The 144,179-nt window shown below is 44.2% G+C and overlaps 2 protein-coding genes and 1 pseudogene across 7 annotated transcripts in view; 2 read left to right on the top strand and 1 right to left on the bottom strand.

The window, feature by feature from the left end:
- The first annotated feature begins 12,079 nt into the window (after nt 1–12,079).
- Tet3 (tet methylcytosine dioxygenase 3) lies at nt 12,080–116,225 on the top strand. Of its 6 annotated transcripts, XM_069989008.1 has the most exons (12): nt 12,080–12,183; nt 12,974–13,712; nt 27,469–27,525; nt 65,392–67,546; nt 86,978–87,068; nt 91,507–91,600; nt 98,341–98,549; nt 99,876–100,026; nt 102,617–102,706; nt 103,848–103,985; nt 107,334–107,670; nt 108,562–116,225. In XM_069989008.1, exons 2-12 carry the CDS (start codon nt 13,410–13,412, stop codon nt 110,343–110,345), a joined length of 5,409 nt encoding a protein of 1,802 aa, XP_069845109.1. In that variant the 5' UTR covers nt 12,080–12,183; nt 12,974–13,409; the 3' UTR covers nt 110,346–116,225. The 6 variants fall into 6 exon arrangements, with proteins under 6 accessions (XP_069845109.1, XP_069845110.1, XP_069845111.1 ...); XM_069989009.1 differs by lacking the exon at nt 27,469–27,525 and having other exon boundaries at nt 12,118–12,183; XM_069989010.1 differs by lacking the exon at nt 12,080–12,183 and having other exon boundaries at nt 13,062–13,089.
- On the top strand, nt 77,847–78,110 carry LOC138804565 (selenoprotein W pseudogene; annotated as a pseudogene).
- Nucleotides 116,226–142,301: 26,076 nt separating the features above from the next.
- Nucleotides 142,302–144,179, bottom strand: part of Bola3 (bolA family member 3) — a 12,662-nt gene continuing 10,784 nt past the window's right edge. Inside the window, exon 4 of the mRNA XM_069989018.1 lies at nt 142,302–142,549. Within this exon, the coding sequence (XP_069845119.1) occupies nt 142,484–142,549 (66 nt within the window). The 3' untranslated portion in view covers nt 142,302–142,483. The remainder of the gene's footprint in view (nt 142,550–144,179) is intronic.

Here is a 144,179-nt window from a genome sequence, read left to right on the forward strand (position 1 = left end):
ACTCTAGATTTGTTGGCTTTTGTCCACGGCCATTAGCCCTCTGGCTAGGACTGCCCCAGGCACGAACATTTGACTTCGCCTGTCTTCAAGATCTCCAAATCAAATCAAATTACAAGATTGACATGGCTTGGAAAGGAAGTTGCTTATTTGCATGAGTTCCTATGTTGCCAAGGACGTTCCAATTATGTAGTACAAATGCTATCATCTGAAGTTCCAGACTCTAACAAGAATACTATATGTTTTTATCACATGTAGTGCTTTCTCTTCCTTTTCTTGACATCACAACTCTGATGACAGACATTAAATAGTCTCATTCTACAGACAAATAAGGTTAATATAATCAAGTTACGGAAAGCACACAGCTAGAGAGGACCACCCATGGAGCAGGAAGCCAGGTGTTACAGTTGCTCTTCCAGGGAACCTCCACCAGACCACAGGGTTTAAGCACTCACTCTAATTTGTGGTCAGTCCTAAGGCAGTGGATGCACAATAGAGCTTGTGCTCCAAACTCAAGGCATGACAAGATGTTGCCAAGGAGGCCAACATAGGATGGGGCATCTCAGTCTTTTCCCCCAGAACCTTTGGGCATAGGGTCTGAACATCAGGATTCCTCACACCCTCCAGGTCATTCCTGTGTGCAATGTCTCAATCTCTTGTAATCAAGATTTTCTTCCTAGAGCTGGGCACTGGTGGCTCATGCCTTTAATCCTAGTATTCAGGATCCACATTTGAAAGCCAGTGCAGGCAGACAAACCCAAGAGACTCTTATCTTCAGTTAATAAGCAAAAGCCCGAAGTGGAGGTGTGACTCAAGTGGTAGAGCACCAGCCTTGGGTAGGGTGTGGCAAGTGAGAGCTCAGGGCTCTGAGTTGAAGCTCCAACACCAGCTCCAAAAGAAAAGAACGAAGGAAGAAAAGAAATCGAGGCTGCACTTCTTGTAATTTTTTTTAGTAATTTCTTCTTTGATGAATGCTTACCCTCCTGGACATTCACACACACACACACACACACACACACACACACACACACACACACACACACATGCACACGTCCCTTGAGTGTGCATTTTCTTTCTTATATGTTAGATATGCTACTTTCCCTGTCCATTTGTTTTGTAAATATTTTATCTTTTAATTCATTAACATGATAGGATTTGATTTAATGCTTAGAAATATTCCTTGATCAGGCAGTTACTCATTTTGTTCTCCTGATCTTAATGGACAAATGTCTTCATACATAGAAGTAATTTATTTGGCTAAACATGATTATATTTCTCTGGACTAAAACAAAAAAAATAGTTCATTTACAACTTTTTGTGTATGTGTTTGTGTGAGAGAGAAAGAAACAGGTTAGGGAAGGAGGGAGAGAGAAAAAACTGGGGTTTCAACTTAGGACTTTGTATTGCTAGACAGATTAAGGTCCCCCCCCAGCCCCAAACTGCATTACTTTTAAAGAATATTTAACTCCACCTTGAACATGTTAATGTTAAAAGTATGTTGATAGTTCCTACCTTTAAACAGTTTACAAAGCAAACTATACAGGATAACATCATATAAAAGACAGTCCTATCCTTAAATTAACATGGTCCAACACAATTCCTTTCTACATTCAAAACTAGAATGATTCATAAAATGGCACTGCTGGGCTATCCCAACCCCAGGCTAAGACTTTCATTAAATCAGATTTCCCCTGGTCATGTGTGTGAGGACAGACTATGATCCTGAGTAGGATCATTCAGTCTTGTCATGTAATATTTAGGATACATGTATACCAAGGTACTATTTGTGGCTTATGTAACATTCAAATTCAACTATATTTTGTGTATTTTTATTTGACCAATCTGGCTACCTTTAATCTTGAGGTTTTCCCTTAGTGTTGATGTTCATGCCCACATCCCAGAATTGCACACAGGAAACAGACTTCCGGCATCCCTCATAAAGTAATTTACCTGTTTGCTTCCAGAAAGAGCTCGGTGGCCAAAGGGAGCCTCCTCCCTGTGCCCCAGAGACATTTTTGGGCCCTTACTATATTTGTTTTGTAGATGAGCATGTACTTACAAAATAAGCTCTCCAGCCAGGCCTGGGGGGAGGGGGTGTCCCCAGCCTCTCCTACCTTCTTCCTCCTTTTCCCTGCAGCCATGAGACCCCATAGTGGGCCTGTGGGCAGGCCCTTTTGGAGGCCCATCAATGCTTGCTTAGATGTCTTTGATCCTCTACATGTTCCTGTCTGAGCTGCCAGTCTATTACTTCGGCTGTGGCCTTGTTCTGACTTTGACATCTTGTCTTCCTTAGTTTTTTTGGTTTTGTTTGTTTGTTTTGTCCATCATTGGGCTTGAACTCAGAGCCTGGATGTTTTCCCTTTGTGCTCAAGGCGAGTGCTCTACCACTTGAGCCATAGCACCATTTCCTGTTTTCTGGTGGTTAATTGGAGATAAGAGTTTCATAGACTTTCCTGCCTGGGCTGGCTTTGAACCATAATCTTCAGGTCTCAGCCTCCTGAGTAGCTAGGATTATAGGTATAAGCCACCAGTGCCCAGCTTCTGTCTTAGATTTTTGTTGATTAACTTATAATAGTTTATTTATCAGAGATTGATGAGTCCCATGAGTTAAAATTCAAATTTAATTGTGGTTTGAGATGGCTGAGTGTCATGTCAATATGGGTCTCAGCCTAGTCTTGTCACCATTACAACAGTCTTACAGAATAAGAGGAGGGGCTGGGAAGGTGGCTCAGTGGTAGAGTGCTTGCCTTGCATGTATGAGGCCCTGGGTTCAATTCCTCAGCACCACATAAGCAAAAAAAAAAAAAAAAAAGAAAGTGGCGCTGTGGCTCAAGTAGTAGAGTGCTAGCCTTGAGCTGAGGAGCTGAGGGATAGCGCCCAGGCCCAGAGTTCAGGCCCCACAACGGGCCCCCCCCCCAAAAAAGAAAGAAAGACAGAATAAGAGGAGACGTGATACCAGGAGCCGGTGGCTCATACCTGTAATCCTAGCTACTCAGGAGGCTGAGATCTGAGGATCTTGGTTCAAAGCAAGTCTGGACAGGAAAGTCCATGAGACTCTTCAATAAATTACTCAAAAAAAGCCAGAAGTGAATCTGTAGCTCAAGTGGTAGTGTGCTAGCCTTGAACACAAAGAGGCTCAGGGAAAACATCCAAGCTCTGAGTTCAAGCCCAGGACTGCCAAAAAAAAAAAAAAAAAAAAAAAAAAAACCTTTTCTACCTGGCCAGCACTTTGAAGGAATGCCCTAATTTCAGATACGACAACACTAAAGAGCTGGTAAAACTCTCCTTTTGGGGAGGGATAGAGGGAGCCTTTACCTTCTCTACAGTGACAAGCCCCTTACAGGTTCCTGACTTCACTGTTAGTAAATAAAGTCTTTGATTTTTTTTTTCTTACTGACCCACCCACTATGGGATATTTTTGGAAACTTTGGAATAGGGCAAATCACATCTCAGGGCAGATTCTTGGAGAAATCAAATGTAAAATTCATGGCTTGGCTTCCCCACCTGGACAGATTTTTAAAGGTTTGATCTGAGATTCTTCACCGGTGATTTTAGCAAAGTACAAATTCAAAATAGAAAGAGCCACTGGATACTGATGGCTCATGCCTGTAATCCTAACTACTCAGGCTGAGATCTGAAGATCATGGTTCAAAGCTAGCCCAGGCAGGAAAGTCTATGAGATACCTATCTCCAATTAACTACTAAAAAGCTGAACTTGAAGCTATGGCTCAAGTAAAGCACTTGCCTTGAGCAAAAAAAAACAAAAAAACAAAAAAAAACAACCCAGGGATAGCTCCCAGTGTGTCCACATATGTGCACATACACACACAAAAATTGAAAGAGGGGCTGGGAAGGTGGCTCAGTGGTAGAGCGCTTGCCTTGCATGCAAGAGACCCTGGGTTCGATTCCTCAGCACCACATAAGCAAAAAGAAAAAAGCCGGAAGTGGTGTTGTGGCTCAAGTGGTAGAGCGCTAGCCTTGAGCTGAAGAGCGGAGGGACAGCACCCAGGCCCAGAGTTCAGGCCCACGACCGGACCCAAAAAAAATAAATAAATAAAAAATAAATTAAAAAAAAAATTGAAAGAGCCTATGTGTTGGGGCTGATGGAGTGGCTCAAGTGGTAGAGCACCTGCTTAGAAGCACAAGACCTTGAGACCAATCCAAGACACACACACACACACACACACACACACACACACATTAAAAAAATAGAGGCCATGTAATCCACCATTATTTTTGCTGTACTCATGCAAATATATGAACAGAGCAAACACTTTATTGTTCCAATAAAATAGTCTAACTGTAACTAAAGGTCTTAATGTTTCTTCCCTAGCACTGGGGTATGCCCATTTGTTGCAACAGAGATCTTAGAACTTTCCTACAATTTGCACTTTGCCTACAGTACCTGTCTCACTGGGACTCTCCAAACTTAGCAAAACTTTCAATCTTCTCCCACCTTTCTGATGTGGTATAGGTAAAAAGGAAAATTCAGTAGGCCCCAGCACGATGGTGCATGCCTGTGGTCCAGGAACTGACTCACTCTGGAGGATTAGGAAGAACAGGTGAGTTAGAGACCAGCTTGCACTACATAAGCAGACAAGTTTTTTTTTTTTAAGGCTTTAAAGAAAGAATACAATGTTGAGACTATAATGTTTCTCCCCAGGAATAGTGCTGAAGTGACCCCTGGATGACTCCATCCCATGGTGCAGGAGTTTCTAGGAATGCCATTCCCAGATCAGTAAGGGGTGGGGTGTCTGTGTTTTTTGTCTCTACCTTAACTTGCCCTAAAAGAAGGCTTTTAAAAAGCAGAGCTGCTTTATCACAAGGGGCCCCACTAATCTCCTAGAAGTTTCCTGAAAGTGCAGCTTTTGATCAGAAGCTCTGGAGCCTGCTGAGATACCACACTTCCACGGGCTCTCTGTAGTACCTACTGCTGCTCCAAGTCCATGGTCTACACTTTGGGAAACAAGAATCTGAAACAAATTCCTGATTGGCTATAGGATGTCCCAGATTACTTATCACATAGTGTCCATGACTCTGGGTAGGACCACCTGTATCCAGGACATTAGACTCAAAAGGCAGTGTAATCCATATCTGTGAGAAAAGAGACCACAGAGAGATCTGCCCTCCTCTGCGCCCTCCCCCTCCCCCGCAGGGAAGCAGGCTGGAGTGGAGAGAATAGGAAACCTAAGAGAGGGGACAAGTAAGGGCAGGACGGTGGAGAGGAGCTGGCAGGACCCAGCACTGATTGACTATGAAGGGAGAAATGGTTGATAAACTGCCTTCCCCAAGTGAGGAGGCTAAATGGGTCTCCTCTTTAGGGCCAAGCCTCATAATAGGCACCTGGGCATCATTAAAGTGCATAATACATTATATCCTCATTGGTTTTTATGCATGTTAACTCTGGTTGTCATGGTTACAGATAGTTTAAAATATTGTAAGACTGATTTTCTCAGAATTGGGAAGAGGATGAAAGGATGGACCAGTTTGGTACCTACTGTATACTAAGGTTCAAGATAGGGCTTTCCCATAGGTGGCTCATTTAATCTTTATGGGTGTATCATTAGTCTCATATTTATAATTGGAACAGAGATTGGAGAGTGACATCTCACACAGCCAAAAGCTATCTCCTAGAGGGGCTGAAATTGAAACTGGTATTTAAAAGAAGTATCTCAATATATACAAGAAAAGGAAGGGCTGGGGGTGTGGCTCAAGTGGTAGAGCCCTTGCCCAGCAAGCATGAGTTCAAAACTCTAAGAAAGGAAGAAAAAAGAGAGGCGGGGGGAGGGAGAGAGAAGCTGGCTCACACATATAATCCTAGCTACTCTCCAGAGGCTGAGATCTGAGGATCAGGATTCAAAGCCAGCCCAGGCAGAAACACCTTTAAGGCTCTTATCTCCAGTTAATCAGCCAAAAGCCAAAAGTGAAGCTGTGACACCAGCCTTGAGCAAAAAACCACGAAGCTCAGAGTTCAAGCCTTACTAATCCTGGTGGAGGCTCTGAGGAATGGTGCTCCTGCAGTGAGATCATATGATCTTCCAACTAATGTCTTCCACTTGAACTTATGGCCCTTATAGATGCTGCTTCCCGTCTCTTTGTGCACATATCCCGTAGGCGCTCAAATGGGACATGTCCTAGCTGACCTCATCTATGTGCTCCTTTTCTGGACCCCTGTTGTCCTTTCAGAAACCTCCCTCCCGTCTTGTCCAACCATCTCCCATACTGTTGCCTTGACCCCCTAAATCTTTCCTCTCATTTCTCTCCCAACCTCCAGTAACCCCAGTGGAAACAATCATTTTTTTCTTGCTTGGATTTCTTCAACAGCCTTTAGCTGGTCTCTTTCTATTCGAACACCTGACTTCAATATAACCCCTTACCGCAGCCCGCATTGACCAAGGTATGGTTCCTGTCCACAACTCAGTGCCCGGGTCCAAGACAGGCATTCCTATCACATAATGGGTGGGCCCCTCACCCAGTCTCAAGAGATCATCAAAGGCTTCCTGAAACATTACCGGAAGAATGAGGGGGAGATAATGACAGAAGGCAGGAAACACCTCTGCCAATGCTATACTGTTTTTAGAAGTTCTAGTAGTCAGATCCCTGGGGTCACATCTACTCTGAGTCCTTTCCTCTGCTAGATTCCTTTCTCTGTTTGTAAGTTAATTTCTACTGAATTTACCTCATCATCACTTTCTTCTTTCCCCATGCTTCCCTCAACTAAGATACTTTCACCACAGTCTTTTGGCCTGCCCTAGTGGAAGAAATGACAGACTATGAGTATAGGAATAAATAGTTGTGTGTCCTCAGGAGGGAGGAATACCCTAGAAATGGGCAGGACGAATTGCCCTTACAGTTACCTCAAATATGTGTGCATGTACACACACACACACCCCTACCATATAACATTCCGCGTGTGTGTGTGTGTGTGTGTGTGTGTGTGTGTGTTGGTCATGAGGCTTGAACTCTAGGCCTGGGCGCTGTCCCTCAGCTCTTCAGCTCAAGGCTAGCGCTCTATCACTTCAGCCACAGTGCCACTTCCTGTTTTCTGGTGGTTAATTGGAGATAAGAGTGTCACGGATGTTCTTGCCAGGGCTGGCTTTGAACCACAATCCTTAGGTCTCAGCCTCCTGAGTAGCTAGGATTACAGGTGTGAGCCACCAGCATCTGGCTCCCTACTTGTTATTAATGCTGTTCTCCAAATAGTTCACTTGGCCTTCCAAGTACTTGGCAAAAATGCACTTACTACATTTTCCTGCCCCCTGCTTGCTTTGGCCAGTGAGATGAAAGCGGAAGTGTTATGTCACTCCCAGGTTTACAGCTTCAAAAGCAAGTGCTTGGCAGTGGCTCACATCTGTAATCCTACCTACTCAAGAGGCTAAGATCTGAGGATCAAGGTTTGAAGCCAGCTCAGGCAAGAAAGTGCATGAAATTCTTATCTCCAAGTAATCACCCAAATGCCAGCAGTGGAGCTGTGGCTCAAGTGGTAGAGGGCTAGCCTTGAACAAAAAGCTAAGGGACATCACTTAGGCCCTGAGTTTAAGCCCTAATACCAGCGAAAATAAATAAGTGCTTGTCTTGCCATACCCTTGGTTCCTGACTTCCAAGTTGAAGGGACACAGGTCCAGTCACAGCAGTGTGGGTCCAGCAGTAACTATGGGAACAAAGTTCCTACTGAACCATAATGGACACATTTACTGATTAGGAAATATGCTTTTGTTATGTGTAACCATTGAGAACTGAAGGTTGTTTGCTGTTGTACACAACATAACTGATCCTGTCAATCAAGGTTTAGAAGCTGGGATACAACCTGGGTCTCTGGGTGGAGCAAATCTCTTCTCTTCCTGTTAGACCCTGCAAACTGGAAGGTTTCCAGGTGGTTTCACTTATTTACCATTATGATGGTTATCTTTGTGATTCCTTGGTAAGAACCTGCAAATGGTTTATTTTTATTTTTTTGTCAGTCGTGGGGCTTGCGCTCAGACCTGGGCACTGTCCCTGAACTTTTTTTGAGCCACAATGCCATTTCTGGTTTTCTGTAGATGAGAGTCTCATGGACTTTCTTGCCTGGGCTTGCTTTGAACCACGATCCTCAGATCTCAGCCTTCCGAAGTAGCTAGGATTACAGGCATTATTCACCAGCACCCAGCTAATATAGTCTATTTTATTCAACTAAATTCAAAATGCAATCAAAAAATTTGTTATAAAGAACAAAGTCATTTTTTAAACTACCAAAAAAGTCTGGATACTTTATACATGCCAACACATCCATGCCAATGAGCCTCCCTTTCCCCAAAAGTAAAAAATGTCTTCTCCATCTCAGCCCTAGTGAAATTAGTAGGCTAATTTCAGAGGCCTCGATTGTAGGCTTGATTCTGTCACTCAATAAGTGAATGATCTTGGACAAATAAATTCTCTGATACCTAGGACCTTTATCTGAAAAATTATGATAATAATAACTATGCAATATAAAAGAAAGGTAACCTTTTCACAGTTTCTGTTTGAGCCACTATTCAAACAGAACAATAATGAAATGGAAACACTGCAAGCATAAACTGACTATATGCTCAGAATTAAAAATACACCCAAATGTAAATAAACCTCTAAAATCTTCAGTCTTTAAAACCAAGTCCAGGTATATAGTTACATTTCTTAAAAAGTGCCCCTATAAATATGTTATCCTTCATAAAGAACCTATTACTTACTAGCTGATGACAAGAGCTAGGGCCAAGTACCTATGAGGTTTTTTTAATTCAACTATTTGCAGGCTCAGTAAGCTCCCAGTAGTGTTGGCTCTGAGATCACTTACAAAAGCTCATGCACATACATACATCCAGTTATGCTGCTGGTCACTTTCCTTGGCACAATATATCAATGAAGTTACAAACTTTCTTTATTGTTCCACCCAGCTGTCCTTATTCTGATGCTAGCCCCCAGCTTCCAGCTGGGTGCTGGAACTTGCTTCTTGCTGTTTCCTCTAGCTTAGTGCCTCTTCTAAGGGCTTGTTAAACAATTGATTGCTGGGTCCCACTAGGAGATTATCTGATTCAGTAGGTTAAGGTGGGGCCCATGTAGAGTTTTTCACTGGTTCCCAGGTGATAATGCTACTGTTGATCCTGGGGCAGTTGTAGCAGAAAATGCTAGACTCCTCCAATGCTGCTAGGAGAGGCATACTTTGCTGCTGTGGGCTGTCCCCACTGCTTGCCTACCTGCCTGCCTGCCTGCCTTGAGCAGTGAACCAGTAAGGAACAACTCTGCTACACAGAAGGCTGAAGACCTCAAAGCAGGACCTAAGCAGTTTGGACTTTATTTGAGGGCATCTCTTAAAGGGTAAGGATTTGTGGTAACACACCAGATAGAAAAGAAACTTGGAAGCCTATGGATCCTGGGTGTTAGTGGAATATTTCACTGATCAGGCATTACTGACCTGGTTCTTCACTCAACACATGGTGATCAGTTGCTAGGTCTAGGGTTACAGGTAAAGGGACAGGTCCTCTTACCCTCCAGGAATTCTCTGTAACTAGGAGGGAAGTTTGAAAGTAGTTACAATGCCCATACCTGTTCTGTGGGGAGATGTTCCATGCAGGGTTCCTAAGGCTTTGGGATCTGAGTTACTGGAGGACTCTTTGAAGAATTGACATTTATGCTCAAACCTGCAGGATTTGTTGGAATCTGGTGAGTAGGGAAGTGGGGTGGGAGGAAGGGGAGGGCTTTCCTCAAGAAGCATAAAGTTCCCGAGGGGGAAGTGATTAGGAAGGCTTGGCAGGCAGTTCTCTGGCAGGCCTGGTTCGCTCTTAAATTTGGGTGGTTCTCTTGGCTTGCTGCTTATCTCCTACTGTCCCTCATGATCTGATGAATTCTGCATTTACCAAGGCAGAATGCAGGAGGAAAGATGCTGGTATCAAATTCTGAGTACATGACCTACTGGCTGAGAGACCCTGGAAAAGTTACATGTTTCCTTATCTCTAAAATGGGCTTGATGATGATATCTATCTCACAAGGTTAATTTATGATTCAAATAAGAAGTTATTTATTGAGCCCTATTTTAAATGCTTTTTTTGGATTGTCTCAGAGATGGTGAGCACCTTGTTCAAGGTCACACTGTTAGCTGGGGACAAAGCCATCTTCATATTGTCACACTACCTTTTCAGAATTATTACCAAATAGGAACCTGATTTTTATGGTGTCACGGTAAGGTGAATTGCATAATCAGTGATTAAATCAAGTTAGAAAGAAAAAAATTAAAAAGTAAACACCTATGGATTGGAAAGGCTAGCAGGCAATGTAGTAAATCATTAAACATAGTTGTATTGGGGTGATTTTCCCCCCTTCAAATTATCTGTGCTGTCCATGTTTCCTTTAATAAACATTACTTAAAACACTAAGAATCATTATACTGAAAATACAAGTCCACAACTTCTGTTTGAAAATTGCACCATAGTTCTAGACTTACTTCACTGAACAATCCTTCCCAAGGCCAAGGTAGGAAGTAGGTATTGAAGTCATATTCACCACCCACCCTGACAGCTGACAGCCCAGCCACTGGAGCAAGCTCAAAATCAGGCCTGCAAGAGGGAAGTTCCCCACAACCTGTGCTACCTGGACTGCCTAAGGCTTTCTGGACAACACTTCAGATTAGTTACTTTTTTTTTTTCTTTCTTTCTTCTTTTTCTAAATAGCCGGGGCGAATGCTCTTTTTCCAGTTCTGGCTGAGTTGTTAGCATCAGCCGGGACCGGGATGCCTGCCAGGTACCTGGCTCGGTGAGCACCGCCCAAACTGGTCAGGCTAGTCCACCCAAAGCAGTTACTGCCAGGACTTGCCCGTGTGTGTCAGAGACCCACCCTTCTCCACAGCAACCCAGGTAGATGGAAGGCAGCTTCTTCGGGCACCAGCTTGGCAGTCAAGCCAGATGGGTGGAGCTCAATTAATCTAACCTGGAATTTCAACTTGGCCTGCACAACAGGTGAAGGGGAAAAAGCAGCAGAAAATAGGCAGTTTGGTAACTTGGAAATATAGCTTGCTCCTTGCCCCTTCACCTCTGTCTGGAATATAGCCCAGGGCGACTTTTCAAAAGTGTCTACACCCGGTTTTAGGGCTTGGGCGCACCATTGAGTCCCACAAAGGTTGTCTGAGGCCCCCTCAGAACACGGTCCTCCGGGGGTACCTCCCCCCATCCCCGACAGTCCCGTTCCCCCTCCTCTGGGAGGCAGGGCGGGGGGGGGGGTATCGGATTAGTCTTTGTTTTCGACGCAAAAGAACCGAGCGCCGCGCAAGGGGGAGGCTTGCGGGGGCCGGGCCCCGGGGTCCGCCTGGGAAGGGCGCTCGCCTGTGATCCCCTCGAGGGGTTGCCCAGTCGGTGGCCCCGCGGCCTCTGGCCTCCGGGCACCCCCTTCTTGCGGGCCAGGCTGACTTGGTACGCAAACGCGCGATGCCCCCCATTGTCCTGCCTCGGAATGCGCGAGCAGCAGCCGCAGGGGGACAGTCGGGGCTCCCGGACTCAGAGCTCGTGGAGGTGACCGGGCCGTCCCGGACCGCTCGTGCCCGTAGGGAGTGGCAGGAAGTGGGGACACCGAGGCCCGCTAGGCCGAGGGCCTAGGTTGGAGGTCCGCGTGTTCCACCCCACCTCGCTTGGCCTCAGCTGCCGCGCCGCGGGAGGGCAGGGGTGGGCAGCCACGGGGGGCCGCGGAGTCCCGAGAGGGCTAACCGCGAGGGTGGGACCGGATCGCAGGTGCAGAGACCCAGCGGCGCGGCCCGGCCCGGCCCCTACCAGCCGCCCGCAGCGCGCGCCCCAGCCCCCTCCGCGGGCACTCCCCCCCGTGGCGCGGCCCGGGCCCGGCGGCGGGGGCGGCGGCGGCGGGGCCGGCGGGGCTCGGCGGGGCCGCACGTGCGCGCCCTCCCGGGCGGGGGAGTCCCCGGGCGAGCACGTGCCGCGGCGCGCGGGGGGCGGGGAGTCCCGCGGACGCCTTCATTGCTGCTGCTGCCGCCGCCGCGGCCGCCGCTGCCTCTTCCTTCCTCCTGCGCCGTCCCCTCCTCGGCCCGGGCGGGGGGCTCCGCGCGTCAAGCTCTGCTGGGCCGGGCGCTCCGGGAGGCGGACGCCTCAGGCGGCGGCGGCCGCGACGGTGGTGGCGGCGGCCTGGGGCCGGGAAACTTTGCCCCTTTGTGCGCTCCGCCCCAGAGGCGGCGGGCAGGTCGGTGCAGTCGGTGCCTTTCCGGCTCCAGGGGTGGGGGAGGGGAGGCCTGGGGGGGGGGTCCGGCCCCGGGCCGGCGGGGGGGGGGGCGGGAGGCCGCTACTTTGTGGCCGGGGGGGGGGGCCGGGCGGGGTGCTGCGGGTCACCGTGTCGCGAAGCCAGGCGGGGGCGGCGGGGCGGGGGCGGCGGAGCCGGCGGAGCCTAGCGGCCAAGGCCCCAGAACAAAGGAGCCCGAGCGGCGGCGGCGGCGCGCGCGCAGCCCGGCCCGCGCCCCGAGCGCGCCCCCCTCCCCGCGCCCCCTCGGCGGCGCGGGCCGCCCTCCCCCGACGGGCCGCAGGCGCTGCGGGGCGGCCGGCGCGGGCTCTCGGCGGGCGCGTCCCCACCTCCAGGCCGCTTCCGTGCCGGGGGCGCGGGGCATCCCGGCGGAGCGAGGCGCTCAGCAAACTTTATCTCGAAAGCTCCGCTCCCTTGGGCAGGGCCCCGCGGTCCCCGGTGAGGGGGTGTGGGGCGATGGTGGTGAAACTCAAGCTAAAGCTGGGAGTGCAGAGGGCAACTTTCTCAGAAATCCCACCGCGATCACCCCTTTAATTCGTCGCCTAAGGCCCCCTTAGCGCTTAGTCTGGCCCTAGGCCGCCTCCCTGGTGCGTCCTGCCTGAGGTGCTGGGGAGGACTTGGTTTGTGCTTGCCCCTCTTTCCCCCCATTTTCTCCACCCCCGAAGCAGGAAGAGGTAACACGTGAAAGTTGCCCCTGAGCCCCGAGTGATACGCTTCCCCTTTCTGTCTTTTTCAGGCAGTGCTGCTGCCTTCATCATCCTTATCCCGGAGGAGCAATACCGGGAAGAGTACTCCTCGCCCTGCTCTGCCCCACCACACACCCACCTTTGTCACCTCATGCCCGGGTCCCGGGTGGGTGAGGGTGAAGAACCCACCCAGCCAAGATGATCTCTTCCCTGGGGGCTGCTGCTGCTGCTCTCCTCCCCCAGATCCTGGGCCCCAGCAGGTGGGAGGGTGGCCCTGGAAGGAGCCCTGTCAGACTGCTGCAGAGGAGGTGAAGAGGGCCTAAGAGGCGCCACCCATCCCAGACACGGAAGCTCCTTGCCTTTTGCCCTTTAGATCTTGACTGTTTTAGGAAAGAAGAATCCGTTGGTGGACCTTACAGGCAGCAAAAAAACTGGACTGTGGTTCTACCTGGCACCTATGCCCCCGCCTCTGGTAGCATCAGCATCATGAGCCAGTTTCAGGTGCCCCTGGCGGTCCAGCCAGACCTGCCAGGTCTTTATGACTTCCCTCAGGGCCAAGTGATGGTAGGGGGCTTCCAGGGTCCTGGGGTTTCCATGGCTGGGAGTGAAGCCCAACTGAGAGGGGGTGGAGATGGGCGAAAGAAACGGAAACGGTGTGGGACTTGTGAGCCCTGCCGGCGGCTGGAAAACTGCGGGGCTTGCACTAGCTGTACCAATCGCCGCACACACCAGATCTGTAAGCTGCGCAAGTGTGAGATGCTGAAGAAAAAAGTGGGGCTTCTCAAGGAGGTAAGCTGGCCGTTGTTAGGCTCCCATCCTTTCCTCCAGAGTGTTGTAATCATGGAAGTCTGATAAGAGTCGCATCTCGTTCAGCCCATTCTCCCATTTCTGATCTCCTTGGTTGGCCTTTGAGTGGGGCCATAAGTAGAATCATAGCTGACATTGCAAGCCCAGGAGGCTTCTTGGCAGGACTGACAATTATATGGGAGTGACGAAGTGGCAGTGCTATTCGCATGTCTGAAGTTTGCACTTGATATAGGACAGTGATGTCTGGCTTGATTGGCTTGAAGCCCCAAAGGTTACATTTCTAGTAAACACAAATGTCTAGGTGATGTGGTCAGTGATGACACCAGACAAGGTATTTTGGAAAGTAAGCTTTGGAGTGTAGGGCGATTTCATGCTACCTTATGGAATGGGATGTTCTTTCCTTAATCCTTAATGCCATAGTTTTTCTCAGATAGCAGGATGGGAATTTCCTAGATTCGGTAGTGGGCACCAGATACTAATGGTCATAATGGTGCTTTTGAGATACTGTCATCTCAAAGAGGAGAACTCCCTGTATTTGGGGTGGAGGTGAGAAGGATTTGGGATGAGCAAGGGGTGGGTGGTGGGAGTGAGCCTGCATTGGCCATCTTTCCCTCATTTTCTGGTGGTGGATTGCTGGCACGAGATTGGTGGCAGCTGAGACAGTGGAGTGTTGGCAGAAGTACAGACAAGCAAAGTTGAGCAGATTAGGCAGAGCGGTATAGCAGCTGAGGTCGCTTCAGGCAGCGGAACTGGCGCTGGACAGAGACCGAGTCCTGAGCGGTCTACAAGGCTCCCCTGGCTCTGTCACTGATTTATCCGAGAGCCCAGACAACTCAGGACTGTCTTCTCCTTGGGGAAATAGAAGAGTTGTACTTGATGGCCTTTGAAGCCTCCTCAGCTGGCCTGCGAGCTTCACGCTCTGAGGGCTAGGGCACCTGTGGCTATCATGGACTGGCGGCATGCACTTGGGATTTCCCTGACCGCTGAGTGCAGAGCCCTGCCTCCAGCTTGTGGGGCTGTGGTTCTGTGGCTAGGAAAAAGGATCCAAATGTTGGAGGTTAGGGAAATGGTGGTGCTGGAAATTTCCCTCCCTTTTTATTTTCCTGTGTCTATTTGCTGTGGATGCTATGTTTTGTGATTCAGACCACGGACTGCCCTTTTTCTGTACTTACCAAAGCAGACATCTGGATCATATCTACAGCTTGTGACCCCAGCCTGGGAGATAGTGTTCTACTCCCTTTAAGTTGCTGGTCTTGAGGGCAGTTAGCGCCGCTGGCCCAGTGCCTTGCAGGTCATTTTGAAAGGGCTGGGATCTGGTACAAGTCTCACTTCTGGGCATGAAATCTGGTGTTCTGGTAAAAGGAGGACCTACTCCACGTACATTATAAAACTTAGTGCCTTCTTTCTAGTATTCATTTCCTTCTCCACTCCCTCATTCCATTCCTCCCATAATCAAACCAGAGGGGTTAGGAGGCTGAGTTTTATAGGCTGATGCTCTTGAATCAGTGACCCTTGTGGATGGTGTTAAGTGCTACTTTTGGCAACAACAGGGCATACCTGAGTGAAAGGGGCTGGGAGTGAGGCCAGGACCTGTCATCTCCGTGTATAAGCTGCCAGTACAGGCTGTGTGGTGGTCATGGTAAAGATCACTTAGATCTGGGTTGGCTGAGGCTTCCAGACAACCTAGCTAAGTGAGAGAGATCTGCACTCTGAGGACCTTGCCATGACTGGCAGTCCCCCTTGTTTCCCAAATTGAGGTAAAATGGCCTGTAGTGTCCTAGGACAGAGGGTCCACATGCAGGTCTGTGAATCTGGGCTGGCACCTGGTTTCTATAAAAATAGTGCCATGGGAGAGTGGAGAGAAATTCTTTCCCTAAAGCTTATTTTCCTTGATCTAAAGAGTTTTCTGTCCTAAGGCTAGGTCCTTTTTGGATACTTGAAATGTACTTTCTTTTACAAAGTGTAGGTGTGTACAGAAAGATCTGTTTTATTTTTATTTGTTTAATCTTTGCTAAGTAAAATGTAAAATGGAAACTAGTGGTTCTCTCCACATTTTTTTTTAACTGAAGGCTTAACTGAAGGCTTAAGGCTTGAGAACCACTATCCAAGAGCCACCTCTTTCAACTGTCTCTGGCATAGTTGCAGAACTGAGACATATCTGACTATCTGAGCAAAGTATTTAACAGCCCTGGGAGATTGCAGAAAGACCATATGCCAGGACTGAAGAAGTCATTTTGGCCCTGACTCTTCTGGTGGGCTAGGACACATCATCCAAGGAACCTCAGAAATTAGACTGTTTACACATATCTCTCCTTGGAACTTCCTCCTCATTTAGAATGGTGTGCCCTTTCCTTTGCCGTAGCTCCATTTCTTCTAGCTGCCTTTGGGGCTTCCTTTGAGCGCTCCATTGACAGCTGCCTTGTATCATCCTGCAAGGGAGAAGATTTATCTTTTTTTTTTTATCTTCCATTCCATATTCTTTATCCCTCTTCCACCTCCCAGTGAGCTTTGGGGAGGGGACTGGGGGAATCCTTCTACTTGAAAAAGTAGTTCAGCATTTTGAGACTAGAGACAACTTCCCAGGGACAGGTGACTTATTCTTCAGGTCCTAATGTGATTTTGGGGAAAAGTTGGTGGTAACTTTAGGTAACATACCAGAAGGAGTTCAGTCACATGCCATGGTCTACAAGCCTAATTCCAGGAAGGAGTTAGATACTAGGCTGTTTGACTTGCGATCTGTTTATCTGAACAGTGGCTCATAGCAGAATGAAGACACCTGATTAGAATAGTAGGACTTGATATGGCGGCAGAGTAGGACTAAAAGTAGACCAGGATAAGTTAATCTTTGAGCATTGTTTTTCTCAAATGTAAAATAGGGGTAATCCTAGTGGGTCCACAGAACAGTGAAAGAGAAACTGTTTAAACAACTGTGCATTAATCTGAGTTGTAAACTTGCAATACAAATTACATGTTTCAAGACATTCCTGGCTTGCTGAAAGAACTGTGGGACAGAACATAGGGGAAGAGGCTGAATGCCATGCACAAAGTGTCATCATGGTCCTGGGCCTGTCTGATTAATTGCCCATTGGTGAAGAAATAAAGATCCAATTGAGCAGAATGTTATGAGGGGGGAACAACAAAAAACAACCCTCTACATAGAAAAATATGTACATCAAGCTGGAAACAAGACTAAGAAAACATCAGTGAAAATGAAAAGATACATGGGTTGAGAATATTTTCTAACCCTCCACCAGGAGGATGTAATGGCTGAAACACAGCTTTCTGCCAGATACAGACAAGCTACCTTGGAACTAGGGTTTTGTGTGTGTGTGTGTATGTTTAAACAAAACAATCATAAAACATTAATTCTTGCCCAGTCTGCTGGTAGCTCTCTTTCTAAGCACAGAAGCTGTAAGGAAGGATGATGCTGTTAGTAACAAAGGGAGAATTGATTGGTGGAGAAAGGGATGAGATCTTTGGAGAAAGAGGCGCCATCTTGACATTTGTGAAGCCTGAAACACTGGGCAAGGGGATGTGTTTACCAGAGACTTTAGAACCTTGTCTTTGAAATGCAAGTAGTTTTTAACCCCAAAGCCACAGACTCTAAAAGGGAGGCCAGATGGAGGGATAGGATTGGTTTTTAAAAAGGAAATGCTGATAGAACAGTCAGGAATGGTAGTCTATGGAGGAAGGTGGTGGCAGTGGGGAAAGATGAACCATCTGTGTGGCAGCAGGGTTACTTTCTACTGAGCACAGATGGTAAAGGTCGTGAATGCTGGGGTTCAAGGCAGGAGTGGGCTGAGTCTTCACAGGCACATCGGAAAGTTCATTGGTCAGAATATGCTGAAGCTGGTGGAAAATACACCTGGTAACAAGTCTTCTGTACATTTCCCACAAGAATGAGAGAGAAGGGGTAGGATGACAAGTTTGGGACTATAACTAGCAACAAAGAGAACAACCATTGGGTCCTGGTGTACTAGAAGGGATAAACTAGGGAAAGGAGAGCCAGTCAGCTGCCCTACCTGACCCTGAGCCCTCTGCACCACTGACCACCTTCTTGTGTGCCCATTCAATCTTTAGAGAATGTTATGTTGAGTAAGGCAGCCAGAAGACAAAAGACTGCCAAGAAATATAGGGTTTTTTTTTCAGAGATTTTTGGCATTATAAACATATAATCTTCATGCTAATTCATTCTTCTCAAAAAAAAATTATTTGCAGTAGTAGGGTTTGAACTATGCCTTGTGTTTGCCAGGCAGATGCACTAGCACTTGTGCCACATAATGTTAATGTTATTTCCTGCCCACCCCACCCCCACCCCCACCCCCATCCTGGTGCTTGAACTCCTGGCCTGGGCTCTGTCCCTGAGCCGCTCTGTACTCAAGGATAGCACTCTACCACTCAAGCCACAGTGCCACATCCTGCTTTTTCTGTTTATGTGGTACTAAGGAATCGAACCCAGGGCTTCATGCATGCTAGGCAAGCACTCTACCACTAAGCCACATTCCCAGCCCTAATGTTAATTTTTGATGGCTCTAGAATAGATTATTTTGAAAGATGGCTTGTAAGATTTTAGAAAGGTGGACACAAGAATAGCCCAGACAAGTTAAGATCTCAAAAGGTGTTTGCTCATCAGAAGGGCTTTAGGAATAGGGCCTCTGAAAGTAGTAGAGGTTGTATAGAGGAGGGGGATGTCCATGGGATCTTGGAAGGGTCTGGATTAGGCTTATAGAATATAAGGATATGTTCCATTTTCACAAGAAGCAGGAAATAGATTCTTGGGTGGGTACTGGTAGTTAGCATTAATTTGAGGGATGGTATAAGGGGCAGTAGCCCCAGCTAACTCAGTGTAATTTAACCGGGATAAATACAAAGTCTTGTACTTCTTTTTAAAAATGAAAAATTCACAAGTAAGGAATGTTGGTTTCCTATCAGGTAGGAACAGATGAAAGTTTTTAGGAATATTGATAACGCATCTTGAGAACTGACAGAGTAGTCCCATCAGGTAAGGTGAGGCTAAAGCTGGGTACCAGTGACTCATGCCTGTAATCCTAGCTACTCAGGAGACTGAGATCTGAGGATTGTGGTTTAAGGCCAGCCACAGCAGGAAAGTCTGTGAGACTTTTATCTCCAGTTAACCTACAAGTGTGAAAAAAGGCTAATGAGAATGCCTAGGCCCTGAGTTCAAATCCTGGTATCAGCACACACACCAAAAAAAGATAACTGTTCAGCTTGCATATGAGGAATGCAGGTGACAGCAAGTCTTATATGGAAAAGTCTAATGTGTTTTTTCATGTGGAGGAGTGCATAGAACTCTTACTAGTGGGTGAGCATTTTACAGACAAACTAAAGCTGTGTCAGAAAAAAAGAAAAAAGAATGTTTAACATCTTAGTTGTTGGTACATTCAAGAGCTAGCTTGAGAGGTGTTCTGTTTCCTGTATCTTTGTGTGGCTACATAGAGGCAGGGTGCTGATGGGTAAGGATACGATAAGGTCATATTCTGTTCTCTCTCTGGGTTTTCTTACTTGGATTATTGCTAGAACTATGTAAAACATAATATCAGCCAGGTCTAGTCTATATTCCTGAGAAAATTACATTGCAGAAGAAACATTAGGCCACAACATTTCTGGATTTAGTTTTTCTTTTGTGGTTCTTGGTATTGAATTATGTGAGAGGGCCTCACATAAAGTGCATTACAAATGTTTTTTGTGCCCAACTATAGACTTAATCTTTTCTTTTTAATGTACTAGACTTAATCTTAGACCTAGCTTAGACTTAATCTTGGATCTGGGTTGGGATAAGGTGTGCATTTTAACCCCTCTGTACAGTATTTTTATAATAAAAAAGTACAAAAAAATTTCAACCAAATGTTATGTGAGTGTGCAGAGCTATGTTTTCACAGGGGAGAAAGTCTGTGGGTTTTAGCAGATTCTCAAGAATTTCATGTCCTCCTCAAATTAAAAAGCATAAGCCCTGGGCCCTGTGTCTCACACCTCTAATTCTAGCTACTCAGAAGGCTGAGATCTGAGAATCAAAGCCAGCCTAGGCAGAAATATCTGAAACTCTCGTCTCTAATTAACCATCAAAAAAATTCCAGACTGGTGATATGATAGAGCACCAACTCTAATTGAAAAAGCTAAGCAAGAGCACCAACTCTAATTGAAAAAGCTAAGCAAGAGCACCAACTCTAATTGAAAAAGCTAAGCAAGAGCACCAACTCTAATTGAAAAAGCTAAGCAAGAGAATGAGGCCCTGAGTTCAAGCCCCAGCATGAGGGAGGGAGGGAGGGAGAGAGAAGGAGGAAGAAAGGGGGGGAGAGTGGGAGAGGGACAGAGGGAAGGGGAGGGGAGGGAAAGAAGAAAGGGAAGGAAAGGGGGAGAGGGAGGGAGGAAGAGAATGGGGGAGAGGGAAAGGGGGAGGGAAGGAGGGAGAATCTACCTAGCTGACCTGTCCAGTATGATAGCCATGCTATTTAAGTTAACTAACATTAAATTCAGTAACTGTCACAGTAGCTGTCTTCAAGTACTATATAGCCACATGTGGCTAGTAGTTCAGAAATTAGAAAGTGCATATAAACAATGTTCTTGTCACTGCAAGAAACTTTATTGGGCAGTGCTGTGAGCTGGGTATAGCACCTTCGGTGTGGTACCTGCACCTTCACCTCAGTCTCTCTCTCTCTCTCTCTCTCTCTCTCTCTCTCTCTCTCTCTCTCTCTCTGTCTCTCTCTCTGTCTCTCTCTGTCTCTCTCTCTGTCTCTCTCTGTCTCTCTCTCTGTCTCTCTCTGTCTCTCTGTCTCTCTCTGTCTCTCTGTCTCTCTCTCTGTCTCTCTCTCTGTCTCTCTCTCTCTCTCTCTGTCTCTCTCTCTGTCTCTCTGTCTCTGTCTCTGTCTCTCTCTGTCTCTCTCTCTGTCTCTCTCTCTGTCTCTCTCTGTCTCTCTCTCTGTCTCTCTCTGTCTCTCTCTCTGTCTCTCTCTCTGTCTCTGTCTCTGTCTCTCTCTGTCTCTGTCTCTCTCTCTCTCTCTCTCTCTCTCTCTCTCTCTCTCTCTCTCTCTCTCTCTCGTTGGTCTGGGGCTTGAACTCTGGGCTTGGGCACTATCCCCCAGCTCTTCGGCTCAAGGTAAGCACTCTACCACTTGAGCCACAGCGCCACTTCCAGTTTCTAATGGTTTATTGGAGATAAGAGTCTCAGCTTTCCTGTCTGGGCTGGCTTTGAACCGTGATCCTCAGATCTCAGCTTCCTGAGTGGCTAGGATTACAGGTGTGAGCCACCGGCACCCAGCCTCTGTCTCTTTTTAGGTTAGGGAAATAGCTATCTGGGTTGGCTGCTTTCAGACAGATTTTTGGTTTATGATCATGGCTCCCACCCAGGAATGTAGTAAAGTCTGTAGAAGTGGGGAAAGCAATGATTTCCTGGGTTCTAAAGAAACTCACTGTGTCTTGAATGCACCATCTTTGTTTTACTTACCTGCTGTAGGGAAAGAATAATAGGAATGTGGTGTGGCTTCCCATAGCCTCCCACTGGGGAACAGGAATCCTCCCCAATCCAAGTCCTGATCAGCAGTCCCAGTGAACCTTGTTCATGTCAATTTCTAGTCTCTCCTGTGTCTTGGGGATGTTTCATTTATAAGAAGGTAGTGTACTCAGGAGAGTTGGCAGGCCAGGCTTGGGGTCTCAGGAGTTCTCCTAATTCCATTCCTCAACACTTTCTACAGCTACCTTTGAAATGAAGGCAAGGTGCTAAGAAAGAGAATGGCTTGTAAAGAAAAGAAACACTTCCATCTTTTTCCTTGTCCTGCTACAGCCCAGGTAGTAGTGCTGAGAATTGTTTAAGGTTGATGTGGTCTTCTGCCTAGGTGCATACACACAAGGCTGAGGCACTGCCATATCCCTCAGTTACCCAGTCTCCTATCAATTGCATAATAAACTGATAAACCTAAGTTTTTATTAATCACTGAGGGACAGGGACAGAAGCATACCAGTGTTTCCAGTAACACAGACAATAGGCTCAGACACTCTCAGATGGTTCTGTCCCTATGGTGTTGCTCCAGCGTGTACCTATGCCTCTTCCTCCACACCTACCCTGGGAGTTAGTGGACAAATGGTACAACTTCCACTGCTGTTAGAGCAGCAACACTGGATTTTTAGAATGGTAGTTGAAATGGCTAGAGTCATTTGGTGGCATGAGCCTGACTGCAAGTATTCTCATAGCCCCCTGCCCTATCTCATTACTGCCAAGAGAAGCCTCAGGAAGTGTGCTTGGGGAAGTTTTGTCAAACAGGAGGGACAAAGTATACTGGAGTAGAGTCTGTTCCACTTCTGAGAACATTGAGTTGCTTTCTCTAGTCTTTTTTTTAAATTGATCACAGTAAGATTTGGGTACTGCAGTTCCCCCAGTGAGGCTAGGAATGATTCTGGAGCCCTGGAAGAGAAAGGATAGCAGAGTGTTTCTGTGAGGGCTGGATCTAGTCTGTATTGTGTTCATGCTACAAGGTGAAGAGGGCTCTAGTGAGGGCTGGGGACAGGGAAAGAGCTTGTACAGGATGATATCTGCTTTCACCTGTAGACTTGTAAGTTGCCTTTCTAGCTCTGTTCAATAAGCCTTGCCTGGGACTGACTAGGCAATCACCAGGCTGAGCCTGAGCAAGGAATTAAGAGGAGGCAGTTAACCGTCTGTCCTTAATAAGCTCAAGGTCTGGGGGAGGGATACATGTATGGAAGCAGATAATTATAGCACATTCTGGAAGAGCTATAAGCAAGAGGTGCCTTGAGGGCAAAGACCAGCTTTAGTCTCCTTTGGGCCCCTTTTGGCCCTGCTGGGAAGGAAAGGAACATGTCTTGAGAGGTTCAGTGTAATAAAGGATGAAAAGGATGGTATCATCTCTGCCCCTGCCCACTGTGGAGATGCTACTGAAATGCTTGTGGCTGGGAGAAGGATAGAAGGCTAAAGGCAGGCTGGTATTCATAGATTCTTGAGGAGGAAGGTTAGATGCTTTGTGTTAATTCCTCAAGGAAGTCTTCTTTGGGGGCTGTCTTAGGGAGCTCCAGCATTAAGCCTTGCTGTCTTGTCTTCTCTGTAGCATCATATGGTCTTGAGATACTAGCTTGGGCTTTGGATATTCATGGTTCAAAACTTGAATTTAGGTTTTAGAGTTCCTGATAGGGCTCACAGAACATCTCATAGGTGTTTTAAGAAGGCATTTGGAGTATAGACAGAAGATGGATTGCTACCTGTCAGAGTCTGTGGGTGCATCCTATCTGTTGGCATGGAAGTGAGAGGGTGGAGTTGTTGGCTCTCTCTCAATAGATTGATTCCCTTGGACACTGAAAGCTTTGGTTCAGTTTGGTTCTGTTGCATCTTCAAGGAGGGACACATTTTTTTTTCTTCTTCTTGCTGCTGCTCAGCTTCCTCTCCTCCCTGCGATTGCCTTTGACATAGACTTCCGCTGCCAAAGCTAATTGTGAGGCCTGATCGGTGAATGAAGGCAAAGGCAGTTCCCATGACAACCGCAAAGAGTTTCCAATATAGGGGATGATGTATGTGTGATGGGCTGCAATTACTTGGGTGGAAATGGATGCGTGGACACCGGGGACTTCAAACATAGGCTCTGAAGGTGGATTGGGTGTTGGGTTTCTTTAGCAGGATCCTTTGTGTGATCAAAAGGGAAGGAGGTCACAGACTTTTCTCACAGTTGATTCCAAGTGTGTTCGGTGGGTGGAATGTTGGGCAAAAACGCACAGGAGCTTTGGGCAGGCAGGACTCCAGCCATTGTGATTGGGGAGGCAGGACACACATACACAGGTGTCAAATGAGAAATGTTAGAAGTGATATACGCCTGTAGAAAGCTGGGTTAGCCAGAGGTGGCTTCCTGGAGAAATCTTTGAAGAAAAACCCAGTAGAGACCTCATTCAGGACACAGCCAAAACAGGAAAAGATGAGAAGCCTGTCTGCCTCTATCTTCTGCTAGCTGTAAGTGAAGTAGGTAAATTTGAACATCATAGTGCTAATCATAGTGGTCCTTGAATTGTACCACCCTAAGTGAGGAGATACTAAACTTAGTGCTCTTCTATCAGTGTGACCTTGAGCTAGATGCTAACTCTCTCTATATCCCAGTTTCTCCAGCTGTAAAATGGGCCTGAATAGTTCTTGTTGCATTGGCTTGTTTTAATGTTTAAATAAGATACTGTATGCAATGCTTTCAGATATAGAGCCCTCCAACCATGTGTCCAGATGTGTTCTCAGTCCCTGGTTTTTATCTGTGTCAAGTCCATTCACCTTTCCCCAGTGGAAGGGCTGCGGTCCTATCCTTGCTGGGCATGCAGTGGATTGCAATGGAAGATGGGAGTGGGATCCTATGTGGAGGAGCCTCAAGTGCCTCTAAAAAGGGGGGCACAGAGTTGGGAGGAGGTCAGGAAAGGAGTAAAAAGTCCTGGATGGAGGCTGAGTGGCCTTGGCATGCATTTCTCTCAAGTTTTGGCATTCCAAGGTGCCTCAGAAGAGGAAGGAGGCCAGGGTGGGATGAGAATGGTAGCAGGTAGACTACCTTGTAGATGATAAACTCTTTTGGGGTTGCCAAGGGCTGCTGGAGAGGGTAGGGCTGTGTTAGCATAGTATAGGGAGATAAATCAGGAACTTGGCTCCATGGTTCTTTTTTTTGGGTCAGTTGTAGGGCTTGAACGCTGGGCCTGGGCGCTGTCCCTGTGTTCTTCAGCTCAAGGTGAGTGCTCTACCACTTGAGCCACAGCACCACTTCCCATTTTCAAGTGGTTTATTGAAGGCAAGAGTCTCACGGACTTTCCTGCCAGGGCTGGCTTTGAACCCAGATCCTCAGATCTCAGCCTCCTGAGTAGCTAGGATTACAGGTGTGAGCCACTAGCGCCCGGCCGGCTCCATGGTTCTTATAGGCAGGTGAGAAAGGCCTCTATTGGTTGGATAAGTCTGGGATTTAGCTGTAGCTCAGCTGTGGCAGGTCTTGCCTCTTAGGAGTACATGTCTCCTTAGATCTTTGGGGACCTCAATGAGAAGACTGATTAGGAGAGTAGTCTCACCACCTAGGTGTCCAGAACCTTGCTGCTTCATGTAGAAACTGAGCTAAGAATGTTCTAGCTTTGTGCAGAGCCTAGAAAAGTGGGGAAGACAGACTGTTGAGTAAATAATTGTACTTGTACATGACCAGTGTCCTAGAAGAGGTGCTCTATAAGAACTCTGTAGCAGTCCGTGATGTGTAGGGAGGCTCAATGATGAAAAATTGGCAGAGAGGAAGCACTATTTAGATTGAACCTCATGCCACATCTGCTTGCTTGGGGGGCAGGGGGCTGGGGAAGGGGAGGGCTCCAAGCAGAAGCACAGGGAATTCTCCCAGGTCTGAAAGAGAATCTAAAAGAAATGATAGGTATCTCCCTGTCTCCCTGGGACTGGCAGAGAGGGGAGATTAGAGGATTGCAGTGGGAAAGGACTAGGTTTGAATTTCAGCCGCCTCTCACCAGCTGTGTTGACAGGCAAGTAACTTAAAATCCCTATATCTCTTGTTCTCCCATAAGAAACAAGGTTGTATGTGGAGTAAGTCAAATAAGATGATACTGCAATGAGGTTGGCATAGGGCCTGGTATGTTAGCAGGGGCTTGATAAACTGGCAGGTACTGTCCAAGCAGTATTAGGCTCTCTTTTCTGGGTGTAGGGAAGCAAGGTAGCTTATATCACAGAAGTTTGGGGGGCCAGAATAAACTTTACCCAGCCTTATTCTTTTATCACCTGCCTCCTCCCCTGACCTGGGAGGAGACTGGTGGAACTGACCTTTGTCCCCAAGGGGAGGCAGGTGTGGGCCCCAGTGCGGCCAGAAGCCTCCTCACCTGAGGCCAGCTTTGCTGTCTGTCTCTACCAAAGTAGCTTATCCTGTTCTAAGTGTTCTAAGTACTCCCTGAGGCCCTGGGGAGGAAAGCAATTAGGCATCTGTAAGGGAGTGGGTAAGAGAGCGAATCACTAGATCAGGAGGAGTGCTCACGCATCCCAAGTCCTATGAGTCATTTCTCTCTGGCCTCAGCTTACTCATCTGTGAGAATGAGAGGTAGCACCCAGTGAGCTCGTCCACAAATGCCAAGTGCCAGTAGCAAGCAGCACCCACAGTGGGGCAGGCAATATTCTGCGTTTCTTCTTGGGAGCCCTGACAGCTGTGTGAAATAGCCGATAGTTCATTCTTCAGATGAGCCAGGTGAGGCTTACAGAGGTAAGTTATCGCTTAGCCAGGTAATAGTGGAGCTGCGAACCGAACTTGAATTTGTGGGTGTCAGTGAGAGTTCTGGGGTGTTCAGCTAAGATATGCCCAGGCATGCCTTAGACTCAAATCTAGGAGTGGACTATAGAACCTTTCTCTACCCTGTTGTTGCTCTTCAGGTGTCTGCCCTTTAGTCTCCTGTGTATTGCAGCCTTCATAGACTTAGACTGAGAACTGGAAGGGAAGAGATTTTGAGGTCTGAGCTGCTCCCCCTCCTCTGTCTCTCTACTGATGGGAATCCCTGAAGTCTGGGGCCAATAAAGTCTTGGGAAGGGCACCTCCTGCAGCCTCTAGAAGAGGAGAAATCGCGGTGGGGTGGGGTGAGGGCATGTTTTAAGTGCCAGGTGTGAGTGATCCTGGATGTGGGGATGCAGATGCAAGGAGCCGACTTGGGGAGGTTTGAAGCACAGGCAGTGTGGACTCCCTGTTTTCTAAGGTGGGTGCAGGAGGGTAAGGGGTAAAACTGCATGCTGGTGAAAAGTTTGATCTTCAAAACGAGACAGACCCGGGTTGGAGGCCACTGGGTTCTAGCTGTGTCACCTTGGGTAATTTATGTCTTGAGTTTTCTCATCTGTGAAACAGGGTAAAGGTTCTCACTGCCTCCCTCTGCTTTTTTTTTCTTCTTCTTCTTCCTTTTTGGAGGAGTGAAGCGATTGAGAGAGCCTCAAACTCACGTCTCCGTGGCTGCCAGGGTGAGGGTGGGGCGGGGCGGAGTGGGGCGGGGAGTTGGAAGGGGCCGAGACCCACCTGCCGGTGCCCTACCCCAGGTGCAGTCTTTGACCCTGGCGGGGTAGGGGACGCCTGTGTACTACCTTCGGGTATCCTCGAGAGGAGGCAGAGTGTGCCCGGAGGCTCCAGCCTGCCTGGGAGCCGGGACAGGCCTGAGAAGCAGCTTGAGCAGCTCAGCTGCACCCTCGGGGGTGGCCCCGGCCTGCGGCTGGGCAGGTCCACCGGTGGAGGCCGGGCTGGCCGCGGGATTGGCTGGCGCGCGCGCCGCCCCCTCGCACACCAGCCGGGCGGAGGGGAGAGGAGGCGAGAGGAGGAGGAGAGGGGAGGGGAGGGGAGGGGAGCGCAGCCGGCAGCTGGCCGCCGCCTCCTCTGCAGTGCCTCCCTCTGTGCGCTCCCTCCGGCCCGGGGATAATGGGAGGCCCGGCGGCGGCCGACGCACCGGAGAAGGCCGGCCGAGGTAGAGCGCGCAGGGCCTGGAGGGCCGGTCAGGCTGGACCTAGACGGGGTGGGCAGAGCCTTCTTGCGTTTCGGAAGGATTGAAAAAGGAAAACAAAACAGTGGGAGCGAATAGCCCGTCAGCGAGGTCTGGGCGGCAGCTGGAGACAGGAAGATGGTCCCTGCTAGGCTTTCTTCCCGAGGCCCCTTCCCTTCCCGTGTCTTCCTTCCCCTTCAGTGCGCTGCAGAAGGACTTTGCTGCTTTCCTGGCACCAGCCTGGCTCATCCGTCTCTGGCTTCTTTTGCAGGTGGAAATAAAGGCTGGTGAAGGAACGGGGCCGTGGACACAAGGGGCGGTTGTCAAGGTACCTTGTGTGTGTGTGTGTGTGTGTGAGTGTGAGTGTGTGTGTGTGTTGGGGGAAGTGTTCGACTGAATTGGATAAAAATAAAGGGTCTCCTCTGGTGATCCCTTAATCTCCCACTGTGTGTGTAGCAGCAGCTGAGGGGGAGGGGCAGCGCGAGTGTGGGCGGCCAATGAATTCTCAGGCCTGTGTGGGTTTTGTTTGGATTCTTTTTGCTTTCTCAGCTGGATGGTTTGGGTGCAGTTGGGGTTTGGTTTGTCGAACTGTTTTTTTTTTTTTTTTTTTAAAGAGATGCAACCCACTCCCCACCTCTCTGCCTCTGGAAATCTCTCGAGAATGTCCCTGGCACTGTTGGTTTGCATCCAATCTGCAGAAATCCCTGGGGGGTGGGGGGGTGACGGTAAGGGGAAGGAGGGAATTATCCTCCTGAGTCTGAAGCTGATAGGGCGTCATTAGTCATGCTGCTGTCACCATGGAGATGGCTGGAGATGAGAGGAGGTGGTGGGGGTGAGGATTATTTTGGGTAGGGTGGGGGCTGATGCAACATTATGGCTTGGAAAGCCAGCGGGTGTCTGCTGTTAGTCTGGTGCTGCTTAGTGTCTGGGGGACCAGGAAGGAAGTGTTTCCAGGTGTGTAGGAAGCAGAGAAGGGGGCACTGAGATGCTCCAGGTGGTTGGTTGCCTGAGGGCAGGAGGGGGTGATTGGGGTATTTGGGGCAGGGGAATGGACAGTCTAGCAGAGTATGTCATTACTAGGACACCATGATAATCCTCCTAGGTTGGCACAGATCAGTAGGTTTCCTTGGGCTTTGCTCCTGTTTGGGGGGGGGGTTGAAGACCTGCTGTGAGTTTAGGATTACTCAGCAATATCCTCTGCTGGTCCAGAGTGGAGGAAAAAGTAGGGGGCAGCTGTGTGTTGCTGTCTCTTAAGATCATAGAGACTGGGAGAGGGAGTATGGGGACAGGTGGGCAGGGACAGTGGGACTCTTCCTAGTGGAGAGGAAGGGAGGAGGAGAGCTTGGTTGTGTGGGTATCAGGTGGGTGAGATGCCAGTGTTCCCTCATGCTCTTAGTTTCTTCTCTCTGTAAGTCCTCCTCCTGCTTCCTGGGAAAGCTGTGGGAAGCTTCATGGAGGTGCTAAAACTGGCACCCTGCCACCTCACAACATTGATAGGGAGGGGCTGACTCTCTTCCCCATATGCCATGGGGGTTCCTGACTGAAGCTGAGGCTGCAGGGTAGATCAAGAGGCCAGGGTGGTTCCCTGGACTCATCCCAGAGAATCTGAGAGTAGGAAGTGCTTGGGGGAGGGAATGAATTCTGCTTCTGAAGCTTTCTGGAGAATGGAGATGAGCCAGGTAGCACTCACTCTCCAGGGGCGCTAGCATGTCTTCTCGAGGCTGAGAGTAGTGGGATGAGACTGGGAGGCCCTGAGGCAAGAAGAGGGTGGTGTGTACTGATGATGCCGTGGGTGCAGAGAACTGTGAGCTTACCATTCTCCTTGCACCTTTACTGAGCAGAATCCCTAGGTTCCACCTCCACTTGGCTACCCACTGTTGACTTGGGGAGTTATAGGCAACCGGTGCTCTGTTTTAATAGCCACTGGAGATGTGGAGATCATTGAGTGGCCTTGCTCTGCCCCAGCCCAGGGAAAGCAGGATAAGAGGATATGGACAGATGGACTCACGGAGGAGGCATGTCTCTCCTTCCAATGTATTTCCAGCCTTGTCATCCTGAACTTCCTCTGCTGAGAGAGGAGACTGCTGGCAGGTCTGTTTACTCTCCAAAGCACCCCACCTGCATGCATGAATGCCTGCGGTGCTGCTGGTTCTCCTTGGCAGACCTGCTTCCCTTCTGTTCTTTGCCAGTGTATTCTCTAGTTCTCTGGCCAGTGTTCCTCTGGCCTGGAATGATGAGACCGGTTCTGCAGATCTGCTAGAGATTTCTATTCTCATTCTAGGTCCATGAAGTTATGGACCTGTGGCAGGGGCTACTTAAAAACCCAGAGGCTTGCCTGTAATCCTAGCTACTCAGAAGGTCGAAATCTGAGGATTGCTGCTTGAAGCCAGCCCAGACAGCAAAGTTTGTGAGACTCTTATTTACAATTAACCACACACAAAAAAAGCCAGAAGTAGAGCTGTGGCTCATGTGGTGGAGTACAGAGACAGTACCCGAGGCCTCGAGTTCAAGCCCCAGGACCAGCACCCCAAAAATTTGAGAGGAAACCCTTCAACTAGTTCTTTCCCTTCCCTTTTCTCAGAGATGGCTATGTTCTTTCAGTTCTGATATTGTATCTGCTTGTTTTTATTGTTAAGTTGTCTGAGAATCTGTAGCTTTATCTCAGCCTGAGCACTGCCAGCACTTAGGTCTGAGTGCTGCCAGTTCCTAGTTCTGCCTTCTCCCACATAGGTTTTCTTGGGTGGCAAGTGGGAATGATATCCTACATACCCTTCATGAGGCAGTTTTGCTCACCCCTCTTCCATCATTAGGTTGTGGAATAAAGAATAAGGGTGAGCTGTATAAGCTTGTTCTGAGATCACTGTGTGCTGTGTGTGCCACAGTCTGTGGTCCCACGCAATGGAAGTAAGCCTTTTGCGTGAATGAAGCCAGAAAGAATATGCATGTCTGCTGTTTGCCAAGTGTTGCCAGAACTTTAGGAGTAGCCTGATATATGGGTGTACACAGTGCCTGGAACAGGCACAGGATTGAATTTGTTGAATACACATTGTCATTTTATTGTCTAGTGTGCTTTATGTGTACCCATGACATCCCAGCAAGCATGTCATATAGTGTACACTGTCGTTGCCTCCCCCCCCCCCCCCCTTGGCAATCTGGACAGGAGCAAGTGCCCAGAGCAGCAGGCCACCCTGTTTTTGGGCTCCCACACAGCTCCCACGCTCTGCCCCATGGGAACACTCTACTGCCCTGGCTGAGGATGTCTGGAAACTATTTTGGGATTGTGCCCAGGATCTCTGCCTTCTGTCTCTCCTTTTGACCATAGCAGAAATGCCTTGTTGTCAAGAATCTGTGATCCCCAACTTTTTACCCACTGTACATCACTCCTGCTAGTTCTTTCTTGGTTTTTCTTCCAGCACTCTTCAAGAATCTAGGAGCATCCCATTGTATGTTTACAAGCAATGAACTTGGAGATAGGGAAGCAAGTAAGCCTATCAGCCTAGAGCAGGCTAGGGAATGAACTAAGAGGATTTCAGAGTTGAATATAATGATGGAGAAAGAGAGGGCTTTCCTGTGTATGATAAGGACTGGAGTTAAATCCTATAATTTACCTCTGCCTCCTTGGTGACCCCAACCTTTTTTTGAATGTCAAAGAAGAGGACTTGGCAAGAGTGAGCTGAAGGGAGAGCTGTCTGTCCATGATAGTATAGGAACCTAGGGCTGCATTCAGCGACCACCATGATGGCTGTGCAGCTCTCTTGCTGGGCCTGATGAGGAAGAGCATGAGTGCTGAGTTCCCTCCAGCTACAGATGGACATATCTGCTAGAAATAGGCTTTGTGGTCTTGCCAAGTCCCCTCCCATACCCTGGAAGCTGCAGCAAATGGCTTGGCTGGCTAGGGGGTAGAGAAGGACAGAGATTGTGGGGAGGTGCTTTGATTTGGCTCAGCTTTTGGGTCTCCCAATCCTCTTAAATCCTTACTTTCCCACTCCTAACCTCCTGGGCTTTGGCCTCATTTCCTCTCACACCCAGACATCTGGCAGTCACTTGAGGACTCCCCCTTGTTCCCAGCATCTTTGCAGCTTCTGAGAAGGAGGTGGCTTTCTTTGGATTAGTTTAGGAAGCCTTTAAACAGACAGCAGTGATTCGGTTGATTAAAACATAGATTATTGTGGTGATGAGGACCAGGACCCCATCCTCATCTTCTTTATCTTCTTTCTTTGTCCCTTTGTCTTTCACCATTTGCTGATCATTTACCATATTCCCAGTTCAGTAGTAGATGCAGGAAAAAAATGCAGAAATCATTCTTCAAACCTCATAAAATCATTGGAAGTTAGAGACATTGGCTAAATTACTTAAAATCAGAACTCCTAAGTGGGGAATCAGCATTACCAGATTTTATTTTCATGCAATAAATGCCTTTGATCTTACCTTGTGTGTTTGGGGCAGGCAAAACACCTATATATACCCAGCTTTTTGCCTTTGTTTTCTCTGGTCCAGTGACCCTCAAGGGACTTTGAAGGACAAATCAACATGCCAACCTTGTTTTCAGTATGTTGGTGTTTCTGGGATCTAGTGATGACAGGTTTGGGTAGTGGTTTAGAAATGGACTAGCTGAGAAGGGAGTTTAATTTTGAAAGCACTGTTGGATTTAGATATGTTAAGTTTGAGATCCAGAGAAAATGGAAATACTATATCTATGCTGTTTACCTGAGTCTGAAATTGTTTTCAGCATATTAAGATTGTGGCTTTTGTCAGACATTGTCTTCTCAGTCAATCCCAGCTGAAGCTGAGATTGGAAGGATAAACCAAAGTAGAATTTTTTTTTTGTGAGACTCCATCTCAATGCAGAGAAGCTAAGCCACAATGGTGCCTATCAGGAATCACTGCTACAAGGCCCTGAGTTCAAACCCCAGTACTGAAAAAAGTATGGGTCATATTGCCAGCCCCTATTTTTTCTGGGGGGTGGGTGGGTGGGAAGGGGTGGTTTCCAGCGAGAAACACTGGCTAAGAAAAGGTGAAAAGCACAGTTGTGTAATCTCTTTCCTTTCTGTTTCCTCCTGTGCTACTATGCTTGGACTTTGTCATTAGCCAAGGGAAGTCACTACATCCATGGACTTTTAAGTTTCCTCTGTAAAGTGAAAGGGTTTTGCCTTCCAAAATTAGCTTTATTCAAACTAAACCTGGGAAAGGACCAGTCCTTTTTTGTTTTTGTTTTTAATTTCCAAAACATAGTTTATATAAAACTAGCTCACACTTTGCAGCAGGTGTAGCTAACCTCCGATGGTCAGTACTATCCAAACTAACCTATGGGCCATCCAACCAGGCAGGACCAGTGATCATGCCCTTAGATGTCATGGTTGCTTCATATTGCTGTAAAGATTTCAGAAGGTTCTGTGTTGTGATAGACTGGTGAACAGTTTATGGACCAGACTTTAGTACTGCTTTTGAACTTTGAGAGTGCATAGGAATCTTTGTTTTGATGCCTCCCTACTCTTTCAGACATGGCTTACTTGTTCATCTATACCCTCTGTGTATAAAAAAAAAAAGTCTCTGTTCCAAAGGTTCTTTGGAGTGCTCCAAAAGGTTCACTTGTACCTTAGCCTCTGTAGAAAAAGATGTTTTCTGTGTTCCCTTTATCTCTGCTAGCCTAGGAATTTGATGGCAGAGCAGCAGAACCTTGGGCCCCCTGAAGGGCAGAAATCTGTGTGTGAGATTTGTGTGTGTGTAAGTGAGAGAGAGACAGAAAGAGATCATGAACGAATGAACACTGTATAACTTGGAGAGAAGTTAGTTTAGGGTCAAGTCTGTAGATCCCAGCATTGTCTTGGGCCTTAGATACAAAGCACCTTGACTTCTGAGCTTTTTCCACTTAGGGATTCCTGTTGTAGGGAGGGAGCTTTACATTACTTACAGAGGGGAATTTCATTGTTACATTTCTACAGGTGTTTACAATACATTCCCATCACTCTCAACCTGTCTATGGCATCCCCTTTTCACCTTTCCGTTTGGGTATTCTTAATGTATTGGTAGATTTCTGTAAAGATGGACACCCTAATCTTTCTGAATGCTGAGTTTAAGCATCTTGTACCTACTTTCCCTAGCTGAGGGTCTTTGGCCTTTTTGTTCAAAATGTTAAATATTAGACAAAAATGTAAAAATACTAGGGTAAAGGGGATGGAATTGAAATTCATATGTACAACCTGGCACCGGTGGCTCACACCTGTAATCCTAGCTACTGAGGAGGCTGAGATCTGAGGATCATGGTTCAAAGCCAGCCCAGGCAGGAAACTCCATGAGACTTTTATCTCCAATAAACCACTAGAAAACCAGAAGTGGTGCTGTGGCTCAAGCGGTAGAGCACTCACCTTGAGCTAAAGAGCACACGGACAGCGCCTAAGCCTAGAGTTCAAACCCCATGACAGACATAAAAAAAAATCTTTAAAAATTAAGTGAAAATACTAATTTCCTTTTTTCCTACTGCCTCATTTTAGAGGAAAGGAGTGGACTATGGGATCAGTAATACTTTCTTGCCACAAAAATATTCCTTAAGAGGCAAACTCACTAAGGATAGGAGGATTAGAGTCTAAGCAAATCCAGTGTCTGTGGCCTGGAACTCTTGTGTCCTTGGTGTTTAAGTAATTGGATTTCTCTACCCCGCCTCCATGCATTTTCACACGTTATCCTAACCTACTGGGCTTCACAAGGAAACAAAGGCATTGAAAGGGTTTGCATATTGTCCCTGACAGTGAGCTTCTGAGCTCTGTGCCTCTGAAGCATCTACCAACTCTTCCCAAATGTCTGTCCTTGGGGAGCTGCCGTTTCTGCTTGTGGACTTTGATTCCCAGCCCTGCTAAGCAGATGGAGTTTACAGAAGGAGCTGGCTCTTGCCAGTTACCTTCCTGAACCCTAGAGAAGTTCCATTTCTACTAACACTTCCTTCCTTCTTTGTTTCTTTCTTTCCTTTCTTGTTTGTTTGGTTCTTTCTCTGTTTCTCAGTCTCTTTTTCTCTTTTCTGGGCACGTTTGTGTGAATGTGTGTGTGTGTGGGGGGGTACTGGGGTTGGAACTCAGGGCCTTGCACTTGTTAGGCACATAACTATCGCTTGAGCCATTCCTCCAGAAATGCATGGTTTTACTGCACAGTTTGTGTGAACAGAGAACAAGGCTGCCATTTGAGGCTCCCAGATTATGCTGGAAGTTCTAGGCAGGCAGGCAGGCCATGCATCATCCTCTTCCTCACTGGTCCTGCTATTTGTCTCTTAACTAGGTCCTAGCTGATGGCTGAGCTTTATGTTGACCTCTGCCCTATGGCCTTGCCCTCTACTATTATTCCTAAGTGGTTTCCTGTTTTCTAGCTGTGGGTTCTCAGAGAGATCATTTGGACCATGGGTAGTAGTTAGGGTTTAGCTCTGGGGTTGTGTGGTTGGAATGGCGTGTGTCTTGGGGCAGTCCTGGCAAATGGCTGAAGAGCAGTCAGAACACCTTGGCTAGGAGCCAGAACTCAAGGTTTTGTGTCTAACCCTGGGGAGACCCTCCCCCATCACTTACAGATGCTGTGACCTCTTCAGGGTGGTAGGAGAGGTGTTGGTCTCCCTTTTAAGCCTCTCTGCCAGGTTTGGAGAAATGGGATATAAAGGAGGACTTGGCTGGGTGCCAGAGCATGCCAGCCTTAAAAATTCCTACCCCCACAGCTTCCTCCAGGACAGACAGGGGCTATGCTTCAACTTGCCTAAAGAGTTTCCAGTGGCCAGTCCCTCTGGTTCAACTAGTTTAGTGGTTCTCAGCCTCAGCTGCATATCAGAATCCTCTGATGAGATTTTAATTTGCATATATTAATTGTGCAAGACATGGGGTTCATTGTGACATTTCTACGCATTAACACAATGTATCCTGATCAATGATATGAGGAACTTTTAAGAAAGAGTTAATGTCCTGGACCTAACCTTAGAGATATTTGCCAGATATATAGAAGTGATGGATCTGGAGTGGAGCCAGCCCCAGCATTTTTTGAGGCTACCCAGGTTGAGAGCTTCCTTGTCCAGTTTGACTCTCCCTGTGTCTCCTATAACCATGGTTAGCCCAAAATGTTTTTTTCTCATCTGTTGATAGTTTTAGTGATAATACAAAGTCTGGAAAAGTTAAGACAGACATGACACGCTGGATTGAATGTTCTCTTCCATGAGACTGATTCATGAGTATGAACTCTGGTTATTAAAGCCAGAATTTCAGAAGGAAACTCTGCAGTACATGATAGAAACTCAGCTTTTCCTCTCCGCTTTTAATACTTAAAACTTTTAATTGAAATATAGCATATACACAGAAAATATATTTTATATAGCACATATATGCATACTGCCCATATTGTGTACAACATGGTGAATTTTCACAAATATATATACAAATATACACATATATACAAAAGCACATATGTGGATTTAAAAATGACCCTAATGCTCAAAATTTCTATAGCATTTATACAAGGTCAAGACAGTACAGCAGTGTATGCTACCTTTGGACTTAGAGGGTTTTAGTTTATCATGAGCCAGGCATACTTTAAAAGAAAATTTTTTTATTGTTATAAAGATGATGTACAGAGGGGTTACAGTTACCTAAGTCTTGTAAAGAGTACTTTTCTTTTTGGACCATGTCACTCCTTCCCTTGCTTTCCCTGTTTTTCCCTCCCATCCACACCTACAAGTTGTATAGTTCATTTCCAACATAGTGTTTAGTGGATACCACTGCTGCATTTGTTTACCCTTTGTCCCTCCATTTTAGGCATACTTTTTTTTGTTGTTTTTTGTTTTTGTTTTTGGGTCCGGTCATGGGGCCTGAACTCTGGGCCTGGGCGCTGTCCCTCAGCTCTTCAGCTCAAGGCCAGCGCTCTACCACTTGAGCCACAGCGCCACTTCTGGCTTTTTTCTTTTTGCTTATGTGGTGCTGAAGAATCGAACCCAGGGCCTCAGTCATACAAGGCAAGTGCTCTACCACTGAGCCACCTTCCCAGTCCTTAGGCATACTTTTAAATACCTTCTCATATCTACCTATGTGGGTACTCTGGAATGAGGGGGTGCCAGTTTATAGGGTAGAATTTAAAACTTTTTTGTACTGGTCTGGGGCTTAAACTCGGGACCTTGCTTAGCTTTTTTCACTCAAGGCTGACATTCTTCCTGCCACTTAAGCCATCCCTCTACTTGCTCTTTGCTATTAATTGAAGGTAAGAGTTTTTTGGATTTGTCTGACCCTGCTGGCTTCAAACCTCTATCCTCAGGTTTTAGCCGCTTGAGTAGCTAGGACTATAGGTGTAAGTCACTGGTGCCAACTAAAACTTGGATCTTTTGGCCTTTCATCTTCTCTCCTTCCTCCCATCCCTCCGTGTGTGTGGGGGGGGGCACTGGGCTTTGAATTCAGGGCCTCCTGCTAGCTAGGCAGGCACTCTATCACTTGAGCCATGCCCCACTGCACTTTATTTTATTTGGGGGTATAAGGTCTTGCATTTATGCTTGTGTTGGCACTAATGGATTATAGATTATGCTGGATTATGATCTTATTTTACACGTTCTGTGTGGCTAGGATGACCAGATTGTACTACCACACTCAGCTATTGGTTAAGATGAGAGTCTCACTAATTTTTTGCCAGGCTGGCTTCAAACCAGAATCCTCCCAAATAACTCTACCTCCTAAATAACTAGGATTATAATTGTGAGCTACTGCACCTGGCCATGCTCTTTTTTTGACTATACAGATAAAACATGTATCTTGGAAAAATTAGAAAACACAAATAGAAGTGGGAGGGGAGGAAGTTGCCCATAATTTTACTACAATCTCTGTTACCTGGAGTACCCATCCAGAGTTTTATTTTTCTATATACTGTGTATCTGTGTGGTGTTTAAAAAATGGAATCATAATGCATGATAGCCCACTTTACTTGAAAAGTAGCAGTAATGCTATGTATTTAACACTAAACATAGGCAGTTTTCATAGTTTCTTCTTTTAGTTCTCATGGTAACTCTGGGGCAGGTAGCGTCACCCTATTTCCCAATGATGACACTGAGAATTGGGCCAGGAGCTTGACCAGGGGCTGATGTTTCATGATTAGTGGAGCTGGAGTTGGGAAGTCTGTTCTGTGCTAAATGGAGTTGCTAACTGTTTACTGAATAGAGAGTATCTGCCCCTTATGGAATTTATTTATTTCTTCTTCTTTAATGTAGATGGGTGTTTTCTCCATGAATCTTTGACCTTTATGCATTTTAGCCTTAAACTTGGCATTGCTTATTGATTGGTTGCTGTTTGACTTTTTTTCCATATATAATGTTAAAGAAATTTTTAAGTTTTTTCCTATTACCAATGAGTGTTTTTTTGAAGGCTTTTTTTCTATAGTTACTGATGCATAATTCTAGTTTCCATGCAAGTGATTCATTTTCAAATTTATTAACATTATGTATATACAGTTAACTATTTCATTTCTGTCACTACTGTAATTTCCCCTCCTTTATAGAATTTCAAAGGACATACATGTGTTAAAAAGCATTAATTTCCGCTTTATTTAGTCTTTTAGACACTCAACCACTTGAGTCACATACTTTTAGTTTAGTTTTTTTTTTTTTTTTGTCGGTTGTGGGGCTTGAACTCTGGGCCTGAGCACTGTCCTTCAGCTCTTCAGCTCAAGGCGAGCGCTCTACCACTTGAGCTACAGCGCCACTTCCGGTTTTCTGGTGGTTTATTGGAGATAGGAGTCTCACGGTCTTTCCTGCCCGGGCTGGCTTTGAACCGCGATCCTCAGATCTCAGCCTCCTGAGTAGCTAGGATTACAGGCATGAGCCACCAGCGCCCGGCATACTTTTAGTTTTAAATTGCATTTTCCTTAGGTTTATTTGGTATATCTTTATTCTAGATTCTCAGTTGGCTTTTTAGGATACCCTTTTTATTTCTTCTTTGATAACATACACATTTAAATATGTGACTTTTTCTTGTAAGTTCAACTGTGAGTTCCTTCTCTAGGTTTTAATAATTTATGTCTGTTGGAGTTCTGGAAGATAGAACCACCTTGAGAATCCCAAGTCCCTGGTTAGCCTGACCACTTCCTCATAACAGGGCTCTGAGAATCCTTGAAAGTGCAACTGTGATGGCCTCAACAACGTAGGCCTAATGTTTTCAAAGCAAGAGCTACTACTTGAACAATGCCTATAGCTCCTTTTTTGTTTTAGTTTTTTTTTTTTTTTTTTTTTTTTTTTTGTCGGGTTGTGGGGCTTGAACTCTGGGCCTGAGCGCTGTCCCTCAGCTCTTCAGCTCAAGACTAGCGCTCTACCACTTGAGCTACAGCACCACTTCCAGTTTTCTGGTGGTTTATTGGAGACAAGAGTTTCATGGGCTTTCTTGCCTGGGCTGGCTTTGAACCGAGATCCTCAGAACTCAGCCTCCTGAGTAGCTAGGGTTACAGGTGTGAGCCACTGGCACTTGGCTTTGTTTTAGATAAATTTTGAAGAGAGCCTCATGTTTTTGCCCAGGCTAGCCTCAGACTGCAATCCTCCTGGTAGGTACCTGCCACCATTCCTAGCTTACTTTTTCAGTTCAGGGGTCTCATTAACTTGCTGCCAGACTGGCTTTGAACTATGATCCTCCCAGAGTAGCTGAGATTGGAGACAACTGTTCCCAATATAGTTCTTGATCACTCCTTGAATCCTGGTCCAAACCCTTGGATAAGACAACAGCGTGTGAAAAACTTTTTCACCTAAACAAAATCGGTGAACTTATTGTCTAGAGTAGGAGCATATCCTAAGCTAACATGGAACTTTTTAGTAATAGCATTTAGGAAAGCCTCATATATTAGTGCTAGAGAAATAAAGCTAGAATCTAAGGACAAACAGGGAGAAAAATAGACATTTGGAATAGAGCTCATGGCCTGAGATGGACTAGGTTGCACATTATTTTGCTCCCTGTTTCTTTCATGCATCCCTAGAAAATACAGCCCCAAAAGTAACCTTTAAGCTACAATAAATATTCTAGGATAGAAAGGGAAAGATACTGGAAGAAACAGAATGGGACACCTCTTGGGCCCTGCCTCCAATTCCCCTGCAAATCCCATTTTCATATTCTTGTCAAGGATCACTACTGCAAGGAACCAATGATCCATATTGTGAAGGTTCAGTCTCCCCTGTCTGTGTCTAGCAGAGCCTATTGTGGCCCTGAACTTGTCAGGGCAGCAGAGAATGGCTTGGCCCAAGGTAGAAGGTAGAACACCTACTGAGGGACGCCCTTCATCCCAGCAACTGAGAGTGCCATAAAAAGCAAGGGAGGTTGTGAGCAGGGGTGGAGAAGTGTGGACTTAGAAATATATTTGAATTTTAAAAATAGTATATCCATTTTTTAAAATTTGTTTTTTTGTGTTTGTATTTGTGTGTGCTGTTACTGGAACTTGAACTTAGGGCTTACACTCTTGCTTGGCTTTTTCTGCTCAAGGCTAGTGTGCTACCACTTGAGCCATACCTTTACTTCTGGCTTTTTAATGGTGGGTTAGCTCATATTTGTTTGCCCAGACTGGCTTTGAACCAAACTCAGGCTGGCCCAGAACTTACTATGTAGCCCAGATTGGTCTCATACTCACAATCCTGCTTCCACCTCCCAAGGGCAGAGGTAACAGGTTTGTGCCACTGTACCAGGTGATTTCATTCTTTTAATTGCCACATTTTTTGTTGTTGTTGTTATTGGCACTCTCCCTCAGCTCTTCAGCTCAAGGTGAGTGCTCTACCATTTGAGCCACAGTGCCATTTCCGGTTTTCTGGTTCATTGGAGATAAGAGTCTCATGGACTTTCCTGCCTAGGTTGGCTTTGAATCGTGATCCTCAGATCCCAGCCTCCTGAGTAGCTAGGATTACAGATGTGAGCCACCATCACTGGCAATTGCCACAATTTTTAATGCAACAATATAGTTTAAAAAACTTCCCCCATAACATTTATTTGCCTTTATTTCTGTGTATGGTATCATTTCTCCAAAGCAGCTTTTGAACATTTTGTCCATTCTGTGAGACAAAATTGGGAATTTTCTACCTGAAACACATGGAACTTTAGGCTTCAAGGGGAGAATAGATGGCTTTGTATTGAGTCTTTCCATTCAGAGAGAGAAGTACATCTATTCTAAGCCTTTCGGGTGTTCATGGAGGTTTTAAAATTTCCTTCATGTGGTTGTCACACATCTCTTTGTTTTTGCTGTTAGGAATAGGGTCTTTTTTGTTGTGTCTCTTCCTCACCAAGTGCTGGAATGAATCTGGGCCTCACCCACACCATGGAAGTGCTCTGCCATTGAACTACGCCTCCAGCCCTGGTTGAACTTTTTAACCCATCTCTAAAGGATTAGCAATCAGAATTGCTTCTGTTTCTCCTCAGCTCCTCTAGGCTGCTGTCTGACACTTCCCTGGCCCTCATTCTCTGTACCGCTGTGACAACACTATATATAGTGCCTAGATGCCGGCTCCTGGTGATAGCATATAGTATCTGGCACAAAATCTAACATGCAGTAAACCCTTTTAATAAGTAAGTGCTTATGGAAACAATTTGGTGAGAAAGTCGGTGAACTTTACCTCTTCAAAGTATGTAGTCTGGGACCAAGGCAAGGAGTAGAGCCTAAGGCCTTCCTGGCTCTGAGCCTGGAGGATGTGATCTGGATAACAGATGGGATACTCTCACTGTCTGCACAGGAAAAAGAAGGTCCTAGGCCATTTTCCCACATGCAGACATCAGGGAAGGGCTCACACCTCATAATTACCCTGGGACAACAACTCACTTGTCATTAACCCTCATTAGTACTAACTAGTAGGGAGACCTGCTTTCTTATTTCCCAAATGCCTAAAGGCAGCCCCAAACAAACATTTGCCACTCCTCTTTGGGCAAGAGGATTCATCAAGGCTGGAAGCAGAGCTTGTAAAGACCACTGGCAAAAGCTAGACATGGTGGTTCATGCTTGTAATCCCAGCCATTTAGGAGGTGTAGAGATCAGTAACTTGTGTTTCGAGGCGGGGGTGGGGGGGGAGGGGGGAGTTCAGGCAGGGGGGAAAAGTGTGATCCTTTCACAAACAAAAGCTGATTTTGATGGCACAATCCTATCTGAAATATAGCCAAAGAAAAAGGGCTGGAGACATTACTCTAGTTGGTAGAATTCCCTAACAAGCGCAAACCCCACAGACTCTAGTACAACCAAAAAACCCTAGGACAAACTGGTGAAATGAGCTCCATGTCTCCTGTCTGCATTCCTAGGATCCTCTCTCGTAGCATCTTTCTTCCCTCACCCTCCTCCAGAATTTGTACCCCTTAAGTGGTTCCTTCCTATTTAGGTTTATGATAGCAACATGCTGATGCTTCCCATGGTGTTTGAATTTTAAGCTTCTCATGAACGATGTTATTTCTAATGAGACTGTCACAGAATGCTGTTCTGCCCTGCCCCCCTCAGACCTTCAGGTTTTCAGGTCCTGATCCCTGCTGTCCAAGTTCCTCAGTGGTGATGAAGATGCCTGCTTACCTAGGAAGGCTGAGTTCATCATGACCCATAAGCAAAGGACTTGCCCCTGGGCCATGGGGGCTGTGGATTGGGGAGATTTGGTAATCTCTGATGTTGTTAAGCAGGATTCAGAATTTCTGCCTCTTGACTTGCATAAAATCAAGGTGAAAGCTGAGGATGTAAGCAGGTTCCTAATCCCTCTATAAGAGCTTTGTGTCCACAAAGACACATTTCGCTTCACAGCTGCATTGAACTGTTACTCATTTACTCATTTAGCTGGCGGTCAGGGCTCACTCTATCTTCCTGTCCACACATCTCCCATACTCAGAGCAGTGGATGAGATGGAAATGCTTCTCTGGCTCTTACTAGTTTTAAATCCTCCAAAACAGTAGAAGCAAGGGTACATATTCCCAAGAAATGTTGGGGATGAGGAAGGGAGGGCTCCCATCCCATTCCATCCCATGTACATCTTACCTCCCAGGGGCGGACCACATGCTGGGTGCCCAATGGCCTTGGGTCTGGGTGGAAAGGCCCCTCTTGGCAGGCATGGCTATTTCTTTGCCAGCTCTGGAGGAGCTGCCCTCTGAATGCTTAGCAAAATCTCTGACAGATGGACCTCCATGAACCCATGGAGTTGTTCCAAATGCTTTCTCCCTGGGCAGAGTGCATTCTAGCAGCGAGGCTGCAACATGGATCTGCTTAGGCCTTCATTCAACTCACCTGTAGGACAAAGCTTTTAACTATGCACAAGTTATTCTCTTTCAAAGAACAGAGGCACCGACCACTAATTGGTCAAGCCTGTGTGTGTACATGGAAGGTAGACAGTCTCCTGCTAGCTTGTTAGAGCCCTAGTTCACTCAGCTGGGGATTTCCCTTGCCTGCACTCACCCTCACCTCCATAGGGTTTTTGAAGCAGGATTCTCAAAGGGTATTTCAGTGACCTTGTATATCAAAATGTGAGATCTGGTAATCAGCTTCTATAGCCAGTTTTCTACAAGCGATTCTTGTGCACACGAATTTGAAGACTGCTGGGCTGGGGGATTCTGTATTTAGAGCTCGCAATACGTGGTTAGGACTGCAATGACATGCCTTCAAATGTTGTGAAAGGGCTGTGAGGGCTTATACAAAGACTGGGCCTTACATGCAAACACTCGTGAAAATGAAAGAGAATTAAAACAGGTATAAAAGCTATCAAACTTGGGAAACTGTTGTCTGTTACAAAGAATGCCAGCTCATTGCAGAAAAGCAAACTAAGCAGATAATTTTTTAAATTCTTAATATTTCTATTTACAACTCATATACTCCTATTCATATTTTGGTCTTTCTAGAACAATCTTTTTAAGTTATTGACTTTTATAGCTGTTACCAAAATATTTATTATAAAAACTTCCCTAATTGAGATAAAATGCTGGGAAGAAGTCTGATTTACAGACTTTTTATTGTTATGTTTAGTTGTGAGCTGCTTTTCTTTGTGAATATGGACTTTTCTATTTTCTTTTGTGTGAGTTATGAATTCATAAGTTTCATAAGTTAGTAGTGTTAACAACTTGGCAAATACTACAACTTTTGTGAGGTAGGAGAGATTTTTTCATTTTTCAAAATATAGTAGATGATCAAATCTAGCTCCATTAGTTTATGAGTTGATCCCCCCCACACACACACATACTTTAGTTGTGCAGACAGAACAGAGTAGGCAATTGGTGTAGCTAATTTTGAGGAATTGAAGAGAGGTTGGACAATAATGGACCAAACCAGTGCTTATCATATTTTAAGGTTCAGTAATCTGGGGATCTTACTACAGTATATTTTCTAACCTATGGGGTAAGACCTGAGATTCTGAATATTTCACATGCTTTCTAGAGATGATGATACCCATTCTGCCAGATTTTGGACCATACTTTTTTGTTCTCTGTTCTTTCCTTTCTTCCTTTCTTCCTTCCTTCATTTCTTCCTTCCTTTCCTTCCTTCTTTCCTTCTTCCTTCCTTCCTTCCTTCCTTCTTTCATTCTTTCTTTCTTTCTTTCCTTCCTTCCTTCCTTCCTTCCTTCCTTCCTTCCTTCCTTCCTTCCTTCCTTCCTTCATTCCTTTCTTTTGTACTAGTGCTGGAACTCAGGGCCTGGGCACTATCCCACATTTTTTGTTGTTGATGATGTTTGTTTGTTTGTTTTAGTGTTTAATTGGAGATAAGAGTTTCATAGACTTCTCCTGTCTTGGCTAACTTTGAACCACTTAAGATCACAGCTTCCTGAATAGTCGCTAGCACCTGACTAGACCACACTTTTGAGTAGTAGTGGACCAGTATGTATACCCAGCTGATCACCAGAAGTGCTTTACAAGCATGTTGAAACTCACTTTTGAGAGGTGAAGGCTTCTTCTGAAACATGTTAGTCTGGTTAGCTGACTTAGACACAATGGCTGAGCCCTGTATTCCTTTTCTGGACATAAAATGATGGAAGACACTACTTCTCTCATAGGTATCTGAAGAATTAAATAGAGGAATAGAAGAAGTCAGCTCAGCTCTCGGGCCTGGGGATTAGGTTTCTGGCAGATGTCTTCTCTGGCAGTTGATTTTTAGTATTTCTATCTCTCTTGGGAAAAAAAAATGACCTCAAAAGTTACCTATTCATATTTTCAAAGCTTTTAGAAAGCATTTCAAATTCATGGATAATAATTATTCCTTTTATAACTTCTAATATTTGCTTTTTTTTGTTTAAGTCTTGTCAGAGGTTTATTCACTGGTCATTTGCAGAGATTGCAGAGTTCAAGAGATGGCTCTTGAACCCATTTATAAATACTATCACATTTTGTTTTCTAGTCAGCTACAATAGCCCACCTAATTTGCACTCAAAAGTTAGTACTCAACCTTACTACTCAACTTTTACCAAGGGTGACCAAAATAATAAAAATTATTATTATTATTGGTGGTACTAGGGTTTGAATTCAGGACTTAGCACTTACTGAGCAGGCACACTCTACAACTTGAGCTATGACTTCCCCCTTCCCCCACTTTTTTTTTTGTTGCTCTGGTTATTTTTGAGATAGGATCTTGTTTTTTAATCTGAGCTAACCTGGGCCAGGAGCCTCTTATTTTATACTTCCCCCCCATAGCTGGAATGACAAGTGTATACTTGGGAATCTTACAAACTTTTTGTTCAGGCTGGCTTTGAGCCCAAATCTTCCACATCTCTTTCTCTTGAGTAGCTAGGATTACAGGATGAACCACTGGCTCCTGGTCTTAAAAATAAGAATTTTATACTTCCACATACACAGTTGATGTAGAAAAGCTCTTAAGCAGTTATTAGTTACTATTAGGTTTATCAGCTATTTATGTGATATGACTGTTTCCTGGCCTTTAATTTTGTGAAAATATTTCCCTGAAAAGAAATGGTACCAGGTGCTAGTGGTTTATGCTTGTAATCCTAGCTATTCAGGAGGCGATCTAAGGATCAAGGTTGGAAACCAGCCCGGGCAGGCAAGTTCATGAGAACTACCAAAAACCTAGACGTGGAACTATGGCTCAAGTAGCACTAGATTTAAGCAAAAATGCTCAGGAACAGCACCCAGGCCCTAAGTTCAAGCCCAGGACTGGCATGTGTGTGCATGTACATACACATGCACACAAATGGTGTCCAAAAGAGCAGGATAATTTAATGTGCTTAATTTAAATGTGATAATTTTGTACATTATGCAAAATTGGTCAGTTGTCACAATCTTTTATGAGAGAAACTCCACTATATTTCACCCTATGTTCTGTGGTAAGGTATTTTTCAGGATTTTGTCTTTGTTCAATTTTGTGTGTACCTATGTACCCATACTTGAGCTTGAACTCAGGGCCTTGCATTCTTGGCTCCCCTGTCCTTTATTGGTTAACACTCTTATCACTTGAGCCATGCCTTCAGTTCTAGTTGTTTGCTGGTTAATTGGAGATCAGAGTCTGATTTGTCTTCTTGGGCTGGCTCATAGGCAATAGCCATTTTCACCCTTCTTTTCTGGTTTTTTTTTTTTTTTTTGGTTTCCCCCCACCCCCACCCCCCAGTATGGAGCAGATTCTAGTTTTCCTGATAGTTTTTAGGAATTATTTTTAAACGTATTAGGAATGTAGGACCAGAATAGGTAAAATGACTTGCTTAGGGATTGCAACAAGAATCTTAGAAGAACTGGGGCAGGAATCTACAAGCTGCCGTCCTGTCCTTACCACCCCTTGTTCTGTGTCATTAGCCAAGTCTGCAGGCACTGAGATGGGGCTGGGCCCCAGTGAACTGTCTTCCATTGCTCTCTGCTTCTGCCGTGATCTGCAATGCTGGGCCACAGCCCTAGCCCCACCCTTTCCTTAGCAGGTTTGTTGTTGGCCTGGGATCAAAGCCCTACCTGGGGCTAGAGGGACTTTAAAACTGGCCCATCCACTGTGTGAGAAAAGTACTGAGGAGCAAGATCATTGCCCTGGGTGGGGCAAGGCCACTGCTTTCTTTGGAGTAACAGCCTGAAATTAGGGATGTGAGTTTTAGCCATGCTTCTTCTCACCATCACAATTTGGAGTCAGTGGCTGAGACTTTCTTCCTATCCAGAGTTATAGCCTGAGATGTTTCTGAACTGCCCAGAGCCAGTTAGGGAGGGTCACCTGCTCTAGATCCAGTGTGGCTAGAATGGCCATTTCCATTACAAGGGGGATGTTTAACAGGTAATTGACCTTATAGGTTATCTTCTTTATTAAGAACTAATTAGTTGTTTTTCAACAAATGATTTGTATTTAGCTTTCTTGCCACCAGCCCTGCAGGGAGGGGAGGAATTCATTCTCTACCAGGGTGTGAGATGTGAGATGCGCTCTTTGTTTTCCATTAAAAAGGAACTGGTATCTGAAGACCTAAGGCTGAGCCCACCTGTTTTCACTTTCCCTTTTATCCTAATGGGGAAACACTAACTAGGAGACTTAGGAGACTCAGAAGTGTCTTTGCTAATGTGCTGGTCTTTCTACCCTGCCTTTGTTTGAGGATCACCTCACCACTCCGTTCTTCATCTTCTGTGTTTGTCAGAAGGCTGCTTACAGAACCAAAAACAAGGTTTTCTCTAAAGGCTTTCTTTTCTAAATTATGACTTTATTAAGATACAAACATATGGCATACAATTCATCCTTTATAGTGTACAGTCCAGTGGTTTTATAAGTACTTTCAGAGCTGTACAACCAATACTACTATATTCCATACAATTTTCTATCACCCCCCCCCAAAGAAACCCTGTGAAAAATAGCACTTGCCTCCCTTAGCTTTGTCGCCTTCACACACACCCCCTTTCCCATCCAGCCCCTGGCAGCTCCCAATATACTTTCCATCACTATAAATTTCCCTAATATGGGACTTCATACAAATGGAATCATGCAATGTGTGACCTGTTGTATCTGGCTTCACATAATACCTAGTACATAGCAGCATGTGTCAGTTTTTCACTCCTTTTAATGGATCCATTGTATGAATAGACCATATTTTGTTTATCAATAGGTGGATATTTGGGTTACTTTGGAATAATGTGTGAATGAACCAGATACTTTTTGTGTGAACATTCTTCCTCCTTGATGTATTTTATATTTATTTTGGTATTTTGAGATAGGGGAATACTCTATAGACCATGTTAGCCTCCAAGTCATGGTAGTCCTATCCTTCCTTCCTTCCTCTTTTCTTTCCTTTCCTTTTCTTTTCTTTCTTTCCTTCTTTGGTTAGTTGTGGGGCTTGAACTCAGGGCCTGGGTGCTGTCCCTGATCTTTTTCTATCAAGGCTAGAGCTCTGCCACTTTGAGCCACAGCACTACTTGCAGTTTTCTGGGGATTAATTGGAGATAGAAGTCTCACAGACTTTCCTGTCCAGCCTGGTTTTGAACCTTGATCCTCAGATCTCAGTTTCCTGAGTAGCTAGGATTCTAGGCAGGAGTCACCAGCACCTGGCTGTCTTACTTCTTGAGTGCTGGGATTACAGATGTGCACCATGTCTGGCTGGCATGCCTAGTTGGGTTGTCTTGAGTTCTGAGTTTCTGCAGATAGAAATCCTTTATAAAGTATATACTTTACACATATTTTCCCCATGGCGTGGCTTTGCACACCTCCACTGTTTTTGTTTTTTTTTCTTTCTGAGATTTGAACTCAGGGTCTTGAACCTGCCCAGCTTTCTCACTTGACTGGCATACTACCATTTGAGCAACACTGCCAGCACAGCTTTTTGTTGATTATTTTGGAGATGGAGTCCCTTGGACATTTCTACCCAGGCTTGCTTTGGACCATTTGCTATTAATAAATATAAAAATATTTATTTTTGTAAGTACTTCCCACTTGATAGTGCCCTACTTCCAGAAATATTTGCTTTAGTTTTTTGTTTGTATTTTTAAGATAGGGTCTTACAGTCTTGCATTTTTTTGCCTGGTTCTAGCCTGGGCTAGATTCTCCTACTTTTCCTGCTAGCTAGGACAACCACTATACCTGACTTATTTGTTGAAATGGGCTCTTTATAATTTTTTTGTCTCTGCTGGCCTTGAATTGAGATCCAACCACATAGCTAGGCTTCAGGCCTGAGCCACCATGCCTACCCAACAATGTAGCATTTCAATACATGTATACAGTGTGTAATGTGCAAATCAGGTTAATTGGCATATTCATCATCTCAATAATTGGTGTAGTCATCATCTTGAACATTTATCATTTCTTTGTATTTGAGCATTAATGATCCTCTCTACCAGTTATTTTAGAACATACAATTAATTACTGTTCATCATAGTTACCCTACTATGCTATAGTATAGAAATTATTCCCTCTGTCTAACTGCACTTTTGGGCCTATTATCCTCTCTAATTTTTAAATTTTCTAATCCATCATAGACTTGATCATTTGGTAAAATAATACTAGGAAATTTATCATGTGCCTAGATGTCATGACCATGTCAAATGTTAACACAAGAGTAAGTTAAAACTCCTTGAGCTTTTGTACTTTGTGCTGGACCAATGGCAATCAGAACAGCACTAGTCCTCAGGCTGCTTGGAAGAATATTGGCCTAGCCCTTGCTGGCCATATGCAGTTGACATATTCCTTGCTGAGCATTCTTAGACTCCTCTTTCCTCAAACAGTGGGCCTTATCACCTGGGACACAGCTGACACTGGTGCTGCCATACTCTCCTCTTGTCTTTAAAGGGAAGTCCTCATTAATCTCCCAAATAAGAAGCAACCTTTGTGCTAGACTTTGTAAAAACCTGACCAGTTATTATCGTTTCTACTTACAATGTTTGGAGAGAGTTGTCCATCCATTCAGCCCTTAGTGCCACATTGGTATCCTTGTCCTCAGAGGAATCTTAAGCTCAAGTAGAGGCGGCAAGAGGTAAGAAACCACCCTATAGTATGTGTAACAGATGCATAGCAAACAACAAGTAACCCTAGAGATTCAGCCTCAGGCCAAGTGTACGCTATGTACAAATAAGGGAGAATAGTGCAGTTGTTAAAATGGAATTCTTGAAGACTGATTAACAGTATGGGAAAATGTTTATGATATACTAAGGGAATAAGTTAGTGTATAAAAACACAATGAATATACTAGTAATCTCAATTTTTTAAAGTAAGTGTATTTTGTGTCATTTTAAAAAGGTACCAGGTATAAACTATGGCCCGCATGGTTATATTGTTTTTATTTATTTGTTTTCCCTTCCACTTTCTAGTGAAAAGAGCCTCTTGCTCCCCTATGTCTCTGAGCAACTTCTGGACTTGTTTTTTTAACCTCTCCATTTTATTCGAGGACTTCTCTTTATTCTCTTGGGTTGCGTACCCAGATTTTTCCCAGCCTCTGTAATGAGTTTATAGCATGCCTTTAATAGCCTACCAGAAACTATACAAAAGGCAATTTCACTTGGACATATGTTCACAGTTAGTGTCACTTTTCATTCATTACATATTTAAAGCCACAAAATATGTAAAATAGGCTTATATTGCCACATACATTTTAGTAGTAGCTGTACAGTATAAGTTCCTAAAGAAACTTCAATGGATCTAAGACAAATTCAGACATCTAACAAAGAGCTGGTCCTAGAGGAAAGAACTCTGGTCCTTCACCACACTGCATCCCCCAATGCCTAAAAGTGGTACTGATTTAATAAATGGTAGAGGGATAAGTGAATGAGTATGTAATTATATGTAAACAGATTTTTTTTTTAAAAAAAAGGCATGATTGTGGGGTTGGAGGCATGGTAGAACACTAGCCCAATGAGCATGTGTCAGGTACCTAGTTCCAGTTCCAGTCTTGGAACTAAAAAAGAAAAGAAAAGAAAGGAATGATTGTTCTAATGTGTGTGTTGATAACAACATAATTTTGTGGAGCTACCACAGTTACTCTTACTTTTGAAAAAATTAAATTGTCTTTTGTCATCTGCCTGCATAGTTTTAAATGGTTGTAATCATAACTTATGTACAATGTGATATTCTGCTGATTTATTTTCTATTTCATCTAGTTTTTTCCCTTGGTATTTAAGGGTTTTGATGAGGAGTTAATATTCTAAAACATTCCCATTATACTGAATTTTCAGTTTTCACTAATGTATAGAAAAGATGTGTATGTGTGCTTGTCCTGGGGTTTGAACTCAGGGCCTGGGTGCTGTCCCTGAGCTTTGTGTTCACTTGAGCCACAGCTCCACTTCTGGCTTCTTGGTGGTTAATTGGAAATAAGAGTCTCAGGGACTTTTCTGCCTTGGCTGGCTTTCAATGGAGATCCTCAGAGCTCAGCTTCCTCAGTAGCTAGCATTACAGGTGTGAGCCATTATGTACCTGGCTCAAGAAGACTTTTTACAAATGTAGGTTTATTAACCGAAGTTCCTACAATCAGCCCCATTCCTTGGAATGGTTTTTATTGTCCTTGATACATTCATTCATCTACATTAATCTATTAATCTGCCTTTATTTTTACTATTCAATCCAAAAGGTAAGATTGAAATTGTGTGTTGGAGGAACCCTGGCCTGGGAGTTAGGATCTGAATGTCTGAGCTCAGTGGATTGAATGAATCTCATGGTGTCTGAGGGGGGCGTGACCAATCAAGGTACTCCTACCGGTATTGTTCTCCCCTTTTTTCTTTTTCTTTTTTTTTAGGTCTAAGATGGGGACTTGAACTCAGTACTTGACACTTTTGTTCATTGGCTGGTGTTCTATCAACTGAGCCACACCTCCAACCCCAGTATTGTCCCTTGAGAAGTCAAGAGATTAAGGCAGCTGATGCCAGGTGCCAGTGGCTTACTCCTATTATTCTAGCTGTTTGGGAGGTTGAGATTGAGAGGACCTCCGTTTGAAGCCAGCCCCAGCAGAAAAGCTCATAAAACCCTTTACCAATGGAGAGCTTGATACAGTGGGGCCTGCGTCATTTCATTTATCTTAACTATAATGGAAAGGCTGGCACACGTGGATTATACCCAAGCATGCTAGAAGCAAGACCCTACCTCAAAAATAAACAGCAGAGCTGGGTACCAGAGGCTCATGCCTGTAATCCTAGCTACTCAGGAGGCTAAGATCTGAGGTTGGTAGTTCAATGCCAGTCTGGGCAGAAAAACAAAAGTGGAGCTGTAGTTCAAAATGGTAGAGCACTATCTTGGGCAGAAAAGCTCAAGGACAGAGCCCAGGCCCTGAGTTCAAGCCCCATGACTGACCAAAAAAAAAAAAAAAAAGATTAAAAAAACCAAAATCACAAAACAGGGCTAGAAGTGTTATCACAGGAGTAAGAGTACAAACACGAGGCCCCAAGTTCAAACCCCAGTATTACCAAAAAAGAGAAAGATATTAAGCCACTTGAGTGAAAGCAGATCTGAAATGCTCACAGCAGGCATGCTTGGCAGGTTTGGGGATGTTTCACATGTGGAAACATAAAGAAGCATTGATGGTGATGTCCAGGACTATGGCTCTCTTTTTTTTGGTTGGTCATAGGACTTGAACTCTGGGCCTGAGTGCTGTCTCTACGCTCTTCAGCTCAAGGCTAGCACTCGACCATTTGAGCCACAGTGCCACTTCTGGTTTTCTGGTGGTTTATTGGAGATAAGAGTCCCACAGACTTTCCTGTCTGGGCTGGCTTTGAACTGGGATTCTCAGCTTTCAGCCTCCTGAGGAGCTAGGATTATAGGTGTGAGCCACTGGTACCTGGCGGGATTATGGCTCTTAATATGAGTTTTTAAAAAAGGGATGTTCAGAGAAGTTGCTGGGAAAAGGGATCGCGTGTGTTAAAATAGGTTTAAGTGTTCAGGCTTCAGATGCATCCAAGTGGAATAATGTCTAGTAGCTGGAGGGCAGTCAAGGAGAAAGGAAGCTTTTGGCAGAGCATTGTATAGAGGTGGAGTTTCCAGGTGGAATGTGGATTGCTGAGAGGAAGAAATGGGGAGGATGGAGAGTAGCTCCTTGAGAGAATGAAGGTGGTCTGGGAGAACAGAAGACAACTAGAATTCAACAGAGTCACATAAACCTAGGGAGGGAGTGAGCAATAGGGAAAGTGGTGTCTGCCACAGGACTATTTTCTTCTTCACTTCTGACTCTTGGGGCAGATCATGGATGAGGTGGCAATAAGGGTCCTCTTCTCTTTTTCTCCACTGTTGAGTATAAGACTTTGAAATGCCTAATTACTATCATCTTTCAGTTCTCTGGGCTCACAGACTAGCAGTGATTAGATAATGAGGCTTTATACTGAGATGTATGATTTCTTCAGGAGTGGAGGTTTAGAATAAAGCGTATTTATTTGCATTCCTTGATTTCTTGATTTCTTGACAAGCAGCACATTTCTAATGGCAGAAATGTCCTTTTATATTTCTTAGCCCACTGGGTAAGGTTGGTCTTATGACTGATTAGTAGATGCCTCTTTCTTTGCCCCAAATTAATTTTCCTCCAGATTTTAGAGCCATTGCTTTTTAAATGAATTTAAGCCCTCTTGAGTCTTTTTTGTTCTTATGGTACTGATCTTAGGACTCTGGAAGCTACAACTCCCGGACCTTCCACTTGCTCATGCTGGCTCAAGTCACACCTCCTTGATTATTTTGGAGGTGGAATGTATTGGACTTTTCTGCCTGGGGTGGTTCCAAGTCTCAGCGTCCTAAGTAGTTAGGATTGTAGACACGAGCCAACAGCATTGAGCCTTTTGAGTTCTTGAGGAAGGAATAGGTGAGGAGGGGGCAAACTCATCAGTGCTTTGGGGGGTGAGTTGACGTCCATTAATGGTTATTATCTCCTCCTGCAAACGTGGGAGCTCATTCTCCAAAAGAATGATTAGAACTTGGTAGCTGGGAGGCCATGGATCTCCACATGAGTGCAGAGGATGTTGGATCCAATTTTTACCACTTGCCAATTTTGAGCCTTCGAGTTGGTCATTCTCTCTGTGCCTCATTTGCTCATCTGCTAAAATAGATGCGGTCTGCTGAAGAATGAGAAACTTACATTTAAAGAAGAAGTGTTTGCTTTAACCCCGCTTGCAAGTAGCACTTCTGGAGCTGTTATCTTCCACCTCCCTAACCCTACCCCCTTAACTAACCCTGAGTTTTGAGAGATTTGAGGCCCCTTCAGGAAACGTGCATGGGGCCATTTGCCAAGGGCTGGCTGGCTCTCTGTCAGGGAACTGTGGCGCTGGAGATGTTTGCTTTCTGGTTTCCTTAGGCTTTTAGAGCTGGAGGTGCTGGTGAGGGCTGGGTGTGGGCAGCTGGGTGGGCGTGGCTGTGCGGATGCCCCGCCCCACCCGGAGCTGATGGGGGCTCTTCTGGCGGAGGGACGTGCACGGCGTGGCTGGGCGGATGGCCCCCGGCTCTGGGGCTGCGTGCTTGCCCGGGGAGTCCTGGCCTGGGGGGCAGAGGGGTGGGGGAGCCGTCTGCGCGCGTCACGACCTGGTTCTTGTGTGCTGGCTGCCTCGGAAGGCAGCAGCTTTTTGCCAGGCTTCAGATGTGGTCGGGCTCCATTTCCTCCTGCTGGCCTCTGGCCGGGCCGCCAGGAGCTGCGTGAGGCCAGGGGTGTGCATCTGCCCTGAGAGCTGGATTCTCTGCCCCCTGGCCGCAGGCTAAGAGGCTGGGGGAGGAGGGTGCGCAGCCGGGCTGTGGCTCTGGTTCCTCTCTCCCCACTGAATCGGCGCGTTCTCCAGTGCTCTTTATCTTTTAGACATCTGCTCAGCTTTCTTACCTCTGCGTGTGTGTGTGTGTGTGTGTGTGTGTGTGTGTGTGATCTGCTGCCTCTGTGTGTGTTGTAAAGCAAACAACTCTAGCAACAGAAATAGCACGAAAAACCTCACCCACAAATTCCTGTCCCCAGAGGCTTCCTTCTAGTCTTGTTCACAAGTGAGTAACATTTGCACAGGCTTCAACCATGCGGGTAGGTTCTCTGTTCTTAAGCCCTTCTCCCTGAAAATGAAGTACAATAAGTTTTGGAGGCTATGAACAAGAAAGTATATTCATTCTCTACCACCCAGAGGTAAGCATTGCTCACATTTCTGTGTATTCTTTTGATGTTTTATATATGTGTTGTTAATGAAGGAGTTGATTCGTTAAATTGGGCATTATCTTGAATCCTGAATTTTTTTCCCCCACTTTAAATTGTACTCACTTCCCCCATCAAAAAACCTTAGCAAAGTATCTATGTAAGTAGTTCAAATACATTGTCTTTTTAACACATTTCCCTGTGTTCTTATGTTCCTATATTTTATCATTTTAAACAGCTGTACATCTACTTATGAAATGTCATAATTTTTCATATGTATATAAACACGCTAGACTTAGTATTTATATGTGTATATTTTGTATTTTTAATGTGTATATATTAAACAGACAAAAGCATAACAATATGAAAACCACATGTGAACTCCCTACTCTTGTTAAGTAGGATGCTTTCAACATTACTGAAACTGCCCATGTGTTTTCTTCCAGTCCATCTCTTAGCTTCATCCTCAGATAACCATTGCCTTGAATTTTTGTGCTTACTTTCCTTTTGCCTTTTAAAGTTTTCATCATGTGCTTACATTCCTTTACATTTAACTTGGCTTGTTTATTAGAGCACTATAAAATCAGCAGAATGTATTCAGTCCTTCAAAGTGTGTTAAAAAAATCAAAATTGCTGAGGTTCATTTGTGGTTTGTTCATTCTTGCTGCTGTATACTATTGAGTTGCATATTCTGTGGTTGATGAACATTTAGAATATTTCCACGCTTTAGTGTTTATGAGTAATACTGTTGTATCTATGTGCATGTAGTCCATAAAACTTTCCTTCTTGTTTTGCCTTCTTGCTAGGAAAGGCTGCTGCTAAACCCCAGCGGCCCTTGGTGTTAAACTAGAATAGTCTCTTGGTGCTTATTGTATCACCTGTGCTGTTACAAGTGCTTTTTTTGTGTGTTTGTTGAATCCTCCTGACAGCTTTGTTAGATAGGTACTGTTATTAGTGTCCAATTTACAGATGAGGAAATGCAGGCACGGAGAGATTGTTTAAGCTCACACAACTAGTAAGTTGTGGGTGCAAGATTCAAACCAAATGTTCTTACTATATGATGCATATAGAATGGAATCTCAATATGCTTGTTTGCTTGTTTGCTTCCTTCCTTCCTTCTTTCCTTCCCTGACAGGGTCTCATTATGTAGTATGGCCTCAAACTTGCAATCCTCCTGCCTCAGCCTCTTAAGAACTGTTATTACAGGAATAAACAATCATATCTAGCCTCATTGTGGTCTTATTTTGTAGCTCTCTAATTATTAATAAAGATGAGTGTTTTCATGTGTTTATTCCCCATTTTATTTTCATGAAGAACTCTTAAAAACTATACTTCTGTTGTTGAAACACTAATGTTTCTGTTAATGCTTCAGAGAAAATCTTTTTTACATGTAACTGTTGTCTTATTTTTGCGTTTCCTGAAGTAAAATTAAGAGTTTTTAGTAGTACTTAGTACTTAGCAGTACCACTTTTCTGGCTTACTGTGTGATCCAGAGGTGTTACTTAACTTCTGTATTCATTTCTTTATCTAAGGTGTCTACTCAATAATTAGTGATAATTAAATGAGATAAATGAATGTGAAATAATTAGCAAAATACATCATCTCATAAGGGTATTCCATCAAGAATTTTGAAGACTTTTCCTGTTTCAACATTCTTTTCCTTTCTTGTTGGGAGCCACATTTATTATTGCTAGGTCAGAAGGCATGAAAAGTTTGTACTTTTGCCAGATATAGTTAACTAGGGGAATTAGGCTCATTTCAGCATTCTCTTGAGCATCCTCCTAGATACTGAAAGGTCTTCTGTATCTTTCCATTTTGTAGTAGGAAAAACATTAGATTTCAAAATGTTTTACAGATATGTACCTAGTAACCACAAAAACCACTTTTCCCCTCACATAAAAATGCCCTCCAATAGCACATGGTGGTTCCAGAAGTTAGACATAACCCTCTTGGGTTTTCTGCCTCAGACAGGACCAGTTTGGTAGTAGAGGTTTACACCCATCTGGCTAGTGTGTGCACGCACGTGTGTGTGCATGTGTGTGCACATGCCCACATGCACTTTCTGTCTCAATCTAAGTCTCTGTCTCTGTCTCTCTCTCTGTCTCTGTCTCTCTCTGTCTCTGTCTCTCTCTCTCATGCATGCACGTGCATGCTCTCACTCTCACTTGTCCTTCCTCTCTTCTGCAAAAGCAGACAAATGTACACATCCTCTGCAAGGGTCTCCTAGAACTCTATCTCCGCTTACAGATTGGCTTTGTCAGTAAATCCCAGGAGGGAGGATATTCTTAAGGGATAAATAATTGATCAGCTCCAGACAGACTATGCCATAAATATGACCTGTATGCTATTAGAGAGAATGGGGCTACTCATTTGGGGGACGAAGGAAGGATTTCGCTTCATGTGGAGGTGAATGCTGAACTGTGGGACTGAAGGAAAGGGTGGAGCTGCAACGTTCAAACCCTAAACAGCTGTTGTCTGAGCAGAGGAGAAGAGCTGGTGGGATATGTGGCTGGGAAAGCTCCAAGTGGGATTTAGTAGCCAGCTGGCAAGGAAGCAGCCACCATTATCTTGGAGTCACATGAGAATTCACTCTTAGAGATTCCATTTTAGAGCACAGGCCACTGAGGAGGTTGGTAGCAGGTTTATTCTTTCTGGCTGAACATGTTTCTTCTGACATGGTGTATAATTGCTGACAGTACTAAGCCACCCCTCCGGACTCTGTTCCTCCCCAACTTCACTTTCTCAGAGGGCCTAAGAAAGAATGATCAATGAAGACTTTGCTCTTCCAAGAAAATGTCTTTAATATTCCCTCCTCCCTTCTATTTCCCTTTAGTAGAGAACTGCTAATCTGTCTCCACATGTTGTTACTCTGTGAATTAGGAAAGATTTGGGAAGCTGGTGTCATTTCTGTACTCCTCATGGTGGCCAAATAAAGGGTTGGGGAGTGGAGTGCCACTATTGTTCAGCTTTGCCCCACATCTAGTGGCAAGCTGCCACTGTTGAATCCCTGCAGATGTCTAAGGGCTAGTGAGGATTTGGAAATCTAGGAAGGGAGTTTGCTGCTGAGGAGGTGGTAGATGAATATTTACCAAGCAGGATGCAAGGGCTCCTGATAGAAGTTCCTAGGATCTAGTGGAAGGTGAGAGCTGTAACTTAGGTGACAAAGCTGTGTGTACACATCAGCTTCTCAAGTAGTAAACTAAGGGCTTAGGTCTCTTCTTGCTTGGATTGTAGAAAGATATTTCTCTGCCTGACTAATTTTTACCACCTTTCAGTTTTCCTGGTGTAAGTCCCTGTTGCCCTAAGATGAGGGGAGTTAGTCACATAGCCTTCTATAAAGGTCCCTAACAGAATGAGGCCATGGGTGGGGACTGCGGATTTGGGGATATGCAGAAAAAGAATTTGTTGATTTTCTTCCTGTCTTACTCCTTTACAGTTACATTTTACCTCCTTAACTGTGTTTCATCCCCATTTCCCTGCCAGTGCCCTAGTTCAGGCCTTTACTCTCATAGATTTGGACAGTGGTATTAGACTATCTGGTATTTCTGTGGTATTCATGCTGTGACCCACATGCTTGCCTCCTCCCTTTTGAGGGAGTTCATCCCCAGGCCTGCCTGAGTTCATTATGACTGTGGGTTTTAAAAAAATGTTATTATAAAAGTGATATACAGAGGGGTTATCATTTCATAAGTCAGGTAATGAGTACATTTCTTTATGGACAGTGTCATCCTTTCCTTCATTCTCTCCCAGTTTTCCCTCCTGTCCCCCACCCAAAAGTTGTATAGTTCATTTTTGATCTTTTTTTTCTTGTTTTTATTTGTTAGTCGTGGGGCTTGAACTCTGAGCCTGGGCACTGCCTCTCAGCTCTCCAGCTCAAGGCTAGTGCTTTACCATTTGAGCCACAGCACTACTTCTAAATTTCTGAGAGTCTCATGGACTTTCCTGCTCCAGCTGGTTTTGAACCATGATCCTCAGATCTCAGCCTCCTGCATGAGCCACCAGTGTCCAGCATTGACTGTAGGTTTTTGTTGGTCCTGGGGCTTGAACTCAGGGTTTGGATGCTATCCTTGAGTATTTTTTGCTCAAAGCTAGAGCTCTACCACTTGAGCCACAGCTCCACTTTGCACTTTTTAGTACTTTATTAAAGATAAGCAAAGATAAGTGTCACACAGCCTTGCTTTGAGCCATGATCCTCAGATCTCAGCCTGCTGAGTTGTTAGGATTAAATATAGCATGAGTCACCAGCCCCTGGCTATGACTATGCCTTTTGCATATGCTCTCCCTTTCGTCTGGAATTCCTCCTCCTCAGCCTCCTCCTCTTCGTTCACATGCCTGTCCACCTTTACAGATGAACTTTTCTGGATGCATGCATGCCCTCGTAAAAGAAACAAACTCCTCCCTGCTATGCATACTAAGCACTAATGTGCATCTTTAAAATAGTTCTTAAAATCTGAACACAGGTAGAAATTGATGGCTGGGACTGTACAGGGAGGGTGAGGTATGTTCTCGGTAGGTGGAAAAGTGAGTATGAGTATGTCTGTGTCTTTGGTGGAAGAGGGGGTAAGGTGTATAGAATTCCTTAAAGGAGTCACTGTTGCATGGGACATTTGAAAAATATGCATGAGCTGGGTGCCAGTGGTTCATGCCTGTAATCCTAGCCACTCAAAAGGCTGAGATCTGAGGATTGAGGTTTGAAGCCAGCCCAGATAGTCAAGTCCATGAGATACTTATCTCCAATTAGCCACCAAAAAAGCCAAACATGGATCTGTGGCTCAAGTGGTAGAATACTAGCCTTGAGAAAAGAAGTTCAGGGACAGTGCCAAGGCACTGACCAGCATGCACATGAACACATACATGCGTGCACACACACATATACACACATATGCATGCATACATACATGCACACATACACAAAGGCCTGATTAGGAGGGAAGGGAAGGTATGGAGTGGAAGGAGATAAACAGTTCATATTTAGGGCCGTTTGGCTCTGATGACTGGGTTTGTTGTGAGACCACATGTAATGTTTAGGTGGGAAACATTGGTGGGTACAAAAGTAGAAAAGTTGGAAAAGGAGATGGAGAGTTTATTCCGTTTTAGAAAGACTACCCCTTGGGGTTGGAGTTAGAACAGTTGAGAAGTCTAGGCAGGATGCCTATATGGATGAACATCCTTACAGTTCCAAGGGAGAAAGTAAGGGGTTTAGGATTGAACAGATCTGAGCTGGGAGTCTGAAAGGACCTGAACTGACCTCCTTCCTTTCCCTGCATTGCCCTGCCTCCCTGCTGATACTTGCCAGACAGCTGCTGGGTTTCCATGTCACTATCTCCATGGAGAAGAACTCATTACTTCTTGGCTGTTAGAGGGATTGGGTTCATTGCATTTTTGAGTATTGGAATATTAAGAAAATTCTTCCCTAAATGGAGACTAAATTCTCTGTGCACAAAACTTCATCCATTTTTAAATTCCACCCTTCAGGGCAACTCAAAACAAGTCTAATTCTATTCTACAACCAAATGGAACTTCTTCCTTGCATTACTTGTTTTTATTGACAAATTATAGTTGTGTATATTTATGGCGATTGTTACAATTAGAGCTGTCCTGCTTTTTTTCCTCTGTGTCCTTGGAGAATGTTGCTCCACATAGGAGCCTATGTTAAAGTACAGGCTGGGCAGAGCAGTGCTGTCACACACATCTGCCATGTGTGTTGTCAAACTGTGGGATCTGTCTATTCAACTTGAAAGACTACAGTCTGAGCCAGACTGAGATTGGGAGGACCATTATTTCAGACCTACCCAGGCAGAAAAAATAAGCTGGGCATGGTAGTGTGTACCTGTCATCCCAGCTACAACAGGAAGCCCAAAGTAGGCTGATTATGGTCCAGGTGCATGCCTGAGCAGGAAGTACTGCCCATCTCAAAAATAACCAGCCAAGCCGGGCGTTGGTGGCTCACGCCTGTAATCCTAGCTACTCAGGAGGCTGAGATCTGAGGATCGCGGTTCAAAGCCAGCCCGGGCAAGAGAGACCGTGAAACTCCTATCTCCAATAAACCACCAGAAAACCAGAAGTGGCGCTGTAGCTCAAGTGGTAGAGCGCTCGCCTTGAGCTGAAGAGCTGAGGGACAGCGCCCAGGCCCAGAGTTCAAGCCCCACGGCCGACCAAAAAAAAAAAAAAAAAATAACCAGCCAAAAAAGAGCTGGATGTGTATCTCAGCAATAGAGCTCCTAGCTAGCAAACATGAAGCTCAACTCAAAGCCCAGTACTGCAGAAAGAAAAAGAAGAGGTTTCAGCCTGCCTTAAACAGGAAGGAAAGAAAAGAAAAAGGCATATTAATTCATCTAGTATTGGGGGGGAAGTATTATATCTAATTGATTGCAGTATAAAATGTATTTCTTACCATTCATTGTAGTCAGAAAGTTTGAATAAACCATGAGTTGCAGACTGAAACTGCTATATCACATCGTACTGAGTGTACCATCAGTTAACTGTCATCTTTTTATCTTTCTTACTTCCTAATACATTTAATGCACACTACTGACATTGTTATTTGCTTCTCCTATCTGTTGTTTGCATGATGTAGTTTAGGACCTTAGTATGGGACTCTGTTTTCCCTGTTAAGCTTTTATCTCTAGCCTGTTGACCTTTCGGCATCTGGTACTCAGTTTATCCTTCCTGTTTTCAACATCTGCCTCCTCAATAAGTGTGCCTTCTCTATTGGTTTTTTTTTTTTTTTTTTGTCCTGGGGCCTGAACTCTGGGCCTGGGCGCTGTCCCTCAGCTCTTCAGCTCAAGGCTGTGGTGCTGAGGAATCGAACCCAGGGCCTCATGCATGCAAGGCAAGCACTCTACCACGGAGCCACCTTCCCAGCCTTCTCTATTGTTATTGCTTAAATATGTCAAATAGGACTGGTCCAAGAACATAGCCCTGTTGCAGACTACTCGAGATTTCCCCTTCACCAGCTAATACACCACTTGTATCATTTGCATATGACCCTCTAGCCATTAGTGAGCCCCTAACTCTATGTAGCTTGCTTCAAAGGGGTCACAGCAGACCTTATGAAACCTGACCATCTACAGACCAAATTGCAAACTTAAATGCTTGCAAGGGCTTGGCAAGTAGCACAGTGAATGATGTGATAATTAATTCAGGCAATTAGTAAGTAATCAATCCCTGACCTCTGGCCTTGATTCGTAGAAAGCAACGTGGATGGTGAAATCGGGTGTGAAGTGGAGACATTATGATCTGTGTAACCAGTAGCCACTGCTCTGTTAACAGATTTTCCAGGGCAAAATGAACCTTCAAGAAAATCCAGATTTTATTTGCAGGTTGATTTTTTTTTTAATTTCGGCAAAAAAATACTAGTACTGTATGGGCCAAGTAAAATATGAGGCATATTTGGCCCCAGATTTGTGAACTATCCGCCATAGTATCTCTCCATCTACTTGTCTACTGATTATATGACACGAGGCATGGTTTGCCATAGAACCAGGCTCTTTGTGCTTCCTCTGTTTACTCATTCAGGAATCCAACTGGATTCTTCATATCGGTGGACTAGGTGTTAGAAATGATGCTTTCACACTGTGCCTGTTGGCAGCTTCTCCTGCTGGTGAGTTTATTCCAGGATTGGCAGGTGTTGAGAAATGGTGGGATCTGTTGGCCAGGAAACTGGTACTTAGGGTTTCTTGAAATCTCCCATCCATATTAGCTTCACTTCCTTCACCTCATAACCTACATCTATTTTTTTCTCTTCTCTTTTTAGTCTGAAAGCATTGTGTGTGCACACACATGCACATCTACACACCAATCCTGGAGCTTGAACTCTGGGCCTGGGCAATGTTCCTGAGCTTTTTTGTCCAAAGTTATGAACACATTTTCTTTTTCAGGAAATTCAGAGGCACATAGCTAGCCTTACCCCTTCCTTGTTCTTATTCACACACCAAAAATATCTTCTTAAATCTCTGTTTAGCTGACCTGACCGTTTTGGGGAGGCCTCTGCTCATGCAGCATTAGTCTTTCTGACATTGTTTTTGTAAATCCATGCTATTCTTTCATGTTTCCTCTTGGTTATATGTGCTCGTCTTTTGTATAGAAGTAGGTAAAATTTGATCACTTCAGATTTTGTAGTCTGCTAGCCACATCTGTGTAGGTTTCTAAGAAAGAAGGAAGTGCTGGGTCATTAGGCACATCCTAGGTATTAGAAAGGTAGTCTTTTACCAGTGTTGGTAAGGGTTGCCCTATTCCATGACCAATAGGAAAGGGAGGCCTTTCTTTCTCTCAGGAGTATGAAGTTGCCTCAGCTACAAGCAGAAGACATAGAAGTCATTAGGATCTGGACATTGCCTGTGGGAGCTACCACTAGATGGGGGAGGCAACTACTTGAACAGAAAATAGTTTATAGCATGTGGTAAGTGCTCACAGAGGGACCATGGGAAGCTGGGAGCCACAGTGTACAGGGTGTCCTGAGAGCTCAGGGGCAGAGGCCACAAAAACATCTGCTAACTGGGTAAGAGAATAGGTGATAATAAACTAGTGCTAGAAGGAGAAGTCAGAGTAATTCATCTAAGATGCTGGAAAAGCTGCACGTACAAAGCTTGGTGATCTTAGAGAACCAGGCCTATTGGAGAAATAGAATTCTTTGTGGCCAGAACAGGAGCAATGATGGAGATGAAGCAGGAGCTGCGGGCAGGTCTCACCTCCCAAAGGGCTGTCCCCAAGTCCCAGTTTTCTTCACTACTTTGGAGCCCATCATCACCATATCTGAAAGTCTTGGATCTGGCTTCCTCTTAACCACCCAATTAAAACACTTTGTGTTTTACCGAAAGGACTAAACTCTCTTTAACTTTTAATTTTGATAGAATTTTTTTGAAACATATACCAAAGTTGCAAAAATAGTTCTTGGAACTCTAGCCTATTCAAAAAGTTGATATTTTGCATCATTTACTTCATTTTCTCTGCATGTTTTTATGAATGTAATTATTTTTTAATCTGATTGAGACTAAGTTAGAAAAACTGTGCCTCTTTAATCCTAAATATTTCTGTATATACCCTAAAAGTTAGAACAATTCTCATATAACTGTAGTCCGATGATCCAAGTCAAGAAGATTAAGATGTTCACAGGATCATCTATGTCAATATTCAAATTTTATCTATTGTCCCCATATATTTTTACCACCTTTTTTGTATTATAGTGCCACCTTTCCCCATTTTAGAATCTAAACTGGAAAAGATTCTTGACTTTGAGATTTTTGAAGAGAACATTCTAAATACTTTGTACAACACCCTGCAATTTGGGTTTATCTTTCGTTTCCTCATGAATAGATCCGGATTCTAGATTTTGGCAGGAGTTCTGTGTGACTGGTGTTATCAATGTATAATTAAGAGGCACATGATGTTGGTGATGCTAACTTTGCTTATTTGGTTAAGGCAATGCCTACTAGAGTTCTCCACTATTAGTCAGCTTCCCATTTTTGTGATAAAGTACTTGAGACAAGCAGCTTAGAATGAAAGATTTATTTTGGCTTATGGTTTCAGTGATTTCAGTGTCCAGTTACTTCGCCCATAGCTATGAGCATGGGGTAAGGCAGAACATCATGTCAGTGAGGCGCATGTAGCAAGCAGAATTGTTCTTCTCACGGAGGCCAAGAAGCAGAGAGAGAGAGAGGCAAATGGGTAGAGGCACCAATATCCCTCCAAAGGCATGTTCCCATTGGGCCCTACTTTCTAAAATTTCTACCAACTCCCAGAAGCACCACCCACCAGGAACCAAGCCTTCAACAAATGAACCTTGGAAACATTGTAGATCCAACTGTAACAACCATGAAGTTACTATTGTAATGAAGTAATCTTCAAGAGGCTTTCATAGACCATGTGTATACTGATCTGTACTTCATCAGTCTTCTACCTACTACTAGCAGCTTCCACTATGACTTTCAAAGTCTGTCATTCCTTCTATGCTTTTCCTTGGTGTTCTATATTATGGAAAAATTTTTGGTAAGAGATTAGGCTTGCAAACAGGCCAGGCACTGTAGCTCATGCTACTTGGAGACTGAAAGAATCACAGTTTAATGCTAGCCCAGACAAAAAGTCTGAGACCATATCTTGACTGGGTATGGAGCTGGGTATGGTGGTACACACCTGTTATCTCAGGTACTCAGGAAGCATAAATAGGATGATCACAGTCCAAACTAGCCTGGATGGGTGGGGGAGGGGAAGCACCGGTCAGGGAGAGGAGGAAAAGAGAGATTGTTTGAGGAAAAATACTAAGGCAAAAAGGGATAAGGATGTGTCTCAAGTGGTACAGTGGCTGCTTAACAAGAGCAAAGTTCTGAGTTTAAAACTGGAAAAAAAAAAGTCTTGCAAACAGTTTTATTATGTATTAGCTTTTACCTTATTGGATTGGGCCTTTCTGTCATGCCTTCTCTTTTGTGTGTTTTGTATACATTAGGTGTATTGTTTATATGTGTGATCAATGGCTCGAGGGAAGGTTGGGTATGTCACTAGCACTCTAAGGTCAACCTGTGCTTAAGCAAAGGCTTGACAGAGCAAGAAACTTTGGGTTCTTTTTTGGGGGGGGGGGTTGGTTGTGGGGCTTGAACTCTGGGCCTGAGCGCTGTCCCTCAGCTCTTCAGCTCAAGGCAAGCTCTCTACCACTTGAGCCACAGCTCCATTTCTGGTCTTCTGGTGGTTTATTGGAGATAAGAGTCTCATGGACTTTCCTGCCTAGGCTGGCTTTGAACTGTGATCCTCAGATCTCAGCCCCCTGAGTAGCTAGGATTATAGGCATGAGCCACTGGCACCCGGATAACTTTGGGTTCTTAGGATGGTATGGCTGAGTCCTGGTCAGCTGAGGGAACACAGCCTTTTTTACTCCTGAACAGCATATGAACTTGGTTAGTTTTCTTACCCTCTTGACAAAAAATATTAAAGCAAACAGGATCCTGTGAGATTTTTGGACATTGTAAATTAAGGACCTTTTTCTGGTATCTTAGTTTTGTGGGAGTCCTGTCAGGGGTCAAACTCGGGCTCTCAGAGAGCATGAGCAACATGAGATTCCACATCAGGATCTCTTAAAGAGTTTTTCTTTCCCATTTTTGCTGGTAAAGCCAACTAAGGAATGGAGTGTGGGAAGATGAACTGAGGCTTGGTCAGTTCAGTAGAATTTGTAAGGAAATGGGGATTAGAAATGCCCCTGGTGCTGTGAAGCAGAGAAATGCTTTTCCAACAGCATGGTTCATTTTTTTCCTCCTTTTTTCCTCTTCCCTCTCTCTCCAGACAGGCTCAGAGCTCAGCCCGGTTGATGGACCTGTTCCAGGTCAGATGGACTCAGGGCCAGTGTACCATGGGGACTCAAGGCAGCTAAGCACCTCAGGGGCGCCGGTCAATGGTGCTAGAGAGCCCGCCGGACCCAGTCTACTGGGAGCTGCGGGTCCTTGGCGGGTAGACCAGAAGCCCAACTGGGACGCTGCCCCAGCCCCAGCCCCAGCCCACACTGCTCGCCTGGAAGATGCCCACGATCTGGTGGCCTTTTCGGCTGTGGCCGAAGCTGTATCCTCTTATGGGGCCCTTAGCACCCGGCTCTATGAAACCTTCAACCGTGAGATGAGTCGTGAGGCTGGGAACAACAACAGGGGCCCCCGGCCAGGGCCTGAAGGCTACCCTGCTGGCAGTGAAGACCTTGACACCCTGCAGACAGCCCTGGCCCTTGCACGGCATGGCATGAAACCACCCAACTGCAACTGCGATGGCCCAGAATGCCCTGACTACCTCGAGTGGCTGGAGGGGAAGATCAAGTCTGTGGTCATGGAGGGAGGGCAGGAGCGGCCCCGGCTCCCAGGGCCTCTGCCTCCTGGAGATGCTAGCCTCCCAGCACCCAGCACCAGGCCACTCCTTAGTGCTGAGGTCCCCCAGGTACCTCCCCTGGAGGGTCTGCCCCTGTCCCAGAGTGCCCTGAGCATCGCTAAGGAAAAGAACATCAGCCTGCAGACCGCCATCGCCATCGAGGCGCTCACACAGCTCTCTTCCGCCCTCCCCCAGCCTTCTCATTCCACCTCCCAGGCTTCTTGTCCCCTCCCTGAGGCCATGTCCCCTTCTGCCCCTTTCAGGTCCCCCCAGTCCTACCTCCGGGCTCCCTCATGGCCTGTGGTTCCCCCTGAGGAACACCCACCATTTGTTCCCAATAGCCCAGCTTTCCCCCAAGCAACTCCAAGGACTGAGTTTTCTGAGGCCTGGGGCACTGAAACCCCACCAGCAACAAACCCCCGGAACTCCTGGCCTGTCTCCCGCCCCAGCCCTGACCCCATGGCTGAACTGGAGCAGCTGTTGGGCAGCGCCAGTGATTACATCCAGTCAGTATTCAAGAGACCTGAGGCCCTGCCCACCAAGCCCAAGGTCAAAGTCGAGGCATCCTCTTCCTCACCAGCCCCATCACCATCCCCCAGTCTCCAGAGGGAGGCTCCCCCACCGTCATCAGAACCTGACACCCACCAGAAGGCTCAGACTGCCCTGCAGCAGCACCTCCACCACAAGCGCAGTCTCTTTCTAGAACAGGCCCGTGATGCCTCATTCCCTGCTCCATCAGAGCCTCCTGCTTCTGGCTGGTGGGCCCCACCAAGCTCACCTGCCCCCCGGCCTCCAGATAGACCACCCAAGGAAAAGAAGAAGAAGCCCTCTACACCAGCTGGAGCTCTTGTGGGAACGGAGAAAGCAACCCCTGGGATCAAGCCCAGTGTCAGAAAGCCAATTCAGATCAAGAAGTCCAGGTCCCGGGAAGTGCAGCCTCTCTTCCTGCCTCTCAGGCAGATCATTCTGGAAGGGCTGAGATCCCCAGCCTCTGAGGAAGTGCAGGCACCTCCACCAGCCCCTCTCCCTGACCCTCTTCCTACCACACAGGGCTCTGCCATCCCCTTGCCCCCAGAACCTTCTCTTGCGCTATTTGCACCTAGTCCCTCCGGGGACAGCCTGCTGCCCCCTACTCAGGAAATGAGGTCCCCTAGCCCTATGGCAGCACTGCAGCCAGGCTCCACTGGCCCCCTTCCCCCTGCCGATGACAAGTTAGAAGAGCTCATCCGGCAGTTTGAGGCCGAATTTGGGGATAGCTTTGGGCTTCCTGGCCCCCCTTCTGTGCCCATTCAAGACACCGAGAACCAGCCAACTTGTCTCCCAGCCCCTGAAAGCCCTTTTGCCACCCGCTCTCCCAAGCAGATCAAGATTGAGTCTTCAGGAGCTGTGACTGTGCTTTCAACCACCTGCTTCCATTCAGAGGAAGTAAGCCAGGAAGCTACACCCACTAAGGCTGAGAATCCACTCACACCCACCCTCAGTGGTTTCTTGGAGTCACCTCTTAAGTACCTGGACACACCCACCAAGAGTCTGCTGGACACACCTGCAAAGAGGGCCCAGGCTGAGTTCCCTACCTGCGATTGTGTTGGTAAGTCCAACCTTGATGTCAAGAAAGGGCAAAAGGTGGCAGCATAGTGGGCTTGGATTTCTAGGCTCTTTGGTTTGGCATATATTTACTGTGTGCTGATCACCACACTGGATCCTAGGGACAGTGAAATGAGCTAATAGGCTGGTAGAAAAGACACTGCAGAAAAAGTGATAATGCTGTTGTGGCATGTGTGCTGTGGAGGTGGAGGTGGGCATAGGTTCTGTGTAATACCTACTCATTGAGTTGGGGCCATTAAGGAGGGCTTCCTGTGGGAGGAGATATCAGTGTTGAGCCCTTCTAGGCCCATCAGGTAGAAAGGAGACATTCTAGAAAGAGAGAGGGAGTAGCTTGGGTTGTGGAAAGATGAGACTTGTTTGGACTGTCCTTGGTCTGGCAGGAAGGAAAGGTAAGAAAAAAAAGGTTACCCTTCCAGCCACCTTTTTGGATTGATCAGGACCCCAGCAACCCAGGTCAGGAGCTGTACTTTCTACTGTGGGTAGTAGCAAGTTCCTGAGAGTTTGAGAGCAAGTAGGTGGAGAGCAAGACAGTTCTGGCCTGTATTAAGAAGGAAATACTGGAACTGTAAGAAAGTTATCACTTAGGCAAGAAATGATGAGGGCCTCCCTGAGTGTGGGTGGAGAAGGCAGCAAACCAAGTGCCTCTTACAGGGAAGAGATAGGGCAATTGGATTTTGGCTTTGGTGGTGATGGGTACTAAGGACACAGATTTGGGGGGAGGTGGTGCACTTTGTTTGGATAGGCTTGAATCCCAAGTCTATCATTGCTCAAGACTGTAATGTCAGGGTCCGAATTAGCCTTTCTAACAGACTTAAGTATGGGCTATGTGAGCACCTGTGCTGCAGGTCAGAATACTAAAAAGCCAAGTCAACTTATATGTCTGCTTTCTGGGAAGAAAGTGGGACTGAGGGTCTCGGGAACCTCTGTTGTGGGCATGGCCATCCCACAGGAGGTCACTGGTGTGGTGGTGTGGTAGTTCCTGCACTCTACTGTTTATGGAGTGTTCTGTAAAAAACTTGCTTGTTTCGTGTGTTAACAGAACACATTGATGCTTGGCAATAAGTGGTTGAATTTGTGTGACTTCATGATATACAAATGGAAAAAGCAGGCTGTTCTCTCACAAGTAAATTGTCATGTATTGGGATGCTGCTTCCCAAGAAATGCGGGTGAGCTGGGCTGGCTGTCCTACTCTAACTGGGTGTGAGGCCAATGGTGAGAACTCACTTGGGAAATAATGTGAAGACATGTCAGGGTTCTTGCCAGAAGTTCACAGACATACTCCAGGATCATGGGTCCCACTGCCTTCATTCTTTTTAGATGTGACCAACAAAGAAATGACCTTGAGGTATCTTCCAGTATTTGGAGGAAGCCTGTTCTTTGTGATCATAGGAATTGGTCTTGGTGTTTGTGTCTGTCCCCATTACCTGGGTTTGGTCTTCTATATTTCTCTTCTAAGATCAAGAACATCCTTACCTAGCTTTTGGGATTTATTATAGTAAATGTTCAGTTGTGGCCTTCAGTTATATGGATATAAGGGTTGGTCAAGCTAGTTTTTTGTTGTTGTTTTTTTGTTTTGTTTTTTAATTTGAATTCCAACTCACAGCTGGGAGGCTTGGAGTACTTCATGTAATCTCTCAGAATGTCTGTTTTCTCCACTGCACAGTGAAAATGATAATAACATCTACTTTTCAGCCTCGTTCATGTTAATCTTTGGAAGTTGTTAAAATTGTCTCTGACACACCATAGGACTGGAATAGCCCAAATAGCAAGAAAAAGCAGAAAAAACAACTTAGAGAAGAAGAGCCAAGCATGGTACCTTATATCTATAATTACAACTACTCAGGAGGTAAAGACAGGATGATGTGTTTCACTGCCAGCTGGGGGAAAAAGTTAAAGATCCTATTTGAAAAAATCAGCCAGGTACTAAGAATATGGCTCAAGTAGTAGAACACTTACTTAAGGGCTCCCACTCCCCAAAGAGAAAGGGAGGGGAAAAGCCAGCCATGGTGGTATATGCCTAGCTACTTGGGAGGCAGAGGTAGGAAAATCATGCCCTTGGTAACCCTAGGCAAAATTGGAGACCCTTAAAAATGATTTCAGGGCATGAACCAGACCAGTGACTCATGCCTATAATCCTAGCTACTCAGGAGGCTGAGATCTGAGGATCACAGTTCAAAGCCAGCCTGGGCAGGAAAATCCACAGAAGCTTAGCCACAGGACCCGAGCCTAGAGTTCAAGCCTCAGTTCTGGCAAAAAAGGAAAAAATAAAAAAGATTTGAGAGGTTGGCTCAAGTAGTAGAATATGTGCCTAGCAAGCTTAAGGTCCTGAGTTCAAACCCTAGGACCACAAAACATTTTTTAAAAGAAAAGAAGAAAAAAAGTTGGCTGTTCTCTTATCAGACATTCTTTTAAGGGTAAAAATGAAGAGAAAAGGTTCATCATTGCTTACTTGAAAAAAAAAACAAAATTGTTGATAAAATCTCCAATGGTCTCTTCCACATACTCTGCTGTATGCCTCTTTTCATCAGCATTGTGCTGTCACAAAGAAGTGGCCACATCAAGAGAACATGTATAAAACCAACTCGGTCCTATCACAGAGTATAATAGTTTACAGAAGCTGTTGTTCAGAGATGGGTTTTGAAAAATGTAAAATTTGAAAAATGAAATGGACAAATATAGGGAGAATTGGAAAGTGATTCCTTCAGACTGAAGAGTCTATGAGCAGAGCTTGGGGTGGCCTTGAGGGTGTGGGGAAGATAAGGATGGTGGTTCAGTATTCTTCTGTTTCTCCAGCCTGAGGAGTCCTCAGAGAGGATGCACCCTAGCTTGAAGTCAGTGATGCAGAAGATAGCATCTGAGAGATTCAGCAATGGCAGTGCAGTAGTGCTGCCCTGGCGGTGGGAGTATAGGCAGGGAGCAGTCTATCACTGCCAACTCATTTATTTCTCTAGCTTTATTTTACCTGTGTCTCATTCTAAACAAAGCTTGGTACCAAAGCTACCTTGTATTGTGAATATAGAAAAAAAGGCTTAGGTGGAAACAGAGAAAATAAATAGCACACCAGCTGGATGCTGGTGGCTTACACTTACAATCCTAGCCACTCAGAGGGCTAAGATCTGAGGATCATGGTTTGAAGCCAAACCAGGCAGGAAAGTCCTTTATCTCCAGTTAACCACCAGAAACATGGAAGTAATGCTGTGGCTCAAAGTGGTAGAGTACTAGCCTTGAGCAAAAAAGCTCAAGGACAGTGCTCAGGCCCTGAGCCCCACAACTGACCAAAAAATAAAATAAAATAATCCCATCTAGGTGAAAAGGGTTAGAAAAAAGACTAGTGGGAGCTATACCAAGTAATTGTTTCTGGGGTCGGACTTTCCCCTCATATGCTTTTCTATGGTAAAATGTATTTTATAATCAAGCAATGCTTGTAAAGGTGCCTCTAGCAGTAGCATGGAAGGCATCACCAGGTAACCAAACACTAATTGCTAAGAGCTTTGTTTTCTGAGCATCTGAAAGGGATTCATATAATACTAGAATGAAAAGGCATACTTGAAATTTCAAAGAAGTAAATTTAGAAGCTAAGGAAGGAAATATCTTCCTCTGAAATGAAATGTGATATTTACAGTTTTGAGAAAATTTAATAAGTTGAATTTCTATACTTAACTATAGCAAGGGATGTGTGGGTATTGTCAACATAGTTTTAATATTTTGAAGCATGCATTCAAGATCCCTTGGCCAACGATTCTTAGTCTGTGATGCTTTTGTTAGAGGTAGGACCCTGGTGGGGAGCCTGGGTCTTTGTGCATTGTATCCATTCTCAGTAATGAGAGGTTCCCAGAGGAACCAGGTTAGCACAAGGAATGAGTCCAAATAACTTTTTAGTCAGAAAAGCATCCTTTGAGATGTAGTCATCATTTTGTAAATGAGGAAACAGCCTATGTTAGCTTTTAAGTGTTGTCCTGATGTCTCTAAGGAGCATCCAGTAGGAAGTCACAGAGACTAAACCAGAGCCCAGAGCAGGAGGTTAGGACATGTAGATTTCAGCTGCTTCCATAGATGTGCTGCGTTTTTAGCCAATTGATTATCCTACCTGAAAGAAATGGCCAGAAGAAAAACATCTCCTTTACCCAATACCTTGTAAGTCTAAATAAGGGAGTGGCATTGTTAGCAAGTATGGCTGCTTTCAGTGTCTGCCTGGTGACAGTGTATACCTAAGATGTAGGTATTACAGTCCTTAATGGGCAATGCTAAGTTAACAATCATGTTACAATCATGTAGTCTGTCTACTACAGTTTTTTAATGAAAATTTATCCCCTGCCTTTACATTCAATTTGAAATGAAGAGGAACTTTTTATGTTCTCAATATTTTTTGAGACAATAGTTAAGTATCAGTATAAAGGCAGGGAATCTGACCCTGGGAAGAGAGACATTAGTAGGAGGCTTCCCGAAGAAGGTGATATCTGAGTTTTAAAGGATCAATAGAAGTTGAATTGATTAACCAGGAAAAGATGTTGAATGCTAGGCAGAGGGGTATAAGATCATAGAGATGAAAGACATACAAAGCCACATGAAACTATGGAGCTGAGAGAACACTGGGAAATGCAAGTATTTTGTGTGACTGGCATGTTTGATGGAGGATTGGGAGTGGCCAGGAAGTAGTTTCAGGGGAACTGAGGATGATACCAAAAGCAGACAAACCAGTTTGCAGGCTCAGACAAAAAGTAAAGGGTGCCTAGAGGGACACTGAGCAGGAATGGATGGGAGAAAGAATAAGAATAAGAAGCAAGTGGCAGCAGTTGAATATAGGAGTAAGTAAGGAGAAGAGGCAGTCACAGGCATCCCCTGAGGTTCCAGGTTGAAAGATGAGGTGGAGAGTGGTACATTCACTGGCACTGAAATACTGGAAGAGAACCAGTTTGGCATCGGTGGGAGGAACCTAAGATGGTCTGGTAGGATCTGTGAATGGTGTGTTCCTCAACAATGGATGGTAGCTCCAGTCATGGTCATTTCCTCAGGCTTAACATAAAGACCAAGAAAAAGCCTGAGAATAGAGAACACCAACATTTAGGGGAAAGGGAATCTGAAGTTCATGTGGAGGAGATAGGGTAAGAAAAGGTCAAGGGGGTAAGTTAAAGAGCCCAGAACTAGCTACCAGTATCAGAGCCAAGGAATAGTCAGGATTTAGTGCTGCTGCTGCTGCTTTGTCTGACTTTGTTCTGTGCACTAGTGGATGGTGGGCTTGGGGGCATGTGGCTCAAATGGCAAGAGTGAGGCTCTCATTCCAAACCTCATGCAGCCTCCAGTCAAAATAAAAGAACAAGAACTGTTAATTGTTTCTAAAGCATCTAGTCTAGTGCCAAGCATATGGCAAGCACCTTAGTAATTTTTACTTAACTGTCAACCTCATTCTACTTCTGTATTTCAACTCTACAGAAATATCATAGCAGCTTCGACATAATCTCTTTACCTTTAATTTAGTTATTATAAAGATATTTAAATAGCCAGGTGCCAGTGGCTCATACCTGTAATACTAGCTACTCAGGAGGCTGAGATCTGAGGATTGTGGTTCAAAGCTGGCCTGCACAGGAAAGTCTGTGAGACTCTTATTTCCAATTAACCACTAGAAAACCAGAAGTGGTGCTGTGGCTCAAGTGGTAGAACACTGGCCTTGAGCTGAAGAGCTCAGGGACAGCGCCTAGGCCCAGAGTTCAAACCCCGTGACTGACAAAAACAAAAACAAAACCCCACAAAGATACTTATACCTATTACCAGCATGCAGCACAGACTCATAAGCAGCTGACCTGAGTCTTTAGTGTGAAAAATTTAACACATTACATAATCACAGTTAGGTTCTTATCGCCTGCTTACCTCTTGGGACATCCTGCTATTGGTAAATTATTCACAGGCACAGGGTAGTAGATCTATTTGGCTATGCACCCAAAGTGTTCAACACTAAGACCACTGAAGTTGCATTTAAAAACTGAAGAAGTATTATGGAAGGCTATTTGGAAAGAGAAGTAGTTATAAAAGTATTGTGTGATTTTGACATCTGTGCATTAATTGCATAGTGTCTTTGTACCAGTGTCATTTTTGTAAGTGTCTCAGCTGTGCTCCCACATACATTTCTAGTCTTGAGTTTTCCCTGGGAACATGTGGATACCCTTGTCTATGTAGACAGGGAGGGAACTTGGAAGGTCATTTAAAAACTGAGAGTTCCTCTTTCTGTTAGTAGTAATGACTAATTTGTTATGTTGAATATCTCTTGCTGATAGAAAAATAATTCATTTTCACCCTCAGCCTAGTGCAGAAGTAGAACAGCATTTTAATGAGTATAAAATTAAGTTCACAGGGTTAAGAAAAACACCTAGAGCCATGAAACCAGGATTTTCTCAAAAATTGAATCTTGCTCTCCTGAGGTCTCCCCCAGAGCTTTCTATTATATATTCTAGAAAAAGCTACATATTTTCTCACTGCTCAAAGGAAGGCAGTCAACAGATATTTCTATAGGAAGAGTTGAGCCATTTCTCTGCTGTTCCACTTTACATTTATGGAGAAGAAAGAAACGTTACACTGGGGACGGAAGGGAATAATGGACACCTAATGGCAAGATAGCAAAACACTCCTTTCCCAAAACCTAGTGAAAGGAACAAAAAGAAACAAAATTAAAGAACAGCTAAATTTAGTTGTTGTGTTTTTGTTTGTTTGGTCTGTTGTGTGGCTTGAACTCAGGTTCTGAGGGCTGTCCTTGAGCTCTTTTGCTCAGGGCTAGCACTCTACAACTTTGAGCCACAGCTCCACTTCCAGTTTTCTGGTGGTTAATTGGAAGTAAGAGTCTCACAGACTTTCCTGTCCAGTGTGGCTTTGAACCACAATCCTCAAATCTCAGCCTCCAGAGTAGCTAGGACTACAGGCGTAAGCAACCAGCACTGGGCTGCCAGGTAAAATTTGGTGATGGCCACAATCTTTTATTTTTTTCTTTCAATTTTTCATTGTTATTAAAAAGGTGATATATAGATGGGTTATAGTTATATAAGCCAAGTATTGAAATGAGTATATTTCTTTTTGGACAATGTCCCTCCTTCCCTCGCTCTCCCAGTTTTTCCCTCCCATCCCCACCTGATAGCCACAGTCTTAAACTGTCTCTTCCAAGGAATGTGCCAGAATAGTATCAAGTTAAAGATACAAAAACTGTATCACTAAAGTATATAATTCCCATTGAGGGAGACAATCATTAAGGCTCAGAGGAGCCCTACATCTTGGTGTGGGCTAGAAACCACCTAATATAGAAGGTGTGTTCTGTGGAAAGCAAGCAGGTGGCTTTATGCCTCTGCTCCAGCTTCTGGCAGGGTAAAGTCTGGTCTGATTATGGTTGGCTGGAGAGAAAGGAAACCATATGCTAGGAACCAGCTCTGCAGCTGAAGTCCAGCAGTACCAAGGACCCTGGAAGGGAAAATTCTTTTTACTGAGCTACCAAACAAAAATTCTACCAAAATTGAGGCTTTTATTTTGTTTTTATTTTAATCAATTTATTTTTTTAATGGATCGTGGAGTTTGAACTCTGGGCCTGGGCGCTGTCCCTGAGCTCTTCAGCTCAAGGCTAGCACTCTACCACTTGAGCCACAGTGCCACTTGCAGCATTTTCTGTGGATGTGTATTGAGGAATCAGACCCAGGGCCTCATGCATGTGAGGCAAGCACTCTACTACTGAGCCACCTTCCCAGCCAATTGAGGTTTTTAAAAAATGTGATCTTATCAGAGAGACTGAAACACACCCTTTTGAAGGAATAATCCAAAATACCATCTTCACAGAGCATATAACTCAACTTGTAGCACATCACACATAAGCACACATTACAAATATAGAGGCATTGACTCTAGCAAAATGACGTGCTTAGGGATAGACTTGCCAGTTGGGACTGTCCAGGTCAGAGCCAGTCCCACTTCCTCTCATTACCTCAGACTGCTGAACTTTTGAACTAATAATTGAAACCTCTATAATATCTAGTTTTCTAGCTTAAGTTCCAAAGTAAACAGGAGTATGAGCAAATGAGTATAGATGAGTGACTTTTTTTTTTGTTTTTTTGGCAGTGCTGGGAGGTTGAACTCAGGGCACTTGAGTTCACTTGTACTTGCTAATGTAGGCACTCATCATTTGAGCCACCGTGCTAGCCCTTTTTTTTTCATTGTTGGGTTGTTTGCTTGTTTTATTTTTCTGCCAATAGTGGAGCTTGAACTCAGGATGTGGGCTCTATCCTTAGTGTGTGTGTGGGGGGGGCGGGGGTTGTTTCAGTTTTTGTTTTTTGCTTAAGGCTGGATGAGCCACAGCTCTGCTTCTGCATTTTTTGGTGGTTAATTGGAGATTTTTAAAAAATCTCATGGACTTCTCTGCCCTGGCTGGCTTTGAATTGTGATCCTCAGATTTAGCCTCTTGAGTAGCTAGGATTCCAAGTAGGAGCCACCAGTGCCTGGTTTGCACTGGCTATTTCTGAGATAGATTTTTTTTTCCCCTTATCCCTGGGAAAACCTGGTCTGCAGTCCTCCTATTTGTGCTTCCCTGAGTACCTGGGATTAATGGGTACTTGACTCCGTTCCCAGCCATTAATTATACTTCTCCTTTAGTCGGAATGACAGGTGATGATGGATGAGTATGCACCATGCCCATTTGTCAAGATTATGTCTCACAAACGTTTTTTGCCTGCAAAGTATGTAATCTCCAGATCTCCACTTCCCAATTAGCCAGGACTACAGGTTTCAGCCACTGTGTCTGCCCTAGACCAATGGTTTCTAGCTGGGGGCTATTTTTTCCCTCTCCAAAAATGGGACACTTGGCAATGTTTTGAAGAAGATATTTTTTAGTTGTCACAGTGGGAACAATACTGCTTATGTCTGGAGGCCAGAGATACTGGCTAAGCTTCCTGCCACACAGTAGACAGCTCCCAGAGGCAAGAATCATTCCCCACGGATAAGCAAGCATGAGTAGAATAGGAAAGCTCTTAGAAATAAACTTCCCCTATTAAAATACTCATTTAACATGGCCAGTCAGAGTGACACATGCTTGTAATCCTAGCATTTGAGAAGTAGAGGCAAGAGGATTGAAAGTTTGAAGCCAGCCTGGAAAACAAAGACTGTCTCAAAATCTGAGACAAAACAAAGGGTTAACTGAAGTTGGAGGAATTCATATAGAATTTAAGATGAAAATTTACATGATATGACAAGAATTAGACACATTTATACTAGAAATGAAATACTGAAATCAGAAATGAAAGACGAAGGGCTAAGTCACAAAGTGATGAGTTATGGATAAAGCTCCAGAAGAACTATGCAATTACAAAGCCCATACAACTGCATTGGAAGTTGCCTGGCAAGGTGGGTCATGCCTGTAATCCCACCTACCCAAGAGGTGGAGACTGGCAGGATCACAGTTTAAGATCAGCCCAGGCAGTGGATTAGCAAAAAACCCTCTCTTTAAAACAAAGAAAAGAAAAGACAAAAAGTGTATTAGAAGCTGGAAAAGTAAAATCAGAATTGTAGGAAAAGAAAATCAGTTAGGATGAGAAGCCAGTATAAAAGAGCACTCCAAGACAGGTACAAAACTGAAAACCCACCACAGAAACGAACATCATCAAAGGAGATAGATGCTGGAGTCCCATAAACAGACATTCTGTGGGGGACCTGGGAGCCATCCTTTGGTCTTCCCAGCAAATAGCATGGAACTGAAGGAAGGTAAGAGCCAGAATTAGGTTGGAAAACTTTTCACAAATTAAAAACAAAAACTTTATGGTAAGAAATTACCACATCCTGGAGTAAACTAGTAAAAATTGTCAAATACTGATTCTAGTGAACTTAAAGGGTTTTTTTTTAAGTTTTTTATTAAAATATTTTTACTGAAATACAGGAAAGCTTATAAATCTCAAGAATACAGCTCAATACAAATTTACAAAAGATACAGCCTTGTATATAACAGAACTTTACTAACAAGTCAGAATATCCGTCACCCAACCCCCAGACACCACCTGATGCTCTAAACTTGGGGTTGGTTCGCATCTGGTGGTAGTAGTAGTAGTAGTAGTAGTAGTAGTGTGTGTGTGTGTGTGTGTGTGTGTATACATAATGTATATATACATATATAATTTTTAAGTTTTTAAATGGTTGAAAAAAATCAATGCTATTGCTATTTCATGGAAAAGCAAAATCAGAATTACATGAAATTAGCCCTGTGCCTACAGCCTGATGCACAGATAGGCATTTCAGAGCATCATCGTGGGTGGGTGCTGGGGTCCCTGACCATGGCCCTCACTCTGTGGGTCCTGTACTATGGTGCTTGAGGCTACATGCCCAGGTATCTCCAGTTCAAGAAGAAACTGGAGAATTAATTCCCTGGTGTCTGGACATCTGTGGCAAGGGAGTACCACAGGTTACCAGCTTCTGCAAAGTGATGGTAGCTAGGAAGTTGGTTCACTACAAGAAGAGAGGCGATAGCTGTATATGGCACCAAGGCTAAGATTCTGAGGCTGGTGGCCACCATCAAAGTCCCCTTGGCCCAGGGCTAGTGTGCTCTGAGGGCAGGGCTCAGGGCCTTTGGGACCACCCTTCCCCACAGATGATAGGAAGGACCAAATGTCTGTAGATCCTTGGTCCTTCCTCGACGTTCTTTTGGCCCGAGGGTGGGGGCAGATATCAATACCTAGGTTTTGCCTCTGTGAGGGAGAATGTGGACCCCTGGTCACCCCTGCCCACAGACCCCATCCCCCATCCCCTGTATCTCCCACTCTCCCTCTCTCACACTTCCCTTTCCCCACTACCCTCTCAGTTTTGTAGAAAGCAAAGCTCTAGGTCCATAAGGTAACTATTAAAATTTCTAATGACATTGATTATTTTTGTCTGTTCTTGAATCTCATATGTATGGAATTGTGTTTATATAATATGTACTCTTATATTTTGGTTTTCATTCACTGATTATGAGGTTCAGTGTGTTAGATGTGGCAGTATCTGTGGTTCATTCTTACTATTTGGATATTCCATTTCATGAATAGGCCACTGTGTAGCCACTAGATTGCAGATAGTTTGGAAGTGGTCATTCCCAGTTAAGGGTTATTATAAATCATTATATAATCATTATAAGACATTCTTAATTCACATCTCTTGGTGCATTAGTATACATGTATATGCTTCTATTGAGTTTATTTCTAGGACTGAAATCATGTGTGTTTAACTGTAGTAGGTACCAACAGTTTCCAGAGTGGTTGTAACTACTGCCATCCTCACCGGGAAGTAGTGCCAATCATTTTCTTGTGACAGGCATATAACAATATTTCATTGTGGCTAACATACGCTTTTTTTGTGGAATGGCTATACAGATTGGTTGCCTATTTCTTCAGCTTTGTGTTTCTATCTTTATCATACTAATTGGCAAGGGATATTTGTTGTGGGTGAGTCTTTTGTTACAACATTCAGATCCTAAGTAAAGTAATCTAAGAATTTTCTACCAAATTAAATCACCATTCATATATTATAAACTTCATTAAGACATTTCCAGGGCTGGCAGAGTTGTTCAAGTGGTAGAGTGCCTGCCCAGCAAGCACACAGACCTGAGTTCAAACCCCAGTATATTTCCAAATATGCAGAAACTAAAATTTTTTGAACATGCCTACAAATAAATGATGGAGATGTTGTGTTATAAACGGTCTGGGAGTGAACACTGAATCTATTCAAATGTAAAGTCTAAATTTAAACAACTGTGAATAATTTTCCTAAGACAAAGGATATTTTTATGTCGTGTCTTATAGAGAGGGAGAAATGAGTTAATGAGTATACCAACAAAAATCAGGTAAGAACATCAAGGAGAGAGATAGGAGAAATTTTAGAAGTGCTAACATCTTTGTCTTTTAAAGTCTTACTGTCGACCCAGGTGCTGAATCATACCTGTGATCATACCTGTAATACTAGCTATTCTGGAGGAAGAGATCTGAGGATTGTGATTTGAAACCAGCCTGCACAGGAAAGTCTATAAGACTCTTATCTCCAATTAAGCACTGAAAAGCTAGAAGTAGAGCTGTGACTCAAGTGATAGAGCACCAGCCTTGAATGGAAAAAGCTAAGAGACAGCACCAGGCCCTGAGTTCAAGCTCCAATACTGGCAAAAAAAGAAAAAAGCCCTACTGTCATTACAAAGAAATTTTGTAGCTTTTCCAAGTTGCTAGGAGTGTTACTAGTAGAAGAATAAAATACAAAATCTATGACAAAAGATAAAATAAGCATATAGACCTGATAAACAAAATGATGAGGCAGTAAATACAATACTAAATAGGATAGAATCAACAAGTAAGTAGAGACTAATGGCATTAAACAACGTCAGGAAGGTTGAGAAACTGTATTTAGCTGTGGGGAAATCAGTACCAAATGTTGTTGGCTCAGAGGATATATTGCATGTAGAATATTATCGCAACTTTGCAGAGTATAGTCTCTTCTCTAGCACCATAACTGAGCCTATTAGTACACTTTATTAGCTGCAAAGTAAGTTTCAGTTACAATTCTTTGCAAGGCATAGGATTTATACAACATTGTGTATGTCCCTAGATGGTGGTTTATGCAGAACATTGCAGGAAGGGAAGACAAGTCTAAGTCCAGGGTACATTGTTGAGAATGGGGCTAGTTGTCTGGTATTTTGTGTAATTCTGAATTTGTATTGTTGCTTAATTTATTCCTCTATTTCTGTGTTTCTTGAAGACTGGAAGTTAGATTCAAGGATTGGATTGGGTTCTGATTTCCTCACTGGTAGGGGATCACTAGGTTAAGAGTCTGGTCTTGCCATTGTAAAGTTGCTTTTTACTTCCTTTGCATTCAACATCTTTTTTGCTTTTGTTTTCATTGCCAGTCTTGGGCACTGTCCCTGAGCTTTTGTGCTCAAGGCTAGTGCTCTACCACTTGAGCCACAGCTCTACTTCCAGCTCCTTTTGTAGTTTATTGAAGAGTCTCACAGACTTTCTTCCCCAGGCTGGCTTCAAACTGCAATGATCCTCAGATCTCAGCCTCCTGAATAGTTGGGATTTCTAAGTGTCAGCCACCATCATCTGGCTGTATCCAACATCTTTAGGAACTGCAAAGTGATTATTTGCTCATTCTATCATTCTTATATGTAATACCTGGCATTTTCTAAACGTGAACAGATCTAGAAAACATGATAATTGATTTTATTTTTGCCAGTCTGGGGCTTAAACTCAGGGCCTGGGCACTGTCCCTGAGCCTCTCTGTGCTCAAGGCTAGCACTCTACCACTTGTGCCACTTCCAGCTTTTTCTGTATATGTGGTGCTGAGGATTCAAACCCAGAGCTTCATGTATGCTGGGCAAGCACTCTACCACTGTGCCACATTCCAGCCCCCATTATGTTAATTGAAATAAGTCAATCACAGAAAAATACATGGTGGTTGCAGAGGGTGGGAGAGAAATGGGAAGTTGTTTACTGGGTATAGTTATAGTTGTATACCATGAGTAAGCTCTAGAGATCAAAACAACATAGTGTCTATAGTTACCAATACCATCTTGTGTGCTTAAAATTTTAAGAGGAAGCCTGGCACTGGTAGCTCATCCCTGTAATCCAAGCTACTCAGATTTGAAGCCAGTCTGGGCAGGAAAGTCTGTGAGATGCTCTTCTCCAATTAACTGCCCCCCCCCCCAAAGCTAGAAGTAGAATGTGGCTGAAGTGGTAGAGCAGTAGCCTTGAACAAAAAGGCACAGAGATAGCACCTAGGCCTTGAGTTCAAGCCCCAGGACTGGCACCTAATAATAATAATAATAAATTAAGAGGATAGAGCCTTTGTAAAGTGTGCTGTTCTTCATCAATTGTTTCTTTTTACCAGAAAGCCAATATAATTCATAGATTTCTTTTTAATTACCAATTAGCAGAATAAAAGGTGGCTTAATACCACCTTTCTTATTGGATGATACATGTGGGTATGAGTATATTTTTAAAAATTCTTAACATATTTGAAGCCAGGATACAGCATATACTCAGTGCTGTCAACCAGATCACTATTATGATGCAGGTACACACTTGAAATCTGGTCATAGTTTGTCATACTATTATCTTTTTAATCAAGTTGTAAATATTGTTAACATTTTATTTATTAAGTTTAAGTGCTGTCTTCTAAGCTGGGCGCTGGTGGCTCACGCTTATAATCCTAGCTACTCATGAGGCTAAGATCTGAGGATAGAGGTTCAAAGCCGGCCCAGGCAGAAGAATCCCCGTTGGACTCATCTCCAACTAACCACTCCAAAACTGGAAGTGGCTCTGTGGCTCAAGTGGTAGAGCACAACTCTTGAGCACAAGGGGGTAACCCTGTTCAGCAAGAAATGTACTCATTACCTTACTTATGTAACTGTAACCCCTCTGTATATCACCTTTACAATAAAATTAAATTTAAAAGGCTCAGAGACAGCACCCAAGCCCTGAGTTCAAGCCCCACTACTAACGAAAGAAAAAAAGAATGGGGGAGAGAGAGAGAGAGAGAGAGAGAGAGAGAGAGAGAGAGAGAGAGAGAGAGAGAGAGAGAGAGAGAGAGAGAGAGAGAGAGAGAATGAGCAAATGAATGTCTTCCAGCTGTGTACCAGTGACTCATGCCTGTGGTCCTAGGAGATAGAGATTGGCAGGATCACAATTTTAGGCCAGCCCTGGCAAGAAATTAGTAAGACCCCTGTTTCAAAAAGATGGGTTGGAGATGTGGTTTAAGCAATAGAGCCACTGCCTAGCAAGTCATGAAGCCCTCAGTTCAAACCCCAGTTATGTCACCACTCCCCACCCTCCAAAAATAATTTATTGTCAAGCTATACCTATAATCCTAAGTGTTTGGAAAGATGGAGTTGGGGAAGATTGCAGTTTGAGGCCAACTTGGGCAAAAAACTAGACTTCATCTCAATCAAAAAGCCAAGATGTGGTCCCAAATATGTGGGAAGCCATAGTTAGGAAGATCAGTCTGTGACCAGCCTTTGGGAGAAAATAAAAACAAAAAAAATCACCAACACAAGGCTGTACATGAAGAATAATTAAAACTTCAAAAGTGTGTGTTATGATTCAGCATTGAAACAAAAAGTTACTGTGTGTGCAAAAGCATGTAAATTCAGCTCCGGGCATGTATATGGTATTAGCAAGGTAAAAGTTAATAGTAGGTCTAGTGGCCACATTCCATGTATTGTAAAGTACCTTATATGGTAATAAATATATAAAGCAAAAACTCAGAAAATAAGGAGATACCTGCATAAGAAGAAATTTTGTGAGTGGGTTTGTGTACATGTATATAGATGTACAATGTACACCTGGGTGATTTTTTCTTTGTCCTTCTGTACTGCATTACTCTTGCTCAGCTTTTTCACCCAAGTCTGGTACTTTACTGCTTGAGCCACATTTCCAGTTCCATAGAGTTATGGGATTTTTTTGTTTGTTTGTTTTTTTTGTTTGTTTGTTTTGGGGGGATGATAGTATTGCAGCTTAAACTCAAGTCTTCACGCCTGCTAGGCAGTTGCTCTACCACTTGAGCCATACCTCTAAGCTACCCTAGTTTCAATACTATTTCTTCACATATAACCCCACCCCAACCCAACCCCCTAGAGGAAGTATATTCTCAGAGAAAGTGGCGCAATGGAAAGAAAGTGTTTTTAAGACACTGCTGGGCTACCTTATAAATTGCTGAAATTGGCTTTGGTTTTGTTTGGCTCTTGTAGTGTCTTCCCAGGGTGTTTCAGTGGCCCTCCCAGAGAAACCTGACGGGCCAGTTTCCAGGCTGGCTTGGTTTACATCGTCTTTCTTTCATTTGCAGCTACTGAGATAGAGTTGCCAAGATTTAGTTTGTAACTTGTCCTTGAATGTCGTCTTCTTTGCCTTAGCCATGAGAGTTTTGAGTTTTAACGTTTGAGGCAGAAGTAGTCACCAAAAACTATATTATGTTCCAGTTGCCACAAAAACCCTGTAGTCAATTCATTCTTTTGACTTTTCTCCAGACAATAGAAACTGGAACAGAGCTCAGAAGTTATGGTATATACTTTGTTCTATTTTCTGTATATTATATGGTCTCCTAGCACCTCTGAAGGGCTTTCAGACTGCTACCTCCAGCACCCACCTTCTCTTGGCTGACTCTTCATTTACCTCCTTCTGTAATAAATGTAGTTTCATGGGTCTGAATAGTGTATATTTAGAGTAGGTATGTTTGTTTTGTTTTGTTCTGTTTTTGTGTCATGGGGCTTGAACTCTGGGCCTGAACACTGTCCCTCAGCTCTTCAGCTCAAGGCTAGCATTCTACCACTTGAGCTACAGCACCAGTTCCAATTTTCTGGTGGTTAATTGGAGGTAAGAGTCTCACAGACATTCCTGCCCAGACTGGCTTTGAACCGAGATCCTCATATCTCAGCCTCCTGAGTAGCTAGGATTACAGGCATGAGCCACCAGTGCCTGGCAGAGTAGGTTGTTTTTAATTCTAATTGAAACCATTTATTCATGTAACTTAGTACTTACATTTCATCTCATCCTCAACAGTTTTCTAATGTTTAAATATTATCAACTGCTTTAAAGCTTCTGAAGGTTGTATAACTTGTATATCCTACAGTCATTTGACAGATCAATAACCTATTGAGTTCAAATTACAGGCCCCAAACCGTTCAAAGTCCTGTAATATATTTTACATGTGAAGACATGAGTTGAGAGATCAGGGATGAAACCTTCACCTGCAGCTTCGCACTTGTTTGTGCCCCACAACAGTTCCTTGTGGGTCACAACCCATGCTTTGATGTTCCTAGTGCATACAGGGCCACTGAAAAAGTTCAGGAGCCTTTGCCTATCAGGTGATACTTGTACAATACCTTAAGAGGTAAGTTTTTCCAAAAAGAGAAGACAGTGTTTATAGTGAGAAAACAGTTAAAGACACCAGGCACTATGTGGTTGTATGGCAGGAGGCTATGAGGGTGGCTTCATGGTAGGGAGGTGTGCAGGGGTGAGGGGCTGCTGACAGTGCTCTGGAATTTGGCTTCTGTCCTCTGCCTGTCATAACTGTCAGTGGGAAGTAGTGTTTTGGGAACATAACAGGTGGCATTGGGTAGGATGATTTAGATGGGGACCAGGCAGGAGACTATGCTAATCGTCCACGACAGTAGGAAGGGAAAAGTAACCTGATGCCTTCATGAACTGAGGAAGTTGAAACAACACGGTTCATTCACAAATACACACATCGTCGCTAGCCTTTCTTTTTGGGGGTGGGGGAGGTGCAGCATTGGGGTTTAAACTTAGGGCTAAGTACTCTCAGCACAGGCTGCTTGCAGTGGAAACCAGAGGAGCCCCAATCTCATAACCTAATGCTTTTTGAAAGCCTCACATCCCAGTATCATCACACAGGACTTTGGGAAGGCACAGACAGACATTCCATCTCTAGTAGATTGTTTCCAATTTTGACTGTTGCTCAAGTGTCACTATGAAAATCCTTTTATATGTTTCGATGTGTGTGTGAGAACTGGAGTTACTTTTCATGTTTATGTCCAAGGCTGCTTTCACACTGTAACCTTCCTAAGTAGTAGATTACAGACATAAACCACTGTGCCCAATTTCCTAGTTGAGATGAGAGTATCACTAACTTTTGCCCAGGATGTCCTCCCAATCTCTGCCTCCTGGGTAGCTGGGATTACAGGTGTGTGCTACTGTGACCTATCAGGATTTCTTTGGTTAATGTTTTTGTTTTTGTTTTTTTTGTAAAAATACTGTACAAGGGGGTTATAGTTACATGAATAAGGTAATGAGAACCATCAGGATTTCTTAAGGGACAAGATCACAAATTACAGCTCACTGCCTGGTTTGTTTTATTTTTTTATTTAGAGATGTTTTTATATTTATCGGAGAGCTGCCAAGTTGGTAGGTAGAGCTCTTGTACATCCTTTTCATACCTTCCCTAATGTAAATATTTTATATAATTCTGGTAGATCAAAAGTAAGAGGTTAATGTTGGCATAATACTGTTAACTGCAGATTTTTAAACTTCATTATTGTTCTTTTTATTACAAGATCCAGACAAAATGTGAAATGCAACTACATTGCATTCAGTTGTCCTGTCTCCTTAGATATGAAACAAACTTACCAATTGCAGAACAGTGGTGTATGAAACAAACTTACCAATTGCAGAACAGTGATATACTATGTGTAGAGTTCTTATTGTTTTTAGCCTTATAGTATCCAGTCAAAACACTGTTTAAACAAAGTTACTACTATGTAACCTTTGGGTTCTGCTTTCTTTCACTTAGAAAACAATCATTTAAATCTTATCTACATTGTTGCATGAATCAATAGTTTGTTCAGTTTTAAAAATTGAGGTGGACTTCACATAACAAAATTAACCATTTTAAAGTGAACAATTCAGTTGCACTGAGTTTGCACACAGTATGGTACAGCTACCTCTTAACTCATTGGGTAGCATTTTCACTCCTCTAGAACTAGACCCTACTGAACAGTGACTCTTGTCTGCACACCCCCAAGCCCTGCCCTCAGTCACTCTGCTTCTATACCTCTATTGGTTCTGCCTCTTTCATATGAATGGAATTGATCTGGCTTGTCAGTGAACATAATCTTTTCAAGGTTTATCCATGTGATAGTATGTGTCAGTGCTTCTCTTTTTGTGGTGGTAAATATAACAGAATTAGCCATTTTAGACTTATTTAAGTGTACATTCAGTTCAGTGGCATTGATTACATTTCCAGTATTATGCAACTGTCAGTAGCATTTCTACAATTCGTGCATCACCCTCAACCATTCCCCATCATGTACTAACTCTCCATTCTCACTATTCCCAGCCCCTGTAACTTCTATGTCTTACTTCCTTTATGAATTTTCCTCTTCTTGGTAATTTGATTCAGTGGACTCTTGTATTTATTCTTTTGTGTTCGACATGTTTCACTTAGTGTAGTGTTCAAGGCCGAATCATATGCCACTATGATTCCACTGCACTTAGTCTGCCTTCTCATCTGTTGTTGTTTTTACTGGTTGTGAATGCTGCTTCTGTGAGTCTGGATATTGAGTTCATTGCGAGCAGTGTTGACGCCTGCTCTAGAGTGTGCATGTGGACATGGAATTGCTGAGTCTTGCTGGGTGCAACTTGCAGCTTTACTGGGTGAGTGTGAGCTGACTTCCAGAGTGGTTAGACCACAGACTTCATTTTATCAGATGTCTAAATTTTGGCTCATTTTGTGGGTGTGTAACCAGTTTTATTGTGACTGTAATTTGTGTTTCCTAATTTCTAAGGGGATGAAACACATTTGTACATATTTATAAGCCATTTGAGTTTCCTGTTTTGTAACATGCCTATTATTTTTCCTATTGGTAGTTTTGCTTTTCTAAATTAATGTTGATTAATTGATATCTCTAAATAATGCCTATTCTTTGGTTTCTATGCAGAACAAATAGTGGAGAAAGATGAAGGTCCATATTATACTCACCTGGGATCTGGCCCCACAGTAGCCTCTATTCGGGAACTGATGGAGGAGCGGTGAGTATTGCACAGATACTTGTGTGTTGATAGAATGTGGATTGTAAGTACTGCTGGTTTCTGTTGCTTTGTATCAATAGCATTCAAAATGAAAAGCCTCCTGATTCAGGTTGTAGCAGATTAAGTGTGGGAACATTACTTGCAGGCCTGGGTTTGTTTCTTCAATCTGTAGCTTTGCCTTCCATGTGCCCCTCCTCCTCTCTCCACCTTTTCTCTTATTCCTGAAATATTTTTATTGAAAAAAAAACACAGTTTTTTGATTCTGTGTCTACAGAGTTAGTTTTCCCTAGCTAAAATTTTGCTGGTAGCTTTTCTGTGATACTGTTTAAAATGTTATGCCCTCTAGAAGGCCTATAAATTGGTAGTCAGAGCTAAAGGCCCAATTGTAATTAGGTTCTTTTTCTTTCTTTTTCAAAACTACTTCATAGATTGTATCATGTATTTGACTTCTTGTATGACAAGACGTTCTAAAGCAATATTGTGCATATAGTCAAGAAGTCCTGATTCACTAGAGGAAAAATCACTTAGAAAAAAGATTCTGAGTACTAAGGGTGTGGGTGTTCATTGCTACAGTTGTCTGTCCATTATTTTTAGGCCATTTTCAGTAGCAAGACTGAAGTTGCAGGTTTTTAATCTTTATTATTATTTAGAGATTGACTACATCCTAAGCTTATATTGATTTTCTAAATTCAAATTCAGGATTTTGGAGGGTTTTTTGTTGTTGTTGTTTAACTTTGTTTTGCTTTTTAGGCAATTCATATAGATTTTTTTAAGCTGTTCATATAGACTTTAAAGTCTGTGTCTCTGGCTGTAGCACATAGTAGATACTCCAGAGGTACATACAATCTGAGAATGTTGTGAGGATACTCTGCATTCCCATATGAGAACCACAGAGTATCTGTCATATATACTTCATATACTTGCACAGATTGCTTTAAAAAGAAAAAGACACAATAAGTACTAGTATTTCAAAGAAGATAAAGGCAAAGGTGATATAGACACAGCCATATGTTTGCCAATATATGCATGTAGTTGTGTGGAAGGCTGAATGGCTTAGAGTTTCCACAGATTTGAGAACAAGATTTTGTGTCACCTGGGGAACCAGACTAGTTCTGTCAGTATAGCAGCGAACATGATTGATATGTCAGACAAGATGGGTGGAGATCAGTGTTATACAGAATCACTCAATTTCTTGTCATCTGGAACCATTCTGTTTAGAGTAGCCCACCAGAAAAGCATTTGATCACAGAGCTGCTCTGTAAATTCAGATAGGATTTAAAGGCTCTTCTGAGTCCAAGAGAACCAAGTAGGTTTAAAGCAGTGTGTATTGTACATGCCACTACATACACCCACATGCATGTCTCCTACAGTTCCCAGACTGGACAAGTCAGCATTGGGCCAAAGAGATTTATTTTGTAAGGAATGTCAACATGTCATTTGCTGCAAGGGAGTCATATATATATGTTTGGTCTAGGATGGCTGTTTGGTTTTTTGATTTTGCATTCCTGCATTTTACATTTTTGCAGAATAATAATTTCATAAGATTTCCATATAGCCCTCTAAGTAACTTTTAACTCAAACAGAGTATATCCTGAAACAAGAATCATTAGGCAGTGATAAAGTTGAGAATGTATTTTTTTCTTCATTGCTTAGAAATAGCAGCCAACTTTAGATTCTCTAGAAACATTCAAGGGAGGAATTCCTCTCAAGAATACACCACGAATACTTACGGTTTTCCTCAGCAACTGGTTTATTTTTATCTCAAGAACCTTGTAAATCATGTAACAGATTGCATTTCCATCTTTATGTTGGCTGCTAGTAAGTGTAGAGTCAGCATTGTATTATCACTACCACAATCTCTTCCCCACATGCATGAGCACTTGTGTGTGTGTGCACACACTTGTGCACACATGCACACACTAGAAAGGAATGTGTCACCTCTAGTTCTGAGCCTAGAGTCTTTAATAATGTTTCTTATATCTCCTATGATAACATATTCCAGGCTTGTCTCAAAAATATACCCCCAATTCCACCAATTGTATTTTATATACCTATCAGTCCTTTATTTTCTGACCCTTTCCCTCTTTTCCCCAATTTTGTCACTTGTTATTTTTACCTTATAGGCTATTATTGTTGTCATTATGCTGGAAATTGAGCCCAAGTGCTATACCACTGAGCCACATTCTTAGCCCTTAGTGGAACCAAAGAGGGGAATGAATGAATGAATGAATGAAAATACTTGGGTAGGGGGAAGAGGGAGGCAAGTTTTTAAATGGCCTTGACTATCTTTCTCTCCTTTTCCTTTCCTCCATCATTTCTATGAAGAACCACCATACTGTGACAGGAGTTGGTTAAAGTCAGAGAGGGGAAAATAAACTGAAATTAAGGAGCAATTAGTACTTTCAGTTTTTCTGATACAGATCTGGGAAAGGAGGGAAGGTTGACAGCAAATCCCAGAGTATCCCAATTTCTTTTTTCTTTTTTTGTTTTTTGTTTTTTGGTTGGTTGTAGGGCTTGAAGAACCTAGATGCTGCCCTAAGCTCTTCATCTCATGGCTAGCACTCTACCACTTGAGCCACAGGGTCACTTCCAGTTTTCTGGTAGTTTATTGGAGATAAGAGTTTCATGGCCTTTCTCATCCAGGCTGGCTTTGAACCATGATCCTCAGATCTCAGCCTCCTGAGTAGCTAGGATTACAGTGGTGAGCCACTGGCACCCAGCTCCCAATTTCTTTATGGACTTCATACTTGAATGCTTAGACACCTAGGATCCTCATTGTCACAGATAATTGGAGTCAGTTTTCAAACTCATATCTGAGAATGGTGCATCACTACCCACATTCTTGTGCAGTCTGTCTTGAAAAGGGAACCTCTGCAGCCTAGGAGTTCTATAAATGCTTGTTCTAGAAACAAAGAACCAACACTGTGCTTGCAAGTTGCTGAGCTGTGGGAGAACTGATCTCCTCAGGGTGGCAGAGCTAACTCTGGAGAAGCACAGTTTTAGAGCAATGATTCTTAATGTTTAGGAGGCTTGTGGAAGCACAGAGTGCTAGACTCGACCAAGTTCCTCATCAAGTGGGTCAAGGATGAAACTTCAGAGCCTGCCTCTTACTTCTACTAATTTTCTAGATGATATGGATAATGATCGTGGTTTCATCCTTGGAGAATACTAGCTGAGGTCCTTAGTTATCTTTAGAACGAAGAAAGCTTAATAAAAACCCTTTTATTATCATTTTTAATTATAACAATAAGAGAAAGGGACTCAATCTAAGTATAGGCCAGCTATAGTGAGGCACACCTGTAAACCCCTGCATTCAGGAGGCAGAGGCAAGAGGACAGTGAGTTTAAGGCCAGCCTCTGTGACATAGCTAAACCCTGTCTCAAAAAAAAAAAAAATTCAAGTATAGAGTGGATGAAACTTCAGCAATTATTCCTCCTGCAGAACACTTCGTTAAAAGTTTAATGTTAACCTTCAGTCTTTCTAACCATCTACAAAGATATGTGTATCTCTGAGTCAGGTAGGATTAATCATACCCACTCTTGTACCACTGAGCTATACCCCTAGCCTGATGTATTTGTGGTTATTTTTGAGGACATGATTTCTAGAATTGGAGTGAATTAGAGAATGTGTATTTTAGTAGTAGCTATGCTAGCATTACACCTTAATAATATATTAAAATAAGGTGCCATGATCAAATTGAAATCATTATAAAACAAACTCAATAAGGATAGCTTGACTTACACAAAGTCTGTTAAACATATTATGTTTATTGATCAAAGAAGAAAAACTGTTCAACACTTGTCTTCTTAGATGTTAAAATGTATTTGATAAAGTTGTGTGGCCTTAGGCAAGTCAGTTATGCTCTGTTTCATACTTTCATCATTGCTTAGATGGTGTTAGAAAACTTAGGCTTTGAGCACTCAGGACAGGCCCAGGGAAGTGAGTATATGTAGAAGGCTTCAATATTGTCTAGGTGAACATGGACATTGGTATTTGTGTGTGACCAGAACACTCCCCCAGTCTTGTCTGTTCTTAGGGTAGCTAGGGTAGTTAAGTAAATGGTTTCCCCATTTGTTTTCTTTTGTGTTATTGAATTTATAAATAGTGAATGCTCGATAACTCTGCTAGCAGGGATGGGTGCAAATGATTCTCTTGATGTCACTAATCAAGGACATTCTGCCTAACTGCCCCCTGTACTGGGACTAAAGATGAATGTAAACAGAAGATGGGTAGAAAAGCAAAGGCCAGCCTAGGAACCTGCTAAGTACCCATTGTGTCTCAAGAGCCTCTGATTACAGAATAACAATTTAAACTTTCTGTTGTTCTCCCGAGTAACTAGAAGTTTGAATTAATATGCATAAGGGCTTGCCTTCTTGACATGGGTTATTTTCCTTTGTGGCTCCACTATACTGATGGTACCATCTGTTTCCTTCTCTAGGTATGGAGAGAAAGGGAAAGCCATCCGGATTGAGAAGGTCATTTACACGGGGAAGGAGGGAAAGAGCTCCCGTGGCTGCCCCATTGCCAAGTGGGTGAGTGTCAAGTCCCCACAGCCAAGATGTGCCTGGCTGTCTTTGCCCATGAGCTCATATAGCAGAACAAGTTTCAGACAAGCAAAGGGGTGGATGTATTTGAAGGCAACAGACATGTTCACCATGAAGAGACTCTGGAGCCAATGCCTAGTGCTTGGTTAGGGTCATTTTCTCCTAGCAAAAGCTGCTTGTCTTTGTCTTGATTAAATGCCAGTCTCTGGTATACTGAGCTCTGTTGTAATTGTGTTAATCATTCTGCTTAGTTCATGTGGTCTGTGCTTCAGAGCTAAAGGGGAAGGAAATGGGGAGCTGGAAATGCTGCCATCACTCTGAGGAAATGGGCCCCTGAGGAGTCTCCTCTCCCATCTCCATGTAACTATGGTCCTGGAACCTAGGAAGAACCCTGAAGGTTACCCTGCTGTGATCCAACCTGAAGGATGTTGCAAAGCCTCTGGCTTTACAGGGTTGTGATCCACCTTGCCTCTGCCCAGCCTCTGAGTTAGTGTTTCTTGCCAGGAAGCCTGAGCATTTCAGCAAGGAGAATTATCATTGACATCAATCCCAGTTACCAAAAACAAAGGCCAGTTCTCTTGGCTTTCCCTTCTCACTCTAGGTAGCTCTTTAATCATCTGCTTCTGCTGAAACCAGGCTCTTGGAATACCTATGAGTTTAACATCTGCTGGGTACTCAATGAGGGTATGTATACGAGTTGCTCATACCCACACACTTCTGAAGGAACCTAGAATATTCATCTTCAAGCTGTTTATGCTTTATAGACCCTGAAAGTAGTGGGGACATAAAAAGATGAGATTTAACTTGGAGAGGCAAACATGTTGCTGTAGAAGTCAAGAACAAGGGACTTGAGTGGCAGGATTTGATGTTCAGGTTAGGTATTCCCAAGAAAGTGGAGGTGTGAAGCCATGGGCACTGGGCCATATTAAGTGGACTGGGCAGTAATGGAAGCATTCCCAGTGAGGAGAAGGTCATGTGGGCAAAGTCACAATGGCTGATGAACACATATGGCTGACTCTGAGGAGACTAGTAGGATGACCTTCATCAGCATTTGTCCATCTGCACACATGCTGGTTTAAATTGGCAGACCCCTGTCCTCTGCATCTTTGCATTTAGTGGCTATAGATTTGTGAATATTTAACTGCCACATGCCTATTTTTAACTGTTTTCAGTCTCTACTGCAGAATTACATACAACAAAGGAATCTGCTACTTAGTGCACTCACGGGTATGACAAATATTGTCTCCATCTTTGTGTCTGTCACATAATTGTGGCAAGAGAATGACAGTGATGTTTCTGTTTGGTTTTTTGAGAAATTCACATCTTGGATCAGAAACTGAAGATCCTTAGGATACAGATAGAGCTAGAAGCATTTCCAGCATCAGAAAAGATAGCAGCTTAAAGAGAGAGGTGGCTGGTTATGTGGGTAGCATTAAAGAAGAGACTATGTATGTTCAGAACCTAGAAGTAGATGGTAAAGCTTTTGTTCCTGATCATACTTGCAGGACTCTGCCCAGGACTGAAAGAACATGTTTATTATGGGCAGGAAGCTGAAGGTTAGAAGGGACGAACCCCATCCTCAGTACATTGATCTCACAGGGTCTGAGCACATGTAGAATACAGCCTGAGGTTCTTTCAGGGATGGAACAGCTGATGGAGATCCCCAAAACTTTATAGACGATGCATAGAAGGGGATGTGTAGCAAGTGTAGGAAATTTTCCATGCTAATGATAATACAAGAAAACATTTTTTTTTCTTATGGCAAAAACACACAGGTAGTTGGTCACAAAACTGAGTAGTAAGAAAATAGTGCTGAGGATTTGGGGGGTTTTGTTTTGTAGCCACTGTCAGTGTGGCAGGTTGGGAATGAGAGGTGCTTGATATACAGCTGCCAAATACTCGGTGAATTTTGGTAGGAGGGCTCCTGTAACGATTTCTACCTACTTTGGAAGGTAAGAGGGGGTAGTTATTCCCTCTCCTCTCGCCTGCTAGAGAAGTGACTCAGAAGTGCTTTTAAGGGAAGATTACTCTTGGTGGTAGCTTGGCATCAAGCACTTTATCCAGTGCTCTGTGATCACGGGGAAATGGCAGCAGCATCCACCTGCCTGGGGTAGAATCACTTCCTGTGGGGTCGCTGCACACTGGTCCAGGAGTTGTGTTTTCAGCCAGGGTTTATGTCTGTGTTTTTGTAGCTTAAACACCCCCACCCCCACCAGTACCTCAGTACTATTAGCTAAAAGCAGTGATTGGGATTTAGGGGATAAAGTCAAGGTACATCATAGGTACCTGAAAATACATTGGAAGAATGATGTGAGAATGGAATGGATCAGCCCCGAAAGCCAGCAGGTTCCTTGTGATTTGAAGGTAGCCACGCCCCTCTGGGAGGGTCGATTGGGCTCTGCTGGTGTCATGCTGCTGATGTTACAGTGCCAGGAAATTCTTGCCCAGAACCTAGGTAAGATACTGTGATTATCAGACAGAAAATGTTGTGGTACCTGGGTGTGGTGGCATTATGCATTCTCCTTAGATTTTTACATTGTTGTTTCTTCCTTCTGGGTTCCTTCAAAGGTGTGTGGGCATGGAGCAGTGCCCCTTTTTTGTTTTCTAGGTTTTTGATATACCCATGGGCTGTAACACTGTGGCCAGAGAGAGAGCTGTCATTAATCTGTGACATTTATGTTTGCCACTTGAGAAAACAGAATGACATGGCCTCAGTCACAGCTTTGGCTGGTTAGGTCTTGCTGTGTGGCCTGAACACATGCCCTAAAATTTAAAAAAGCCAGTCATAAAAGGACAAATGTCATGTAATTTTACTCACACAAGGTACTTGGAAGAGTCAAATTTATGGAGACAGAAAGTAGAACAGTTGGTTGCAAGGGGTCATGGGAAGGAAGGATGGAGTAATTGTTTCATTAATAAAGCTTTTGCTTCAGAAACTTACAGAAATCATTGTAGTGGCAAAACAGTGTCCATGTACCTAATAACACTAAAATAGGCATTTTAAATTGTGAATTTTGTATATTTTGTCAAAAGATGGAATGTGGCACTCACATCATTTAAAAGTTTGCATTTTTGCTTTTCTTGCAAATGGAACAAACTATCTGCACCAACTGGCTGCATTTCCCCCAGGCAGTTGATAGAAGCCAAGCTCACTTCTAATGAGCAGATGCCTTCACCTTGCTGTGTCCACACCACTCCTGGCATTGCATCTGGCTATTTCATTCATAACTATTGTCTGTGCCCAGGTGCCACTTTCTAAGCCTTCAACATGGGCTAAGTGACAGAGTTTAGCATGTCCATCTGCAGCCCAGGCAGCTCCTGATCTCCAGACTCATCCTGTTGAGAACTATTAGAAATAGCTACTTAGGTGTTCCCAAGTAGCTTGATCTCAGCATGCTCCTTGTTATCTCACCACTCAGCAACACTACCATACCCACTCTTCTAAGCCACACAGCACAGAAACCACCTGCTACCTGTCCTTTAGCCTCAGGGTCACCCCATATTGATCATACATTACTTGGGGCCCTTTGAGAAGATTCAACTATCCCCTTCCCCAGTTCCCAGGACCTTGATACATCTTTCCCCCCCTCCCCCGGATCCAGTCGTGGGGCCTGTACTCTGGGCCTGGGTGCTGTCCCTCAGCTCTTCAGCTCAAGGCTAGCGCTCTACCACTTGAGCCACAGCACCACTTCCGGCTTTTTTCTTTTTGCTTATGTGGTGCTGAGGAATCGAACCCAGGGCCTCAGGCATGAAGGCAAGCACTCTACCACTGAGCCACCTTCCCAGCCCCTTGATATATCTTTTTGTTTAGAGAAAGAATGAAAACTGGAAAGAGAGCACCTGGCTCCTAGCTGCAGAGCAGTGTTGTGAGTATGCGAGTGCACAAACACCAGTACTCATAAGCTTGAATTTGATCTCATACTCTTGCTTAGCTTTTTAACTTGTGGCTGGTACTCTACTGTTTGAGCTGTACTTCCAGATGTTTGCTGGCTAATTGAAGATTAAGAGTCTTATGGATTTGTCTGCGCAGGTTGGCTTTGAACCAAGAGCCTCAGATCTAAGGTCTCCTGAGTAGCTATATTACAGTGCAAGCCACTAGTGCCTGGCTTAAAAATGGGTTTATTGCTGGGCACTTGGAACTTATTCCTGTAATCCTAGCTACTCAAGGGGCTGAGATCTGAGGATCACAGTTTGAAGCCAGCTCTCGCAGGAAAGTTCATGAGACTCTTATCTCCCATTAACCTCTAGAAAACCAGAAGAGGCATGGTGACTCAAAGTGGTAGAGCACTAACCTTGAGTGAAAGAGCTCAGAGACAGTGTCTAAGCCCTGAGTTTAAGCCCCATGACCAACACCAACAACAAAAACCAAACCACTTTGAGATGTAATTCTCATACCTCACAATTCAGCCCTTTAAAGTACACAATTCAGTGTTTTTGAGTATATCTTTTTGTTTGTTTTGTTGTGCTAATACTAGGGCTTGAACTTAAGGCCTCAAGCTTTCACTTAGTTGTTTTTGTTCAATGCTGGTGCTTTACCACTTGAGCCACACCTCTACTCTGGCTTTGTGCTAGTTAGAGTCTCTTGGGTTTACCCTCCCAGGCTGGCTTTGAACCAGGATATTAGCCTCCTGAGTAGCTAAGATTATGGGCAAGAACCACTGGTTCCTGATGAGTGTAGCATTTTTTTAAATGATGGTAACATATGTACAATGTAAAATTTACTATTTCAATTATTTTGTGTCCAAGTCAGTAGCATTAAGTACATTGACATTGTTGCAGCATCAGCATAGTCTATTTATAAAACTTTTTTTTAATCATCCCTATGTGAAGCTCTGTCCCATTAACAGGAACTCATTCTTCCTCAGTTCCTGACAACCCTAATCCACTTTCCATCTCTCCGAGTCATATTCAGGTACCTCATGTTAGTGGAATCATACAATAGAGTTTTGACACCCAGTTCCTTTGGTAATATTCCAAGGTGTAAAATTGCTGGATTATATGCTAATTCTGTGGGGGGGGTTGTATATATTTTTTATTGTAAAGATACTGTACAGAGGGGTTACAGTTACATGAGTAAGGTAATGAGTACATTTCCTGTCAAGCGTTGTTACCTCTTCCTTTGTTTTTCCCCTACCATCCCTTCCCTCCCCACTTCCTTAACTCCTCCCTCCCCCCCCCCCCGCCCTGCCTCCCGCAAAGTTGTAAAGTTCATTTTCAACATAGTGTCTTGTACATCTCATTGTTACAATGGGTCAACCTGTATCCTTAGTTCAGCATTTTGTTATTTCCCTTCCCCTCCCCAAATTAGAAAAATGTATAAAGAAGATGCAGGGCACCAGAATCAAATACAGTGAAAACAGGGGTTATACCATGGGGAAAGAATATACAAAAAAAAAAATCACATAGTACATTAAAAATACATTAAAAACAACAGCAAGAAAGATAAAAACCCCTTGTGTCCCTATTGTGGGGTTCATTTCACTTAGCATCATCTTATATGGTCATATGTACATAGCTTTTGACCTTTTCTGCTTGTCCTAGACATATACTAGTTATTGCAAATAAGAGAAACCATGGGACCTAATGTTTCTTTGGGCCTGGCTTATTTCACTTAATATAATTTTTTCCAAGTCTTTCCATTTCCTAACACATGGGGAGATGTCATTCTTTCTGATAGAGGCATAGAATTCCATTGTATACATATACTTCATTTTCTTGATCCATTCATCTACTGAGCGGCATCTGGAGGGGATGTGGCCAAAAGGGAACCCTACTGCATTGTTGGTGGGAGTGTAAACTTGTTCCACTTTGGAAAGCAGTATGGAAGTTCCGCAAAAGACTACACATAAAGCTCCCCTATGACCCAGCAATCCCACTTTTGGGCATTTACCCAAACAATCACAAACAAGGCCATACTAAAGCTACCAGCACAACTATGTTTATCGCAGCATTATTTCACATAGCTAAGATGTGTTTTGTTTTTTGAAGAACCACAAACTGTTCTCCCAAGTGCCATGCCCTTGCTTTTTTAACCAAAACCGCATAGGTGTACCACATTTTCTCTGCAAATGCTTTAGGATACTATCAAGGTTTCTTTTATGTAATCTTGTCATACTAGGTCCTTGGGAGGCTGAGGTCAGGAGGATCTTAGTGCCAGGGCAGCTCATGCAGAGGAGCCCTCGCAACTTCATCTCAACAGAAAGAGCTAGAGTGGTGGGCATAACCCTGCTATCTGGGAAACCTAAGACAGACAGATCATTACCCTGCCCGGGCACATGACCGAGAAGAAAGGAAGACCTTATCTCAAACTAACCAGCAACAAAGGGGCTAGAGACATGGCAGTGGAGAGGACCTGCCACTTAGCAAGCGCAAGTTTAAATCCTAGTAATGCAAAAACAAAAATATGAAGAAAACGATCTCTAACTATATATTTCTGATTTAGGAATTTATCTTGCATAATTTTACTCCTAAGTCTATGGCCAGTCATCAGTGTCTTAGACTTTGTGCTGATTTTTATTTTATTCTTTGAAGAAACTGTGGGGTTTTTGTTGTTGTTCTGTGATTATATCAGTCTTCTTAATCTGTGTGGTTGCTGTTGGCAGGATGTGGCACCCATGGGACACTATCCTGAGAGACTGGGCACCCCAAGTCTGTGTGGCAGTGACAGGTGGATGACACCAAGAAGGAAACATAGCTCCTGCAGTTAACTGAACCCTCCATCCTTGCAGGTGATCCGCAGGCACACACTGGAGGAGAAGCTTCTGTGCCTGGTGCGGCACCGAGCAGGTCACCACTGCCAGAATGCTGTGATCGTCATTCTCATCCTGGCTTGGGAAGGCATACCCCGCAGCCTTGGCGACACCCTTTACCAGGAGCTCACTGACACCCTCCGGAAGTATGGCAACCCCACAAGCCGAAGATGTGGCCTCAACGATGAGTATGTAGCAGGGTGGCAGTAGGTGGGCAGTGTCAGGGAACCAGGGTCCTCCACCAGGCCCAGGCAGCAGGTCCAGGAATTCTTACAGCCCTGGGTTGGCTCACTCCTCCCTGGAAGCCGTGTGTTCTGCAGAGCTAGGACCGAGGCTGAGGAACAGTTGCTCACCCATAGACAGATCCCAGGGTGAGTTCTGGCTCCAGCTCTGCTTCACTGCTAAACTCCAGATTACTATTGAAGTCTTTTTTTTTGGGGGGGGGGGAGGTCTGGTCATGGGACCTGAACTCTGGGCCTGGGCGCTGTCCCTCAGCTCTTCAGCTCAAGGCTAGCACTCTACCACTTGAGCCACAGCACCCTTCCGGCTTTTTTTTTTTTTTTTTTTTGCTTATGTGGTGCTGAGGAGTCAAACTCAGGGCCTCATGCATGCAAGGCAAGTGCTGTACCACTGAGCCATCTTCCCAGCCCACTATTGAGTCTTAACTGATGTTAGCAAAAAAGTATATGTGTTCCTCAAATATATGGTCTTGATATTTATGAAACCTACCTTTTATTATGGTAAGGTACATTTACTTTCAATTAAGCCTTTTAGGTAGGTACTTGGGAGAATTTTAGCACTTACAGTCATTATCATCACAGTCAAGATGATGTTCCATCACTCCCACAGGACCCTTTAGCAACCCTTTTCCAACCACCCATCTTGTTTCTTGCCTCCATTGGTTTGCTCTCACAAGAATGCTACATAACTGGGATCATATTGCGTTAGAGTCCCTGAACCTGACTTCTTACATTGAGCATGGCGTTTCTGAAATTTACTTGGTTAACATGTCAGTATCCACATCTATGTGGATTTGTTGCTCTTTATCCATTCTCCAATTGAAGGACATTTTGATTTCTGGCTTTTGTTGATTATTGAATTGTAACGTGTCTATTAGTTTTAAGACCCATCAGTATCTGAGCTAAAGGAGCAAGCATATTCAAGCTTTAGGTCTCATGTCATTCCTGCTGGCTGGACTACATTGGAGCTGGCCAGGATATTACAGTTAAGGCAAAGCATGAACCTTCAGGCTTTCACTAGATTCCTTGCCTTATCTCAACCCATACACTTTTCCCAACAATAAACTCTGGTTAGACCAGCAATTTAGGACTGAGGACTAACAGGCTGCTGAGAGCTAGCTTTCTACCTCAAAAGAAATCTGAGGAAGGAATTTGGGGTCAGGAAAGAGAGGGTAGTAAATGGGATGCCAGGCCTCAGCCTCCTCTTAAGGGAGGAAGAACAGTCTGGCAAAAAGATACCACATCCATACACCTACCCTATGATGTTCATTGCAGTCGGACCTGCGCCTGCCAAGGCAAAGACCCTAACACCTGTGGTGCCTCCTTCTCCTTTGGCTGTTCCTGGAGCATGTACTTCAACGGCTGCAAGTACGCACGAAGTAAGACACCTCGCAAGTTCCGTCTCGCAGGGGACAATCCCAAAGAGGTGAGTGGAGCTGTGCTAGAAGCACAAGGGCCTCCCTCTCATCCTTTCTCACCCCTGGGGTCCTCAGTAGTCAAATGGGAGGTAAGATTGGTACACCACAGGTGTCAGAAGATGTAAATTGTTTGGCTTTGGGTTTTTTTAACTCGCTTTATCTTCCTGTGAAACAAGGTGTATAGAGGCATATAAACTTAAACTTACCACCTCAGGTTTTTCAGTTTAATCAACTACTTTAGGGTAACTACTCTGAAGACTTACGTATTCAAATTGCTTATCAGAAGGTGGTCCTGTCAAAGGATCAGATTCCTTTTTGAGACATCTTTTTGAGTGCAGGAGGTACAGCAAAAAAAAAAGGGGCCTTTAGTCCATGCGTCATCCTCTTGAGTCTTTGCAGGACTGTCTGAAGTATCCTGTGATTTGCTACCTGCAGGGCATCTATCTGGTCATAATAGGGCCTCACTGTTTCAATGCTGGATCCTGGACCTCAGTCTGGGCTGGCATCCATACAATATAGATGCCAGGCATGCACTTTCTCTCTGTAGCCGCCTCACCTGGGTCACTGCCCATAGGACCTCTTCTCTATGCCCATGACAACGGGACTAGGGCCCCTAAGTCTCTACTATAGGCTCTACTAAGGATGTAGGAGCCATAAGCCTCAACCATTTCTCCTTTCTCGTTCATGTTGAATGGCCATCCCAAGAAGTGACCTCAGAATTCCAGACACAAAGCAGGCACGAGTGTTAGGCTTCTTACCATGTCACTTCTAGCCTCCCTGTCTTTTGCCTGTGATCCTGAGGAGTTGAGGTGCTGGGTCCCTTTGCTAGGATGTAGGCAAACATCATGAGACTGGCCTTACATTCCAATATCCCAAGTTCCTAGCACCAACAGGGCTTCCCACTTTCCTGTAGGGCAGGAGCATCTATTGGACCTCCTCTCCACAGCCCATGAAAACAACTGTTCTCCAGCTTTGTTCTTCTTTAACAAGCATTTTCAAACATAGAGCTTTTGTTCCCCCCTCCCTCCCCGCACACATACACAACAACAAAGAAAAACACTTGATGTTTATTTTCTGAGCTTAAGTAAGTGTAATTTGATAGAATACCTTTTTCCTTTGCAGTACTGGGGTTTGAACTCGGGGCTTCTTGTTTGCTTGCTCAGCTTGTTTGGTTGGCATTGTACTATTTGAGCCACATCTCCAGTCCTACTTTTGCTAGTTATTTTGGAGATGGAGCCTCACAGACTTTTCTTCAAACCTCTGGGTTTCAGCCTGATAAAGAATTTTATAAGATAGGATCCACTTTCCATATGAAGCAGCAAATGCAGTTGCTTCAGTGGCTAGAGAAACGCCATGGTCACCAACACCTAAGAGTTACCAGGAATGAAAAGCCACTCGCTTAATTTGTCACAGATACTAGCTTGATTCTGACAGCCACCATTTCCTGTGTACCTGCTATATGGTGGATACGGTCAGTCCTAATCACCTTACAGGTACTTGAGTTCATCCTAGGATCTCCCAGTGAACTGGACGCTGTTCTTCACTTTACTGAGGAACAAGTAGCTTGCACAAGTGCTGTGGATTGATCAAGGTGAAGGCAGGATTCCATCCTAGGCTTTGTTTCCCTAGAGCTCACAAATCTCATCTCTGGCTATGTGGCTTCAAGCCCTCTGTGCTGGAGGCAGCAGCCAGGGAGGTAGCCAATCCCTGTCACTACTAAATTGACCGCTAAGCCATCACTCTTAATTCTCATTTCTAATCTTGTCTACTTGCCTTTGTCTCTTCCTCCTGCTGTCTTCTTAAACTCTCAATTACCTGTGCTCATGGCCTCTTAGGAGGCTCTGCAAGCCATGCTGCCATCCTGTGAGGTGACCCAACTCTGCTAAGGATAGTGAGGTGCTGCTGCTTTGTCTAGAGCAGCGCCATCTGGTGGAGCATTCTCTGTAATGGAAACATTCTCTGCTGTCCCGTCCCCTACAGGAGACATACATTACTGAGCATATGAAATGTGCCAGTAAGACCGAGGGATGGAATTTATAATTTTAGTTAAAATTAATATACATTTCAATAGCCATATGTGTCTTTTGAGTAATACAAATAGTATGTCAGTCTGGTGGCTACAGCTTTGGGATTCCCCAGAACAACTGGCTCATGACAGGCTCTGGTCCAGGCCAGCTATAGAGTTCATAGCAAAGAACTCATGTCTGCTTCTGCTTTCTTGTCTTTAACATAGGAAAGAAGACTCTTACCTATTACTCTGTTGTTTTTTTTTCCCTGCCTACCATATACCACACTTGTGGCAGGGCATACAGCACTGGAAACAAGAGCCTGCTTTATGAATCATGGCCTGAACTGGGCCATGGCTCTGAGGAATGGTAGCCAAGTAGTCAAGATGACTGGACCTTTCTGGCAATGAATTTTCTTGTTGAGTCTCCAACATTAAAATGGATATGGTAGAGGAAACACTAAAATCCCAATGGCAGTTAACCTCCACTTTCCTAGTGATACCTGGGGATGGGGATGGATGGAGTTCATTTTCAACAAGTGAAGTTTTCCAGACAGGGCCACTCTGAATGTATGTGACTTTTCTCTCTGCAGGAAGAAGTGCTCCGGAAGAATTTCCAGGGCCTGGCCACTGAAGTCGCTCCCCTTTACAAGCAGCTGGCCCCTCAGGCCTATCAGAACCAGGTACTAGGGCCTAGACCACATGCCATCTCCACCCAGGCTCCCTGAAGTTGCGAAGTGGAAATGTGTGCTTCTTTGTGCTCAAGCCCAGAAGTGAGGGAATGGTGTAATTATTTTTTTAAAAAAAAATAACCCCCTTCCTTTTTTTTTTTTTGTAGTTATGATGTTTGAACTCAGCACCTTACAGTTGTTAGACTGGTCCATGAGCCATGCCTTTAGCTCTGGGACATTTTTAGGATAGGGACTTGCTTCCTGCCTTACGCATGTACTTGAGCAACTATCCAACTACTTTAGGCTTCCTGTCATTGCTGGAATTATAGGCACATGCCACCATGACTAACTTTCCTCCATGGACTCTTGGTGAACTTTTCCTGAGCTGACCTGGAACCATGGTTCTCCCAGTCTCAGATTTCCATATAGCTTGGGATGACAGGCGTGTTGAGAAGGGATCATGCAAACTCTCTTGCCTGGGCTGAGTCTCCTGTTCTTAGTCTCCCAAGTAGTTAAGATTACAGGAGTAAGTTACTAATTCCTAGCTCAAGACTCTCCCACCCCTCTTTCGGTTCTGGGCTTTAACTCAGGGCCTGGATGCTGTTCCTGAGCTTTTTCAGCTCAAGACTACCTCTCTACCACTAGACCCATAGCTCCACTTCTGGCTTTTTGGTGATCAGAGATAAGAGTCTCATGGATTTCCCTGTACAGGCTGGCTTTGAACTGCAGTCCTCAGATCTTAGCTTCCTAAGTAGCTAGGATTATAGGCATGAGCCACCAGTGTCCAGCCTTCTTTTTTTTTTTTTCCTTTTAATTCCAGGTTTAATTGCATCCCACACCACCTCTCAAAACCCTTCTCTACATGGCCTTCTCCTAATAGTCCTCCCCCTCCTCTGATCTGGTTTCCACCATGAAAGACAAAGCTCCCTTACCCCTGCATCTCCCAAATGAGATGAGGTACTTGAGTTAATGTAGAAGAAAATGATAACTGCAGGACTAGAAGTAACTCTTAGAGCTGAGGGCTTTTGAACCAGAAAATCTCTAAATTCAAGACAACTGTGATCTTTAACCTCCCTCACCTAACTCCCCAAGTGCAGAATCAGGGCATTTCAGGTCAGATTCTATAAACAACTCTCCTTGGCCATTCTCACAGGTGACCAATGAGGAAATAGCAATAGACTGCCGCTTGGGACTAAAGGAAGGACGCCCTTTCTCTGGGGTTACTGCCTGCATGGACTTCTGTGCCCACGCCCACAAAGACCAGCATAACCTCTACAATGGGTGCACAGTGGTAAGGAATCTTGTGTTTGTTCACCGCAGTGTGATCTTGGGAGGGAAACCCAGCTGTGATTTGTATAGAAAATGGACTTAAGACTAGGGAGGAACATGGAGGCCAGACTCTCTGGGAGGTGTCTGATCAAATAGGAGAAAACCTTCAGGAAATAAATGGACAGTTCTGGGATGGATTCTGTACTAGATGAACTCTGGATAATGTGGCTGCTTGCTCACCTCAAGTCTTTGGTGAGGTAAAGTATACTTCTAGATCTTAGTGGACACTTGGTCCACTTGGTCAAAGACTACAGAGTAGTCTTTGAAACATTAAACATTTATGAAGTATCAACAGGCCACAAGCCCTGTCTAGATGCTGGAGAATCAAGGGAACAAAGTTTCTAGCCATGTCAAGTGACTGCTATAATAGTGCTAAAGACCATGAGAAGGAAATGAAGGGATAAGTTGATAGGAGATGCTCTAATAGCTGAAGGGCCTGGATGCCATTCACAGAACAGTAGCATCATGAGAAGACCAGGTTTGGGAGTGAGAAGTCAAAAATTCAGTTTGATGTACCTACTAGGTGTGCAGGTGGGGTGTAGAGGAGGGAGATTTGAAGAACATAGTGTTCACAAAGCTCAGGTGGGAAGTGAGTGCAGAAGGAAGATAGATGGTGGGAATCTCTCAAAGAGATGGTGATGCCAGTGTTCTGCTCTGCTTTTTAATGAGATCCTATGTAGGGAGGATCTTTTTTTGCAGGAATCTGTGAAAGAGGGAAGGTGCTGTTAGATTCCACTGATAGCTTTTAATCCTGTGGGGATTGATGTTCCCATCTCAGGATTTCATTTTTACCCCGTCTTGTCTCTGTGTTCAAGACTAAGAAGCAAGATGGATCAGGCTCCTGTCTACAGGCTGTGTGGGGGTATCTAGCTGGAATACATAGAGAGGAGAGGTGTCAGGGTGAGGAAAAAAGCCAAGGAGAAGCACCAGGACATAGGAGAGAGCGAGAACAATGAGGTTGCTTGAATCTCAAAGCTTCTGGGATTTGGTGTAAATTAATGTAATTTCCCCCCCTAAATGAGAACTATTGTCTTTTAGCTAAATAATAACTGTCATTAAAAGTACCAACTTTTAACCAGGCACCAGTGGCTCACGCCTATAATACTAGCTACTCAGGAGGCTGAGATCTGAGAATCACAGTTCAAAGCCAGCCTAGGCAGGAAAGTCTGTGAGACTCTTATCTCCAATTAACCACCAGAAAACTGGAAGTGGCAGTGTGGCTCAAGTGGTAGAGCACTCGCCTTGAGCTGAAGAGAAAAAAAAGTACCAACTTTTAAATGATATATTTTTAAAAAAAGATTTACCTAAAATCTTATAGATAACTACAGTTAGCATTTGATGACCATCTCTTCAGACAGCTAGAGATCACATTGTATCTACATACTGTATCTGTATACTTTTCTTAGTTCAAGCTATCTGTATCAATGATATGGATTTATACCCACAGTTGCTATGGCTATGTTTACAGCTTTCTATCTCCAAGAATTAGATAGCTCTGTATGGAGCCCTTCTTCCAAGATCAAGACCAGAGTATCAAGAGTACAGAAACAGAGTTTGGCTGGGGGCTCAAACTCAAGTGTTAGAACAGTTGCAAAAAAACAAAAACAAAAAACCCAGAAAAATAAAAATAAGAGAATAAAATATATTTGGGGGAGAGGGGAAGCAAGACCCATTGAGAAAGCAAACAATAGTAATGAGCAAAGTATTTTTAAAGAAATTAATTGTAGCTGGTGCTGGAGGCTCACGCCTGTAATTCTAGCTACTCAGGAGGCTGAGATCTGAGGATCACCGTTCAAAGTCAGCTTAGGCAGGAAAGTCCATGAGATTCTTACCACCAATTAACTACCAGAAAACCAGAAGTAGAGCTGTGACTTACTGTGGTAGAACACTAGACTTGAGTGAAAAAGTTCAGCAATAGTGCCCAAGCCCCGAGGCCAAAACCTACAGCCAACAACAAAAAAAAATCAATTTCAAAAATATAAAAATTTGAAACATGTTTCATTGAATAAGTAGAAAACTGAATCATTTTGGAGGGCAGTTTGGCAGTATATAGCAGTATATAGGTCACGGACCTAACAAATAAAGTATCTTAGGAAATGTAGCTCAAAGGAGAGTTTGAAAAATATTGTTAGGGTAGGGAAAATTTGAAAACAAGTATGAATGTATAATAAGGGATTAGTTAAGTAAACTAACACATTGATAGAAAAAGCAATACTATGTAGATCTTAAATCATATCAAATATATTTAGTGCATAAGAAAATATACTTGTTGGGGCTGGGAAGGTGGCTCAGTGGTAGAGCGCTTGCCTTGAATGCATGACTCCCTGGGTTCAATTCCTCAGCACCACATAAGCAAAAAGAAAAAAGTCGGAAGTGGCACTGTGGCTCAAGTGGTAGAGCGTTAACCTTGAGCTGAAGAGCTGAGGGACAGCGTCCAGGCCCAGAGTTCAGGCCCCACGACCGGACCCCCCCCCCAAAAAAAAGTAAAAAAAAGAAAATATACTTGTTAAGAAAAAATGTTATTGATAATAACTATGTATAATATCCTATCTGAATATATTACCAAAACTTAGTTGTATAAGGTGAATGGACAGTGTCTACAGTGATTATTTCTTGGTAGTGAGATGATGGAGATAGGTTATTTTTTTCCTTTTTGCTTGCCTAAATTTTGTACAGCCAACATAAAGTTTTTCAATAAGAAACAAATTACCTTAGGAGCAAAAGGAACAAAGGTTTCTGGGCACTGGTGGCTCACACCTGTAATCCTAGCTACTCAGGAGGCTAAGACACGAGGATCGTGGTTCAAAGCCAGGGCAGGAAAGTCTGTGAGACTCTTATCTCCAATAAACCACCAGAAAACCAGAAGTGGCACTGTGGCTCAAGTGGAAGAGCACTAGCCCTGAGCTGAAGAGCTGAGGGACAGCGCCCAGGCCCAGAGTTCAAGCCCCACAACCGACAAAAAAAAAAAGTAAAGGTAGATCTGAGGCTCAGCTAGGTGACATGTGCAGTGGTAGCAATGCTGGGCTGAAGGTGGAAGAGCTCTCCTAGCCTGGCTCAGGTTCTCATCAGCATTGTGACTTTACCAGCCATCACAGCCCCTCTCAGCAGCACTAAGGACATTAAGATCATATGAAAGCTACAGTACAGACTGTTACTTGTTGCTGATACTGTTGCTTTTCAGAACCTCTAGGAAGTTGTAGGACTGAGTGAATGGCTGGAAGTGGGGCTGTGTGAGGAAAGAGGTCACATGTTTGAGGACTCAGATCCCTCCCTCCCACCATGGCCCATGACTTCTCCTTTTATGGAACAGGTGTGCACCCTGACTAAGGAAGACAATCGCTGCGTGGGCCAGATTCCTGAGGATGAACAGCTACATGTGCTCCCGCTCTACAAGATGGCCAACACGGATGAGTTTGGTAGTGAGGAGAACCAGAACGCCAAGGTGAGCAGTGGGGCCATCCAGGTGCTCACGGCCTTCCCTCGCGAGGTCCGGCGCCTGCCAGAGCCTGCCAAGTCATGCCGCCAGCGGCAGCTGGAAGCCAGGAAGGCAGCAGCTGAGAAGAAGAAGATTCAGAAGGAGAAACTGAGCACCCCCGAGAAGATCAAGCAAGAGGCCCTGGAGCTGGCTGGGGTCCCCACCGACCCAGGTGTGTAGAGAGAACACAACCAGGACAGGCATGGGTCAGATCTTCCAGGGGTCTTACTTCATCCATCCCTCCTTCCTACATCATGCTGGCTACTCAGGCAGAAAGTCCTCTGGCCCCTGAGCCACTGTGTCAGAAAGGTACCTGATTAGGGCCTAGTGTGGTAGCACACTCTCTCAAAACACCCAACTATTTGGGAAGTAGAAATGAGAAGATCACAGTTCAAGAATAGTCTGGGGGAAAAAGGTAGGGAGACCCTATCTTAACCAATAAGCCAGGCACTGTGGTTAATGCCTAGGAGCCATAGATAATAGGATGTGGCTCATGGCTGGCCCTGATCAAAATCTGAGACATTACCTACAAAATAACTAAAGAATAAAGGATTAGAGGGCATGGTTCATGTAGTAAAGTGCCTAGTAAGCATGAAGCCCTGAGTGCAAGCCCCAGTACCACAAAAGGAAAAGGAAAAAAGGTAACACAGTGGAATCACCTGGGCAAGTGAGTGCAAATTGACTGGCTGTCTTCAGGGAATGAGCCTTTGGATTCCCCTCCACTGCGCTCACATGCCCTCTTCATCTGGGGAATAGAACATTACACCAGGGCCCGGGGTGGGCAGCAGGGTTGTAGGCAGCTGTCATTTCTCCTCACCAGTATATGGGAATGGAGGTTGCTTTAGTGAAAACTTGAGTTTAATGTGGAGAGGTAATACTGCAAGAGCCACATGAACTGCACACCGCACCCCCCCAGGACTGGGGCCTGAGCTTAGGAGGACCTAGGGAGAATTGCAGGCTCAGCACTCACCCATCCTGCCTCTCCTGACAAGACCCATCTCAAGGACAGAGGGAGATCACGTCCCAAGCCCTACACCTCACACCTTGCCTTCTGCTTTTGTAGGCCTGTCCTTGAAGGGTGGGTTGGCCCAGCAAAGCCTGAAGCCCTCCCTGAAGGTGGAGCCACAGAACCACTTCAGCTCTTTCAAGTACAGCAGCAACGCGGTGGTAGAGAGCTACTCGGTGCTGGGCAGTTGCCGGCCCTCAGATCCCTACAGCATGAGCAGTGTGTATTCTTACCACTCCCACTATGCACAGCCCAGCCTGGCCTCCGTCAATGGCTTCCACGCCAAGTATGCTCTTCCCTCCTTCAGCTACTATGGCTTTCCATCCAGCAACCCCGTCTTTCCCTCCCAGTTCCTGGGTCCTGGTGCCTGGGGACACGGTGGGAGCAATGGAAGTTTTGAGAAGAAGCCAGACCTCCACGCTCTGCACAACAGCCTGAGCCCGGCCTACGGTGGTGCTGAGTTTGCCGAGCTGCCTGGCCAGGCTGTCACCACAGATACCCACCACCCTGCTCCTCACCACCAGCAGCCTGCTTACCCAGGTCCCAAGGATTATCTACTTCCCAAGGCTCCCCAGCTCCACCCTGCATCCAGGGACCCCTCTCCTTTTGCTCCAAGCTCCAACTGCTATAACAGATCCATCAAGCAAGAGCCAGTAGACCCACTGGCTCAGGCTGAATCTGTACCCAGAGACTCCGGTAAGATGGGCAAAACACCTTTGCCCGAAGCATCTCAGAATGGGGGACCCAATCACCTTTGGGGGCAGTACTCAGGAGGCTCAAGCATGTCACCCAAGAGGACTAACAGTGTAGGTGGCGGCTGGGGTATGTTCCCTCGAGGGGAGAGCCCTGCCATTGGATCTGACAAGCTTAATTCTTTTGGAGCTAGCTGCCTGACCCCAGCACACTTCCCAGATGGCCAGTGGGGGCTGTTCCCTGGTGAGGGGCAGCCGTCAACCCCCCATCCTGGAGGACGGCTGCGAGGCAAACCATGGAGCCCCTGCAAGTTTGGGAACAGCTCCTCGGCCTTGGCTGGGCCGGGTCTGACTGAGAAGCCATGGGGAGTAGGGGGAGCGGATTTCAACTCTGCACTGAAAGGCGGTCCTGGGTTTCAAGACAAGTTGTGGAATCCCATGAAAGGGGAGGAGGCAAGGATTCCCACCTCCAGCTCAAGCCAGCTGGATAAAGCCTGGCAGGCCTTCGGTATGCCCCTGGGCTCCAGTGAGAAGCTATTTGGGGCCCTGAAGTCAGAGGAGAAGCTGTGGGATCCCTTCAGCCTGGAGGAAGGGACGGCTGAGGAGCCCCCCAGCAAAGGGGTGGTGAAGGAAGAGAAGGGTGGTCCAGTGGTGGAGGAGGAAGAAGAGGAGCTGTGGTCAGACAGTGAACACAACTTCCTGGATGAGAACATTGGTGGCGTGGCCGTGGCCCCTGCCCATGGCTCCATCCTCATCGAGTGCGCCCGGCGGGAGCTGCATGCCACCACGCCGCTCAAGAAGCCCAACCGCTTCCATCCCACCCGCATCTCGCTGGTCTTCTACCAGCACAAGAACCTCAACCAGCCCAATCACGGGCTGGCCCTCTGGGAGGCTAAGATGAAGCAGCTGGCAGAGCGGGCGCGGGCGCGGCAGGAGGAAGCTGCGAGGCTGGGCCTGGGCCAACAGGAGGCCAAGCTCTATGGGAAGAAGCGCAAGTGGGGGGGCGCTATCGTTGCAGAGTCCCAGAACAAGGAGAAGAAGAGGGCTGTCCCCACCCGGCAGGCACTGGCCATGCCCACAGACTCGGCGGTCACCGTGTCCTCTTATGCCTACACAAAGGTCACTGGCCCCTACAGCCGCTGGATCTAGGTGCCAGGAGCCAGCGTACCTCAGCGTCGGGCCCCGCCCGAGCTGCCTCTGTGGTGCTTTTGCCCTCACACCTGGGGGCGGGTTGGGGGTGCAGAAGTCTTTCTATATCTACATATATGGATATGCCTATCATATATATGTATTTATGGTCCAAACCTCAGAACTGACCCGCCCCTCCCTTTCCTACTTCCCCAGCACTTTGAAGAAGAAACTACGGCTGTCGGGTGATTTTTTTTTTTCGTGATCTTAATATTTATATCTCCATGTTTTATTTTTCCCCTTATTTGAGGGGCTTTTTTTCCTTTGTTTTTAAAACTCTATCCTTGTATATCACAATAATGGAAAGAAAGTTTATAGTGTCCTTTCACAAAGGAGTGGTTTTAAATTCCATTTAAAATGTATATTTATTGGATTTTTTAAAAAAGCGACAATAGTAATGGTAGCAGCTAGACGGGAGGGGCCAGCAGTGCTGTTCCTGCCCAGCCAGTGCAGCCTCCTGGGAGCTGATGGTTCTCTCAGCCATCTGCCCCTCCGAGCCAAGGGCAGCGGATAGCCCCGCTCCATCCGTCTGTCCCTCCCCGTGCACAGGGACTGCTCTGGACAGCCTCTGTCTTCTCTGGAGGGTGGGAAAAGCTATACACAAACATCTGGGGTCCCTTCCCAGTTGGCAGTGGGCCTCAGCCCCCCCAGGTCTGGCCAGAGATGCTGGTGTAGATCTCCCCAGAAACCAGATTGCAAGTAGACGGCTTCAAGCTTGCTAGTCTCCACACTGAATCCTCTCTGTCCGTTATTTATCAAGTACATGATGTCCTGGTTCGCTAGATGGCCCCTCATGCTGGAGCGAGAGTCAAGAGGCTCCTGGGAGCCCTTTCCACCACTTTGATAAGCCAATGAATACTGGGCTGAAGGAATCTTAGTGGCAGTTTTTAAAAATCGCCCCACAGTTTATGCTGATACTGAAAAAGGGCTACTGTATTTTTAAAAACAAGAAGTTGAACCCAAGCTGTGACGAGCTATCCAGGCTCTGTGGCTCTGCTTGGTGCTGTGCTGTGCAGGGAACCTGGTGCTGTAAGTATTGTGCTGGAACTTTCTTGACTCTTGGGTCAGGTGGGGTCCTTCGGGAGCTCAGCGAGCCAGTGTAACAACAGTTAACACATCTGTCCTTATTCCTAGATCTCCACATCGGACAATGGTGCATGCCTCCCCGGTCCCCCCCCCAACTTATTCTCATGTGGGGAGGGGCCTGTACTTAATTTGAAAGTCCAAGAGTCAAACGTTTTCAACAGGTTGCTATGATTTTTATTCCTTCATTGGTGCCAGTTCTCCATCGGATCATTTTTCTTTTCCTTCCTCCCCTTTCCACCCCTTGTAACACACCCATTCTAAAATTCTGGTGCATTTGTGTAGTCCTTTGATGAGAATGTGGTGCTTAATTTTTGTGACATTGTCAAAGAGAGGTTGGGCCTGTCTGGTAGAAGCAACCTTCATTTTACAGCAAGTCAGACTTATTGGGGTGTGTGCTTTCCTGTGGTATTCACAGAAAAGAAACCAAGCTACTCACGTGGATATGTGTGGTGAGTGGGGAGCTTCATGAGGGCACACAGGGGGACATGGCCACCCAGTGAGTGACAGTCAAGCCCTGAGGGAAAAAAAATCAGGTATTTATTAAGCAGTTTTATTCAGATGTGGGTCTTCATGAATTAAGTTTAACAATCAGATGGCAATGCTAAAGGCAAGTTCCTGAGCCTCCAGGTGCCTTGTGTCAGAGCTGAGAGCTGCCCCACTGCGTTTACTAGAAGCTTCTGAAGCCCTGGCGGAGAGTCTCTGTAAGATGTCCTGAGCATTCATGTGGTCTGGTTTTAACTGTAAATAGTGAAAGATTTTTTTAAGCACTTTTGCCTAGATTTAAACAGCAACTTGGGGGAAAAAATACATTTTAACATGTAATTGTGGGAGAAATTGTAAATAGTAGCTAAATATTTAATGTGCTTTGTCTATCCTCCACTTTTACCATATTCTGTAAAGTTGCATTTATTTTACAGGACAAAAATGAAATATTATTGCTTTTGAAATAAATACCCAAGAGCTTATCAGGATTTAGATTTATTCAGAACTCAGATTTATAGGAAAACCTCTGACCTTCAGTTTGACAAGCGAAAGGAGGCAGAGTCTTTAAGAAGCATGCTGATTTTCTAGTTTTGAGGAAAAGTTGGGTCCTTTAAAAGCTATTTTGCTTATCGCATCAGTACTTTTACGCAGGTCTCATTTGACTCCTTGCTTAGGTAGATGCGGGGGTGCCTTGAAAACTTCATTTTAAATGATCTTAAGCAAGAAATATGCTATTTTGCGAAACATTTGGAGAATGTGACCGTCCGTATGGCTCGTGGAAGCCCCAGGTTGGCTGTTGGTTTGGAAGGTCCTGAGTGTAACCCAGGTGATTCTGATACTTGGCATGTGTGAGTCTCTCTGATGTGTGTTCAGTATACTCTTTCTCTTGTCACCCTACGGTAGCAAAGCCATTAGAAGAAAGAAACCAATACAAGCTAAAAAGCATGTGACGTGTGTCCCCCTTGCCACACAGCCTTGGTTCATAAGCTCTAGGCCAGGAAACAGGCTACAGCGAGGCCAGGCGAGGTGAGGGACAGGCAGTCTGTGTTGGATGTTCCCAATCCCACCCCCACCCCTGAGCGAGCATTTTTCCAGAGTTAGGGGTGCTGTGGCCATGCTAGTGCCCATGCTGACTTTTCACACACTACATGTATAACCTACCTCAAATCTCAGTCATTGAAATGAGCATGCTTTAGATGTGTATTTAAGAAGTAACTATGCACAGCTCTTCAGTCCCCCTCCCCTTGCTGCTGAAGGCTTCTTAAAAAAAGAAAAAAAATCAAATTTTTATTTTTTACTGGCACTAATCATTTTTTTAAGCCCTAAAAGTGATTGAAAGACATTTGTATCATGAGAAGAAAAGTGAAAGCCATTGCAACTAAAGAACCTAACAGCATGACCAAGTTTTAAGAGTACTGTGTCATCGGAAAATGATAGTCTTACAGTCATCTCCCCTGGGTGCCCCATCCACGGACACCATCCACACACCGTGCACATGTCTGCTTCATTTTTTGCTTTGTTTTCCCGGCTTATTGTATACCAGGGAAGTACTTGGAAAGTTCAACGTAAGAGACCTTTTTTTAAGTAAAAATCAACCTTGCAGCAGGTTCTCACAAAATAACTGGTGCTAGCTTCAGAAACCATCTTACCATCAGAAGGCTCCACTAAGGGTGTTGCATAGATTTGGGGGAAGGGGGTTGTTTTCGGGTCTGGTTTATCAGCAGGGCCTAAATTCCCCACGCCCAATCTCCTGGGTGCTACTTTGCCTTCTAACTGAGATGATAGTGGTGTGCATGGAAAGGGATTCTCCCGGCCCCTCTGGCCCTCCCATCTGCCTCTTGGAAACAGTAGTTTGCAGAGCAAGAGACTGTTTTGAAAAGTGCTGAAGCAAGGAGGGAAGTAGCGTGGTTCTGTTGCTTTGTATCAGACAGCAATAGGTGCATGAGGATGGTTGTAATCTGATGTCAGTGAAAGAAATCCAGCCAGACTTTGTTCTTGAAGTTTAACTCTTCAAGATCTCACACCAAGGCAAAGGTGGTGGGAAACTCTGATAGCCCTGATGTGCCTCAACCAGTATCTTTCCTTTTGTTACTGAAATGTGTTTTATGGACTAGGAAGCATTTTTATGAATTGAAATAGTCTAAATAAAATGGTGCTATGGTGTTTTAATGTGACTGTCCCTGATCCTGTCTCGCTGAGGTGCTATCAATGTTCTGAAACCACAACCAACCAAAAACAAGGTGGGCTCCAGTCTCTCTGCTTTTTATTTCCCCGTCCCCCCCCCCCTTTTGGTGCTGTCTTCCTAGACCTCTGTTTACCATGCTATACTCAGCTCTGAACAGGTTTTTGTTTTGGTTTGGTTTATTGTTGTTTGGGTTTGTTGTTCTTACCTTGGTGGCCAAAGAAAGGCAAGAAAGCAAGTCACTCCTTGGTCAGGGAAGCAGTGAAGAGTGGACACTGTGATTTTTGTACCCATCTTTTGGGGCCAGATGAGACAGGGCCTGGGGGGTGATGCTTTAGAAGAAGGGGGTTCAGGTACTCCTCCTCTTCTAGCTTGGCAGGCATCCTCCTGTGGTCCAGGGTGCTAAGCAGATGACCCTGGAGCCTTGAACGGGGACACCGAGGGTCCAGAGAGGGCTCCTTCCTCACTAGGCACCAGGACCATGGCAGACAAGGAGCTTGCTCCTTGCTCACCACAGCCTTTGGCCAGCATGGCTTCTGCTGCTCTTGTGGGCAGCTCCTTGAATCCAGACTGGAGACATAGCGCCTTTGTCCTTTGGTGCCACTGAGGCTGCTTTTTTAGTTGGTGCTAAATTTCTCCTTGGGTCCACAGAAGTTGGGTGTTTTAAGAACATAACAGGAAGCTCCATTTTTGCATCATCCACTGTCACAATTTTTTTTTAAATACCTCAAAAGCAGGGCATTGTGACATCTTCAATAGTTCTCTGAGCGTCTGATACCTGCGGGTTATCCATTTGATGACATACTTGACCTTGACAAATCTGGGGTCATTTTGGTTTTCATTCTTCAGCAGTTATGATGGCAAAATGCTGAAAGGAAGGAGCATGATTGGCTTTTATTCTCCATAAGTTTTCTTGCTTTTGAATAAATGTGAATTTCCTATGCCCATCTTATTGAGCTTTGTCATCATTGCTGTCATTTCAAATGACTTCCCCTCAACACCTAGTTTTATTAGCCAGCTGCATGTGCTGCTGTCCATGGCCAACTTCAACATTCCCCGGACCAAAAGAACGTTTTTGAGGTGCGTACCCCCGCACAGGCTCCCAGCCCCACACCCTCCTATGCATAGTTGTTTCTATGAGTGCAACCTGTCTGGCACACCCAGCCCTTCCTCCTGCAGAGCTGCCAGCAAAGGCCAAGCAATAGGCTTCTCCCCCGAGCAAAGACCTGGGCGGCCACACCAGGTCTGAAGCTGATTTGTGCCTAAGAATCAGCGAGCTATTTGGCCTGGTCCGCACTTGCTTCTATTCTGATATCAGGGACGCTTTTTATATTGCTCGAGCTCTTCTCCTCGTGACTGCCGTCACTTAGGGCGCTCATCACTCTTCATATGGGAACTTAAAATACTAATTGGCACATTTGGACATCTCAAATTTTCTTGGTTCTAATATCTTTTCTTTTTTCTTTTTGGGGGGAAGGGGGAGAAAAAATGGAGTGGTGTCTTTTTTTTTCCATGTATTTAAAGAAACAAGGACTGGTCGTCTCGTGGCATTTTAATGCATTAGACTTAATCTAGAACCCTTGTAGCTTTCGGATGTGGTTTATTTCTTATCTGTTTGAATTCCTGTTTGGTTACTTGGCTTCCAATGGAGGTGAACTTAACAACCATACTTGAATATTCCGTCTTGACTTTGTAAACTGTGGCTACTTGAAATGAAGTTTTATCTGGGGTTGATGGATGAATGGTAGATTTTTTGCAATGTCTCAAGGCAATAGGATGTGTATTATTAAACTGTAGATATCCTTAGTACAGTAAATTTATGCTGATAATTTTATTTTGTATAATTTTTACCTTTTTGTTAATTTTTTCCTTCTACTTTATTGGTTTGAGCTACCCCCCCTTGCCCTTCCTTCTCCCCCAGTGTTTCAGTAAATTTAATTTAGGGTGCCTAGAAATTGCAAGTATGTATCCTTTTTTTGATTTGTATTTTATTATAATTTACACAAACAACTGGGTTTGTGAACTGTATTACTCCTGGTATCTTTAAAATATTGTGGGTGTTTTAATAAATTTTATATTTATTTTTTGCACTCAAATTCAGTGTGGGTCTTTTTTTTCCTCTTGAACATGGACTAAATTGTGACATTGAAGAGACCCATAGTCCCTCTTCCAGTTTCTGTTGTAGATGCCCAGCGGAAGCCCTGACTCCACGGTGAGGGAGACTGTCCTGATGCTCCTGCCACCTGGTCAAGGGGTGCTCAGACCCTGTCTGCTGGTAAACCTGGATTCTGCCAACTTAGATGTACCCTTCCCCTACCATTAAAAGTTTACCTTCCAACATTACATTTACTAATGATCACTGAATTCTCTCTGGTTCCAATGCCTTGGACATAAGTTGAACAGGAAGAGGGAAAAGATGGAGAAGAACTCTGCTCCCTCAGGCCCAATGTTCCTAATTAATAGTGTCAATTCTGGCATTGGCTCTTGATTAGGGAACTGAGTGAAGAAGGAGAAAGGAGAAAGAGAAATGAAAAGCTGCCTCTCCCTGCTACTTGGAATCGCAAACACGCTCACATCGTGTGTCTGAGACAAGCAACTCAGCCTCCATAAACCCCCCTACAGCCCACTAGGTCATTGTAAACAGGAATGCTCACTGCTGAGGGCCTATCAGCAATACAGAGCTACATCTTTTAAAATATCTGCCTGTTTTATGTTGTATAGATAGAAATATCTTTAACATGGAGTTCTTTATCAAATTCTTGAGGGATTCCATATCAACTTGGTGCAGTTATGAACTAATCCACATATACTTCAGTGTAAGCCCACCCGCAGAGTCTCTTCCTATGACAGCAGTGTCCCAGTAAGACCCCCTGCTACATGACTCGAATCCTAATTCCCTGCTCACACCTACAGCATCATTCTTCATTGGCTCTAGAGACAGGCCATCTGATTCCAGGTAGGATCTGGTGGTCAATCCCACACAAAGATACCAAGAACCCCATGATCTAGTCATGGTATTTTGATAAGTGCTCACCAATGTTTCATAACTTTTAAAGCACTGAAGGCTCAGGAAAGAACATGCATGACTCTCTTTCTCATGATGTGAGCCGATCAGTTCCATCTCTCTATCATTCTCTGTAAATAGGTTACTAACATAAGGTAGATATGAAGATAGATATGAAGAATAATAAAGTACTGCAGAAGTAAAAGTCCCAGGCATTTAGAACATGGCAGGTAAGAACCATTATGAGCTGGGCATGGTGGCTTACACCTGTAATCCTAGCTACTCAGGAGGCTGAGATTTGAGGATCTTGGTTCAAAGCCAGCCTGGGCAGAAAAGGCCATGAGACTTTTATCTTCAATAACCCACTCAGAAAACCAGAAGTGGTACTGTGGCTCAAGTGGTAGAGAGCTAGCATTGAGCTGAAGAGCACAAGGACAGCTCCCAGGCCCGGAGTTAAGACCCACAACCGATGGAAAAAAGAAAAAGAACCATTATGACTAACACACAAATCTGTTAGTCCCTGAAGAGTCCAATAATAATCTTAGACCACATCATGACTTCTCATGTGAACTCCCAATCAATTCTCAACTTGTCTATGCAACTTGCATAGACAAGTACTTCATGCAGTACTTGAATTTCAGCCATTTTTAAGTGGCCTGTCTGTTTAACTCATTCTCTCTGCCTATTTTGAATCTTGTCTTTGAGGGAGTATCCATTATTCCTAGCTAGTTACACAACTGTCAACAACCTGATGAAAAGCTAACTTGGGAGAGCCACGAATCATCTTCACGCCTCCCATTTTAGTCCCCAAAGAATGGGTACTCACCACTCTGGTGGAGGAACTAGGCTCAACCCACACTTACCCATTGCACATTCCTGTCAATGCTATGAGGACAGGAAAGACAGGAACACAGCCTTGTCAAACTCTAGATCTTGACAACCCCACCCCAACTCCCACCTCCAGAAGTCTTGACAGGTAGATACCCCTTTCCCACCTGACTAGATGTCCCCCAACCTCCTACCCTTCATTCACTTCCCTGTGTCCTTAGCCTTTTCTCTGTACACGCTGATCCCTGCTCCTGGGTGTCCCATCCTACTGACTTGATTGAAACCCTTTGCCATTCTGGGAGGACATACCACATTTTGTTACCCCAGTTCTTCAGCTCCTCCCCTTCCATACTCTTCGGTCTGCCCAGACCTAATCCTACTGCGCCTCCCCCCACCCCCACCGGCCTCACGCTGTCATATCAATCCTCTCCCCAGCATCCTGTTCCATTTCTACAAGTACAGACAGCCAGCCTCAAATTTTACTCACTTGTTCATGCCCTGGCTTCTCCAGAATAAAAAAAAAAAGCTGATTCCCAGGCCAGACAGCCTCTTCCTCATTTCATTTCTAAAACCTTGGCTTAGGCCCCCTTACCCATCCCAGCCCTCTGTGCCTGGGCTCCATGGCTGGTAATGTTCCATGTCCCAAGGGCCTGAAGACTTCACTCTCCCCTTCACAGTCCCGTTGGTGCCTTATGTCTTTTAAATACCAGTTCCCCAGGGGAATCAACTCAATCTCCGTGGTCTGCAGGCTTTCCCTTCAAAGCCCTTGTTCAGACACACTAGGCCTCAACTCTGACTCCAATGTCAGAATCAACTCAATCTCCGTGGTCTGCAGGCTTTCCCTTCAAAGCCCTTGTTCAGACACACTAGGCCTCAACTCTGACTCCAATGTCAGTGATTCCCAAAGCCGTGACTAACCCAAGCCTCCCTCATGAGTCTTGGCAACTGGACTAGGATCTGGATGGCTATTTCTCAGAGCCAAATCCTTAAACCACACCACAACTAAAACAGGCCTCTCTACTCTGCCAAATTACCCATATAATAACATCCTGAAACTCATCGTCTTAATGTCATCCAACTACTTGAGAGTAGAGGTAGGAGCACACAGGTCAAGTCCAGCCCAGGCAAAAAGCAAGAGCGCATCTCAACAAAACAAGCCAGGCATGATGGCACTTTTCTGTCCAATATAGCTATGCAGGAGGCATAAGTCAGAAGCTCAAAATCCAAGGCTATACATAGGCAAACCTGAGAACTCTATCTGAAAAACAACCAGACTAAAAAAGGTTGGAGGCATAAAGTGGTAAGAACACCTGCCTAGCAAGCATGAAGCCCTGAGTTCAAACCCCAGTACTGCTAAAAAAAAAGCATCAGATTCTCGACCAGGCATCTAGCCAAAAGCACAATTGATAGTATTATAGTGCTGGGGACAGAATTCACAATAGAACATGAAGGCCTATACAGTGAAGGGCTAGAGAGTAGCTCAGTGGTGAAGCACTTACCTTGCATGCAGGAAGCCCTGGGTTTCATCCCCAGAGCCAGTGAAATAGAGAGGGATTGGGAGAATGAAAAATCATACACTAAAATACAGGCAGCTATTAAAAAATCTTACCAGAGCCGGCACCAGTGGCTCACGCCTGTAAATCCTAGCTACTCAGGAGGCTTAGATCTGAGGATTGCTGTTTAAAGCTAGCCTGGGCAGGAATATCTTTGAGATTCTTATCTCCAGTTAACCACCAGAAAACGGGAAGTGGCGCTGTGGCTCAAGTGGTAGAGCGCTAGCTAGCCTTGAGCTGAAGAGCTCAGGGACAGCACCCAGGCCCAGAGTTCAAGATCCATGACTGACAAAAAAAAAATCCTACCAGAGGGGCTGGAGTCTTGGCTCCATTGGTAGAGCACCAGCCAAGGAGCAAAAGCACTAGGTACAAAATTTGAGTCCCAGTCTCTGACTAAAAACAAACAAAAAGAAACAAAAGGGGCTGAGAAGGTGGTTCAGTGGTCCAGTGCTTGTCTTGTATGCATGAGGCCCTGGGTTTGATTCCTCAGCACCACATAAGCAGAAAAAGCCAAAATGGCACTGTGGCCCAAGTGGTAGAGCACTAGCCTTGAGCTGAAGAGCTGAGGGACAGTGCCCAGGCCCAGAGTTCAGGCCCCACAACCGACAAAAAAGAAACAAAAATCCCCCAGAATAGAACATTGGAATTCCCCTTGAGAATATTAGGAGTGCTCACTAAAGGACAATAACACATGTTCAGAATAAGAGTTGTAGCATCAGGTTTATAATCCTAGCTACTCAAAGAGCTGAGAGCTGAGGATCACAGACAAATCTGAGACACTCTTATCACCAATTAATCACATAAAAGCTGGAAGTGCAGGTGTAGTGTAAGTGGTAGCGTCCTAGCCTTGAGTGAAACAGCCAAGCAAAACCCCAATTTCAAGCCCCAGTCCTAACACACACACACACACACACACACACACACACACACACACACACACACACACACACACAAAGTTCAAGAAATTATCCCCTTAATCAGCTGGCATTTTCACAAAGGATATCTTGACCCTTTTTCAGCTACATTCACATTTAAATTGCTGGACCACAGCTCTGGATTCAAGTGTAATCCATTTCCAATTCCTGGGGAACCACACATCCCTGCTTTAAACAGTATATTTGAAATGACAATGCAAACACTCCATTACAAGGATGAAGAAAAAGAACTTAAGTTACTTCAATTTTGTTATTCTCTGGCTGTTACCACATGGAATTTTCTTGTTCAACCACTGTGAAAAGTAGTATGGAGGTTCCTCAAAAGATTCCACCTAGAGCTCCCCTATGACCCAGCAATCCCACTTTTGGGCATTTACCCAAATGATCACAAACAAGACCATACTAAAGCTACCAGCACAACTGTGTTTATTGCAGCATTATTCACCATAGCTAAGATATGGAACCAATCCAGATGCCCCTCAATAGATGAATGGATCAAGAAAATGTGGTATATATACACAATGGAATTCTATGCCTCCATCAGAAAGAATGACATTGCTCCATTTGTTAGGAAATGGAAAGACTTAGAAAAATTATATTAAGTGAAGTAAGCCAGGCCCAAAGAAACATAGGCCCCATGGTTTCCCTTATTTGCAATAACTATGTATATGTCTGAGTATATGTCTGAGACAAGCAGAAATGGTCAGATAAGTTGATGTTAGGTGAAATGAACCCCAAGATAAGTATTCAAATGTTTTTTTTTTCTTTCATGTGATTGTTTCTAACGTATTTATAAGATGATTTCTTTGTTGCTTTGTATGTCCCTCCCCCACGATATAACCCCTGCTTTCACTGTATTTGAGGTAGGTATAATTTGTGGAGGGGAAGGAAAAAAACAAATTGTTTAAATAGGGATACAGGTGGACCCATTGCAACAATGAGATGTACAAGTTGTTAGTTCGAAAAACAAACTTTACAACTTTGGCCGGAGGGGGGATGTGGAGGGCAGGGAATGGGAAGGGATGGGAAGGGGAAACAAAGGAGAAAGCAACAATGCTTGATAAGACATGTACTCATTATCTTGCTCATGTAATTGTAACTCCTCTGTACTGTATTTTCATAATAAAAAATGTGAAAAAATTATAACTAGGAGACATTTTTAGTTTTTAATTGTTATTATAAAAATGATATACAGGGCTGGGAAGGTGGCTCAGTGGTAGAGCTTCATATGTATGAAGCCCTGGGTTCAATTCCTCAGCACCATGTAAGCAGAAAAAGGCAGAAGTGGTGCTGTGGTTCAAGTGGTAGAGCACTAGCCTTGAGCTAAAGAACTGAGGGACAGCACCCAGGCCCAGAGTTCAAGTCCCACAACCAACAAAAAATAAAAAAAGATATACAGAGAGATTACATTTCCATAAGACAGGTAGAGAGTAAATTTATTTTTTGTCAGTCGTGGGGCTTGAACTTTGGGCCTGGGTGCTGTTCCTGAGCTCAAGGCTAGCACTCTACCACTTGAGCCACAGCACCACTTCTGGTTTTCTCATGGTTTATTGGAGATAAGAGTCTCATGGACTTTCCTGCCCAGGCTGGCTTTGAACTCAGCCTCCAGAGTAGGTAGGATTACAGGCGTGTGCCACCGGTGTCCACTGTCTCCCAGTTAGGGGGCATTTTAAATCCCATGGAACCCATCTTTAAAAAAATATATGCACATTATTGTAACCTCTAGAATTCATTGTGGAACTTTCCCACTTGTTTGTACCTCAATTTGTATATTTCACCCTCGATTAGCTATAAATAATAGATTCACTGGAGGTAGACACACCTGCCTGCATCCAATCAAACCAGGCTATATAAAGATGATCACTTTTGACAGTCACTGACACAGTTACAGAAACTGAAATGCAAATCAAAAAAGAAATTGAAATGCAAATCAAAACAACCCTGAGATACCATCTTACCCCCACGTAGACTGGCCATATTCTGAATTCTACCAACAATTAATGCTGGTGGGGATGTGAAGAAAAAGGAACCCTAGTGCACCATTGGTGGGAATGTAAACTAATATAACCATTCTATACAGCAGTCTGGAGGTCCCTCAAAAAAACTAAACAGGGGGGCTGGGAAGGTGGCTCAGTGGTAGAGCGCTTGCCGTGCATGCCTGAAGCCCTGGGTTTGATTCCTCAGCACCACATAAGAAAAAAGCCGGAAGTGGTGCTGTGGCTCAAGTGGTAGAGCGCTAGTCTTGAGCTGAAGAGCTGTGGGACAGTACCCAAGCCCAGAGTTCAGGCCCCACGACCGGACCCAAAAAAAAAAAAAAAAAACTAAACAGGGGCTGGGAAGGTGGCTCAGTGGTAGAGTGCTTGCCTTGCATGCGTGAGGCCCTGGGTTTGATTCCTCAGCACCACATAAGCAAAAAGAAAAAAGCCAGAAGTGGCACTGTGGCTCAAGTGGTAGAGCGCTAGCCTTGAGCTGAAGAGCTGAGGGACAGCGCTCAGGCCCAGAATTCAGGCCCCACAACCGGACCCAAAAAAAAAAATTTAAAAAACTAAACAGACCTGCTCTACAACCCAGCCATACCACTCCTAGGCATTTATCCTGAGCATCATGAACCAGGATACAAGGACACCTGCGCATCCATGTTCATTGCTGCACTATTCACAATAGCCAAGATATGGAAACAACCCAGATGCCCCACAATAGACAAATGGATCCAAAAAATGTGGTACCTCTGTATAATGGAATCTTACACAGCCATTAGAAAGAATAAAATAATGTCATTCTCAGGGAAATGGATGGAACTAGAACAAATCATGTTAAGTGAGTTAAGCCAAACTCAGAGATACAAACAGTGCATGTTCTCCTTATATGCAGAAGTTAGATTTAAAACACAACAGGAATCCGACCACCAGGGGCTCTTACCTATAATCTAGCTTCTCAGGAGACTGAGATCTGAGGATTGTGGAAAATCCGTGAAATTCTTTAATAAACCACCAGAAAACTGAAAGTGGCAGTGTGTCTCAAAGTGGTAGAGCGCTAGCCTTGAGCTGAAAAATTGAGGGACAGCATCCTGGCCCAGAGTTCAAGGCCCACGACCGACCAACAACAACAACAACAACAAAAAACCACAATGGGATATGACAAATTATACAGAATTCTAGACACTCAAATACAGTGAATTCAAAAGAGGATAGTCAGGAGAAAATCACCAAGTTGTAATACCCAAGCACCTCTTCATATGTATATAAAATAATATAGACACTGAAACGAACTCCAAAGATAAGGAAACAAAGGGCCTTTTGTTAAGTTGTCTTCCTTTTCTGATGACTCTGTATGCTTTACTTCATATACAGTATATGTACGTGCACATCGGAGGGAAGGTGGGAGAGAGCACACACTCAGTGAAAATGGGTGAAAAAGTGCAACAGCAGAGCCACTGGCTGCACTGGACATTGATGAAAGTGAACCCCACAACTGGTGGCCAGAGATGGGAAATGTACTTATTACCAGACATATGTTAAGGTATCCCTACTGTATACCACCTCTAAAACAACAATAAAGTAATTTTTAAAGAAAACAAACAAATGGAATGAAATTTCCTTCAGCAACACTGAATAAAAAGGACTTAACTCCTTTTTTAAAAACAAGTGGATTTTTGTTGTTTTTTTATCAGTCGTGGGAATTGAACTCTGGGTCTGGGTTCTGTCCCTGAGATTCTTTTTCTCAAGGCTAGCACTCTACTACTTTGAACCACAGCTCCACTTCTGGTTTTCTAGTGGTAAATTGGAGATAAGAGTATCACCGACTTTCCTGCCCAGGCTGGCTTTGAACCATGATACTCAGAGCTCAGCCTCGTGAGTAACTAGGATTACAGGCGTGAGCCACCACTGCCTGGCTGAAAATTTGTTCTTTTTAAATGTCCAGTTTGATTGTTTTTTCAAGTAAACTGTCAGTGTTCTAAGTCTTCTTCCCCCATTCCTAGCCTCTAGCAACTACTGATTATCCCTGCCTGTTACTTTGCATAACAATATTCTACCATATCTTGAACAAACTAAAGTATGGTATTTCACACTGGTAGATTGCCATGGTGTAACCCCTTTAATCTATTAGCAGACATCAGCTTATCAAAATATCAGAAAACTCCGAAGTGGCGCTATAGCTCAAGTGGTTGATTGCTAACCTTGAGCTGAAGAACTGAGGGACAGTGCTCAGGCCCAGAGTTCAAGCCCTACGACCGACCAAACAAACAAACAAACAAACAAAATATCAGACAACTAAAACATGTCTTGACTGGATGAAATGCAAGCTAAAAAAAGAGGTAAGAGGAAAGAATGCAAAGAGGAATGATGGGAGAATCAACCGTGATACTCAACATACACATACGAAAATAGAACTAGGAAACTTTAGGCACTGGTGGGGACATATTGGGGGGGGGACGATAGAAGGGGTGACTCTGATATAGTTCCCTTAGTCATAAATGGACGTTTAATTGAAAATATTCCACAATTGGGCTGGGAAGGTGTCTTAGTGGTGGAGTGCTTGCCTTGCATGCATGAGGCCCTGGGTTCGATTCCTCAGCACCACATAAGCAAAAAGAAAAAAGCCGGAAGTGGCGCTGTGGCTCAAGTGGTAGAGCGCCAGCCTTGAGCTGAAGAGCTGAGGGACAGCACCCAGGCCCAGAGTTCAGGCCCCACGACCGGACCCCCCCAAAAAAATATTCCACAATCTCTTAAAAATGGAAGCATTAGGATCCAGCCTCCTTCCCCATCCCTGTCCACCCATTGTCCAGTATATTTCTTTCTGTTGCTGGCTACCGTCCCCTGTACAGCCAGGTTCGTTCATTTCTACCAGTTCAGCAACACTGGGGTGTTTCTCCTTACCTTGTTAGTGTAACATTACACTGCCTGGAGGAAATTCATTGCTAATATATGAAGTTTTTCTCCCATTCAATCCTTAATTTTTTTAAGTCCCTGGATTAGATCCCCATCATTGAAACAAAAATTGAGTTAAAAGTCATATACCCATAAAGTTCACTCTTTTAAAGTATTTGAAAGTCTGTAAGGAAATTGAAAGTATGTAAGGAAATGAAAAGACCTGGAAAAATTATATTAAGTGAAGAAAGCCAGATCCAAAGAAACATAGGCTGCATAGTTTCCTTCACTTATAGTAACTAGAACATATCTTTAAATCTTCAAGTTTGAGCTGGGTAATGGTAGCTCATGCCTGTAATCCTAGCTACTCAGGAGGCTGAGATCTGAATATCACGATTCAAAGCCAGCCCCAGCAGGAAAGTCTGTGAGACTCTTACCTCCAATAAACCATTCCGAAAACTGGAAGTGGTGCTTTGGCTCAAGAGGTAGACTGCTAGCCTTGAGCTGAGGAGTTGAGGGACAGTGCCCAGCCCAGAGTTCAGGCCCCATGACTGACAAAAAACAAAAAATCTACAAGTTAATCCAATGGATAGTAAAAGACAAATAATTACACTTGGACATGATTAATTAAATAGCACTCTAAGCATTTGCGCAGTGAGAACAAGAGAGGGCTCAATAGCTATGTGCATATAACCATATCAAATGATGCTTATCAAAAAGAACTCCAAGAAATGGAAACAAAAAGGGCTTTTTTTATTGTACTGTTTGCAATTATTTCTTTTTTCTTTTTCCCTTTGCTTTATTCCCTTTTGTCACTATTTTTTATTTCTGTACTCTTTATCTTCTATATAGGTTTATCTGATTTGGGGAGGGGAAGAGTAATCCCAGAAACGGCAGGACAAAGGGTGAACCAATTCAACAATGAAACCCACTAGAAACTATATTGCAGTTGAACTTCACAACTTGGGGAGGAAGGTCAGGAGGGGAAAATATGGGAGAAAATTAGGGAGGGGGAAAGACTGTTCAAAAAGAAATGTACTCATTACCTGATTTATGTAATTATAACCCCTCTGTGCACCACCTTTACGATAAAATTTAAAGTAAAAAAATAAAGTATGCAATTTAGTTTGTTTCTGGCACATTCACAAAGTTGTGTGGATCACTACTTATTTCAGGATTTTTTAAATTTTTTATTGTTACTATAAACGTGGTGTACAGAGCGGCGGTGACAGTTGCATTGGTCAGGTAATGAATACATTTCCTTTTGGACAATGTCACCCCCTCCCTCGCTTTCTTCCAGTTTTTCCCTCCCATCCCTACAATTTGTATAGTTAATTTCCAACATCATGTCTAGTGAGTACCACTGCTGCATTCATTCATCCTTTGTCCCTCCATTTCTGTGCCCACTTTTATCTCCCAAAGACAAATAAATGGGCAAATGAGACAGAAAACAAAACAACAACAAATAAAAACCCTCTCATTTTCATTTCCTGAAGTTCTTTTTGATAAATATTATTTTATATGATCAGATGCACATAAGCATTACACCTTTGTGTTCCTCTCCTAAGAATATCCTCCTTTGGTATCTGTGTGTGAATGCCTGGAGGCCTGCATAAGTTATCATGTCCCAGTGTATGTTAGATCTAGCTTCCACATCTGAGAGAAAACATGGGCCATTTGTGTCTCTGACCTTGGCTTTCCTCACTTAACATGATTCATTCTAGGTCCACCCATTTCCCTGCAAATGACATATTATTCTAATTAATTTCAGGATTATTTTAATCACCCTCCAAAAGAAACATATTAGCTATTACTTCCTAGCCCCATTTCTAATGGTGTCTATTATTTCTGTGCATTTTTTCTTTTCTGGCCATTTCATGTGAGTAGAATCAAATAATGTGTATGTAGCCTATGTGCCTGGATCCTCCACTTAGCATGGTTCTCTCCCGGATCTCCCACACTGCAGCACGTGTAGCTTTTCGTGGAATGTATGAATGGGATTTTTGGGATTGCTGGGCCCTGTGGTTGCCCTTCTAAACTGTTTTCCCCTGAGTGTTCACACCTCACCGTTCTTACCCCCTCCCACTCCTTGCAGCAATATGTGAGGGTTCTGAGACTGATCCACAGTGTTTTTGCTAATAATCATCCTAGTGGTTACATTGATACATTGTCATACAATTTTTTTTATTATGGCCAGTACTGGGGTTGAACTCAGGGCCTTAACTTGCCTGATTTGCTCTATTGAGCCATGCCTCCTGCCCTGTTTTTTTTTTTTTGCTGATTATTTTGGAGATGGAGTCATTTAAACTTTTCTGCCTGGGCCTGGCTTCAAACCATGATCCTGCAGATCTCAGCCTCCTGAGTAGTTAGGATTACAGATGTTCAGTAATATTTATAGTATAGCTTAATGTCTAGTATAGCTAGTGTCTCTGTCCTCTTTTTAGAGGTTATTGGCAATTCCTGCATGTTTCCGCACCACCACCCCATTTCTCTTTCCATGTGAATTTCAAAATGATCTCCTTTAGTGTTGGGGAGAGGGAGGAGCTGTTAAACTGGGTGCTGGTGGCTCATGCCTGTAATCCTAGTTACTCAGGAGGTTGAGATCTGAGGATCGCAGTTTGAAGGCAGCGAAGGCAGGAAAGTCCATGATACTCTTTTTTGTTTTGTTTGTTTTGTTTTATGGGACTTGAACTCTGGTCCTGGGCACTGTCCCTGAGCTCTTCAGCTCAGGGCGAGTGCTCTACCACTTAAGCCACAGTGCTACTTCTGGTTTTCTGGTGGTTAATTGGAGATAAGAGTCTCACAGACTTTCCTGCCCAGACTGGCTTTGAACCACAGTCCTTAGATCTCAACCTCCTGAGTAACTAGGTTACAGCCATGAACCACCAGCACCCAACATGATGATAAATTTTGCTAAAAGGGCTTTTAACACATATAGATAAATATGCTAAACTATACTAATGGATTTCCAAATATGAACTATCTCTATTTTTCTGTATATTTTTTGGTTGTTGTTTTTGCACACAACCCACTTAATCACAGTGATTTACTTCCTTAATGGCTTTTTTAATTGGGGGTGTAATATTTTAATTAACTATTAAGTGTGATTATTCAACAGTTATTTTGTGCTGGTTGTATCAGATTTAGATGTGATTTTGTATTTGTTTTACAATGGCTTTGACAATTCCCTTCATTTTCTAGTCTCTGGAAAAATTCATGTAATATTAGGATTATTTAGTATTTAAAGGTTTGGTAGACTTCTACATGTACATGGAAATTCTGATTTATTATTTTCTTCCTTTTTTTTTAATTAGATCCAAAATCTGGACTTGAACTTGGTATCTGACACTTTCACTCATTGGCTGGTACTCTACCAGCTGAACCACACCTCCCATCCCTCTCTATTCTTTTATAGAGATTTGTTTCTGGTAATGTTTCCTATCACTACAAGGGTCAGTTTTTAATTTTGGTTTAATTTTTTATTAGTTTTAAGTACTTGTACAAAAGAGTTTCAAGTCAACGTATCAGTTTATCTGCACAATGTATCTTGATCAGTGTCACCCTTTCCATTGTTCTCCCACATCTGTTCCAACCCCTCCCTCCCTCCTCTCAAGTTACTGGGTTCCATTTTCACATACGCACATCGAATATTATGGCAGTATTTGCCCATCCTTCCTTTCTGCATTCATCTAACCCAGCAGTGTACTAAACTATATGTTAGATGTTCAAAGGAGTTTACACCATTGCAATCCTCCCCTGCATGCACCATATTTTAGAAAATATGTTTATATACATGCATATGGCCTACAAGGGTCAATTTTGGTATACTGTATTTTCTTCCAAGATGATTCATTTTGTTTCCAAACTCATTTGTATAAAGTCAGCTGGGAGTAACACCTGTTTTTTTTTTTTTTCCTTCTGTACTGGTGCTTGTGTCCTCTTCCCACTTCTTGTGTTGTATTTTTGTGCTTCCTTTCCATTTTTCTTTATCAGTTTAGTTAATGGTTTGTCATTAACTTCTTCAAAGAACTAGTATTTTGGGGGGGGGTGTCCGGTCGTGGGGCCTGAACTCTGGGCCTGGGCGCTGTCCCTCAGCTCTTCAGCTCAAGTCTAGCACTCTACCACTTGAGCCACAGCACCACTTCAGGTTTTTTTCCTTTTTTTTGCTTATGTGGTGCTGAGGAATCGAACCTAGGGCCTCATGCATGCAAGGCAAGTGCTCTACCGCTGAGCCACCTTCCCAGCCCAAGAACTAGTATTTTTTATTTCTACTATATTCTGCTAACTCAATACACTTCTATGCTTTTTTTGCTTCCTTTTTACTATTTTTATTCTGTTAAACTTCTTTTCTAGCTTTTTAAGGAAGCTAAATGAAAAAAAACATAGCTATAGCCTGCCAATCATTAGTGTAAGAACAAAGGGTTTTTACTTGCTTTTAATAAATGGATTCTAAAAACAAAATTCCTTCTAGAATCTTAATGAAAAATCTGTTTCCTGAATGAAGGCTAATGATAGTATTAGATTTATCTTGTAAACAAGAAAATTGTTTCATTAGGTAAAGGGGCGTGCAGATTATAGGAGCATCCATCTACCTGACACTCTTTTTTGGTACTTTTTTTGGTATTTGTCTTGGGAGTTTGAACTCAGGACCTTATACTCAATTTGCTTGCTTACTCAGCTGGCTCTCTACCACTTAAGCCACACCCATACTTCTGCCTTTCTGTTAGTTAATTGGAGATGAGTCTCACAACTATCCTGCACAGGCTGGTTTTGAACTGTAGTTCCCAACTCTCAGCCTCCTGAGTAGTTAAGATTATAGGCATGAGCTACGGCACCTGGCCTGCACTTTACTTTCTAACATTTCTTTCTTTTACTTTTGCCCATCCTGAGGCTTGAACTCTGGACTTGGGTGCTGCTCCTGAGATTCTATTTCTCAAGGCTAGCACTCTACCACTTGAGCCACTTGGCTTTTTCTGAGTAGTTTGTTGCAGATAAGAATTTCATGGACTTTCCCGCACCCAATTTTCAGATCTCGGCCTCCTGAGTAACTAGGATTACAGGCATAAACCACCAGCAGCTGTTGAAATTTGTTTTTGTTTTTGGTTTTGGTTGGTTGTGGGGCTTGAACTCTGGGCCTGGGCACTGTCCCTGAGCTCTTCAGCTCAAGGCTAGTGCTCTACCACTGGAGCCACAGCACCACGTCTGGTTTTCTGGTGGTGGTGGTTAATTGAAGATAAGAGTCTCATGTAGGGGCTGGGAAGGTGGCTCAGTGGTAGAGCACTTGCCTTGCATGCATGAGGCCCTGGGTTCGATTCCTCCTCACCACATAAGCAAAAAGAAAAAAGCCAGAAGTGGCACTATGGCTTAAGCGGTAGAGTGCTAGCCTTGAGCTGAAGAGATGAGGGACAGCACCCAGGCCCAGAGTTCAGGCCCCACGACCGGACCCCCCCCCAAAAAAAGAAATATTCTCATTACCTTGCTCATGTGATTGTAACCCCTCTGTACAGTATTTTCACAATAAAAAAAACTTATTTTAAAAAAAAAGAAGAAATTTGATCATGCTAGGCCCTCATGGCTCTCGCATGTGATCCTAACTACTTGGAGCCTGAGATCTGAGGATTGCAGTTCGAAGCCAGCACTCCAATTGACTGCCAGAAAACTGGGCTCTGTGACTCAAAGTGGTAGAGCACTAGCCTTGAGTGGAAAAAGCTCAAGGACAGTGCCTAGGTCCTGAGTTCAAGCCCTACAACCAACCAAAAAAAAAAAAAAAAAAAAACTCCATCTCATGTTTCCATTGTCTTTCAGAAAGCACAGGCAATGTGATGCTACAGTAGAGTGGTGAAGATGGCAGAGTCAACAATGAGGCTGCAGGGGATAACAGTCAAGGCCCACTGACTGAACAGGGAGGGAGGAGGAGCCAATGCTTGGAAAGCTCTCAGCTGGTGCCAGGCCACAGGCTGCTCTGCTGCAGCGGGGCAGGACAAGGGCTTCAAGACCCCTCTGTCCTGCCCCCCACCTCCACTTGTGCTCTGGTTGTTTTTGAGGAATATGCATGCTTGCAAACACCTGGGTCACTTGCATTAAACACACGGGACTTGGGATGAGGGGGTGCTGGGTGGGTTCCCCCTAGTACTTTGATTAGGATCAACCAGAAGAAATAACCACCTAAGAGACCCAAAGAGAGCAGCTGGGAGCCCAGTGACCCAGAGGGACCCACAAGAGCACATAGCCTATATGCAGGGACACAGAGCCTACTGATCAAATCACACTGGTAGCTCACACCTGTAATCGTACTAAGGAGGCTGAAATCTGAGGTCTGTGATTCCAAGCCAGCCAGAAAGTCTGTGAGACCCTTCTAATTTACCACCAAAATGTCAGACGTGGAACTCTGGCTCAAGCGATAGAGCACCAGAGCAAAAAGGCCAGGGACAACATCCAGGCCCTGAGTTCAAGCCCTAGGATGTAGATGCGCGCGCACACACACACACACACACACACACACACACATACACACAGGCCAAGGCTCCCCCCCCCCCAGCTTTTTAAGGAAATTTACTACATTGGTTCACAATCTGGAACTAAGGATGCAAAGCAACTGAGGAATCTTTTGAAGCAACACCAACCTCAAAAGAATTGGGATGAGGGGGTCACAGCCCCGTGTGGAGCTTTCTGCACCTGCCTAGTCAACAGCATAAGCATGAGCGGAGCCTAAAAGTTAGCAGAAAACTTGACCTTCAGAGAGGCAGGGGCAGCCACCATGTTCCACACCCAAAGGAAGCATGCCTTCAGCACCTAACAAAGCCAGAACTCGTCACACAGTGCTTGTAAAAAGGCATTTGTGAGAAAATGACACTGCCATACCTGTTTTTGAAAAGTAGATGAAGGGCTGCAGGCTTTGCTCAGCCGTAGAGCACCTGGTTAGCATGCAGAGGCCAACTTCAAATACCCAGTACTGCAAACGAAGTAGATAGAGAGGCACACCAAGATCACAAAGTGTCACCAATGGCTGACCACAGCAAAGCAAGATTACTCAAGAGGTTTGGCCACACATGAGCTGCATGAACATCACCAACTCTGATGGCCACGTCTTGAGAAAGTGCAGGAGAGTGGCGAGGCTGGCAGTCCAAGAGGACTGGGAAGCCTGTCAGCAGGTGACAGCAGTCAATGCCCACTGCCTGCGGGGAACAGGCAAGCACGCAGAATCAATACTCAGAAAGCGCTCAGCTGGTAGACAATTTAAGATTAAGTGGAGTCATGGCCAAGAAAAGACCTCAGTCTTTTACAGTCCAGAGAAAGGAGCTAAGTTTTGGGGCAAATTTAAAGGCACATTATGAGTCCTCATAAAAATAAATGCTCCAGAGGCTGGGAATGTGACTTCGTGGTAGAGTGTTTGCCTACAATGCATGAAGCCCTGGGTTCAATTCCTCAGTACCACATACACAGAAAAGCCAGAAATGGAGCTGGGACTCAAGTGGTAGACTGCTAACCTTGAGCACAGAAAAGCTCAGGGACAGTGCTCAGGCCCTGAGTTCAAGTCCCAGGACTTGCAAAAAAAACGTAAATGATCCAAACAGTAAAAAGGACTTCATTGTTCCATTAAGTTTATGACCTTCAAATCCTAAATTCAGTGCTTCCAAAGTCTAAAGCAAGGATTTCAGAAAGCTTCCACCTTTACAGATAAGATGAAAGCTGTAAGACAAAAGTGAATGGATTACAATAAACTCAAATGGAGATGATTAAGAGAATTTTTACAATGAAGTAAAGCTACCTAAAGAATCATGAGCCAGTGGCTCATGTCTATATAATCCTAGCATTCAGGAGGATCATGGTTCGAAGGCAGCCTGGGCAAAAAAGTCCATGACACTTTTATCTCCAGTTGGCCATTAAAACCTGGAAGTGGAGCTATGGCTCAAGTGGTAGATTGCCAGCCTTGAGCACAACAGATAAGGGACAGTGCCAGGCCTTGAGTCCCAAGACTAGCACACACACACACACACACACACACACACACACACACACACACACACATACAAAAAAAGCTGGCAGAGGGGCTGGGAAGGTGGCTCAGTGATAGAGCGCTTGCCTTGCACACATGAGGCCCTGGGGTTCGATTCCACAGCACCACATAAGCAGAAAAGGCCAGAAGTGGTGCTGTGGCCCAAGTGGTAGAGTGCTAACCTTGAGCTGAAGAGCTGAGGGTCAGCGCTCAGACCCAGAGTTCAAGCCCCATGACCAACCAAAAAAAAAAAAAAAAGTACATATTACCTTACTCATGTAACTAACCCCTCTGTACACTATTTTCACAATAAAAAAATCATTTTTAAAAAGCTGGCAGAGTGGCTCATGTAGTACAGTGTCTGTCAAGTACAAAGACCTGAGTTCAGCCTCCAGTACTACTAAAAAAAAAATAGCCTATCAATATTGGATCATTAATTGTAATGAATGTAGCATTCTAATGTGAGAGACTAGATGCAGGGTATATAGGAACTCTGTACCATCTCCAAATTTTTCCTATAAATGTAAAAGTAATAAAAAAACAATAAAGGCTTTTATGAAAGAACATTAAAAGCATTCTTTGAACATGAGTTACCTTTTAATCTGTTTCTTTTTCTTTTTTTTTTGGGTCCAGTCGTGGGGCCTGAACTCTGGGCCTGGGTGCTGTCCCTCAGGTCTTCAGCTCAAGGCTAGCGCTCTACCACTTGAGCCACAGCGCCACATCTGGCTTTTTTCTTTTTGCTTATGTGGTTGGTGCTGAGGAATCGAACCCAGGGCCTTAGGCATGCAAGGCAAGCACTCTACTACTGAGCCACCTTCCCAGCTCCATAATCTGTTTCTTTTTCCTGCTCCCCATGACCTCTGCGTTTTCAGCTGTGGGGGAGGGGGGAGGCAGTTTCACTCAGCTTGGCTCGCTGCATCTGATGGCATTACAGACATCTGGGTTCTCAGCAAGTTTGCTTTTAGTATGAACAGTTGATTTCTTCTTTCTAGTCTTCCTGAAGAGGTCAAGACTCTACCCAGCATTTTTTAAATGTTTTATTTAATTTTATTGTCAAAGTGCTGTACAGAGGGGTTACAGTAAGGTAATGAGTACATTTCTTGAACACTGCTTTTCTCCACTTTCCCTCCCCCCCAAACTCCCCCTCCTTAAGTAATAAAGTTCATTCCTAATATAGTGTCTTGTGAGTATTGCTGTTGCATTGGTTCAACCTTTATTCTTTGTCTCACTACTTTGTTGTTTTCCGTCCCTTCCCTTCCTCAAATCATATAAATGCATATACAAGTCACAGGGTACCAAAATCAAATACAGTGACAACGGATGATAAATGAAAGGAGGAAAAAATGAAAGAAAAAAGAAATAACTTCACACAATACATTAAAAACAACAACAAAGAAAAACCTCGTTTCCATACCTGGGAGTCATTTCGATTAGCATCATCGTATATGGTCATATGTACATAGCTATTCAGCTATTGTGTTCCTCTGCTAGGACTATCCTAGACATATACTAATTATTACAAATGAGGGAAACCATGGAGCCTATGTTTTTGGGGGTCTGGCTTACTTCATTTAATATGATTTTTTCCAAGTCTTTACATTTCCTTACATATGTGGCAATGTCATTCTTTCTGATGGAAGTATAGAATTCCACGTTGTCTTCATCCATTCATCTACTGAGGGGCATCTTGGTTGGTTCCATATCTTAGCTATTGTAAATAATACTGCAATGAACATGGATGTGCTGGTAGCTTTGTTTGTGGTCATTTGGGTAAATGCCCACGAGTAGGATTACTTACCCAGCATTTTTAATTGTATCCTGTCCATCTCTCTAATAAACATATTTGCTTAAAGTTTTATGGGTTTTGTTGTTGTTGTTGTTGATTGTGGAGCTTGAACTGGGGTATGGGCGCTATCTCTGATCTCTTTTGCTCAAGGCTAGCACTCTACCACTTTGACTCAGAGCTCTACTTCTAGTTGTTTTTGTTAGTTGTAGGGCTTGAACTCTGGATCTGGGAACTGTTCCTCAGCTCTTCAGCTCAAGTCTAGTGCTCTACCACTTGAGCCACAGTGCCACTAGCCAGTTTTCCAGTGGCTTATTTGAAATAAGAGTCTCACGGACTTTCCTGCCCAGGCTGGCTCTGAACCGAGATCCTCAGATCTCAGCCTCCTAAGTAGCTGGGTGTACAGGCATGAGCCACTGGTACCCAGCCTAAAAAGGTTTCTAAATATTGAAAGCTAGGTGCAATGGGTTAAACTTGTTATCTTAGCTACCTATGCAGCAGAGATAGGAGCACTGAGGTTCATGGCCAGCCTAGGAAAGAAAGTAGTTCATGAAGCCAGGAGCCAGTGGCTCATAACTGTAGAGTCCTAGCTACTCATGAGACTGAGAGCTGAGGCTTGCAGTTCAAAGCCACCCAGGTAAGGAAGTCTATGAGACTCTTATCTAGTTCTGGACCAACACACACACATATACACACACTCATGACATTCCATTTTTATCAATGGTAAGGCATGGGTAGTGTGAACCTGTCATCTCAAAGATGCAAGAAAGTACAAATAGAAGGACTGAAGTCCAGATTGGCCTGAGGAATAAAGTGAGACCCTATCTCAAACAACAATGAACACAAAAAGGGCTGGCAGAGTGGCTCAAGTGGTATAGCATCTGCCTAGCTTGTATGAGGCTCTAAGTTTACACCTCAGTACCACACTAATAATAATAATAAACTATATAGCTGCTCTTCTAAATTCAGTGATAGGGTCTTGCCACCATCTCAGAAATCAGGTCAATTCCCTGATACAACAGAACTACCTTTAGCTTATTCCTAGAGTGTCAAAAGGAAGATCCCTGAGGCCTATTAATTTAGAGCCTAGTTGAGCAAAGCAAAACCAAACCACAATTTGAGAACTGGACAGCTCCCACAACCAAAGCAGATTCTGAAAACTGCTTGATCAGAGTCAGGCACTAGTGGCTCACACCTGTAATCCTAGCTATTCAGGAGGCTGAGATCTGAGGATCGTGGTTCAAAGCTAGCCTGGGCAGGAAAGCCCGTGAGACTCTTACCTCAACTAAACCACCAGAAAACTGGAAGTGGCTCTGTGGCTCAAGTGGTAGAGCGCTCACCATGAGCTGAAGAGCTGAGGGACAGCGCTCAGGCCCAGAGTTCAAGCCCCATGACCAACAAAAACAAAAACAAAAACTTGATCAGACACATTATAGGAAAGCAAAAGAAGAGATACATAGAAAACATAACTGGGTAGAGCATAGCTCACTGTTACAGTTAATCAGCTTTGGAGCCTTCTGCAGCCAATGAAAGTTCAATATTGTGATTAAATCCTATTGGGCTACCTCTAAACTATGGCTTAACTATTTCTCCATTGCTCCCAAGTGACAGTGTGACCACTTGGAGGCGTCCTGATGTGGCAACTACAGGTAACAACGTCCTCTGCACCAGGGATCTCTGGGACTCCCCCCCCTTAAGCTACAAGGTAGAGAGTCAGGGTTTGAGGCTCTGAAGCTTCACTAGACTGGGGGTGGTAAGAATTGATATCAGCCCTTCAAGTGGGGCTCTAGGTAATCACCACACTGATATTTTCCATTATTTGAATTATCCTGTTCCTCATGCTGGATGGAAATAGAGATCCTTTTGAAATGGGAGCTTTATAGTTCTTAGGAAAGACCATGTGGCCACTCAGGCCCGCCATAAACCATGCTTACCATTGAGCTTACCTCCTTCCAGACCAGTCTCATTTCTCCAATAGGTGAATAGCGCTGTCCATGAAACAGGCCACCACAGGCAACCTGGCCTGATGAGGCTTCAGGAGTTCACTCATGCTGCACATCTGGAAGGGTTCCACTTGACCTGACTGCAGTTGTCTTGAGACTTTTTTTTTAATATGGTTTTTTTGTAAAAATAGTATACAGAGGGGTTACAGTTACATGAGTAAGGTAATGAGTCCATTTCCTCTCAAGTGTTGTTACCTCCTCCTTTGTTTATCCCCTACCATCCCTTCCTTTCCCACCTCCGTAATTCCCCACCACCCCCAAGTTGTAAAGTTCGTTTTCAACATAGTGTCTTGTACATCTTATTGTTACAATGGGTCAATCTGTATCCTTATTTCAGCTTTTTATTTCCCTTCCCCTCCCCAAATTAGAAAAATGTATATACAAGATGCAGGGCACTGACATCAATTACAGTGAAAACAGGGGTTATACCAGGGGGAAGAACATACCAAAGAAAAAAAATCACATAGTACATTTTAAATATGTTAAAAACAATAGCAAGAAAGAAAAAAAACAGTTGTGTCCCTATCTTGGGGTTCATTTCACTTAACATCATCTTCTATGGTCATATGTACATAGCTTTTGACCTTTTCTGCTTATCCTAGACTTATACTAGTTATTGCAAATAAGGAAACCATGGGACCTATGTTTCTTTGGGTCTGGCTCACTTCATATAATTTTTTCCAAGTCTTTCCATTTCCTAACAAATGGGGCTGTGTCATTCTTTCTGTTGGAGGCATAGAATTCCATTGTGTGTGTGTATGTGTGTATAAATATTATATACACAGGCATCTGGGTTGGTTCCATATCTTAGCTATGGTAAATAATGCTGTGTCTTAAGTCTTAACCACCATGATTGCCCCTGAGTAACCTGGCTTGTTTTCCCTAGTCCTGATATACTCTAGACAAGACCATTAGCATGGCTTTATAATGGAGCCAGGTGCCAATAGTACCTCCTGTGCTCAACAGCCTTAATGATAGTTTGAGAAAACAGACATGTTCCACTCAGACGAAGTCACGTTTGTTCTAACCATAAGCTCCCTCCTCCTAGTCCAAATGACAGGGATCCACTGTCTTGCAGTCCTGGGACCACAGTTGTTTCCAACCAAGTGCACTCCTCAATCTTGGACCTGTCCATCTTTTTCCTTGTTGCTTCCCTCAATAGGACCAGGTTTTCCCAGGACTAATCTCAGCAGTCCAGCTTTGGCAATTCAGGATGAAAATCTGTCAGAGCATTTCTCTGCTATCCATTCAATTCCTGTTATGACTAGTTTCTCCAATAGAATTTTTAAATTATTAACCCAATTATATAATCTCAGAGAGACTAAAACCTGTACTTGTCAGAGTTCTTTCCAGAGTCTCCTAGAAGATTAAACACTGCAGGCCTAAGTGAACAATTAACCAGCTGTGAAAGGAGAGCTCATTACACTGACATAAATGACAAAGAAATGCAGTCACCTCTGCTGTATATACCTTAAGATAGCCAGCAGAGCAGAGAGAAGTGGCCCACACCTTAATCTTTACTACTGCAGAGGCTGAAATCAGAAGGATCACAATTTGAGACTAGCAAAAAATCATCTTAGTAAATAAAAAAGATGAGCAGGCTGATACATACCTGTTATTCCAGCAACACAAGAAGCATAAATTGGAAGACTGAGGTCCAGAATAGGCTGGGCATAAAATTGAGACCCTATTTTAAAAAAACAATGCAAGTAAAACAAGTGGAGGGTAGGGCTCAAGTGGTAGCATATATTCCTAGCAAACTAAGGCCCTGAGCTCCAGCCCTGAGGGGAGAGAAAAAGAGAGAGGAAAAAGGAAGAAGAGGAGGTTAACAATGAAGACAAAGAGGAGAATGAGGAGGGGGAAGGAGGGAGAACTGGAATTATGACTGATAGTATTATATCAGGAGCATGAGATTGTTATGGTCTCCTGTGGTGCCTCCTATGGTGTAGAGGTGGCAAGCCTCCTGAACCGGTGGGAGAGAAAGTGCGCAGGAGTTCTGTGGAGGAACAAGGGGGTGGACAGAGCCAGCAGCAGGGCAAGAGTAGCCCTGACTAATGGAGCCGAAAGGAGTTTGAAGTGATTTGAGGACCCACCTTTAGCACCACTTTCATTGTATCTGTATCAGCTCCTCTCCCCTCCCTAACCAGCCCTTTAGACCTGGCAGGGACCCATATGTGAGTGATTTAAAAATATTTAATTTGGGGGCTGGGAAGGTGGCTCAGTGGTAGAGTGCTTGCCTTGCATGCATGAGGCCCTGGGTTCGATTCCTCAGCACCACATAAGCAAAAAGAAAAAAAGCCGGAAGTGGCGCTGTGGCTCAAGTGGTAGAGCGCTAGCCTTGAGCTGAAGAGCTGAGGGACAGTGCCCAGGCCCAGAGTTCAGGCCCCACAACGGGACCAAAAAATATATATATATATTTAATTTGCAGCCAGATTCCATAGTACCCTTGTTTCATGAAGTCTGCTTCCTCTCAACCCGAGTTTGCCATGGCCCCTCATTCCCATCCCTCAGTCCAGGGTTTCAGCTGCAGCTTCTCTTCCAATTTCCCGATTACAATTCCTGATTCATTTGCCTTGAACTTGCCACAGTCATTAGCCTATGGATTGGCTCTCTTTGGCTCATTTACTCTCCCTTCCCAGTTGGGACTTTCTAGAAAACAAGTTGAGACTCATGGTTCCTTAGCACTATGTCTCAGTAGGGCTCTGTGGTCCCCCATCTCCTCCTGGGTTGCTGACCAGTCAGTCCAATACTTTTGGGGCCATCTAATTAGGATGAGGGGCATCAGGAGACCTCAAGGGAAGGGCTGTGGACTGGGCCCTTCACTCAGACTGACTGGTTCAGTCAGGAGCACCTACTTTAAGACACTACATTTTACACTGGACAAGTGTGCTGTTTTCAAAAGGACACTCAAGGCCCAGAGCTAGTGGCTCACACTTGTAATCCTAGCTATGCAGGAGGCTAAGGTCTGAGGATTGAGGTTCAAAGCCAGCCCAAGAAGGAAAATCCATAAGACTCTTATCCCCAATTAACGACCAGAAAACCAAAAATGGCACTGTGGTTCAAAGTGACACAGTGCTAGCATTGGGCAAAAAAACTCAGGGACAGTGCCCAGGCCCCAAGTTCAAGCCCCAGGACCAACATATTAGGGCTGGTACACACACACACACACACACACACACACACACACACACACACACACACAAAAGGTGAGCTTTCTCTGGAACTTCAAAGGAGTGTCTGCCCTTCTTAGTGGCTTGACATTAAGATATAAAAGAAATCCAAAGTTACTGGTAGTTGTCACCAATATAGAGTTGTGTTAGCTTTTCAGGTCACTATAACAGGACACCTGATGAAACAACTTAAGAGAGGAGCTATTTTGGCTCCAGGGTCTCAGAGGTTCTGTCCATGGTTGCTTGGCTCCATGCACTTGGGAAGAACATCATGGTAGTGGAAGCATGTGCAGGGGAGAGTTGATCCCCTCCTAACAAGACAGGAAGCAGAGTTAGACATACAGGAAGACAGAGCCCTAAGGACACTTCCTCAGTGACCTATTTCCTCCAACAAGGCTCCATCTTCTACTTTCCACCACCTCCCAAGAATAACATAATATTAGGACTCCATCAAGAGCTCAATCCATTGATTATATCAGAGCCTTCAGTATCCAATACTTCCCAAAATCCCCTCAGTGGAGACAAGCCCCAACACATTTCATGATCAAATCTAATAATGGTGGACACCAACCCAGAAAGAAACAGTAAAGCTGATCTAGAGAGAGGAGTGTGGCCTGGTGAATGGGTGCTTCCAACACTCAACCATGCTCCTGACCTACTGAAGTATGGTTCTTCAGTCACTCTGTCAGTATTTGAGATGCTCCAGTGTCCTTGCAATAATTCACAAATATATTCTTTATCTTTTGCTGCATAAAAATTTAACTCAAAACATAATGACCTAAAATAACAAACATCTGTATCTTCTAGTTAAGTTGGTTAGGAGCTGGGGGATAGTAAACTGAGTAGTCCTGGCAAAGATCATTCACATGCTTCTTGTTTCGGCAAGGGAGGCTGAAAAGAACACATGTTCTCAGCCTCTATTCTAGGAGGCAGGCTTTGTCTCCTACCAAGATGGGGACCTCCATCCCCAGGTTCAAGCACCCCCCTCCCCAATCCACAGTTTTGCTCCACAATGTGAGAAAGTGAGGTAGGTACTCAGGTTATTCTTGGGAGAAGTTTGGGAGGGAAAAGAAACAGTGATAAACTATACTATAGCCAAAGCAAAGGAGCTTTCTTGCTTTTAAGATTAAGTGGCTTGTCGGGTACTAGTTGCTCATGCCTGTAATCTTAGCTACTCAGGAGGCTGAGATCTGAGGATTGTGGTTTAAAGCCAGCCCCATCAGCAAAGTCCATGAAATTCTTTTTTTTGGGGGGTGAGGGGGGGTCCGGTCGTGGGGCCTGAACTCTGGGCCTGGGCACTGTCCCTCAACTCTTCAGCTCAAGGCTAGCACTCTACCACTTGAGCCATATCGACACTTCTGGCTTTTTCTTTTCTGCTCATGTGGTGCTGAGAAATCAAACCTAGGGCCTCATGCATGCAAGGCAAGCGCTCTACCACTGAGCTACCTTCCTAGCCCCCAAGAAATTCTTATCTCCAATAAACCACCAGAAAACTGGAAGTGGTGCTGTGGCTCCAGTGGTAGAGCACTAGCCTTGAGCTGAAGAGCTGAGGGACAGCGCCCAGGCCCAGAGTTCAAGCCCCACAACCAACAACAACAACAAAAGATTAAGTGGCTTAGCAGGGCACCAGTAGTTCATGCCTATATTCCTTGATCTAAGGATCAAGGTTCGAAGCCAGCTTAGGCAGGAGAAGTCTGTGAAACTCTTTATCTCCAATTAATCAGCAAAAAGTTGAAAGCAGAGCTGTGGTTTAAATGGTAGAGCACTCGTCTTGAGCGATAAAGCTAAGGGACAGTGCCCAAGCCCTAAGTTCAAGCCCCAGTACCAGCACAAAAAATAAAAAGGGCAAGATTAAGGGGCCTGAGTAGTTTTACAGGAAGAAACAAAAACTTCTTCATAAGACAAAAGTCTGGCCATCCTACTGTCTCCAGGTGGAAGACAAGACCTATCCAGAGAAGAGAGCACTACAGACCAAAGGTTTCTAAAATAAGGAACTGGAAGCATTACTCACAACCCTTTCAAAGTGTTAAAGTGGCTGTAGTTTTTAATTAACATCTAAATAGATAATGTTTCTTTTCTATAATTATGATACAGAAGTGTCTATAAACAAATACAGATCATTTGTTTTGGCAAATGCCTCAGAAAGAATGCTGTCAGTGAGGCGCGGCCGGGGCTCCAGGCAGCAGCATCTACGCAGGCAGGGCGTGGTCAGCATTTGGGGATGGAGGTAAATATCCGCAGGCCATGCATCCCTTTGATTTCTTCTTTTAATGCCTGAATAAGAGAATGCCATAATTTTTTATGTCTGTATTTGACATTGATTACAGAGTATTTTATGTAGTATCAGAAGGGGAATATATATGCTTTAAGTAAATTTCTCTTTATAATTTTTTTTATCATTTAAAATCAGTAATATCTGAGCTAGAGTCAGGTATAGTGGCTCACACGCCCACAGTCAGAAGGTTTAGATCAAGCCAGTTAGGGCCAAAAGTACTTGACACTTCATCCCAATCAATAAAAAGCTGAGTATGTGGTGCACATCTGTCTTCCCAGCCATATAGAAGGCTCCAGTTCCAGGACAGCCTAGGCATAAATGTAAGATCCTATGTGAAAAGTAACTAAAGCAAAAGGGCCAGAGGCATGGCTCAAGTAGCAGAGTGCCAAACAAGACCCTGAATTCAAAGCCTTAGCACATCCACACACACAACAACAAAAAAACACAAAACAAAAACCACAAAACACCACACAAACAAAACCTAAGGTGGGCACAGTGCACATGTCTTGTAAGTTCTAGCTATTCAGGAGGCTGAGGGAAGACAACATAGTAATACTGTCTCAAAAGAAGAAAAAAAAAAGAAATACCTAGTAAGTCTTAAAAATCAGAAAGTATACAGTCACACTGTGAAACACCCCCCCCCATCTGTGTCCTCCAAATCCCAGTTCCCACTCCATCCCCAGAGAGACTGTTTGTTTTTTGTGTATCTGCAGGGATTTAAAAATACATAATCAAGCTATTATGAACATATATTCCACTCTTGTACCTTAAAATAACACAAATGATTAACACATTTTAAACATAGTTCTACATCTAGCTTTTTTGCTATCTATCTTGGAGATCCATATTAAGCCTCAAAGATATTCTCTTCTCTGTACCAGCATGTCCATGAAATGGATGCACTGTAACTTTTCAACCTATCTCCTAGTGAATTTGAGTTTCCTGGTTTGCTATTTCAAACAATGAGCAACTTTTCTATAAAATCATTTCAATCAATACAAATTCCTCAACTGTAGAGCAGGAAGTAAAGTCACAAAGGAATTATGGACTTGTTTGGAGTTCCAGCATGTGGTCCTAACTCTGAACAAACTTCTACAGAGATTTTATTTTTATTTTTATTTTTTTTGGGTCCGGTCGTGGGGCCTAAACTCTGGGCTTGGGCGCTGTCCCTCAGCTCTTCAGCTCAAGGCTAGCGCTCTACCACTTGAGCCACAGCACCACTTCCGGCTTTTTTCTTATATGGTGCTGAGGAATCGAACCCAGGGCCTCAGGCATGCAAGGCAAGCACTCTACCACTGAGCCAACTTCCCAGCATCTACAGAGATTTTAAACTCTTGTAGTGAGAAAGGACATAGCACTGGAGGGGCCTGGGCCTCTCAAGTGCAGTCAGTGCAGAGGAGACAAAATCTTACCCTAAACAAAAAGCTGAGAAGCATAGTGGGGGTGGGTATTTTCCAGTCTTCTCAGTTATCTCCCTTCTCTTGGGAATGGTTTCTTTTCTAGTTTAACTGTACCCTCTGAGGTGGCCTTACATGCCACTGAACTAACCTATGAGGCTCAAGGATGACATGCAACCCGGACTGAACCAATCAGAATATAACTTGCGATTTTTTTAGATGGAACCCTGTC

This window comes from Dipodomys merriami, unplaced genomic scaffold (genome assembly GCF_024711535.1).
Source record: "Dipodomys merriami isolate MVZ:Mamm:240054 unplaced genomic scaffold, mDipMer1.0.p SCAF_37, whole genome shotgun sequence".
Taxonomy (NCBI): domain Eukaryota; kingdom Metazoa; phylum Chordata; class Mammalia; order Rodentia; family Heteromyidae; genus Dipodomys; species Dipodomys merriami.

What these genes read in the sequence shown, in the direction of transcription:
- Tet3 (XM_069989008.1), top strand. Translation starts at nt 13,410, where the DNA reads ATGAGCCAGTTTCAGGTGCCCCTGGCGGTCCAGCCAGACCTGCCAGGT. An exon ending in AAGTGGGGCTTCTCAAGGAG is followed by an intron (nt 13,713 to 27,468) that starts GTAAGCTGGCCG and finishes CTTCTTTTGCAG; the next exon opens with GTGGAAATAAAGGCTGGTGA. An exon ending in CACAAGGGGCGGTTGTCAAG is followed by an intron (nt 27,526 to 65,391) that starts GTACCTTGTGTG and finishes CTCTCTCTCCAG; the next exon opens with ACAGGCTCAGAGCTCAGCCC.